The sequence below is a fragment of the Spea bombifrons genome, chromosome 2 (genome assembly GCF_027358695.1).
Source record: "Spea bombifrons isolate aSpeBom1 chromosome 2, aSpeBom1.2.pri, whole genome shotgun sequence".
NCBI classification, from domain to species: domain Eukaryota; kingdom Metazoa; phylum Chordata; class Amphibia; order Anura; family Pelobatidae; genus Spea; species Spea bombifrons.
The window spans coordinates 77,312,894-77,457,072 of record NC_071088.1 but is presented as its reverse complement, the minus strand read 5'-3'; the positions used below and the strand labels follow the sequence as shown (position 1 = coordinate 77,457,072).

Sequence of the window (144,179 nt, the reverse complement as noted above, 5' to 3'; positions counted from 1 at the left end):
ACTCCCAATTTTCTTAATAAATACTGTAACCTGATCATGCTGTAGTATAATTATAATTTAATACTGCAGCAGTTAAATGCAACTGGAAAAACAACTGGAAAGAAAAAATCAGCAATCACTGGAAGTTTAATGTTTCTGAAAATACATCTCTCATGATCCTATGCAACACACATAAGATGTTAGAGACCACTGCTGGCAGATGGCTTGCCAGAACAAAAAGGAAAGAATTACAAAACTAATGATGCTTCAAAGCGGTCTAAATGCATTATAAATTAGCAATTAATTTTCTTAGAACACACTACAAAACTAATCAACAAATTTCAAAACACCCATTAAACCTTTTTATGAGAAGACATGTATCTGTCCAATTAGTGAAATAAATATATTGGGAAAAAATCAGATAAAGCACATGCAAGCAGCGTAAACAAAATCAAGACTACCATTCAGGGCAAATAGGAAAATTCATGAAAACACATTATATTATAAACATATAGAGACAGGGCCGGCCCAAGACATAATGCCCTTCCTCGACCTCCCTCCCTCCCTCTTATCTACCCTACCCCCCTCCTTTATAATTCACTTACCTTTCAGCAGTCCTGCGGCGAGTCTCCCTGCTCTGCCACGGTGCGCGCTGCTTTACTGCTGAGCGCCGGAAATTGCATCATATTCCGGCGCTCAGCATTGCAAGCCGGCACCGAGACCGAGCTAGAGGGCTCGCAGAGGAGAGAGAGGGGCGCCGAGCGGGTACTGATAACTTGGTAAGCGAAGACCACTCAGCACCCCTCTGTCATCTACGCTTAAAAAAAAAAAGGCGATTGGGGCGGCAAAGTGCCGCCTCGTCAAAAGTGCCGCCTCTTCAATTGCCCCACTCTGCTCCATGGGAGGGCCAGCCCTGTATAGAGAGTTAGCAACACACTCGTTCACATAACTGTGCATGTGTTGTACCCTTCTAGGTCCAAATTGAAGCTGTGTATTCACAGGGTAGGTTGAATCATTACAATGTTAAAAAGTCAGGGCATAAAAACCTTAGTAGGGTTGCCAATGTCTCATTTTCATTATATACCTTTCTCTAAGGGGAGACTGACACCATGTGAGGGGTAAGCATCACCGCTTGAAAATACAAGAGTATAAGCTATGTGTTATAAAAGGCCAGCCCTATTCTTGTTACAGGAGGGTCTATGGGGTTGGACCTTCATAATACAGAAAATCGATATACAGTCATGTGAAAAAAGTACACAATTTTTTAATTCTATGGTTTTACATATCAGGACATAATAAGAATCACCTATTCCTTAGCAGGTCTAAAAATTAGGTAAATACAACCTCAGATGAACAACAACACATGACATATTGCACCATGTCATGATTTATTCAAATGTCTGAATAACTAAGCACACCTTATGATTCAATAGATAATAAATTGAAGTAATTTTTTTTTTGCATGACTTAATCAGTCTCTCACATCATTGTGGAGACAATTTGGCCCACTCTTCTTTACAACATTTCTTCAGTTCATTGAGGTTTGTGGGCATTTGTTTATGCATGGCTCTCTTAAGGTCCTTCCACAGTATTTCAATTGGGTTTACTGAACTTTGACTGGGCCCTTACAACACCTTGATTCTTTTCTTTTTCAGCCATTCTGCCGAAGATTTGCTGGTGTGCTAGGGATCATTGTCCTGTTGCATCGTCCAATTTCGACGTCAATGTCAACTCAATGACTGCAAGGTTTCCAGGTCCTGTGGCTGCAAAACAAGCTCAAATCATCACTTCTCCACTTTTGTGCTTGACAGTTGGTATGAGGTGTTTGTGCTGATATACTGTGTTTGGTTTTGCAACTTTGCAAATATAAGCCGTGCTGCATTATCTTTTTACAGGTAACCCTTCCAAATAAGCCATACTTGTTCAGTCTTTTTCTGGTCTGACCTTAAACTTGCTGGGACATCCACTCCTGGAAAGATTGGCAACTGTCTTAAATGTTTTCCACTTCTGAAAATTCACTTCAACACAGGACTTGTTTTGAAATGGCCTCATAACCCTTCCCAGATTCATTGGCAGCCAGCAACAATTGCTTCTCTTATGTGTATTTATGATTTTTTCTATGATGGCCCAAAAAAGCATCAGCTTCAACAAGCATCAGCACATAATATGGTAAAAATCCTATCTGTCTTATTCAGGATAACCCTATGGTCAAACCAGGGAGAAACACGCAACTCATAAAGTCCTTCACCAAGCCCTCCCTAATTAAAAAGTTTGCTTGTGGGTTTTTGGTTTGCCTGTGTGAGTAATTTGGATCTGAGCTGCATCTCTGTGTATGGGCAGTAATTCTATTAATTATTCTAGGAGAAAAGTATAGTTAAAATGATACCATTTATTGGCTAACTGAGAGTTTGATTGCGAGCTTTCGAGACCAAGTTGTTAGGTCCCTTCCTCAGGCATTAATGAAGCTAACACAGACTTTTCTAAATACAAAAGCACAATTCACAAGTTAACAAAGACATTAGATAAACACAGAGGTATTGGGGAATTTGTTCAGCAGTAAATTAGTTGGACTAGCAGAGATCCAATGGACAGATATGGTTCAATCAAAGCATCCTTGGTTAGTTTACTCCCTGGTTAGAGGGGCCATAAAACCATCTGACGCATGCCAGATCCATGAAGGTGTCAAATGTTCCCAGCAATAAGTTGTTTGTAGTTAATTATTCTATTAATGATGCCACTGATTGTAGTATGTAATTTCTGCAATTGAAATAAGCAACTGCTATCAGTTGCCCAAAATTCAGAGCAGTAAATGGGGCAATTGTTGTTTGTGTCATTTGCCAACACTCCAGGTTTGTAAGTAATCTGCTCTCACACTAATGCATGCACTAAATGATGTCCTAGATTAAGCAAGGGGAGAGGTTGACAAGTGGGTGATAGGGACTAATAAATTACCCTCAGGGACCATTGAACCTGCCTATGTCCAGCCTTAACTCCATGCCATGTCCATTAGGACAGGGGTCAATTATAATCAAGCAAAAGAGAGAGAAAGGGGCGCCGAGTGGTTTTCGCTTACCAAGTTATCAGTACCCGCTCGGCGCCCCTCTCTCTCTCCTCTGCGGCGAGTCTCCCTGTTCGGTCTCGGTGCCGGCTTGTAATGCTGAGCGCCGGAAGCATTACAAGCCGGCACCGAGACCGAACAGGGAGACTCACCGCAGGACTGCTGAAAGGTAAGTACAAGGGGGGGGGCGGCAGGGACGGAGGGAGAGGAAGGGTAAATAAGGGGGGGGCGGCATTTTAAAATTTTGGGCCGGCCCTGTTATCAAATCTGTGTAAGGGGGCAATGACAACTACTGTTCAAACAACCCAAGAGATAGTAAAACTGTTCTCTTAAGCAAAGACAAATAAAAACACAGTAAATAACATACGTTAAAGTAGCCAGTGTGTAGATTCTTTGTGTAAAATACGTGTTGATGTAGTCAAGCACCAATTTGAAGCAAAATCCATCAGAGGCCATGCAAAATGCAATCTAATATGCATTTTGTATGAACCTAGAGCTGGAATGAAATGGTCAACATCAGTGCCCAAGATCTTGTAGAATAGCTATAGCCACTGAGTATACAGTATGAGCACCTACAGATGAGCTGAAAGAATCTCAGATCCTCATAATTCTTTGCATTTGTGTAGAAGGCTGAATTAATGGGCACAGGGAGAAGCATGTCCTAGTAATTGGATAAAATACCCCAAAACACATTAGACAGACCTTATTCATCCGCCCTTCCATAATGTGCCACTGCTGCACCTGCTGTTTTTTCTGTAATAGCCTTCAAATGAGTTCTATTCCACAGTTTAATTATGTCCATAGGCTACAAGAGTTTTCCTTCAGTATATTTGCTGGCGCATACAGAAACCACTTTGAATGTGTGCTTTAAGTTGCTTTTATCGCAAGATGGGCACGGATAAAAGTGCATCCATTTGTTGGCTATGCGCTTAATGTACTTGGTATTTGCTTTAGAAGCTGTGATTAGCAGCAGGTGCCCTCTTAAGCTATCAAAGCCATCTGTCCATATATTTTTTTTTAATTGAAGATGAATCACATTAGCAACTGTAATTTACAAGTTCTTGGTATTTTCTGGTAAATATTGGTATATAACAGTCCCTGAGGGAACTCTCTATATAAATTGGTTTCCAAACCAAACACTGACTAAAGCTTTCTGTTACTCCATTTAAAGAGACAAAGCATCATTAAAAAATGCCTTTTACCGAAAGTTTAACTGTATACATGTGCTCTATACTAAAATGGCATAGCTCTCAACTGCAGGGAAACTCCTCCATCAAACCCTCAGTCCCCTCAATTCCTTCAAAATCTTGACCCCTGACTGTTATTCTGGAAGCACAATAACCCTGTCTTATTCTTCACTCATACATAGCGTGCTCCTCATCAACTCGTCCTAGTCTTCCTGGTTCCTTGTATTACGTGCAACCAGATATGACATCATATCCCGATCTATAGAAAGATGCCACATGGCAGGACCAGATCATTGTGCTTTTATTGATTGTTTTCTATCAGTACTCAGTTTTGGTGTTCTTCATGTTTACATTTCCATATGTTGGAGTAATTTTTGTAATTGATTTAATTAATTAATTGCGTTCCTTAGTTCCATTATACTGCATATTAGTTGTACATTCCCTGGTGGTTTGGACCTTCACTTTTGATTAAGCGTGTCAAGTGTACTGCTCACCAAGACTGTGTCACCGCGTTTCATTGATTTTCTTTGTTGTTTTTCTTCGGTTGGAGTCTGCTGCCATGTCAGTTTTGGAGGTGATATCCTGGTTCCTTCGTTGCTTTTCCTCCTGAAGAGTGTGCTTCTTGTGGGATTCAGGACCAGATCACTGCTTCACAAGAAGTGAAAGAGACCCCAAATCACTACTGAAATAAATTGAGTTTCGAGGTATAAAATACATAAAACCAGTGGGAAACAAAAACTAATATTATTATTTTTTTTATTTTGTCAAATCGGAAGAAAATAATGAAAAAAGTGACAGAGTTTAAAAAGGTGACCTTGGCAAGCTGACAGTTTGGGGTTTAAATATAGTGGTAATCCCAGCAAAATAATATATATGGAATGTCATGGACATCAATCTTCTAGTAGAACTTCACGTTTCCCACATGTAACCGTTCTTTACACACATATCTCTCCTGCATGTTGTGTGTTTTAAACTATAAAACAGCTAATCTTTTTGATCAGTTGAATGTTACATCCCATGGCTGCCACTGAATACAGAGTCATTGCAGACTACAGGTTTCTGGCTGTATGCAAGCCCCCTACACATAAGAAATACACCTTTAGCTGGGGATGTACGCTTGTAAAGGCCAAAAAAGGACCTACACTATAATTTTAAATTAAGGAACTTAACCAATATGGTACATTGAGTTTCTCTGTATGATGCAATATGCATATTGTTTGTTTTACATATTAGCCACATTTGGGATGATTAGTTCTATGAATAAGATGAAGATGGGAGATATTTGCTTTTATATATTGATTTGATTTGCTTTTCCATTTTTATAACATTTTGGGGAAAAGTGACACATGGATGATTGAGTTCATTTAGCTCATGCTAAAATTAGATTTTCTAGATAGTAAGCTGATTTGAGCTAGGCCATCCTTACTTTTTATTTCCATATGTGAAAATTGTTATGTCATGCACTATTTGTTTTGTCCTGTTTACCCACTGTACAGCACTGTGGAATATGATGACACTTTATGATCTTATCTGTTTCAATATATCTTGGCTCTAGGGAGACAGGGACAAGCGGGACCAGTCAACAATCCTATTGATCATAAATGTACATAAAATCTAAATTCTATATCATCACAGGTAAAATAACAGTATGTGTATATGGATTTTTGTGTTCTTTAAAGTGTCACTGTCATATTTGCAAGAGAGATTTACTTTAAATGTTCAATACAAACATTTTACAGTTTTTTTTATTTGATAGTTTTATTTAGGTGATCTAATCTTTAGGTTTGATGTGTTTTATTATGTATCTATTTCTAGAGTAATTTATGAAAAATATAAAATGTTTTGCCTGTTTCGAAAACACAATGAAATTAAATTGGCACCATCTAACTCTATTATACAGTATGCCAAGATTTTTCTAGGGCAAGATATAATAGTAATTTTCCTGTATAACATATAGTAGATAACGTGTTAACACAAATACCCACCTACTTAATCTAAAACATATATATATATATATATATTTATATATATACATATATATGAAAATGTCTATTCATATCTATGTCTGTCGCCTCATCTTACATGTGTGCATATTACAATTAATCCTGGCACTTAATTATTTGCTCAACATATTATATTTATCAACATCAAAAATGCCTAAAAAGTCCAATATGAATTAAGCCATATGACTATTGGTTCCAATATGATTGTATATATATGATTAGTATCTGGAGATATTGAAACCAATACAATCATATGGACTTTTTGTCTGGACTTTTTGATTATTGTTGATGAATTTGATATATATCAGATATAGGGAATACACTTCATAGTGTATATAATTAAAACAAAAACTGGAGCTGACAGTTCCTTGTAAAAGCTGTCCTGTGCTCATCAAAAAAATAATGCCTGAGCATCACTTACATCTATTATCTACAGCTCTTTGTCTATCTGTTCCTCTGTTGATGCAATAAAAAAAGGACAGAATAAATGTGGCAGAGCCATATCCTGATCTCTATAGCAACCACAGACATTGCCTGCCAAAGATAAAACAGAACACCAGAATTATGTCCTCCCAAGGCGGAAGGAAATTAAGATAGCTGACTTTCAGATGCTCTGCGTGAAATACTGCCGTTGAGATTGAGCTGTGCACTGGAACTGGTTAGTTTACTGGCCATCACATTTTTTTTATTTACAGTTGGTTGTTTTTTTGTAATTACACATTTTATTTTGTATCTAGAATCCATGAAGCACACTATACTAATTTTCTTTTGTTATTTCTTAACTTTTTATTATCTATAATTATTTATTATATTTATATGATCAATATATTATCATTCCCCAACATTTCGGGGGTGCAAATAAGGATACCTGTATTGAGCGGTGTGGCAAAAGGCGGGGAAGGATGATGTTTGCACCGGAAATGGGCAGGGCCTATGTTGAAAGTGGGTGGACCACTGCCTTAAACGAAGAGCTTTCTTGTGAAATTCAGCTGTAGAGCGTCATAAGGTGGCCACGTGGGAACTACAATGGAGGCATGTACTGCAGGGTTTGGGCTAGGCCTTTTAGTTCTAGTGAAGGGTAGCATTAATGCTACAGCATAAAAATACATTATGGACAATTGTTTACTTATAATGTGGGGTCACAAGTTTGGATAAGGTCCCTTCCTATTTCACCATAACTGTACCCTTGTGCACAAAGCCAGGTCCATAAAGCCTTAACTTTAAGGGAGACCTAGGTCTTACAGGCAAGTGACTGGTGATTACACAAGCAGATGTAAATGTACCTTCTGTGCTGCCCAGGGCCTCTCTCTCCTTGTTGACATCTGACCCGCATTAAAAGGTATAATGTCATATCCTGTCGCTCTATATCTTAAAAGGTGCACAGCGTCTTCTAATGCAGTCTATGGAGGTCGTGCCGAGTCAGCACAGCCTCCATAGTGTAAATGGGCCAGTTGATGAAACTAACTGTAACCAACCAATTGACCAACTGTAACCAACTCGGTTTGGCAGTAGGGAGACTGCGCCTCCCTTGGCCTCCTGCCTAGGCCTTGTCAGCCTAGGCAAAAAATATGTCACCAAACCCAAAAGTCCCCAGTTTTCTACCAGCAGAGCATGACGGCAACATTATTTGTTTTATATTTGCAATTATTGGTATTGATTTTTTTAAGTGAAGTGCATTTAATTCTCTAATTTGCGCACATTAAGTGTTTCCATTTGTACCCTGATTATATGGCTAAATGGATGGGTTTTTTCCATTGGGGATTTCTTACAATATTGAAAATTGTGACATAAACACACAAAAGAAAGCCCTGCGCTCAAACTCCCATCATTCTTGGGCGGCAGCAACGGCTATAGTATTCATCAGCCCAAAATACATAGAACAAACACCGAAAAAAGTTACCTGCACACTATCCCAAACACCTGTGCTTATATAGACAAATGGAGGTTTTTAGTTTCACTCCTATGGTTTGGGATAGTGCGCAGGTAACTTTTTTCAATATTGAAAATTGTACCAGCATGGGGTTTATGTATGCAATTATAATGCTATTTGCTGTAAAGAAAGACAAATATGCTTTACATTTTTATAAGCAATTGACCATCCATAATAAAGATTGCCTGGCGTAAGGGCCATCTTTCTTTTTTATAGGTAGCTATTCAAACTTACAGGATTTCTTAGTTATATAAACTAAAAACTATGAAGAAATACGATTATTGTTTCTGTGATAGTATATTCTACCATATGCTTATACATGTTTATTATAAGAGCATATACTAAGAGCCATACTCCATGTCGACACCAATTGAATGTAAAAGAATGGTAATGAATGTCATCATACACGTGTTATGGTGTTCTTTACCTACTGATGACCCAAGTACTGTGCTTTAGTGTGACTCTTAATAGTGCTGGAACGCTTGAAAAAAACTTTATGCATAGTTGGTACGTCAGCCATTGTTTTTCAGGACAAATATACATTTAACATTTTGGTGACCAGTAAACATGCCGTCCTACAGTACATACATACCTGGGATCTCCCAAGGTAGGCTACCCAGCAGGGTTGGGCTGGCAATAATGTGGTGGCCCTGGCGCATTAAGGCCAGTGGCTACCTCATGCATTTGTACAGTGTGCCAGATGGCCAGTCCAGGCCTGCTATCCAGAGCGTAGCCATTTTGGGGGAATGGCTTTGCAAGGGGCGGGGATAACAGCCATGTAGGTGGGGATAGCTTTTCACAAGGAAAGGACTAGAACCAGATATTCCTAAGTAGAGGAAAAGTGGCAGGGACAAGACATGGTTAAATGCTGCTCTCCCTGCTTGAAGAAAGCTGGTAAGCAGACCTGCACAGCGTCATGTTAACAATGGGCAAATGGTGCCCCCACTTGTTCCTTGCTGCTTCCTTAGCTGCTCGGAAGTTATACACTTCCTGTTATGCTGGGACAAACTAGGTCCAGGATGCTCCATTCCTGGAGCAGTGAAATAACACTCCTCCAGGAATGCAGCAGTGGCGTCTCCAGCTTTCATATTTAGGGGGCGCATTGGGGCACAGGGACTAAAGTAGGTGGGGCAATTATAAAACGCTATATATACACTCTATGTGTATGTATATATACCGTATTGGCCTATATTCGGGGTTTAGCACAGGGATGCACAGCTCGTGTTGCCCGACGCCCGGGACATGCAATACATAATTATTACCTCATCACTTGTCAGTGACATTTCAAGTCAATGATTATTGATCGGTCTCCCTGATCGATGTCAGTGGCCTAAACTTGCTACTTACAAGTGATCTGATAAAAAAAAGTATTTCAAAAAAGTTTAAAATTGAAATGCGCACGTTACAGTTTTGGCTCCACATTATCTGAGAAACATGATTTATCTATGCATGTGGGGTATCGCTGTACTCGGTGGGGTGTTTCTAAATATAAATCACAAGTTGTTTAAATAATTTCACGTACCCAGGGGAAAAAATACTGAAATACTGTGTTTGGATAGAATGGGTCTGTTAAAAATGAAGCAAAAAAAAAAATTACTGCAATGTTTAGGACAGACTGGCACTAAAATGGCTTAATCAAAAGTGTTAAAATGCCCCAAATAAATTACTTTGGGATGTCATCTTTCAAAAAATATATACTTTTGTTGAGCAGTTTTTCTGGCCACTCCCAGGAAACCACATTTAAAAAAATCTTGTTTAGAAACAGCGATGCACATCATTCATATTTAACCTTGTAAGTGCCAAAATAAATTAAAATATCAGGCATATGAGGTGTTTCCAAAAACAGGACAAATACCTAAATACACTTTTTTCCATTTGCACTGGTTATATATAGTTTTTATAGGTGAAACTGTGAACATATTTCCTTCCCCCACATTTTTAGATATTTTTCATACTTAATATGGTTTATATATGTAATTATTATTTCAAAAGAAAGCCCTACTTGTGTTGAAAAAACAATATAAGATTTGTGTGGGTGCACTAATTGAGAAGAGAGAATTTACAGTTGAAGAAAGACATAGCAAAAACACAAAAACCGCTCTGGTCTTTTAGCGCAAACGTCCTGAAGGGGGTAAATTAAAAAATAAGTCAAAAAAACGCTTTAGTAAACAAACTGTGATCCAACATTTTTCTTTGTCTGGAAAACCAAATATTTGTATATTTGGTTTTCCAGGCATGTATCATGATATTGCGTGACCCCACTATAATATGGAGGTTGGTTGCACTGTATGTGTAAGCAGCTATAGGGAAAGGCTCTAGACAAGGAAACACCGTGATGTGTGATGATGGAGTGGAGTTGTGCGCATTAGTGTAAGTGTGTTAGTATGTTTGTATTAGTGTGTGCATTAGCGCAAGTGCATATGTATGTGTGTGTGTGTCAGTGTGTGGCCGTGTATCTGTATTAGTGTGTGTTTGTACTTGTTGTGTATGTGTAAGTGTTCATTAGCATGAGTGTGTATGCATTAGAGTGTGTATTTGTGTTTCTATTAGTGGGTCTGCTGCCCCTGCTTGATGGTCCAACAAAATCCTGCTGTCCACACCGACAAAGTTGGACAGCACTGGGCTAAGACATTGCGCGATAAAGAAAGGGTAAACAGTAAAGCTATGTTTTCTGCTATGTTATTGTATGGTGTTTTGATTTACGTCTTAAAGTCCATTCAACATTTATATTCCAGCCAACCATAGCAAGGATTCATGTTTATACATCAACCATTGGTTTAGTAGTACGTGGTTTAGTATGGGGCCACTTTCTCTGCTCTTCTTCTTTCTGATGATTGATGACCCAGTGATAATGCCCAAAGTGATTTCCTTAAGCGTGACCGGGCTGCATCTCTCTGGGGAGGAAGGGCAGCCATGGATTTGAATATGCAATATCCTTTGTAGATGATAACATATGCCTTTTATGCTAAACGGCCATCATCACATAAAAATGATTGCTGAATTTTCTTGCATGCATTTTATTTCATTATTTTTTTAGATAGATGAATTAAATTTGAGCACACATATGATATATTACAAACAATGACCTTAGTCTTGCAAAGGAATTATAATACTAAGAAAACATCTTAGTTAGGTTTTTAAGCAATCAGAAATGTTTTACATTTTATGTTATCTATAAGGATCCTGTGCAATGTATTATGTGTTTGTTTCAGTAAATAATCACATGAAATGACCATCACATAGGCATATATTTTCTTTAAATGCTCAATACACCCCATGTTTGTCTGGAACTCACCCTGAACTTAATGGTTAATTTTATTTTACTTTTTGCATTGACATTTTGAGCCACAGCTGAGCTGTTGTCTTTAGTGAAAATTCAAGCTACAAAATATGATTTTTCTTCACACATTCTCAAAAACACTCAATGCTTTTATTTTTTTACATTGTATCTCATACACTGGTTATTATGTAGTTTACATATTAAGAGTAGGTACGATAAGTAAGGTGTTTTAGTTACATTAATATTAGGAGAACACAAAATGATAGCCTCAATACTAGTACATGTTCTAGGATCATGTTTTATGTACCATCTAGCCTCAATATTATTAAAACTGTTTTTTATTAATCACTCACACTTCTGAAAGCTGGAGAAACTGGAGTTGGCTTCTAAAACATTGTCATCTGTTACAGGATCAAGTTGGGAAATGCTGTCATAAACAATAGAAGGGGATAATTGGTAATTTAATTGCTTATCTGTGTGTGTGACAGGTTCTGTTTCAGTGACAGGCTCTTTCTGAAATGTTGATCGTATCAATGGTGGCCGTCAGATGTGCCAGGCACCGACGCTTTGAGACCATCTGTACGTCTGTCCTGTGCTTCACCACTGCTGCAGTTATTCACCTGGGATTCGATTAACAGACTATTTATGTTAGAGTTCATGCACTTCAATGCATATTCTATTTACTTTGAGCTCAATGAAATACACAAATATTTCTAATTAGCATTTATGCACCACTTCCTTTTTATTTTAATACTGATGTCACAGTTATATTACCACCTGGGTATTAATTAATATGTCCCTGATGTCCCACTTTGTTTTTGTTTATATATATAGATAGATAGATAGATATAGATATAATAAAAAAACATTCCCGCTTACAGTATAAACAGGATTAAATGTGAGACAAAAATCTGCCAATAAATATTTTCAGGGGAAGTTAAAATGAAAAAAAAAGTAGGTAGGATACCTGTTTCCGTCACTAGAGGCCGATTCCGCCTCTTCCAAGATTATTTTAACATTATTTTATAATGTTCTAAATATCTAAATATCTACTCTATCTACCAGCAAGAACATAGAGGGTTCATCATTACTGCATCTTCCGCATCCTGTACTGTCTCCTATATTTAATCCTCTTCCTGGATCAGGCAAGATCACACTACTTATTTTATATGCTGGCTCTGCTGCTCTGGATTCGAATGGAGAGAGGGGAGAAAAACAAATCGATGTTATATGTAAAAATGGGGGAATCTTGAAGTGGTTAAAAAGTATATGGTCAAAGCTGTATTTTAAGAGACGGATATGACGAGCAGCCTGTTTGACTGTTTGACGCGATGACGAGATCCCAGTGCAGTACACCACTTGCTTTAAAGAGCAAAGTTCACTACAATATTAAATGCCTACATGGAGCAAAAATGCAGCAACTAATTAACATATACCTTGTTTTATGACAGTTATAACTGTTTCAAGCATTTAATGATTTACTTTTGTGTAAATGCACTTAATTTAATGTTGTCATCATTAAAATTCCCCTCTGTGACACTGCCAGATGGACCCCCACTGTGCACATGCATGTAGCCATATCACATCCATTAGTACATAAACATTCCTGAATTGGTGTGGTTCTGATGCAGAAGCTACAACATTGTCTATCAAACAGCAGGATGCACAAGCACTGTTCTCGCAAGCAGATAGATAGTTGCTTGCAGACCAAAGAGCCTATTTCTCAAGCTGTGATGTTTAGTTCAAAGACAGAGAAAAGCTGGCAGCGCAGTAAGGGGGACTGCCAGTGATTCAGCCCATGCATGTGCCCAACTACTATTGACCAGTAAAATGTAAAAGAAGACATAGACGTGCACCAAATGCTATAAAAACAGCACTGCGTGCAGGCAGAAGTGTCCCTTTTGATAAAGTACCTTCTCGGTTGATAGAGAGCATTCCATGGACAGAAACCAAGTCATGTACCAGTTACTGGAACTAATACGGATGGGGGAAATATCTCCTTGCCAGAGAACAATTTGCAACAGTAGAGTTGGAGGCCAGAGGTTAATCAAGGACCTAATACAACACCAAAGCTTGTGAGATCAGCTGAACAAATTGTGTGTATATTGTAATTTTGAGGTCTTATTCTGTTTACCCAGCAAAAAAAGTAATATTTTTAACATAACAGCAAATGCATAGAGGATGCAACGATTAAAGACACGTTTATTTAATATTATAGGATTAAAAAACTTTCTTCTTGATAGTCTTCCTTAAACGTATGCAGTTCATGTCTTAGATACACAGAGCAGTTTATTGTGTGGACGTCTTTCTACGAAAACAAGGCATACATAGTCAGTATAGGCAGCATATAACAGGGTTGATCTTTGTATCAACCCAGAGCAGCATGTATGTTTACACCAACACATAGAGCCATATATGAGGCAAATCTTTATTTTTGCACGTTTTAGTGTGTACTTCTCTCTGTAAATGTTATTTTTATTGTATTATTGTTAGCTATAAAACGAACATATTAGCCACAGATTTGTAGGTTGCAAGGAATACGTCTTGATGTAGTCTAACATTTTATCTATGTGTAATGCTGGCATATAAAAATGTAAAAAAGAAATGTAATGAAAAAGCTAGCACCAAACTATTTTCCTCTGATAGGATTATTCCAGCAAAAGGGTTACAAAGCGTTTGGTGCCAGCGACAAGTAAGTGGTCTAATTGTGAAGTAGTGTTACTGTGTGTAGCTGAGACATTAAACAGACTCCCCAGAACTAACACTTTTTTAAATTATGTTATACATTATTATATTTAGTATGATATGAGTTATGCATTCGGATTCCTACGAATTTCAGTTTTAACTAATTTTGCTAATTTCGTCAAATCATACGAATCTCCAAAAACAGAAGGAACCCCCAACGAAACAAACAAAAACAAAGCAAAGAGCTCAGAATTTTCATTCTTCTTTCTTCATCCGCTGCTCCTCATGCTTTCTTTCTTTGTCCGCTTCTTTGTGAACATGGCCCCATAGTGAACTTCCATAAACACGTGGAGCCTCCGGGCACACCTTCTTCCCCAATTGGCAGAACGGGGAGAAGCCGCCCCAGTGGTTCTGCCCTTTTGTGGAAGTTCCAAAAAATGCAGATTCACAGAGAAAAAGACGTGCAGAAACGCTTCTCTTTCTCAGCAAATCTGTCTGGCCTCACAGTGAACTTCCCCGGAATGGTGGAGGCTTCAATCGTACCCTCTCCCGCTATTGGAGGAACGGGGGATAAGGTGCGCTCAAAGGCTCGTACCTTACCCTGCGAATACCTTTCGAAAAACATCTAAGGCATAAATATTGGGGATTTTGTCACATTGTATGGCCATATAGTGTGGAGGGCTAAGCTATATATATATATATATATATATATATATATATATATATATATATATATATGGCCATATAGTGTGACAGAATCCCCAATATTCCTGCCTTAGATTGGTGGTTTATGAATTTTGTTCGCAGGGTATGCGCTGAATTCTTGCTTTGTTTTGTATAAAGAGGCACAGTGGCAAGAAAGAGTAAGTGAACCCTTTGGAATTACCTGGTTTTCTGCATTAATTGTTCATAAAAATGTGATCTGATCTACATGTAAGTCACAACTATAGACAAGCGCAATGTGTTTAAGATTATAACACACAAACAATGATAATATTTAATGTCCTTATTGAGCTTACCCATTAAATATTCACAGTGCTGGTGGAAAAACTAAGTGAACTCTTGGATTTAATAAATGGTTAAATCTCCTTTGGGAGCAATAGCCTCAAACAAGCGCTTCCGGTAGCTGCTGATAAGATCTGCACAACATTCAGGAGGAATTTTGGATCATTCTTCCTTACAGAACAGCTTAAGCTCAGCCTTATTATTAGAATGTCTGGTGTGAACGGCTCTCTTGAGGTCATTCCACAGCATCTCTAATGGATTAAGGTCTGGGCTCTGACTGGGCCGCTCCAAAAGGCGGATATTCTTTTTTTAAGACATTCTGAAGTAGATTTACTTCGATGTTAAGGTCATTGTCCTGCTGCAGTACACAAATTCTACTGATCTTCAGCTGGCATTAACCTGTATAAACCTGTATAACCATGATAAACTTGGGAATTCATTGTCCCCTCAATGATGGCATGCTGTACAGGCCCTAAGGCAGGCAGCAAAGTAGCCACAAATCATGATGCTCCCTCCACCACACTTCACCATTGGGATGATGTTTTCATGTTGGAATGCAGTGCCCTTTATACATGGTGCTGTGTGTTCTTCCCGACAATGAAACCTTAGTTTCATAAGTCTACAAAACATTTTCGCATTATGGAATGCCAAGGTGCTCTTTGGCAAACTTCAACCGCAAAGCAATGTTTTTTTGGGCAGAGGGTTCCTTTGTCGTGTCCTGCCATTGCGTGTTCTATGTTTTGCAAACAGATATATTAACCAGTTCCAATGATTCCTTCAAGCCTTAAGCTGTTACTCTAGGGTTCTTTTTTTTTTTTACATCACTGAGCATTCTGCATTGTGTCCTTGGAGTCATCTTGGCTAGGAGCCCACTTCTAGGGAAAGAAGCTACAGTACTAAATTGTCTCCATTTCTAAACAATTTGTCTAACTGTGGACTGATTAATATGTAAACTCTTTGAGATTACTTTGTAACACTTTCCATATTTATGTAAATCAACTATTCTTTATTGTAGGTCTTCTGAGATTTCTTTCTTTGTGAGGCATGGTTCACATCAGCAGATGCTTCTAGAGAACAGCAACAACGTGTGTTGTGTGTGTGGCTACGTTACTGTGTATGTACGTTAGTGTGTGTGTGTGTCTGAGTATGCTTGTGTGTTTGTGTATGTTAATGTGTGTCTTGATGTCAGCAGTATGGGTGTGTGTGTGTTTGTGTAAGTGTCTAAGCATGTTAGTATTGATCAATACTTTTTCTATTATTTATTACATATATTTTTGAGAATTGTATTAATAATCTTTATAATGGACCATATTACTTAATTATAATATTTAATATAATAGTATAATATTATAGTAAGGAGACACGTGATCGTGCAGCATCACTTTAGAAGGGAGAGGGGTATTATGATCGAAACTTTAATTATACAAAGGGGTTAAACAAGAAAATGAAAGGGATTGGAAAAAAACCTGACATATATATATATATATATATATATAAACATTTGCAGAACAAGAATAATTTCATGCCTCTGTTACTTCTTCTACATTGTTATCTCTGGCACTAATCTTCTAAAAAAAGTTAGGTACTTTTCTCAGTAGCATAGAATGAATGCTAAACAGGGTCTTGTTCTCTGGGTCCAAACACTTGGTTATTCAAGAGGATTTCAGTGCCATTAATAACATTTTAAAATGTTATCACACAAGCATATTCAGAGCTTTACTTCAAGCGAACAAGTACGCTTCCGCGTTTAATAGACATTTGTCCCTTGGGCTTTTCCCCCATTAGGTTAGATTAAGTGACTCCTCTAACGTACAATAGCAGATTGTGCCCTGTGGTTTAGCTGCTGGCTGTGGTTGACTGATATCCAACCCCATGAATCCCTGCTGAGTACATAAGCTGTGTGAGCTGCACTAAATGCATTTAATCTGCATAAAATGTATCTGAACTGTGCAGACCTTTTCCCACCATCTCCTTATATGGGGGTTTTAAAGCATTTGCACCGTGCTTCCTATGCATACCAATAATATATGTATAGAAACATGTTTGTTAAAAATGATGGTTTAATGATATATCCCAATGCTTATCTCATCCTTTAAGTGGATCTGTCCATTTTCTCATATTTTACTAAATAAATGTAAAGTAGATTAATCCCTTCAAGATTAAGGCTGTTTTTTTTCCATTTTTACACTTCAAGTGTTTTTGCACTTTTGCTTTTGTTTTGAATTTCAAATTATACATTGGTTTTGGGACTGTATTTATTTTATATATATATATATATATATATATATATATACAGTATATTCATAACCCTATAAAACCATACATAGCCAGTGCAAATGAAGAAAAAAAAACCCAAGATATTAATTGTTTGGCCTGGTTTTGGAAACTCATCATATGCCTTGTATTTTTATCTATTTTAGTAACTACATGCAGGGGAGGGATGGCCAGGGGGGCTATTGCCTCCCGGGGCTGGATCAGAAGTCTACACAAAGGGCTACTCCGTTTTAAGGAATTTTGGAACGGTTCAGAGAGGCAGGATGGCAGCAGGGTCATATAACACGATGTTATGTGACTTTGGAGCAAAAATGAGGCTGCTCACACTTGAGCAGACAAAAAAAGCTGTAGCTGCGGGTCAGGTAAATGGGTGCGAGAGTGATGGAGGGAGGGAGTTAGTGAGGGAGTATATGCATGTTACAGTGAGAGTATGTATAAGTGTGTGTATGTGTTTTGTTAGTTAATATGAATATGTATGTGCAGGGCCGGCCGAAGACTTAACGCCGCCTGGGGCGAAGTTTAAAATGCCGCCCCCCCGCCGACGCCGGGGGGGGCGGCATTTTAAACTTCGCCGACGCCATAATCTACCCCCCCCCGGTACTTACCTTTAAACAGTCCTGCGGCGAGTCTCCCTGCTCTGCCATGGTGCCGGCTCGTAATGCTGAGCGCCGGAAATTGACGTCACTTCCGGCGCTCTGCATTACAAGCCGGCACCGAGACCGAACAGGGAGACTCGCCGCAGAGGAGAGAGAGAGAGGGGCGCCGAGCGGGTAAGCGAAAACCACTCGGTGCCCCTCTCTCTCTCTCCTCCGCTTAAAAAAAAAAAAAAAAAAAAAAAGCGCTTGGGGCGGCAAAGTGCCGCTCCTTCTAAAGTGCCGCCTGGGGCAATTGCCCCAGTCGGCTCCATTGTAGGGCAGGCCCTGTGTATGTGACTTTGTGAGAGCGCCATCAGATATTTCGGGTCCCCTTATAGAACAAATAGTCTGCCCCACCACCACCAGGATTTTCTCTTCTACTAATTTTTTTTGTGGCAAAGTTGGCACAGGCAGGCTGTTTGGGGCAAAGATGGCATCAGGGTCATTAATAAAGCCCAAGGTAAGCATCTATATGTGGCCCTTCCATCTTGCCAGCCTTACCGCATCAAACACATGTGAGATTTTTTTTTTAGTCCAACCCATTGTTTGGCTTGTCGTATACTTGCATTGACAGTATAAATGGTTTCATGATTATGGTGTTTTGTCCACATAGGAAATATTTTTATAAGCTTACTAGGCCTTAAAAGGACTCAGACACCTAAAATTGCTTGTGTATGTTGAGAGTAAGTGCTATTATCATGAATTGGAAACAACGAGGAGTAACAACAGTTCAGCCACAAAGTGGTAGACCACGTACATTAGCAGAGGGATGACAGACGAGTGCTGACGTTTGTAGTGCGTAAAAAATGAACTCCCAAACAGCCTCTGGAAGCAACATCAACACAAGTACTGTACGTTGGGAGCTTCATGCTGTTGAAGAGCAGCTGCATATAAGTTTTTGGTTTTTCAGGGTTTGGGCTAGGCCTCTTTGTTCCAATGATCTCAGCATGTATGAGGGGTTGACAATTCATGTAAAAGTACGGTCATTTCAGGGAGCCAGAAAAGGCATAGCATGGACTTGTGAGGATGTCATTTCCCAAATTTATAAGAATAACTATATGGTTGCTAAAGTGTAGTATTTCAGATGAATGAATTTGCTTGTTTTTTGTTTTTTTTCAATTAACATGGAATCTCCTGGATTCGAGTGTATATGAGTCAAGTGTTATTTTAATCCGAGTTGCTACTTCTGAAAACGCCAGGGTCACTTTAGTTCACTTTAGCTCCTGCATTTTGTTTTCAACTCATATTTTAGTGGATAGACTTCTTCCTGTGTGAAGCTTGATTTCTGGCCGTTCATGGTTTTATGATATGCACACTCCAGCCTCAGACTACAGCTAATATTAAGTGCAATTTTGTGCTGATGAACTGCACAGTAACTAAACAGCTCCCTTTAAACGGGAGGTAATTGGAAGATTCTTAGCTTCAATCTTTCTCACAATATACATGAGAAGATGGATAACAAGTAATATGTAAGTGCCCGTGCGGTCTGATAAACGTCTTGCTGGGAATAAACTATACGTTCATCTAAAACAGCTTGAACTGTGCAGACCCTGGAGCTTTTTTTCATTTGTATTAAAAAAAAAAATACCATTGAGTTGGTAAACAAGTGCTTAGCTTTATTAAGTAATAACAGCAGCTTCATTGTCCTAGCAGGGTGCCTTCCACCTTGTAATAACCAAGGCTGCTGCAAAGCTGAGCCATGTGTGTGTTACTGTGAACACTCACGAGATCTAGCAGCAATGTTTCCATCAGATACACTGTAAAACAAGCAGAATAATTGAGCACAGCAACGTCAGCCATGATATATGGAACGGTCAACAGATTCCATTCTATATGCTTGTCTAACTCCCCTTACAAATATTGAGCTTCGGCTTTGTCAGTGAAAGCTGGCCTGGGGCAGGGTGTCCATCTCAACCTTGGGCTGGTCCAAAGTTCCCATGCAGTGTCTGTCCAAATTATTTAAACAGCCCAATGTGCCTCTTTACACCATAAAACTTCGGGAAGCAGGCACACAGCAAAAATGAGAATGGCCCAGCAATAGTACAACAATAGCTTACACTCTATGGTCTCACGAGTAAACCCAGGAGTCAGACAATCTAGGCGTAAGGAGGTTAAAACACTAATAGGCTGATAGAGGAGCTGACAGGTCATATACAAGCCATCATGGATACCCCTGAGTACATGCTGGCCACCCTCTGTGACCCAAGGACCAGGGGCGTAACTAGACGCCTCAGGGCCCGGGTGCGAGAATCTGTTAAGGGCCCCAACACCCCCTCACCCCCCCCAAAAAAACATGATTTTTACCCAACAATTTATTTTCAACAAATTCAATTTACATATTGAATCATATCTGTAAAAAATCAAAGAAAAAGGGGCGCATGTACAAAGGGCATAATCCAGGGGTGTCCAAGTTTTTTCTGCAGTGGGCCACTTCATCAGAGTTGTATACGTGCGCGGGCCGCACTCATTTTTCACTGTGACAAAAAATATGGCCTTTAATAAAATATGCAGATTAAAATAAAGTAAAATGACACAAAACATTTACTCTTCCTCTCACTGATTTCTGGGCCTAGAAAGTTTTGCGACTACAAATTCAGGATTCCCTAGATTTATTCTAGGGATGAACTAAAATGAAAATTCTGGACCAAAACATTCAGGGTTCACTTAGCCAAAAGCGAAAATGACCCCCACCTTTAAAAATAATAATAAAAACTCACATTTTTAATAAAAGTAGGTAACACACAATTGGACAAAATTAACAATATGACTTGGCATGATAGTAGTGTGATTGCTAACAGCAATCACACTCCTATCATACCCAGGCAACCAGTAAATGCTGGTACCTAGGCATGATGGGACTGTGCTCGCTGTGATTGCTGTTAGCAATCACACTTCTATCATGCCAAGTCAGCCAATACACGCTGGTACAGGGTGGCTGTAAGTAATGTGCAGACCCCATACTGCTGGCAGCCTCAATACACAAGGGGGGCAGCTAGCCAGGTTTCAGCATGTACTGGCTGACTTGGCATGATAGGAGTGTGATTGCTAACAGCAATCACAGTCCCATCATGCCTAGGTTCCAGCACTTACACATCCATCCAGTAAATGCTGGAACCTAGGCATTATGGGACTGTGATTGCTGTTAGCAATCACACTCCTATCATGCCAAATCAGCCAGTACATGCTGGTACAGGGTGGCTGTAAGTGCAGACCCCATACTTCTGGCAGCATCACTACAGAAGGGGGGCAGCTGGCCAGGTTTCAGCATGTACTGGCTGACTTGGCATGATAGGAGTGTGATTGCTAACAGCAATCACAGTCCCATCATGCCTAGGTCCCAGCACTTACACATCCATGCTATCACACACACACACACTCATTTATTCATATAATCATTCATTCACAGATTCATTCCCTCAATCACACACACACTCATTCAAACACCCTCCCCACCCCCTTACCTGCACTGCAGCTCCTCGATGCCGCTCACAGACTTCAGCAGGGGGCGCGGCCTCCCTCTGCCTTCTCTGCTAAAGCACAGAGGAAGTAGGATGTCACGTGAACTCCGCTTCCTCTGTGCAGTCCAGAAGACCCTCCCACAAGTAAGTAGCAGGGCTTGAGGTGCGGCTAGGGCAACCGATCTTACGCGGGCCGCACCTCGAGATCTCGCGGGCCACATTTGGCCCGCGGGCCGCATGTTGGACGCCCCTGCCCGATTTCGGGCGGCCCCTTGGCTTGGGCCCCCCTGCCGCCGGGGCCCGGTCGCAGTCGCGACCCCTGCGACCCCGGTAGTTCCGCCACTGCCAAGGACAAATATATTAGAAAATGTTGAGGGACATGCTTGCCTGTAGGGTACATGAGATGCAGTACAATAAAGGAGAGATACTGGAATTAGAAATGGAAACTCACAGAAGCATGAGCACCACCCCGATGTCTAATACCCGATCCCTCACACCCATGCAGAGCAGCAGCCATTTAGGCAGAGGCTCATGATTCTTTGGTGGGTATATTCTAAGCTCCCTAAAGTTAGACTAGTGCCTCTGGTCAAAGCCTACCTTGAAGAACTGCCACAGCTTTCCACTGCTGACCCCCTAAATTATTGGGACCGGAAATTTGTTATCTGACCAGGCCTCTCCTTACTGGTCCTGCAGCTCCCTTTGTGCCAACACACAAGCATCCAAAGCAAGAAGGTTTCTCTGTGACAGGCAACATCCTCAACACTTTTTCATACAGCTCTTTTCATACCTAATGGCGCAGATGGCATTGTTGCATATACAGTGTTGGGATAAATAACAGATATAAAAATTGAGTGAGGTGTTATTCTTACCCCATTTGTCTGCCCATTCCTCTAGTGCTCATGCTCTATCACCTTCCTTACTCCTTATCACCTTAGCAGATCCATTCATAGAAATGGTCTAATATTCATGGGTGACTAAACGCATCTCCTGCTCAGCAGTGCACATTAACATTCACCTCTAGCCAGCTCCACTGGTGGAATAATAATGTATCTTTCTCTGTCACTGTTGCTCATCTGCTGCTGCTCTTTGCCAATCACTCCACTGGCTCCTCATACCCTTCAGAGTCAAATTCAAACTCCTGACCCTGACCTATAGAGTCCTTAACAACTCTCTCTACCCTCCTATCGAAATACATCCCTGTTCCTCTCATGACCTGGGCATCTCTTCTACCATCATTACCTCTTTCCCTTCCCCTTCTCTGGAATTCCCTTCCCCGTTCCGTCAGACTTTCTCCGTCATATGCAAATACAAAAGCTCTCTGAGAACCCACATCTTTCGAGAAGCATAAAACTTTCCTCATAACGGTCTGAGCCAGAATCCTGTCTAAGCCATCTGAACAACCAAAACCACAACAGCTCATCCCGCCTCGACCAACTCATCCAAGCAGTCCTCTCCAACTGGTTCACTTTCCCCTCAACCGACTAGATTATAAACTCGCAAGAGCAGGACGCTCTTCTCCTTTTGTACCAGTTTGTTGTAAAGAGCTACGGACTCTGCTGGCACTATAAAAATAAATGTAATGTAATGCAGGTAACAAGATACATTCAGTTTGCTTATTTTAACCCGTAAACAATCAGTATAATTATATAAAATGTAATGGGTATAGGGGCTACTTTTACATTAAAAATACATCTTGCAAAAAAGGGGGAAAACCTTCTAACATTTGTCTGTAAATACCAAACGTAATTATTATTATTATCTTTTATTTATTAAGCGCCAACAAGTTCCACAGCGCTGTAAAAGTGGGGAAGTTAACACACATAACAAATATATATTAGTACATATACAGACACATCAGGAGATGAGAACCCTGCACGTGAGCTTGCCATCTAGCCTTATGGTACTTTTAGATAAATTTCCTGGCAGGAATGGTGGGCTTTAGAGGTCAACACAAAATCTAAGGGAGTAGTAGGGGAAAATAAATAAATAAAAAATCAGGTAAATGTTTTTTCCCTACTTGGGTGGGTAAACAAAGAAGCTTGTGTCCTCAAGCATAGAATAGCCTGCATTCTTAAGGGGATAATAATTGGCTTCATTTAATACAGAAAGATGGACATTGATGCACTAATTATTTTCTCGTAGTTTTAATAATTACATGTGTATACTGTGAATTGTTATCTAGATAAGGTTACGGTTTAAAGCATCAGGATTTCTAAATGTGTTGGACCCAGAAAAAGGACAAAGACCATTGTTCTTTTATCGCATTTCTCTATTGAACACATATATCTTGTGCCAAAAGGTCACCGCATGTAGTCTTTGTATTCAAAATGTCTAGCTCGTGTTTAAACAAGTTTAGCATGATGTACAAAAAAATCTATTTACCCTTATATGCCCTACGTCTAAAACTGGCAGACAAAAATAATTCACCGAAATGAAGAAAACGTTTTGGAAGTGCCCAATAAGAGGCATAGTCTTGCAGCTTCCGTTGAAGGCTGTAAGTGCTAGTAGTTTCAGTGATGCTTTAGCTGATAACTTAAATGTAGTGAGCCTTTTGTACATTCAAGTGATATGCATTGTGCATGTGTAACTACATCAAATAAATTGACATTTTGTGTACAGTGATAAAAAAAGAGCTTCGATGGAATCAGGGAATCTTTTTTTTCATTGTTTTCATTCCTGCCATGTGTGGGATTTTAACCCATGGACATTCTCCTTGATCTCCAGGACAGATGCAGTGTGGTGCCAGTTGGGAGTAGCAGTGGACAGTCATAGGTGAGCTCCTGGGACTTCCTTGTTGTATATACACCCTGCACATCAGGAGCATACTTAAAGTAGACTAAGGGACTTTGCCATCACATTGGATACTGTGTCTGCCATCACTGCTGCTCAGGTGCCGGTGATTGTTGGTAGACTTCTCCATGGGTGGTATATACCTGACTCACATATATAACCTCCATCAGTAGGTGCCCAGCCGTTGCTTAAACATTCATTTTTTTGCATTACTGGCTATTTCAGACCTATTTCTTGACTTATCAAGTTTATTTGACGTTCGCCAGGTTTCCCCCCCCATAGTGCATGCTTGGTTTGTCTTCTCTTGTTTACCCTTTTGGATCCCAGTTCCGTCATCTGATTTTTTTCTGGTTCAATTCCTGGCTTGTTCCTGACCATTATCCTCTAGACCCAATGTAACTGTTACTCAGGTACAAACTTGCCCCTTGGGTTTTCCCTGCTACTAATTTCCACGTTACCAACTGATTGCTTACATTACAGTTTTTCTGCTCCAGTTATCTTTCTACAGAAGATATCGCTTAATATGTTAATGTTTTATACTAGAAACATATGTCTATATTATATTCTCTTTATGTCTATAAATATGCATAAAAGTAGCAATAAGGGGGCAATTTAATAGAGGTGCCTAGATTATACCGCGTATTTATTTTATATTTTTAGCTAAGTACCCTCCTAGACGTGGATAAATATTTTTGTTCCCGAAAATGTGTATATTAATTTTTAATATTTGGTGTAACTCTCTTTTTTCACTTTTAGGAATTGCAGGCAGTTTAATGTGTCATCTCTGCAAGTGTTGAATGTAAGTCCCTAATGACTTCAACACCATAAAGATGTCATTTTCACAAAAGCAAGTCTTGTATCCAAGCCTAACAGCCTTGCACATAAATGTCCAACACGTTTTATTTAAGCTGCATTTTTATTCTAGTTACATAATGGCATGTTTTCATGGAATTCAGAGCTCCTGGCATTCTCCATGAGATGACTGGTTGTATTTTTTGCGTTTTGAGTCATTTAGCACAAGTAAAGTCATTTAGCCTAATAACAATATATGTCTTAAAAAAATAATTGATTCTTATAATAAAAGAGTTTAACCAAATATGTTTTTCAAGGTCAACTGTTCTTATGACCGAGAGTCCTGGGAATGGATAATACAACAAAATTGTGACCAATGAGGTCAAAGAGAACCAAAAGCAAATATAGAAGGTAAAAATATTTATTTATTTATTTATTTAGGGAAATACAAGTTTTCCAAAATACAGTAGTATACTAAACTTGGGGTTAATATGTCTCTGGTTTAAGATAAATAAATATCTGCCTCGAGGGAAGAATAAATTCACTCTAGATAAAAAATACATTTCCTAGAATAAAAAAAAAAAACTAAACTTAAAATATAAAAGCTTTTAATAATTCCTTCTTCCTTTACGCAGCAGACTGATGTTGCACATGTTTTTCATAAAGATGGAATGCCCATAAGCAATGAGATGTACCCAAGCTTATTCTCCTTTTATTACAGCTTTCTCGTATATAGGCAAGGCATAGTGTGTACTAATTCTATATTTCCAAACAGAAATCGAATCAAAGCTGGATGTAACGTTGAAAGCTGGTTGTGTGGAATAACACAAAGAGAACCTGAAAATATTGTACTTGTTACAGAAAACGGTTACAGTTACAATAGATTGCATACTCTATGCTAGGCGCACATTGAAAATACACTTGGTTATTTTCAAAATAAATATACCACTTACTGTTAAAAAAAAAAACCACCCACCCTTCCAGATGCTTATAGTAATGGTGACCGTTAACAGAGGCTGTTCGTGGAATTTATGACGACACAGTACATCTGAAAATTGCGTAGAGAATCCAAAAGCTCAGGGAAAAGAGACTATATTTTCTGAAAATGTTGTATACAGCTGGCGCTGAAGATAATAAAGAAATATTTATAAGTCTCTGTCATAAATAGAGATGAATCTGCCAAGCAAACCCAGCTCTGGCTTTATGATCACAGAAATGTGCCTTGAGGAGGATGAACTTCAGCCCTACAGAAACAACCTCCACAATCCTATTAAGCTAGGATTGATGGAGGCTTCCACCGGACATGACAATGCCATACAGATAAAAGCACACTAAAAAAACACATTTCTATACTCCCATCAAAGGACAGATTGTGGAAGAGAAATGACCCATAAGTAAGAATACATAGTTGTCAAGCTGGAGTGGAATTATAGACTGGCCATGGCTAGATTTGCAATTTACCTACATAAAGGATGTAAAATACTGGTATTTCGTACCCCGTTAACCCACCCAATGCTTGTAGCTTCCATGGGTAATAATGGGGAAAAGTATCTATTGAGAGATTCAATTATCTTAAAATTAGTGTAAAAAACACTGCAGAAGGGCTATGAAAACATTGCCTTTCACCAAAAACTATCCATAGATCATATGTGTGGCTCTTGAAGTATGTGTTAAGTGCGTATGCACTTGTGTGTTGTTGTATTGTGGGACAGATATATGCAATTTTTTTTAGAAGCAGATGCCATTAGTGCGAAAATCAAAGTGCCCACCAAAATCCAATGGGGACCTCCCTGCACTGCAGAGGCCAACCATCAATGAAAATGCATATGTTTAGAAGACAACCAAAGACATCCTGGATCCATCTGGTAAAGTAAATAAGGAAAAAAAAATCAAACATCAAGTAAAACACCCACAAAACTCATAGTATAAGATTATGCTCCTTTTTTTTCAACAATAAACAATTACATTTATACAATGGTTCCTCAGGAGATCCTATGCCGAGGAAGCATTCGTTAAGATCCAGGTCTGCATCCACCATTATATTCAGGGACAACATACTCAGGACTGTGGCAGCTGTTGAGTGCAAAGGACAGCTGCTGTAATGCCCCTAAGGTAAGCATTGGCCCAGGGCAGCTGCCGCTCTTGCCCCACATTAAAGACAGCCCTGAATATAACAGTTCAATTAAAAGCGCTGCACAATTAAAATTAGAGTAATTAATGCTTGCTGAGGGGCCGAGAGGCAATAGAGCAACCTAAAATATTTTGCAGACAGTATGCACAATGTGTACTATACAGTCCCATCCAACGCACACAATGTATAAAACATGCAGCCTGTTCTCAATAGGAGCCCATAAACGATACAGTGAGTGAATGCTGCATATTACCGTAAATATTGTAATGTACAAAACATAGTACAAGGCGTACGGTAATGGCTGCATAATGTAACAGAAAAGCATAGGCAAGAGAAAGGCAGAGCATGGTTTAAAGGAAAAAAGAGAGATGCCTAAAAAAACAATATTATGGCGTACTCTTGAGCAGGGTCATGATTGCATTGAGGTAGGGGATTGAGTTTGTAAAATTAGACACTTCAAACGCAAATTTTACTGGATAATTGTGATGGGAGCTGCTTTTTAAGATTAAGATACGGGTGACTGCTCCTCCATTTAACATCTTTTGGTTGTCAGACTTCATCTGATGCATTCTAAGTGAAGGAATAATTTGGGTTTGATCTGCCATTCATCACAGGAAAAATAAAGATGATTTAGAATGAAATGAGGGGTAATTTTTACATGTTATTATGATATACACTCACTGGCCACTTTATCAGGTACACCTTGCTAGTACAGGGATGGACCCCCTTTTGCATTCAGAACTACCTTTATTCTTCGTGGCATACTTTCTACAGGGTGCTGGAAACATTCCTTATAGATTTTAGTCCATATAGACATGATGACATCATGCAGCTGCAGCAGATGTGTTGGCTGCACATCCATGATGCGAATCTCCCGTTCTACCACATGCTAAAGGTGTTCTATTGGATTGAGATCTGGTGACTGTGGAGGCCATTGGATTACAGTGAACCCATGGTCATGTTCAAGAAACCAGTTTGAGATGAATCATATAATAAAATACAAAATGACTGAACAGAAGAAAAATCTAAATCAAATCAATATTTGGTGTGAGCATCATTTGCCTTCAAAACAGAATCAATTCTTTTAGGTACACAAAGTCAGGGAGGTAGTGGGCATACAGTTAGGTGTATGATTAAACAATTATACCAAACAGGTGCTAATGAAACAATCATTAATTGAAACAGAAACAGCTGTGTAGGAGGAATAAAACTGGCGAGGAAGAGCCACAATCACTGACAAGGTGAGGTTACTGGAGACAGTTTAATGTCAAAAGTCATACATCATGGTAAACCTGAGCACCGCAGCAAGACACAAGGTAGTTATACTGCTTGGTCTCTCCCAGGCAAAAATTTCAAGGCAGACAGGGGTTCCTAGATGTTCTGTCCAAGCTCCTTTGAAGAAGCACAAAGAAAAGGACAATGCTGAGGACGATAGACAACGTGGCCGACAAAGAAAAAGTGCAGCAGATGAAAAGATACGTCATGCTTATTTTTCTAAAGATGTCCAGCTCAGCAAAACAGTGGGACCCTAGAACACCTATCTACTGTCCAGGGAAGTCTGCTAAGAAGTGCTCTTCATGGAAGACTTGCAACCAAAAAGCCATATCTCCGTCATGGAAACAAGGCCAGGTGACTCAACCTTTCACTAAAACACAGGGGTGCAGAAAAATGGCAGCAGGTGCTCTGGACCTGCCTATAGCAGAAGGCAAGAGAGTGGTACAAGAATGAGTGCAGGCAGCAGTGAAGCATGGTGGAGGTTCCCTCTGCATTCGGGGCTGCATTTTGGTAAATGGAGTTGAGGATTTGGTCAGAATTAATGATCTCCTCAACGCTGAGAAGTACAGGCAAACACTTATCTATCATGCATTTTTTCTGCAACATGACAATAACCTCAAACATACCGCTAAAGTCATTAAGAACTGTCTTCAGTGTTAAGAACAAGGATCCCTGATTTCAACATCATCAGGTATGTCTGGACCTATTTGTTAAGGTAGACCATCTTACCTTATGGTCAGATGACATCTCTCATACCTGATGTCCACCTAGCCGCAAGAGGAATAGCAACAGGGACGCATGCCTTTAATACCCTCAAGTCCATGTACCCAGGCAATATGCCCTACTGAACAAATTCATTGATGAAACTCGTAATGTCTAGAAGCAGCAGGGGACTTGTACGCGATGACACTGACATAATACTGAAGCAAAACATAGCTCCACAAGCATGAACCCTGTCGCTCTACACTCTCAGCTAGCACTGGCAATACAGTCAATGTTAGCGTTGTATTAAAGGCTGTGGTGCAAATGAAACCATCCTGAATCATACGGTTAAAATGTGTATAAAGCATTGGTTATCTGGGTAGGTTCATAGATTTTATGATTTTGGGCTGGAAGCTTTACAGATGTATTTTATGTTTTACCGACAATTTCTCATACAGCCACTGAGGAGTTTAGAACTCCAAGCATCCATAACTGTAGGCTGTGTTTCTATCATGACTAGATCCTTTCTGTGCTCTGCCAGGGGCAGATAGTTGGCAACCCTTTCCTGTTAGCAAAAGATCTAAGCCTATATCAGTGGAGAGCTGAAAGATCTTTCTTATATGACACTAATCAGATGATATGAGCTTCTTTTCACTCTCAAAAAAAGGCTTGAGGAGGATGAGGGTAAAATAGTGGGGATGGCTGAGGGTGATAAGAAGAGGGCAATTCTGCTGAACAGAAATCCATGAGGCTAAACGGTGTAAGATGGCATTAATAACACAGGAAATGTAAGCCAATAGTGATGGATGGCGTTATTGTACACATAGAGAAGAGCCACCCAGGGAGAGGATCCAGGGATCGGCTGCATCGATCCAATAGGAATGCTGGGGATCTGGAACAGAAAGGACGAAGATCGAGAGAGTCCCCGAGCCAGATGAGGGAGACAGACGCCTGGGAGCCTCTTCGCAGCCTGTCGGGCGGTGCCAGAGACAGGCAGACAGGACAGAGGGAGGAGCTCCAACACCCAGCGATACACGCTTCCCATAGCGGTGCTGCACGGGCATGGACAACCGCTAGGACCTTTACACAGCTATTTCTGGCTGTGCATCCTCCGCATAGACCACCTGAAAAGCGGCCACGCCGGGGCAAATGTGACAGCAGGAGGGCTTGCCAGCTACAGCCCAGGTAAGGGAGCCAATACAGGCTACTCATCAGAGCTGGGCACAGAGCTAACTAGAAAGGGGCACAACAACTAAATGGCACGGGGTATTAATGGAGCGTACACTGCAACATTATTAGGGGATATATCTATCTATGTATGTATATCTATTTCTATCTATATATATATATATATATATATTTATATATATATATGCAATAGATATAGGCTTTAGGGGATGTTTAAGGCAGCTGATCAGTGTACAGATTGTATTAACATGATGTTTAGGTTCTGGGTCTGGTGCAAACAGCTGCTGTTTTAAATGCAGAAATCCCAGGAGTTATTTTGTGGACTGCCAGATATATTCGGTGCTTCAGTAATAAGAGGATGGGGGAGGAGACCCTAGGAAGATGATTTCCATCTCATACTGTGTGTCTCCAGGTCCCTGCAAATTCTCATTTTGTTTCCCAAAATCAGATGATCATCCAGTAGTAAGACTGTTTCATAATACTGTACAAACATCTCCTCTATAAGGGGGAATAAATATATAGATTATAATATATATATATATATATATATATATATATAGGGACAGAACCCAATTGTTTCTAGTAAATGATACAATTGGAGTTGATTCCTCCTTTCTGAAAAGATTCTGAATGGTGTGTTGTGACAGATCTGTTTTGTAGCCATGTGAGGTCATAACCTGTGTGCTTATTCTTGCATCATAATGCACAGTTGTATGAGAAAGCCTAGGGAAAAAAAAATCCCAATTATTTTGATGGACAGGGATTTATCCCGTCCACACACTGGAGATGTGCTGCTTGGTGCTATGGAACTGTTATATTCCTTTGTCTTTAAATGTCAAATGGGAAGCAGTGTGGAACATTTGGTTTGTCATGGAAATATAAATCTCTCTTAGTTGTGGTTTTAGCAGATTTTATGTTTTATTTTCCTCTGTTAGTCTTCATTGTGATTTAGTGGCGAGGGATGGGTCACAGATTACATAAAAGGTTTTTTTGTGTTGTCAATTTAGCCTTTTTTGTATGTCTCTTGGTGTTTTCTGCATTATGTGTGCATTTGTTTATATATATATATATATATATATAGTACAATTTCTGTTAGAATGAAGCATATAAGATTAACAAAAGTTATTTTATCCAAGTATATATCCCATTGCACAGTGTTACAGAATATCATGGCGCTATATAAATTAATATTTTTATATTTGTGTGTATATATATATATGTTACCACTTCATATTAGAGCTGAAACAACGAATCGATAAAATCGATAATAATCGATAACGGAAATCATCGATAACGATTTCCGTTATCGATTAATCGAGTGATCAATTCATTGTTGGAGCACTCGGCTCCTTTTACTTACCTCCGCGAGCGTTCCCCGCTTCTGCTACACGCTCTGCAGTCTCCGCCTTCTTTTAGCTACGTGACGGATGTGACGCGTTCCGGAGGTAAGTATTCTTCATGTCTATGTGCACGGATCGCACAGAGCCACTCGCACAGAGCGAATCGCTCTGTGCGAGTGGCTCCACTCGCACAGAGCGGTTCGCTCTGTGCGAGTGGCTCCACTCGCACAGAGCGGTTCGCTCTGTGCGAGTGGCTCCACTCGCACAGAGCGGTTCGCTCTGTGCGAGTGGCTCCATTCGCACAGAGCGGTTCGCTCTGTGCGAGTGGCTCCATTCGCACAGAGCGGTTCGCTCTGTGCGAGTGGCTCCATTCGCACAGAGCGGTTCGCTCTGTGCGAGTGGCTCCATTCGCACAGAGCGGTTCGCTCTGTGCGAGTGGCTCCATTCGCACAGAGCGGTTCGTGAGTGTGGGTGCAGGGCAGAGTGGGGGTGGGGGTGCAGGGCAGAGTGGGGGTGCAGGGCAGGAGACTGGGTGCAGGGCAGAGTGGGGGTGGGGATGCAGGGTGTGAGTGTGGGTGCAGAGCAGAGTGGGAGACTGGGTGCAGGGCAGAGTGGGGGTGGGGATGCAGGGCAGGGTGTGAGTGTGGGTGCAGGGCAGAGTGGGTGCAGGGCAGAGTGTGAGTGTGGGGGCAGGGCAGAATGTGGGGGCAGGGCTGGGTGCAGGGCAGAGTTAGAGACTGGGTGCAGGGGCACAGTGCAAAGTGCTGGGTGCAAAGTGCCAGTGCTGGGTGCAAAGTGCCAGGGCTGGGTGCAAAGTGCTGGGTGCAAAGTGCCAGGGCTGGGTGCAAAGTGCAAAGTGCTGGTGCAAAGTGCTGAATGCTGGGTGCAAAGTGCTGGATGCAAAGTGCCAGGGCTGGGGCAAAGTGCTGGGTGCAAAGTGCTGGGTGCAAAGTGCCAGGGCTGGGTGCAAAGTGCTGGGTGCAAAGTGCTGGGTGCAAAGTGCTGGGTGCAAAGTGCTGGGTGCAAAGTGCTGGGTGCAAAGTGCTGGGTGCAAAGTGCAAAGTGCTGGGGCAAAGTTTCTTGAACAGTAATAGTCCACCTCTTTTCAGAATGTTTGGGGTTATTTTGTTTCATAAATATTGTGTTTGGGTTCTTGTACTTTGAAAATATTGTTTTTTATTACATCATAACAAAATAAGAATGTTAATGTAAATTTTAAGTTGTTTTTTAACATCCAGTTCATTAAATTCTTTTAAATAAACGAAAAATTTGCATATTGTTTTTTTTATCCGATTAATCGATTAATCGAAAAAATAATCGGCCGATTAATCGATTATTAAAATAATCGTTAGTTGCAGCCCTACTTCATATAATGTAAATCATACTCATTCATACACACATACATACATATATATGTATATATATATATATATATATTTGTTGTACTGTTAAACCATTTTGTAAGCTGTATAAAGCTGTTACTGGTGTCCTAAGTACTTTATAACATATGCAAATGAGTAATCACTGGTGCTTCAGTTAATGGGCATGATGAGAGTGGTAGTCCATGTCAAGTGTAATGTTAGAGCTTGGTTATCTTTGCTTGTGTATATATACGAGTTTGCCAAATGCTCAAATCCCAAATACCTTGATATACAAGATGTCTGTGGACCTTTTGGTAGCCTTTCTAACAGAATCTAACAAAGGAACGATTAGGGATATCTATTGAGTGGCTGTCCTACAAAAAAAAAAGAAGCAGGGTTTTGGAATATTTACAACGTGTTGTGGTTTTTCAGTTAAAACGATTTGTAATTCCTCCTTCCATTTCCCTTTTCTGTGTATTCTGGCTCGTAAAAACTCAATAAAATTTATGTCTGAAAAAACATAAAAAGGAAATGTAAAACGAGAGCCGTCTTTAAGATTTCCCGATAGTATTACTGGTGTATCTTGAGAAATATTGATAAGGGTCATACGTGTCAAAACTAAAAGCATATCGACGGTTTGAAGTGGATCCGTCACTGATCTGTGCTGATTGTTGATTGTTCACAAAGCCTTGTTAGGGTTTAGGAAAAGGCACAGAACTTCGGCACAGAAAGTTGATTAGTATCAGCGGCTATGACATCATACTTGTTGTTCTGCACTTGACAATTAAGTGTTCCGGTAAAATGTTTATAACATTATTTAAGGGCTTGGGCGTTACTAGGAATGATGTTTCTAGTGCTGCATTTAGTTGGTGGAACAGCAGCTTTAACTCCCGTAACCTTGAGCTGCATGACTTCTACCAGAGATTGTGCTTAAGCTAGTCTATGAGTCCTTAACAATGGGCAGGGTTTAGTAAATTACAAAAGTGTGACAAAGCCTGGTGTTATTGCTATAATATTGCAGTATTGAGTTTATTAAACAAATGTGTTAACGGGTAAAACTTACGCCATTCTTTACATGTTTTCACTTAGGGCGTTTCGATAGTGGGGCATGTAATGAGCAAGGCAACGTCTGCAATATTTTTATTGTCAAAAGAAGAATGAATAGCAGCTCCCCAACAATGCGTAACAAAGGGGAATAAATATAAAAAAGATAAAAAAGGAAAAACTATTTATCATACTAGCTTAATGACATAAAATGCTTTTTTGGCTTCATTTGGGAAGAAGTGGCAGCTTGGACAGTTTACAGGCTTAATGATCAGGTGTATCTTCTATGGGGTTTTCAGGCAATGTATTTGTGTCACTTCTGTTTTGCCCGCGATCTGGTTGATTGAATTACTATTGTTATTTCATAGCATCCCTTTTTTTTTCCATATCTCATGCAGTAGGGTTGGGATTCTAAATTGCTTAATGGTTCACAGAGACACTTTCATTCATTGAGCTGTGACATGTAATTGATGCTTCTTGCATCCGATTACCGTCAACAGAGAAAACAGAGTCCGACATCTTTTGTTTTCTGAGCCTTGGGTTTGTTTCTGTGTCCTCAAAGGGAGTTTGATCCTCAAGGCCAAAGTCGTTTTGGTAGTAAATTAACAGAATCTTTCACCAAATAAACATTCACTTTTGGTTTGGATTAAGGTGGTGGAAAAAAATGGGATGGAAAAGCTTCGCTAAAAATATGTCTCATAAACAGAATGTAATTATTTGGGTTTCTTCCTTTAGAAAAGATTGTATCTAAATATACTAACAACCTATGTTTATAGGAAGATTGGCACTTTAGTCTAATATTAAACCAGGAAATCCTATATTGTGTAGTTCACTATAGATAAAAAATAATAATTTACAAATATGTAAAATAAACAATACGAGTGAATGTATGCTCTTCTATATAATACTGATGTTAACATCCTGTTCATTGGATTTGCATTTTATCCTCATTCATTTATTAGTATTTCTGGCTGCCCTTCGATAAGCCTGGAAAATGAAAAAATGAAAGTAGGTATATATATATATATATATAAATATATATATGTGTGTGTGTGTGTGTGTGTTCTGTGACTTGTTAAGGTTTATTATCACTAATTTAAGAATTTTACATGATTTTAGGCAGACCGTGTTATAAAGCTCTGTGAATATCTTAAATTCTTATTTAGTAACTGTACCTTTCACAGAACGAACAGGAACATCTAAAGCTCTCATACAGATAACTCCGTCGCTTAGTGCATTAAGAATTTAACAGAGAAAAGGGATACTTATTCCTCCAGCTCGAATTCCCTAGAGTTTCTCAAGAGGCCTTTTGAGACGGCGGCATCTCTGTATTTAAATTGAGTTTCTCCCTTGGCGGTTATTATTCTCTAACACACCAGTTAGATTGACTGTCTTATAATTTAGCATGGACATCAGTAGGAACACAGATTGTATTGCGACTTACAGTCAAACCGACATATAGCATATGTTTAAGAACTGAATGCCGTCCACCAACTTACTCAAAAACAAAACATAAAACAAGAATGTGTTGTTTTGGGGGGATCGTGTTTAACACAAGCATGTGAATATACATTTTTTTTTAAATCATGCTATTTCAGACATGACATGTTTGTTCTAGATAAAAAGGCATTAAAAATCAACTGACGCGCCACGGTGTTTGGCAGTGAAGTTAAACAGGTTTCTTTTATCATCCAAAGAAGAAGCATCTTAAATCAATTGGTCAAATAAGTCATTAATATATTCATACTTATTTTTCTATTTATTTTTTGAATGAGGAAACATACAAATAACATTTGGGGATAGGTTTTTTGAAAAATGTTTTTAAGTGGTAGTAGGAACCTATGGAGTCTCCTTGCTTAATGGAGTAAGGAGATTTGGGGTATGCAGAGACAGACTAATACGAGATGAAGAATGAGATGGTTGGGTTGCATCTCAAGTGTGTAAGCGGTTTTGGCCAGGAAAGGCTGAGGTTTCTCCAAGTACAAGTATCTGTGTTTGTGTGGAACCATAGAAATATCAAGACTTCACGAAAAAGGCCCAGCCCCATGGATACAACAAATTCTGAAGAGGTATATAGATAGATTATATATATTTATATATATATATATATATATATATATATATATATATATATATATATATATATATATATATAGAATACTCTTTGTACCAAGTATTTTCTAACATTTCATTCCACATTTCATTATATGATAAACCAGTTTAGAAAGGCAATTTGAATACAGGCTGCTACTATATGCCGAATGAATAAGTAACTGGATATGTTATTGCTTATTAATGGTAATTTGCTTAATTGCTACTGAGACTAATGGCGAGGCAAAGAAGGCTCCAGTAAATTAAAACCATAGCAAGATAAAGAGGCTAGCATTGTTTGTTAATGATTTCCTGGATTTGTTGTCAGGCTTAGCAAAGTGACATCTTCTAGCTATTTTGGGGCTATAACTGTTAATTCTCATAATATCATAATAGCCTAAGCAGATATGGGTGAAATACTCCTGGAATATTTTAATATGTACTGCCTAAGAGTACAGAATCATTCCATTTTGATGAATGTAAGTCATCTTTCTTTCTTTCTTTCTGTTCTCATGGGGTGACCTGGTGCCATCTGTGCAGCCCATGGGACTAGGACTTCCAGTTAGAGTTTTTTTTTTGTTGTGTCTTTGGAAGTATTTGTGTACGGTAATTATGATTGCTTTTGAGAGTATACTGGGCTGCAAGATTCCCATGCTAGTATTGGGTTACTGTTTTGGAAGTTGCGACAGCCTAGCAATAGAGGGATGGCTTGCTTAAATTACATGAACACCTGTACACCTTAATGGACATTTTTAAACATGCATACTGAACTATAATAGAGATGACAATATACCCCATGGTATAGTCTGTTATATTAAAATCGTTCCGTGTTAACTGCCAACATAAAATATCCACACATGTCAAGAATGAATTCTTCATAGACGGTATGTAAGCCTTAACCAGTTAGCCGGGGACACTCAGGATGACTCGGGATCAGCTTCCTTCTCCTAACCCTATGACGTACCAGCAGCAGAGAGCACAAACTTAAACATTGATAATAAATACTGACCTCTAACAGCTTCTATGGGTCATAACTGAAGCTGTTGGATGCCAAAAGCTACCTATAGCAAATGTGTTGGGTTTTATGATGAACTGTTAGTTTGATACATAAATCAAAAGAAACAAAGCAAAAAAAACTAACTAAAAGTTAGCTTTCATGGATATCAGATATTTGTATACACTAATAATTGTCAAAAAAAATTTCAGGCTGTAGCAGCCTGCCTAACATGTTTGGAAACATGATGACCATACTTACCAAGTCCTATAATGGGATATATGCGGTTCCACTCACATGGGCACATCATGTGCATACACAGTGTCTAATTCCCCCACCGTGCGTGCAAAACACATACCTGGGAACATTAGTAATACTTTTTTCAACAATCCATTTATTCCTCCCCTGAGTCATTATATCATCATATGGTCGTTGGCCTGATGGACAAACTTAGTGCACAAAAAAGCAGGGCATGCCCAAAAGTAGAGTAGGACAGGAGGTTGTGGATTTACTTTACTCTGAGCACTAACCTTGTGGCCTGGCGGCAAATTCTCAAACATTAAGTATGCTACTTCAAACCACAAATTGTCATATGATACGTGTTCCATAGAGGGATGCTTGTTGGAGCATCTACAAAATCTAGATTGGCCGGATTTATGTAAATTCTCCATCCTGTACCGTATAATCCAGATGTAGCCCACAGGCTGTATGTCCCTTTAGTATTGGCTGTAACACATTTTGTGTTATAGATTCTCCCTTCTTACTCCTGGAGCATGTTTTCCAACATTTAAATTTGATTTATTTTCACACAGGGAATACAAAGCGTTACAAAACATAAAAATTAATAATGTGCTAGAGGATGTTAAAATATTCTACTATGGATTTGGGAGTTAATGTGTTTGTTTTCATACAAATGTATCTCAAATTTGTGAAATGACCTACAGTATGTTCGGCAATGAGCTTATTTTACAGCCACTGTAGGATAATTATAAAATGACCAAATTATACAAGTGTTGTGGAAATGTCATAATCTTTAGATTATTTGTGTATTAAGGTCTAGCAGTACGTATTTATTCGATTTTACCTCTAGATATTGGGGTCAATAATAGATTATTCCAGTGACAAAGTACAGTTCCTTCTAGCTTTGTGCCAATGGACCAACAAGGATTAGTTTCGTTTTAGGGCCATTTGTTTCCAGACAACACATTCATTTTCTTGCTCATTCTGAAAATTCAGAGGGTTTACTACATTCAGAAATAAAACTTGTTGTCCCGCAGCACCACTTCTTCTCTTGCATTTTCTTGTTCTTCTGTCTTCTTTCTTCGTCCACTGCTCCTCGTGTCTTCTTTCTTCTTCTGCAAAAAGGGCGGAACAGGGGAGAAGCTGTCCCCATGGCCCCACCATTTTGCGGAAGTGCACAGAAAGGCCAGAATAACGCAGATAGATTAGCAGAGAAAGAGATGTGCAGAAACGCTTCTCATTCTCCGTGAATCTGTCTTCATAATTCTGACCTCCCGATGAACCTCCAAAGAAGGGCAGAGCCTCTAGGCACTCCCTCCAATTTACACAGGGAGAAAGACATCATAAATGGGGTACAATATAAATACACGAGGGAAGATGTGTTGGATGAGATGTGATCAGCACAGTCGATTTTATCGGAACAAAGACAGAGAAGCTGATAGAGATCTCCTGCAAACTTGGTACTGTATAAAAAACAGTATAGACCACATGAAGCCAATAGGCATTCTGATGGAAAAGCTTTTCTAAAATAACTATTCAGCCGAGCGGATCGAATCATTTAGTAAAGTCATTTTCCTCTCTGTCAGCTTTTACTTTGTCAGTACCACCTGACATCTGTAACTTTAACATGTTAAAATTGGGAGTGAGTCCTTCACAAAAACAGATGTGAACTGCTGTATTTTATTAGACATCCAGATCCCTGGCTCAGCTGCGTTTTTCGCCAAATATGTTACTTTTCAGTGTTTCTTACCGAGCACATTAAGTGGACCCGTATGCAGCTTTCACAGTTGTATTTTATAAGCAAAGCCTTTAAAAATGCCTCATTTATGGTTTCCGCTGCATGTCTGCTGAGTGGCTTTTATACATATGCCTCTTAGTATATCAAACAGGGAAGGCTGGAAATATCCAGGTACGCGTCTCATAAAGGAGAGGGGGGAAAAATACGCGTAGAGGGATCGTATCTTAAGTGTCACGGCAGAAGTGTTAAGATCCCTGGCTGCCACGCATGAATCTAGCAGAAGCCCAGCAACGAAACCGAGCGGAAGTGGACTCGGCCTAGAAGCAGTCACCTGGAACGTACATTAAACCAGCCGTCTCCAAGTGTAAAATGAAATAAGAAATAAACAAACCACGATCTCGACGTATTGCATGTTCACTTTCTTTTATTTTTTGCCTCTTAATGTAATAATATTAAAACCAACGTGTTTGTCCAGTTCCTTCATCAGAAATAACAGCTCCTTGTGGTATCTTTGCTGTAGAATGTGGCATTTATTGGTGGGGCACATACCTTTACAAGCATTTGTTTGGGGTCCAAATATTAAAGTATCGCTTTGGTATTTAAAGCAAAGAGACATTTACATGGACACTTAGTTCCATGGGTGGAGAAAATCAAATACACTGATATGGAGCCTTGAAATGTTTAAGCTCTTTGCGTAAAATGACTAGATGTCCCTTTTTAACCGAAACACACCCTTGATTCCAACTTCTGTCAACATATTCACCTTTGGGAAAAGTCCCCCGAACCCCTCTTAAGTCTAAAGGTAAATTTGTTTCCAAATCTTGTTGGAGCCATTCCTTCCATTAAATGGACCATCTAATGTTCCATACCACCCCACCAACAAAGTACTTTGTAAGTAATCCCTCCAAACCAAGAATAAAAGAAATGACCTGGTGAAAACACTGCAGCTACAATAGAAGTTCAGAATAATATAAGAATCTGGAAATTTGGGATATCCATGTGGAATAGCACCTTAACATTATAATATTCCAAAGAAAACGCCTTATTCAAAAACCTAACGTTGGAGCTCTTCTTGTTTCAGGGCAAAAAGTGTATATGACCCAGAATGGTCCAGTTACAACATTGCATATACTGATCAGCATGAGAACCACACTGCACAATTCTAAATGAGGAAAGACGTGGCAGATGCCGTATAAAATGTTTTATTAATGTGTTTTTGGCTGTAGGTCTTAGTTTCGCATACAAACATCTTTTAAAGCAGCAGGATGCCGCACTGTCAGACCACAAACTCTTGCGGGAAGCCTCCATGAGTGGATGCTCTCACTTATAGAAGCAACGTGTATGGAGCGGAGATATGGTAGATGATGTATATGATGATTGGTAAGGTTGGTTTTCCGGGAGGCTTTTATCGCATACGAATGTCAGGCATATCATTAGAAATCATTAGCTCACTGGGAATTCTTCTTTAAATGTCAGGCTCGATTTTAAAATTGCCAATTAGTGTGTCTTAGCATACTTAATGTGAAACCATGCTAAAGACATATTGAACTGAAAAACAAGCTGTAACTGGGGGAACACAAGCAGGTTATAAAGGAATATTTTGGTTTTTATAGGGAAACATTTTATTTATATATATATATATATATATAAATAATAGTATTCATAATTATTCACCAGAGAGACACTGACTCTGAAGGTCAATGACTTCATTAGCATAATCAGGACTTCATTAGCATTACCATAACAAAATAGAATAGTGTGGTAAATGTAACCTATTTTATGGAAAACATATTTCATACACTCCGAATAATCTTGCACAATAGCTTGTTTTGATGCCGAGATGGGAGTTCCATTCATTGTGTTGGTATGCACAGATGGCTATATTTCTTAAATGTACCCTATTTAATAGAAAAAGCAGCAGAATTTTTCCGACATGTTAAATTGCATATTTTACACATACCGTATATGTAGTACTATTTAAAATATTTTGTCATCTATAGTGTTTTCTATGCCTTTAATGTCTCCAGCATTCTCATTGCATCACATCAGAGGTAAATAGCGGCGTCTGTAGCCGCGTCTAAAACCTTGTTACAGTAACTGTGGAGACTTTAGAGAGGTTAATGCCAGCTTGGATCAGAATGATAAACTGTCACTTAAGGCTGTGCTAAAACTAATTTTCATAATTTGTACTCTCTGGAATGACTGTGATAAACCCAGGAAGCAAATAGTACTCAGGAGACTCATCCAAGAATGTGCTTCTTATTTTTATCATGCCCAGGTGCTTTTGTCAGGTCATGACAGATCCCACAGATAATCGTCTGTGTACTTTTCTGTCTTTCCTTAAAAACCATTTCCCGCCTTCTCCCTGATATTATAGTGGTTGATCGCCTTTTCCCTCTCCTCTTTTACATACTCTGTGCAAGGTCCTGTTCTAATACAAATTATTAGTTTACCCTAGCTTTTTAACATGACTTTCTATGTTTCAAGTTTCTTGCTTCCTAGACTGAGACCACTTTTTGAACTCAGCGACGCCAAAAATAATGAACTTGAATCAGCCTTGGAACACAGGGCAATAAAAAAACATGTATTAAGTTTTTTTATTATTTGTTCTGTCATTTCTGGAGTTTCTTTAAGTCCATCAAATAGTAAATCCGTGGAATTGTAGTCTGTGACTTGTCTACAGATTCACACAGCTTTATTGTGTTTGCATGAACAATGTATTTAGGTCTAAGTTGACTAGGCCTAGTGTGCCAGGTTATGAGAGATTCTAAATATCCCTCGTAATTGGGGCAATGCACGCTAGGGACATCTTAGCCTATGCTGCACAGCATGCCTTTATGATGCAGAACACAGAGATATGATGTCATACTCCACTGCTCAGCACAGAGGATGGTGCGAAGGAGAGGACAGTTAGGTCCTTCAAGAGGCTAGAAGCACATCTCTGGCTCAGGCATGTGTAATAATCTAAACCACCCTGCCAGAAAGAATCTACCTATTATTCAAACGCCACCTCAAGCAGCCAATCAGTGGCAAACATCATTGGACGGAGGAAGAGTGTAGCTGCAGATGCATGTGTGGTTTTTGTTTTCATTTTTGGTAAATCCGTATTAAAATGCAGAGTACTTTTATACGGATTCTTCATTAGTGGGGCTGTCAGGTACTATAAACTGTCCATGTAAAGTTCATATATTGCTAGATTGCACAATAGTATATACTGGGCAGTGAACGTCACAACTAGTGTATGTAAAGACTTTTAGAAGGGTAATCGCTGAGTGAAAAACTTAATAATCAAATATCATTTAATCATGTGCATTGAAAATATTTTTCTTCATTCTTATGCGGCCAACTGAGTATTCTGTAGATTATTTACAATCACATACGCATTTCTGGTTTCACTGGACAATTTTTGTAAGAGAGGTACAGGGGGAGATTGGTGCCAAACTTCGAGTGCCTTAGGTGCCTTTACTATGTGGTAAATCCACCATACTGGCAAAGCTATTTATCCATTGAAATTAGAGTAGGGGTTAACCATTAGTGAGTTTTTTCCTTCTTTCATTTGACCTTTTAGATATGAAGGAAAGAATAAGGCTGAATACTATTGTAAAACCGTATTTCTGAACTAATGGATAAGGAATCCAACGTCTAACACATAACATATGTCATTGGCATTGTGTTTGAATTTTTTATGCCAGCTTCTCAATAAAAATTGGACTGAAGTCTATTACATTTGGACTTTTTATACCGTGCGTTGATTGCTTAAAACTCATTATGGCAAGTGTGGCCTTTCAAACTAGAGAAATTGGGTTACATTTTTTGAAAGGCTAGCTTTTTTGAGTAACAAGGCCAAGTGTGACGGACTCCAGTTGGGAAAAACTCTGGTAGTGATTTCATAGTTTAGCAATTAGAGCATTTTGCACTTATGGGTGCTGTGTCTGATGAGCGAATCATCATAGCATCCAGTAGAATGTTCCCGATGGCTGTTCTACTTTTCCCACTTGGAACCACCGTTGGCCTTCATAAATAATTCCCTGAGTCTTGCATGCACACATGTGCTCTTGGATGCCACTTTTACAAAACCACAAAAACTGATGCTTTGGAATAATCTTTAATGTATTTGAGTGTGGTATTATAAAATTATGTGGTAAGTGTGGTATTATACGACGATTAGAAAAAGAGAAAGCCCTGGAGCTATAAGCACAAGGTCAGCATGACTAAGGCAGCCCAACAACCTGTAGCCAGGCCCTTCAGTGCTTATGTTACCCATGCAATGCTTTCAATCCTAAATAATTTCTTGCACTAGTTGAATTTCAGTGACTAAACTTGTTTAACTATGTAACATTTATTACATTTATTACATTTTGGCATTAACTTTTATATACCAGAGCGGTATGGCCTTGACAGAAAATAGGAAGATCAGTTTAGCAGTTGATAAAAAGAGGACTTCCACCATGATGGACTGATTGAGAGAAATGCTACTACAGCCCAATTCTAGATCATTTCCTATATCGCCCTTATCGTGACAGCACAGCCAGGATAGACAGCTGGGCTGGTAGAGATTGTGACAGCCCAGGCTTATGGTTTGGAGTTTGTAGCTTTGTCCCCTCATGGGTAGAGGCAGTATACTACTCACTGGCTGGCGGATATGAGGGCATTATTTTATGTATTATGAATAAATGCAGTGGCCATTATTATCTGCATATTGTGTTTGAGTGGTTATGCACATGAATGTATCAAGTGAGTTCTGGGGAGGATGGCCATAAGGCACAAGGGATGTTAAGGATTCATCTAGTCATGTTACTTATACGTTGCTTGCATCTGTAAACTGATATATCTGGATTGACAGTAATTCTTGTCAGGTAGGGCAGATAGGTGTCTGGACCTCATCTCAATTGCCCCAGGGACAAATACTACAATGCATTCTTAGCTCACAAAAGGCATTGTGGGTGGATCATGTGTGGAGTGGGCAAATATTAAGCCCACTCCACACAGGTTTGGTAGCAGTATAAACTGCTTTGTGTGCCCACTATGTAGGAGGTGAGAGTAGGTTCTCACCCTATTGAGAGTGTGCCTTGACGTGGCGGGTGAGCTTAATTATGCTTTGGCCAATTCATATAACCAAAACCTCTCATTTATATTATGTTTATATATTCGTTGCCAACTTTATTAGGGTAAGAAGCGCAGACAGTTTTAGTTTCTTGTATACATTGTGCAGCCAATACACTGTTTCTTGCAGCATGCTTACACCTGTTTGGTAGGCCTCGTATTACACATTTGTATTATTTGAGCCTGTGACTAGCTTAGCGCACCGACAGTTTTTCTTTTCCCTGTTTGCAAATATTAAGCACTGTTCAAGTGAATTGATCCGCATTCCTATATATATTGTACTCGCTTTGTGTTCTACCCAGTAATTTAATAAAGAGATTAATGCAAATGACAGCTGTGAGGTCCCTTTAAATGTACATTACAAATGCACGGAGAGATTCTGTAGACACCCCATTTACACGTTTCCTCCTTTGCCTGCCGCCAACAATTTTCCTTGGAGGAGTTGCGTTCAAAAATGTAAGATATCTAGTTTTTTTACTTGTTCATATTAATTAAGATTATTCACCATTAATTGACCATATCCTCTATTACTGTATTTGCCCGATAAGACTAGGTTTTTCTTAAAAATCATCAGAAAAAATGACCTTGTCTTATAATCAAGGTCATCTTTTATTCAGACCTCATATAGTCCCCTGGACACATTATGTGCACGCTGAGCTGCAAGTCAATATGCGGAAACACATAGGCACAGGTCACGTTAGTTACACAGCGCTCACGTGACCCCGCAGCTACGCAACGGTCTTCACAAATTGATCTCCCACAGTCCTACCTATCGGTCTGCACTCCTCTTCACAATAGGGTCAAATCTTTGTGGGCTTCATACCCCATGATTCTCATGCTGCCTTAAGGTTAACTGAGCATCATGGGACATGTTGTTCCTAAAGATGTGCTGCTAACCTCCGAGCCATTGACTCATAGGCAGGTGAGAATACAAGATTTGGTACGCATGAAATATGGATTAAATTACCACCCCACATTACTACTATAGTCCTACTATAGTGTTGGCTTATATTCAGGCATTTTCTTCTTTTTTTCTTTCAATAAAATCCAAAATTTGTTAGGGTGGTCTTATAATCAGGGTCATCTTATAATTGAGCAAATATGGTATTTGGTATATTTTTTGTTAAGCACACATCTTTTAGGGTGTTTTTTTTTCTCTCTCCTATATCATGCAGAGAGTGAGGTCTCATCTCTTACATGTCCTGCAGACTCCTACATTTGATTGTTGTGTTTTTTTGAAAATTGTATCTTTAGTAACTGTAGATACATTGTTTTCATATAGTCAATAGTTTACAGTCCTGTGATTTACTGTGGCTTATTTTTACAACGGCAGGGAACACTGACCTTGATGGAAAATGCATACAACTGCACATTCGCTAGTCTGCCCTAGCAATTCCTAACCTAATGATAAAAATAGCTCTGCAAGAGAATATTAACACAGCAGGAAATATATTTTTCACGCAACCCACTTTGTCAAATATTTCATCACCTGTTTAGCATCAAGTTAGGAATGGCTGGGCCCCCCCCCACAAAATGAAATGGTCAGATGTACTTTTGTTTTAAAACTGCGCACAGAAACCTATCCTTGGTGTTTCAGATGCCTGTTGTTAATTATGGTACAAAATCTTACATTCTCTCGCAAAGTGTAGTAAATTTAAAATATATGGCTATTCTTTGTTAGCCGTGCACAAGAATATACAGAAAGGAAATCACACTCTCAAAATTATACACATTTACATTTTGGGGGTGCTGCTGAAATGACCAATACGTAGCCACAACAAAGCAAGAGATCAGCACACATCCAGCAAATAATATTTAAAAGCACCTATATAAGGCATAAGTATTGGGAATGCCATCACACTATATGGCTGTATATTGCTTAGCCTGCCACTACGCCAAAGTACCGTCTATTATGGCAAGTCCTATCTAATTTTTCTTGGCTATAGTGCTTACCAAGGAGCTGAATCAGCGGGACTGCACTGCATTTTAACCCACTAAGGCTCTCAAGCAATTTAACACCCACTTTGGACACCCGTGTGGCAGGTAGGTTGCCCAACCCTAAGATTTGGTCAAAACCTGTAAATATACACAAAAGGTACAGAGAGGGAAGCACACCTTAAAAGTATATATATTCAGATTGTTGTAATTCTGATTGTAAAATGTTGAAACCAAAATATGGACCACTTAAATATTTGAGATTATTGCTTTGATTCCCAACCATCTTGTAAGTATGGATGATTCATTAAAAATGGATATGTTCTCATCTTAATAATTTCATTGTCCTGAAGCTGAACACTCACGGCTGTTTTATATGGACAAGTGACAGAGATGCCTTTGTTTATCTTCAGAGATCAGCAACTCTCTGGGTTTGATCCAGACTTTCCAGGTGAAGCCCTGATTCCCAGAGTGACTGGGTTAGTTTCTTCTTTTTCCCCAATCACCAGAGGGGTTTTGCCGTGCCAAGTTCCCTGCCACTACTCAGAAATACCTGCTTCATATATCATCCTATGTAGCAGAGGGGATGGGGGGTATAAAACAGGTTGCTAATTCTAAGTACCTTTGGTTTCGTTCTGCTACTGCAGTTGTATGATAATAGAATAGATTTCATGCATTAAAACAATAACCTGCATGTTTGTGACAATTTAACTTACAAGCAGGCCCAGACTAGGAACATAGATCGGCTCTGGCACTTTAAGGCCAGCAGCCAATAAATGATGTACTTGTGGCTGACTGTATGCACATGGTTGCATGCTATGCTCTTACACTCAAGCAGCATGTGCTCGTGTGTATCCAGCGCATTCAAGGACCAAATCTGCTGTACAAGCCTCTCACAAACTAGAGTTTTTATTCTAGTATTTTTTCTAGAGCTACCACAAGGGACAATGGAAGATACCGCTAGAGCAGTAACAGGGTGTTTATTGATCTACATAAGGTATAAGATCACTTCTGTTTTTTTACTGCAGAATTTCTCTCTGTTCTTGTCCAGTAGTTTTTTGGGTTTTTTTTAATATTTCAAGGCATTTTTGATTCCCTTCTTGAATTCCTTGTTAATCCAATTACAAAAGCTGGTTACCTGACAAGCGCCTTTTTATAATGAAACGGAAAGGTCAGAAAATTGTAAAATAATCCTGACTAAAAGCTTACCAAGGTCTTAGGGACTGGCTCAGCTAATATCAGATCTTCAACTGAACTCCTGAGATGTAAAAAGTAAAAGCACCCCGTAGCACCTCAAGTTTTCATATTAGCAGTTTCAAGCATTGGGATCCATCCCCTGGTTCCATTCCTAAGGAAGTCAGTGCTCCAGCACAATTATAATTTTTTAGTATGGATTGGAAGGCATCTGTTGAAAGGTACAATGATTATAAAATATTTCAACATTAACACTAATATTTAAATATTACGAAAAGTGAAGCACACACCTAAAAAGCACTGGATTCTAGTTGCATGCCCTCGCATGTTAACACTTGCAAAACAACTTGCAGGTACACCAGTCTGCCTGTTGTTTGTGAGGGCATGCGACTTAAATTTTTTCAACTTACAGGCTAGGACATCCAGGTTTACCATGATACAGTTTAATGCACATGATAGCTAAGTGATAGATTTACATTCTTATTTGATTCCCCTTGCAAATGCACAGAAGGAGTCCATATGTATATGCCTCTTTCTCTACCCATCAGCTCCTAAGCTTGCAGGGAAAGTGTTCAGCCAAACACATCTCCTTCCAGGGGCGTAACTAGAAACCTCAGGGCCCCGGTGCGAGAAGAATCTGTTAAGGGCCCAACCCATCTATCCCTTTCTCACGATCTACCCTCTCCCTCCCTACCCCCCCTTCTCACGATCTACCCTCTCCCTCCCTACCCCCCCCTTCTCACCATCTACCCACTCCCTCCCTACCCCCCCTTCTCACGATCTACCCACTCCCTCCCTACCCCCCCTTCTCACGATCTACCCACTCCCTCCCTACCCCCCCTTCTCACGATCTACCCACTCCCTCCCTACCCCCCCTTCTCACGATCTACCCACTCCATATCCCCCCTTCTCACGATCTACCTACTCCCTCCCTACCCCCCCTTTGTAGGTCACTTACCGTCAACTCCTTGCCGCAGCCGCCTGCCTCAGCGCTGCCCAGAGTGCAGTGTAAGGAGCGTGAGGTGTTTGTCTCGGGTGCCGGCGCTTCACGCTGAGCGCTGGCATAGACGTCATATGCCGGCGCTCACCAGTGAAGCGCCGGCACCCGAGACAAACGCCTCACGCTCCCAACCCTGCACTCTGGGCAGCAGCGGGGAGCGGAGGCATCCTGGATTTCTGTCAGTCAGGGGGCCCAAGAGTTGCCGAGCGGTCGTTTTCAGCAACCGCTCGGCACCCCTTGGGCCCCCCCCTGACTGGCAGAACTCCAGGGCCTGGTCGCAGTCGCGACCCCTGCGACCCCGGTAGTTCCGCCACTGTCTCCTTCTCTCTAAAACACATGCTCAAGGGTTCCAGTGGCTCTAACAAGAATTCAGTGTTAGTATTTCACTGCTTTAAGCAGCCAACAGTGTTGCCAAGAGCAAGACCACAACGTGTTGCACTGCAGCTTCTCCTAAAGGTAAGCGATTTATTACAGGGTGAAGAATACATACTCAAATATTTAAATCCTTTGTTGGTGGGACAACGCTGGACACTGGATTGTGACTTCGATCATTTGAGTGCTAAGGGTAATGTATTCACAAATAAAGCTCTACGGGTAAAGCTTTATTATACATATAGTACTTATATATATATATATATATATATATATATATATATATATGGTTCATACACAGATGTTTTATTTCTGGAGAAGCATGTGTATTATCCTTGGCGTCGTAGCGTTTTAGTTTACAGCCAGGACCGTTAGCAAACATACTTTGCCTTTTTCTCCTCTGCTTGTTTTTATCTCCCTTCACTAATAAAATGAGATTCCTTTTCAGCTGCATAATTTGCTCTGTCCAAAAAGGCGGCACTTCAACCTCACATGAACTCCAGTGCTGTGCAAACACTCTTCGGAGCAAAGCAGTGAAATGGAAAACTGTTCCCAGCAACAGTGACGTCTAGATAATCTATTGCAGTTCGTACTTTATTGAGGGGGGGTAATAGTTGTGAAACATTTCATTTGTTTGTCTTTTCTCAGTACAGTACAAGCTTTGTATTATACAGGCGAGATAGCAAACGCCAACCGGACTTGCCAAAAAAAAAAAAAAAGTACTAAAAACCCTTTGCTGAGAGTCAGGACAAGTTTTTCCCATGAGAGACCAGCCCAATTATTTTGCTATTGTTACAGGTGGCAGCATTATAAGAAGCTTACACGTTACCTAGGGAAGCTCGAGACAAGTTAAAGGGACCATCTACTGCCCCTCACCCGCCTTCTAAACAAGAATGCATATTAAAGTACTATGGTTTCGTATGCATTCATCTAAAACGGAAAAAAGGTGAAAAGTACTTACCTGACCTAGAAGTTACAGTCCTGCTTCTTCATGGTCCACCATTTGTTGCCACTTATTGGCATTCCTGGGAACTCTCTGGGTTTTCGCCTGGAGAAAACCCATCATTCTGTGGTCATCTGATGGAGCTGAGATCTGGGCTGATATGCGCCAGGGTAGGATGTCACATTTCAGATGTCCACCCACCTTACCTAAAACAGCACTCGCTAGTGTCACGAGGAGGCATATGGGAGCTGCAAATGCTGTCTGTTCTACCACAGCACAAGTCTCCATTGCCTTTTTCACCTCCCAACGCCATTAAGGGAACATCAGAGCTTTTCCCCAAAGGGCCTATACTCCCCACTGCCCAAAAAGGGGGAGAGTAAATGCTTGGCATCATCAATGCTTGCTGGAACAGGCACAGATCTCAGTTCCCCTGTGTGACAACAAAACAAAGGTCTACAGTAGGCGAAGTGTCTTATTTTCCTTCCAGTGCCATATTTACCCCCTGGCTTAGTCCTTGGGCAACACACCTATCTCCCCACACCGCAGCCACTGTCCTCACTGCTGACCGTCAGGTTATGATGTCATATTGTGGCACTGCATGTTTCAAAGACATAGAGCACCTTTTATTGTGTAATTTGGAGTCTGTGCTAACTCCATAGTGCAAGGGAGCCAGATGGGGAGATCAGCCCCTCTGTTTTTTTGCAGTAGGACAACCACCCTTCTGAACCTGCTGCCCTAGGCCTAGTCACCCTAGCCCAATATACAGCACTGAGTGGGCCTCAGCCATAAATCGGGTTATGCATTTGCAGTTATATGCAGTTGTTTGAGATGTGTGATTTACCTCCTGATGTTTTTTGTTTTCTTTAGGAATTTTACATTTCATAGTTTTTTTAAATGTTTTTATAATTAGTTTGCAAACGCTAAATATGTGCTTGAAACTTTATCGGCAAAATAAGTATTGCTGGATTAAAGGATTGATCTCTCCAATAATAAAAATATACAATCCTCCCCCCTCCCAAATTTAAATCTGACCTTGGTAAATCTTGTCATCGTTATCCCTTGCCTTTCTCTTTTACTGTTCATTCTTCATGCCAACCCAATATATACCCCTTCCCTTCCTCCAATCTTTTACATCTTTTTATATCTTAAAAATATTAAAATATGATGTGTCGGTAAACCGTAATTTTATGCTTGTATGATATATTTAGCTTGTATGACTAAATATATCACAAATGTGACATTATCTTTAATATAATGGGTCTCTATATAGCAGAATAATTATGCATGATCCTTGTTTATTGATTAATGCTGTAAGAAGAGGAGATTGTAACATTTAGACTGCCCATGTGATGTTGCATAGTGTAAACAAAGCACATTTACATTGGCAATTTGCCCGTAAGGAATAAAACAGAGGGCGTTTTGTGTTTTTTATGAATTTGAGCATTAAGTAGGTCCTTCGTAACTCACGCATGTTTACCAAATTTTCCAGTTCTGTACACTACAAAAATACCTATTGTACGGGTTCTTATAGATGACTATATGCCAGGGCTCGACAAATCCCAGGCGCCAGGTCGCCATGGCGACAGAGAATTTTGTCCTGGCGCCTAGGTTTTGTCAGCCTCTTACATCCAGAAAAAATTGTGGATGTAAGAGGCTGAGTCACCACACGGGGGCGCTGTTGCCAGCCATTGCAGGGGGGAGTCTCTGATGACTGCTGTAGGCTTCCATGCCTACAGGAGTCATCAAAGGGCTTGTGGGGGCTCGTTTTTGCTGTTGCTGGTCTGCCTGGGCTTCCAGGCAGACCACCAGCAGCAAAGCCCCCAAAACGGGAATTAACCCCTAAATGCACAGCCACTCCGAGCCCGCCCCCGAGCCTGAGATCACTCCCACGGAGTGATCCTGTAGGCTGAAAACGCGGCTGCTGGAAAAGCAGCACTCGTGTTTTCAGCTGCCACAGGCAGCCTCAGGGAAGGGGTTTGTGTGTTGATTGGGTCCCCACACAAGTCTGGGGACCTCACCCAACACCCCCCAGCTGCCTGATTGCTCCATGGGAGCGACAGCGCAGCGTTAACCCCTTCAATGCCGCGATCGCGGCATTTAGGGGTTAATTCCCGTTTTGGGGGCTTTGCTGCTGGTGGTCTGCCTGGAAGCCCAGGCAGACCAGCAACAGCAAAAACGAGCCCCCACAAGCCCTTTGATGACTCCTGTAGGCATGGAAGCCTACAGCAGTCATCAGAGACTCCCCCCTGCAATGGCTGGTCCATAGACCAGCAATTGAGTCGCAGCTGCCAGAGGCAGCTTCAGGGACAGGGGAGAGGGTTCTTTGGTCTTGCCATGAGTGTGGAGACCAGCTCCAACACCCCCCTGCTGCCTGATCGCTCCATGAGAGCGACAGTGCAGCGTTAACCCCTTCAATGCCACAATTGTGTATGACACATTCGTGGCATTACAGGGGTTAACATTTGTCCCCACAAACTTGTAAGGGACTAAATATCTGTCAATGCTGTGCTCCAATGGAACATCAGCATCGAAAGTTAAAAAATGAAAAAAAATTAATAAAAAAACAAAACAAACAGCACTGACCTGAAAGTCCAGGGTGCTTCCAGGTCAGATGCTGTGAGTTTAGTAAGTGGGCTGATGATGATCGGATCCCTCCTGACCAACTGTTAGTTTAAAAAAATCCTGGCTCCTAACTTTTTTACCTGGCGCCTAGATTCACAACAAATTTGTCAAGCCCTGCTATATGCAATATATATATATGTATATATATATATATATATATATATATGCATTGGAAACCTACTTGTTGCTTTCCCGTTGGCCAGTTGGTTCTTTTCTGCCATCACGGCCTATAAACAATCATCTAAAAGACTGCCTGAGCATCACTGGAACTGCAGAAGCTGGATGGCCAACTGTCGACAAAAATCCCCCTTATATTTCATTATGTATCAAATGTTCTCTTACTTTAGCGTAGGTCCACTGTAAACAAATATGGAGACTGAAGAAGGGTTTCTCCATGATATGATAGCTCCTTAGCTTCACACCTCACTGGATCTCTATTCAGATGTCAGGGAAGGACATTAGCAATATCCTAATATGCCAGGGCGTTCTTCAAAACACGTGTACTCTTGAATTACGGTATTGTTTCTCCAAAACCTCTGACTCAGTTTGGAGAATTTCTACATTTTATAGCTGTTGTAAAATGGATTTAGTAAAGGCACAAATGTGCAGATGCTATAGCGATTAAACCAAGTCCTAACGGTGTATCTTGTTGTAATTAGATTTCATGAGGATTTGTTAGGCTCCTGGTTAAGGTCAGAAAATCAGCTTGAGAGTCATCTCTAAGGATTTAAAGGTCAATATCCCCCCCACACTAAGTAAAAAAAAACATGAAATAACCAATGCGTTAAAAGGAGTTGACAGGATGTTAATATGCTTAACATGGTCCTAATTATTTTCTTTATATGGCAACTTTGAGTCACAATTAATATCTCAGTTTTTTGGGATACACTAGCTAGAGTTAACAGCAGATTGCTGCAGAGCCTGGCCAAGGTCTAATGCCATCCCCACATCGGGTGATCCCAACATTGCATGACCCGATACCTACATTGTATGATCCCTACATCACATGATGTGATCCCTACATTGTATGATTGATGCATCGCATGATGTGATCCCTACATCGCATGACCCGATACCTACATTGGATGATCGTTGCATCGCATGATGTGATCCCTACATTGTGTGATCAATGCATCGCATGATGTAAGCCCTGAATCGCATGATGCGAGCACAAACGACTGCAGTTCTATCTCTGTATTGTGAATACTGGTGTGGAAGAGTTCCCAGTATCCTGTTGTGAAATATATATATATATATATATATATTATAGAATGTGATATCTACACAGCCCAAACATTGACCATCTACAGGACCAGATAAAGATTGGCACAGATAGCAATTTATGTTTAATCTGATTTCGTTTATGTTTTGATGGTTAGTCTCATTTTTGTTGCCATGGTTTCTTCCCTATTTTTTCCTATATTCATTTCTTTAAGACACCACTATTCTACACAAATGCTGTAATAATAAAGGGACGGCCTTGTCCATCTTCAGGCATCAGTGAAGAATATAGTGTTAGCTCCTCTAATGCCTTCTTTCAGGTGGGTGAGTAGCAGCATCCACAATGCGCTGGGGGGTCCGTTTTTGGGAAAGGTAAGTATATTCTAAGCATAATCTTATTTACAGTTAAAAGGCCTCTGCTTTTTTCAAAGAGACTGACTGTCAGCAAAAAGGCTTGGTTCTTTTTCACGGCTTTTCTCCTATGACATCACAAGGGTACAAACAATTCCATAGTAGTTGAGCCCCCCTCTCGCTTATCCATGGCTGCATTAGGACCCCAGTGCCTACAAACTCTAGTTAGCGACTGTAATAAACATCAGCACTGGGTGATTAGCATAACTAATGACTGCATATATTATGCAGATTTTACCACATGCTGATAGTACCACGGGTAATTATTACTGCAATAATTACTAGGAACCAGCCATCATTTGCACATCTGAAGACGGCAGCTCATAGTTAAGATGTGTGTAAAATATTAAGCGCATGCAATGCTTTCTGCTCCTTACACAGTAATCAGCATTAACAATACTTTCTATAATTCAGACCTCACGTCACTCCCTGTGTATGTTAGAAGAGAGACAGACATTAAAAATAAGTATATGCAATCGTAAGTAAATTACAGAGGGTTCTATGTCCAAGGTGAAATAAATGATCTGTTACAGTCTGATCTGGAGTCTGAAACATTAGATTAGAGGGATAATTTGCCAGCGACTGGCTTTCTCTCATATCCCGAAACTATTGTTACTGGCATCTTTTTTCAAAGGTTCTGTTGCTTTTCAGAAATGCAGCCTCAAGAACATTGGTTATATATTTTCTATTTCAAAGGAAGCCAAGAAAGAAATGATCGCGCTTGGCCCTGTGTGATGTAGCCGTATGGAAACACAAAATGTAGGGCACATTCATTTTGTCACCGTCGGGAATTCTTCTCTGGCTAAGAGCTGAGGAAAGTGAGGGCGTTCTATTGATATCCTAACCACTAAAACCTGGTTCACAAGACAGCCTTAGCCAAGAAAAAGGTGACAATACAAAGGTACCAGAGGCATACAGAAGAAAAAACCCAAGTCCTATGCCAAGTCTTCTGAATACTAAAACATAATACTAGAATGTAGATAACATTTATGGACAAAAGAAAATAAATCATTGATACATTCTTATTTTCTGTATCAGTGGATTTCTTCTCTGTAAGTCAGCTGGTTTAATGGTCTTCATTGTTCTAAACCCTTGAGAAAATGGCACTCAATGCAGTAATCAACAGATTTTAACCACAGTGGCATTATGACATGATCAGATTCTTATGACATCATGGTTACTACTTGTACAACATTCTAGAGCCAAATAATATCAATACCAAAAGCAAATCATTTGTTAGTCAGTCTTAAAAGTGGAAGGACAAGGATGAAGAACTCCTATAATCCCATGGCCAGACTACCCAGATAATACTACTACTACTGATAATAATAATAAATAAGATTGTAAGCTTGCGAGCAGGGCTCTCTCCACCTAATGTATTGGTTTGTCTTAGTCTGTCAATTCTCCTCTTGTCATACCCCTTGAATTTATGTATTATATAAGCGCTGTGTAAACTGCTGGTGCTATATAAATAAAAGATAATAAAAATAATAATACATTTCCCCCTAGTGACAGAGAACTAGACAGCATGATGAGCCATAATCCACCAAATTACTTCTTGGGGGGACACTGCTGTGAAAACTTATGATCTCGGAGTCTAGAAGATCTGGGAGCTGAAAATATAATTGAAAATCATAATTAGTTATGTATGAGGCATTATAATGAGAATAGAATTACATTTAATTAAAATGGCAGAATTCGGTTTCAGCACAGCTTCCCTATCTAGAAGTAATGGTAAGGGATCAGTTTCTGCTCAGGGCCAACTGTTTAGCAATGAAGCACACAGCAAGGTGTCACTCTGATATGTCTCTTCTACCCCAGTATATCGGGATGTATTCACACTCTGGATTTCCTTTTAAAACCCAACATATTGTGTATAATAAGGCTGTACATAAAAATTTCTTAAGTGAACAAAGGGTATGAAACACCCTGCTCCCTTGAGTTTCCAATCTAAAGCGTCTGCGTAACCAGGTGCGTTCGCCATGCCTGGCATTCAAGATGATGTCATCAAACCTAAAAATGCTTCGTTATAATAAATGCTGTCACTGACCAAAAAAAATCTGATTTTATAAATAAACAATTTTTTCAATAATTATTTTAATTAGAGCTTCAGTAAATAAAAAGGCATAAATAATAAATAAAAAATACTTGAAAAATATGCAATGCCTTAGTGTTAAATATCTAGGGAGATTTATAGATTTTATTTGAAACAAGGAACTTTTTTAAAAAAAAAATTACAGCACAATAAATCACTAAATGCTGCACCGTGTGCTTGGCCATTATTAACCTTTATATTGGATTATTTTATCACATTTAAATAAATATATGCAGGAGAGCACAATGGTTGGAGGGGATCGTATTATCCGAGTAATAAAGAGAAAAACCCATTTTGGTATAAAATGCAAATGATATCCAAATGAGGCGATCTATCATTACCATAACCTATCCAGTAAATCCTGTTGGAATGATATCTTTCATTAGAAGGCAGTCAGCGGGGATTTCGTTTAGAGGCATATTCATTTTGAGCAGCTGGTGCCTGTTTTATTAGCAGGCGCTGAACATGGCAAAGAATACATACAAATAGATATTTTCAATCCCAGGAAGGCCATATCCATTTTCTGCTATACTAATACAGAATGGTTCGGGGTGAAACATGTCCTATATTTCACCAGTAAAATATTCTGTAGATTATTGCTTTCATTATTCTACATAATCAACATAATCCTTAAGAAGTATAGTTTTTTCAGCAATCATAATAGGCAGTCTGTGTATTGAGCCAGACCACAATATCACAGGAAATCCCCCTGTTCTTTGTTATTAAATGGGCCATATTATTTATGAACTAATAAACCAACTATTATTATTTTCTTTTATTTTTAGTGCTGGAAGCTAGTACAGTGAGAGAATGCAAACATATATGGGACTCATATATGGCTATCCTAAATATAAGACAAGACCAAGGACTGATTTAAGGTCTTGTACATCGTACATCAGGAAAAATGGGCAGACTAGATGGGCAAAATAGCTGTTATGTATTTAGATTTATAATTACACTGAATACATTCAAAGGGTATGACAAAACTAGAACTGACAGACTAAGTCAAACACATGGATCAGGTACATTAGATCATTATTCCAATGGTCCATTTACCATTGTTTATAATAGCATGATTTAAAAATCAAAGGTGATTGAAATCGAAAATATTAAAACGTCATTGTTTTGAAGTTTACCGTTTGAGTTGCTTAGAATAATCTTTGCACACAATTGTCGCATTTGAGCTAAAACAACTTAAACTAGCATGGTAAAAATCTGTCACACAGATACACATATGTGCATTATATGGACAAAAGTATTGGGACATCTGACCATTACACCAACAGGGACTTTTATGACGTTGCATTCTAAACACATTGATATTAATTTGTAGGTCCCCTCTTTGCAGCTATAACAGCTTCCACTTTTCTGAGAAGGCTTTTTCACAAGATTTTGGATTGATTCTGTGGGACTTAGTCCCCATTCATCCAGTAGAGCATTTGTGAGGTCAGTATTTGTGAGGTCAGGCACTGATGTTGGACGAGAAGGTCTGGCTCACTATCTCTGTTCCAGTTCATCCCAAAGGTGTTGGATGGGGTAGAGGTCAGAGCCAGTCAAGTTCTTCCACACCAAACTAATCCAACCATATCTTTATGGACCTTGCTTTGTGCACTGGGGCACAGTCATGCTGGAAAAGGGCCTTCCTCAAATGCTTGAGTAATTGATCATCGGCAAGTGTTACCACCTCTATAAAAGAAGTGTTTTTGGTTTTTTTAGCAGTTTGCTGGTCTGGACTGTATAAATAATAAGTCCAAACAATGCACACTCAGTTATATCAATTGTTAATGTAGCTCTGTGACCAGGTGCAATCGGGTATATATTCCTTTTTAGTAAATTTACTGAACCCCTAACATATTCATATGCGATTAGCTTTTCATAACACTGTGCTGTAACCCCAAATGGAACAGAGGCTACAGCAGACATGACAAAGCGCTTTCATCTGCAAATAAAAATGACTAAAAGCTCAGCTTTTTGTATACACCCGCACTAAGCAGAACACTGGTGAAACAGGTGCAGTACTCCTTTGAAATGGCTCAAGGTCATCTTGCCCTTTGTGACAGCTCCCACAATTAATGAACTGCATTCCGCCTGCCAAGACAAGCTCAACACCTATCCGTGCCATACTAGCTTTTCTAATGGACTTAAAATGTCATATTATGGTCTAATCACAAATGAAAGAGTCAACTGTGAGCCATTCCTGCTGTTAACACACTAGCCTGCCTGACCGTGGCCAAGCAGCTCCTCAGGGTGTTTTACATAGGAACCCAAGTAGGCAGGATCCTCAACAAAGAATGCATATTAAATTATTAAAGGGACGGTATAATACCCCTGACACACCAATTAAATAAAGCACTTATGAGGCTGCGCTCCCCTTCTTTATGATCATGCTATTCTTGCCATAGATTGGGAGCTTAAAGCAGTCAGTCAGTGGCCGAAAAGTGCTTTCATTTAGATCAAAAGGAGGACTTTCCGCACATGCCATTCACAAGCTTGCATTGGAGCTGACTGGAGGCGAGTATATCCAATGCAGGGAGATGCGTTAAACCAAATAAAATAGCTGGGGGTGGGGAACGGGACAAATGCATGTGGAGGAATTCTGCAAAACAGACAACATGAAACCACGCAGCTATTATACGCATTAAGTTGCATATGAAGGCTGACATTTCTCTTTAAGGTATTAAAGTGCATAGAATGGCAGGAATGTCCCTTTAATTTTTAGAAAAATAATCAAATGTGTAAATTTGACATGGCTGATTCTATACACTTTTTTCTCAATAAGACAAGGCCATAATATCCCAAACAAGAAACTGTATTGGTAGCGCACCCTTGCATACAAACTCTGAAAGTTTTGTCGATGTCTAGATGCACCAGCAGCGATGAGCTGGTTTTCAAACCTAGTCCTTGGGTGCCAGTAAGTAAGATCCACAGCTATACCACTTTGGCACAGCCACCTGCAGAGATCAAAAAGTCCCCTGTGTTCATGTGAGGTCATTGGAAAACCTTTAACACCTCACAGTCCCACAGACTGGAACCATACAAATACAATCAAGGCTGGCCGTAGGGTCCATAGCTTCCTGGGCAAACTATCTACAGCACCCTCTCTACCATACACTTGCATGGTAACATAGAAGAGAACCAGGAGATAGCTTCCTCTACCGGCTCGGGACACTCTAGGGAACCTGCAAATAATCATTTATTGAAAACGTATAGTACTAGAGTTCCCAAACGAAACCTACTTTGATATACTGGGCAAAGTTTATTGTGACCCTGTTACATCAAAAAAGATGACATAACAAAACCTTAGTAATCAAAACGAACGGTCTAACAAACCAACCTCATATTTTGACTTAGCTTTATGAAAGGGTAACATGAGTCTCCAAATGTGGGCTGGTGGAAACCCAATTTAGAATTATGGTTTAAAATGATGGTTTGCTGCATAGAACAAATGTAACCACATCAATGGCAGAGGAGGGTTAAATTATTCTTTAAGCGATGGGGAATTTCAGGAAACAGAAACGTTCTGAAACATACCACGGCTTCTTTCAAACCATGTTGAGCACAATTTGTATAAAGGCAACTCAGTCGCCATCATACAGTGTCATGCTTCTCGTCATTTCAAATATACACAAAGAAACACTTCTGTCTAGCGATTATTAGTAGTTATAAGAAGTCTTTAACTTAGAGAAACAGTATAAATGCATTTTCTACTTTATCTATGCACGTTGTTGTGACTTTTAGACTCATATCCAGCCAATATCCTCCTAGAAAAGGACAAAGGGGGGGGGGGATGAGTGGGAGTTGGGTTCCAGAGCTTTTATGTACCTCCTCCTAGATAAGGGTTCCTGACCAATGTGATGTACCTGTAGCCTCAGCAGGACGTGAGTGTACTTAATACCCGAGCATTGTTCAGTATTATTGGCGTTTGCTGAGGATAGAAGTGTACTCTAGTGATCAGGAGTCATTATGTGGTTATTGATGTATATGATGAAGTAATGTCACCATTTGCACCATCATCACATCTTGTGTGCATTTTCCTGCTTAGACATTTTTCTCAAGTATCTATTTTATATTTTTAACACTATCCAACATCAAGGATTACCAGCCTCATGGTGTGAATACATAGTTTGTCTTGTATCATCACTGCAGCAGAACCACGATAAGAATTACATATTGGGAAATATAGAAGAATCATCTATCTGTTCCATTGGTTTTCCATTGTAATGGCATTTTCTACATAACCTGCATTAAACCCCAAACAATGCCAGTATTGCACAATAATTGATTTAGTGAATGAACCACACAAAGTAGCTTTTATGGAATGAAGTCTAGTTAAAGTTAGTGTATAAAGAAGACTTTTCATTAATATTGAGATTGGTAACTTTCGTACAAAAATATATGTACACACACACACACACACACACACACTTATGTACATACATATACGCTACCGTTCCAACATTAAGACATTCTGTTCGTGTCTCGCCATCACATTGTTCACTTGTAATTTTAGCTTTGCGCTATTCTGTACACTAACGGTGTCTTTTATTTTAATAGACCAACAGGATGAGACTACTGATAAGGATGCATATGGAAGGCATGTAACCACCAGCAGTGAGAGTTCATACAGGTATAAAGCAGGAAACATGGAGGAACTCTATAAGGAAACCACAGAAGTCCCAATGGATTTGAACAATCCTCCTTCAACGATCTCAAACAATAAGCTTGAAAATGGGGTTGCTCAACTGATTACTGCAGAAGCATGGAATATTAATTCTTCAGGCCTGATGAAAAAGGCCCTCTCCCCACTAGTGACTGTACCAGCCTCGCCAGTTCTTAGCCCTACTTCCGAATCGCAGAGCGGGGTAGCGCTAAAGGTGGCAGCTACTGTGCTCCAACCAATCTGCCTTGGAGAAAGTCCTGTGGTCTTACCAATACATTGGCAAGTGGCGGGTGGTACCTCACCACAGATGAGCACTAACGGTAGCACTCCTTATGTCATAACAGCTCAAGGGCCTGTCCCACTGCCTGTTCTTCTGGAGCAACATGTGTTTCAGCACCTAAATTCTCCACTGGTTTTGCCCCAAGGTACTCAATGTCCTGCTACCACCATACAAAACCATCTCTTTCCAGGAACTGCTCCATCAATTGGTCAGCCACAAATTTTAGATCAGAAAACTTCCAGCCCAACACAAGAATCAGTGTTGCCTTCAGTTTTCCAAACTCCAGGATTTCCAGCAGTGTTGCAGGACTTATTTCCCTCCCCAAACAGCTTGGGAGCACCGTCTCCGTGTCATGTCGCTCCTGATTACGGCACAAGCAACCTTCATTCCATTCCACCACAGGCCTTTAGCTCGCCTTTATCTCCACTTGTTCCTCCTGCTACGCTCCTTGTACCGTACCCTGTAATTGTTCCACTGCCTGTGCCAGTGCCTATACCTATTCCAATCCCTATCCCTGTGCCACAGACAGAGTCTAAAGGACATGAAGAAAAACCTACACCTGAAACCCCAAAGATCTGCCAGGGAACCCAAACACCACTGGAGAAGGAAGAAGTCAAACCTTTTGAATTCACCGCAAAATCAGAGTTCTCACAATTTGCCCGTCACTCAGTCATCAAAATGGGAAATGAAAATGAAGCACTGGATCTTTCACTGAAAAATGAACCACTAGCTAAGACGGATGATATAAGTAGCCAGGTTCTTGAGGACGATGGTGTTTTAGATCTGTCAGTTCCCGTGCACAAGAGGTATGGAAACACAAATGCTAACATGTCCGTGTCATGTGGCTCCATGACAGAACTTTTGGGTCATTCCACAAGTAAGAACTGTTCTGCTACCACATCATTTAACCAACCTCTAATGCATTCCGAGTTGATACAGAAACAGGACAGCAGAATTATTTGCACCAGCTCTGCTGAAATGCTGCGCCAGCAGAAATGGGTCGCTGAACAAGCCAGTCGAGCTAATTACGAGCCAAAACCTGGCAACAACATTGAGCTTGTCAGCAGTTCCCAAACTGCAAAAGTCATTGTCTCTGTGAAAGATGCTGTGCCTGCCATCTTTTGCGGCAAAATAAAAGGGCTTTCAGGCGTTTCTACTAAAAACTTTTCTTTTAAGAGAGACTTACCGCAGGACTCCTCCATGCAATGCTATGACGCAAAGAACCAGGCAGAGATTAGGGAAGGTGTTGATGGATTGCGTAAACCCGTAAAAAGCCGGAATGTTAAATTAAAGAAAGTGAATTCACAAGAGATACACATCCTTCCAATCAAAAAGCAGAGGCTGGCCGCCTTTTTCCCCAGGAAATAGTTTATGTTGCTACCTTTGGATTATTATTGGGTGTCTGAATTTTATTACAAACATTAACCAAGAAACATCTGTCAATAAATCGCAAGAGACGTTGTACTCATTATTTAAGCAACAGATCCAGAGCCACTGCTTCCTATCCATGCAAATATGTGCCAGAGGGACAAAACGTGTTTCCATATCGGGGAAAAAACCCATGTAAAGTCCAGGAAGTGTATAACCTTTCTACATATACCCTCAAGCCAGCAAAGGGTTAATTCCTCTTTTGGATAGATCTTTGTAATTTATTATTATAAGGGAATGGGGAAGAGTTTGGGGAGATTAGAAGTAAATAGCTTTTCAAGATTTTTTTTTTTTTTTTTTTTACTTATATTGGCATAACGTCCATTAAAAATCACCTATTTTGAAATGGATCGCATATTTTATGCAGCTTTTATTAGAATAACGGATTTGCCAGAGCTGTTTCTATTGCCAATTATTGCTTTAATTCTGTATTTAATATTAAATAGCTACATTGCATATTTAAAATAAATGTTTGTATGTGTTAATGAGCCGCCATGTTTTGTCATTGGTTGTGGTTTTACGTTAGTAAGCAGACCTGCAGCTGTTTGGTTTTTTTATATAGATGCCACCCAATGGGTATGATACTACCTTAAAGTGTCCTGACGCTGATAGTATTTCCCCAACAAAACAGACAGTATCTTTATCCCGGACAACCGATACTGATTACCGACAAGCTTGTGGCTTCTCCACTTTAGCCGGCATGCCTTGTCGCAAGCAGTATTTGAAGAAACAGCTTGCGCTGGTGTGACACTTGATAGGGGATCCACTTAAATTCACACAAACTAAAAAATGTCTTATGAAGGGCATTGAAAGAGGAGCTGTCACATACTAGATTCAGTCTGATCCTAACCCCTATACATTGACATTGATATATATTGACATATTAACCCTTTCACAAGCAATGGCAATTTTTACCATAATGACAATATGTGACCACTGTATACCCTTTGGATGTTAACTTCATATGCCCCCTTCCACTAATCCCACCTTTCCAGCTATTTACTTCAACATGTCACCATTTTGGTTGGGTCAGTAAAATCAACAAAATAGATCAGGACACTTTATTTAAGACATAAAGATAAGTACATCCATTTAAAAATATTTTAGAGATACTTAAGAAATAAATGATTGGCATTCACAATCCATTCTTATATTCCTAGTGACCTTTTGGGTGCCTGGTGTTTTACCAGAGGTAACACATTGCAACATAAACACCTAACTTATTGCTGCCGGTGTTAAAAACAAATTATAATCAGATTTGCAATCATTGGTAGAGAAATACCAGGCTATAAAATACTTAAATACATTGCGTAGGAACATTACCAAAATGTTCTGCATGTGCTCTTCAGCTGACATTAGCGCCCTGTAACTTAGTTGTGTCCCTGAGAATGATATGAACATTTCTGAGAAATGAGTTCCATGAAGAGTGTTTTTTAATAAATAAGACAACATTCTGTATAGCTGTGCATTCCGACACAGTGCACAATCTCCTTGATCCTAGAGTTTCTCAACGTGCGTTTCTGGGCTGAATACAGCAAAGGTAAAAAAACAAACAAAAAACCAATAGGAGACACAGGTGAAAAACCATTTACCTTCTCTTCCCTTAGCTATCTCCGACAGCCCTTTATCCCTGCCACACTTTTTCACCATGGCTCTATTCTTAACTTTTTTCGCCTTCCTTGTCTAACCTCACATTTACTATTTGCATCTATGACCCTTAACTCATTTCACTTGGATCTCCCTTCTTGTCTACTTTCCGTGAAGATACGGAGATGGCACAGAGCTCCCCGCGGCTGCGGATAACTGAACAGTGAACTCCCCCTGCTGTGTGCCAGGATATGACATGATATACTTAGGGATGTAGAGTTTAGATATATGATGTCACATCCTGACACTCTGCTACTGTAGTCCTAACAGACTGGAGGGGAATCGCCGCAGTACCTTAGATCAACACAGCACGTGGGAGAGCTGATGTTCTCTACTATCCTATGATGTTACTCTGAGCTGTAGGACACCATGTTTATTGTGCTTGGTGGGTAATCTGGCGCTGCCCCTATGGGGCATATTTTTCCAGCATCCCCTAAGATGAGCACAGGTCTTGTGTGCTCACATAAGGAGAAACAGCAAACCCACACCATCGGGGGTAAGGGAGCAGAAGAAACTCTGTTTCAATGGCAATTTGAGATTTAATAAAAAAATGCATTAATTAAATACTTAAAAGAACAAAATTCAACAGAAGACCACCGGTTAACAAGCAGTCTTACTTAAATTAGGTTTTCCACGACGCCTTCAGTCTCATTCATGTAATTACACTTGCCCATTAGTTGTTCATATCGCCATGATTCAGAGAAATGGCCATAGTTTTGTCGAGGCAATGATAAGCAAGCATACAAGGAACTTTTTTCTCTACAAGAGCTTCACAGTTTTATCATCTGTGCATATGGTTATTTGTACAGCCAGTTTTAACTAAGAAAGTTCATTGCGGGATAAAAGAATGTTTAAAATCTCATAGCTTGCCGTAGCCATTAACACAAACGGGAACACAAACAATTATTCATAAAGCTGGTGCAAAGAATGAAATGTGTTCTTATTGCCATAGCAGCCATATGGAATGTTCGTATTTACTATTCTGTTGGTTGCTATGTTGATAAGGCCATCTTTAAACTTTGCACCGGCAGTACTTTTCATAAGTAACGCCTAGGACTACAGAATATAGCTGATAATAACCTGAGAAACAGAGCCTTTTCATACAAGTTATTTTGCAAAAAGCACTTATTTTGACTTTTTTTTTTTTTTTTTTAATACAAAAGTTGATCCAAAGTAGAATAAAAATAGTTTATATACTACAGCTTCCTTAGTAACGGTTGCTAGCTGCCCTGTATTGTACATTCATTGTCCTCCACGTGGGAAATGTACACCAGCAGTGACGGTAACCTGTGATTAAATGTGGCACAGAAAACGTGGCATCTGTTTTAGATATGTTACCGTCTAATGGCAATGAAATAAAAGAGTCTACTACTAACCAAACTTTAAATAAATGAAATATTGTAACACTGAAAATTGCATAGAATACGGGACAGGCAGCACGGAGCAGATTTGTCCTAAATCTGAAAGAGTTCACACAACAGGGTACAGAAAGTGTTCCTGGCCACATGCAATCATATGGATTATTAGCGTGTATTCGACAATATAAAGTCCTAAAAAAATAGTTAATGCTTCAGAAATACGGAGCTTCTGTCTCCCTATAAGCATGTCAATACCAGTAGAAAACATACAGTTTCTGCATTTATTAAGGCAATCATTAAAAAAGAAAAAGTTGGGCATATATTATTTTTAGGGCTAATATAAGCCTATAATGTTTTATAAACCCTGCTCTTTATATAGTCCCATATAGCTCCCTTCTCCTTCGGTAACCTGTGTTAAAAATAATTAAGAAATTTAAAGCCATCGAATGTAGACACGTTCGCGTCACGTCAGTGTTTGCATGTTTCTGATATCCATGGATAGGGTCCATACTGATTTTGTTTATTCTTCTGAAGGCAACGAGGAGGATTGAGACGGAGATGGGCCGACAATACTGGACTGGTTAACAAGGCAATGGATTCCAGAGATAAGCAGACTAAAGCTGAAATATAATAATATAGGGAACACTCATGGACTTGCCACTTATTATGCTCACAGACAGGAATTTGATAAGACTGCTTCATCCAGAACTAAAACCAACAACCTGTGAAGAAAAAAAACACAACCCATAGCTATTCAATGCAAAGGTATGCTCCGAGATCCCTTCAGAAATGTAAAGGCTTTTTTGGCCCACGTTACAATTGCGCTTTAGGAACTTGTCATCTGCATTAAACCTTCAAAGTCTATTATTCTCAGGAATGTAGGGGGATTGCCCCCCCTCAAAAAAAAAAAAAAGCTCCAGGCTTTGAAAAAGAAAAATAGATGTCACGACACAAAGAGTAGCTGCCAATGTTACTTTAAATGCGGACGTAAGATCGACTGCTGCTTCTCTAAACATTTCATTTGCAATCCTGGCCTTGAACTTATTCTCTCTTTTCATCCACTTCACGACACACGCTGCTTTGGGATTTAGCCTTTTGGTTACAAAAACAACAACTGTGCCGGTCTGTGTACAGCACGCATCTTCTTGATCTTGCAGTGCTCACAAAGGCAACGGATCAGTCTCTTTTTTTAAACATCCACGAGCACCCCTTCAACTTTATATAATACAAGAATAGTGAAGTTCATAAAAAATACTTTACATATGTAGCATCTTCACTACTGTACAGAGGAGGTATTTTTGTAGCAAACTGAGGCATATCAGAGATGATGGCTTGGATGAAACCTGGGTTTCATGAAACAGAGAGGTAAATCCTGTGAAAGTTCAGCACGGCTGCCGGCCTTCTTCTAATACTTCCCTTGCTTAAGTCTTTCGATGTGGTAGCAGAGCTTCAGGGCCGGGCCTAGCTTCAAGCCCATGTACTTCATTATCATGTCACTTTTAAGCAACAAGAGAGCAGTCCCATCGATTTCCTGCAAAAACACAGGCGTATAGGGAAAAATCTATTACATTTGTATACTTTGAAACATGCGATTGTCCAATCGGGTTATAAGCGGCAAAGGGTTTTGAATGCTAATGGGCAAAAAGTCCTGGTTGGTGTAATCATTAGAATAAAACCCAATAGTGATAACATGTATGATTTTAGGTTGATAAGACAGAAACCAGGGGTGGTGGAGGGACAGAGAGATTTGGGTCCCAAACAGGGACTGTGCCTTATAAAGAGACACATGGGAGCTATGGAATTCATTTTAAGAAAAGGAAAACTTAAGGAAAATGCTTCATTTCCAAAGCTACCCTGAGCTTGAAACTTTAGCATTACATGAGCTTAGAACCTCATGATTCACTGGCATACGACCAGGAAGATTTGAAAACATGACTTGTTATGAGGACTACATTGTGACATATGGTTGAAGAAGTCCTAAAGGCAAAACATTAAGTTGCATTTTCATCTGCACATTGTGCTAGTAAAGACTGATTACTTTTGATATATGATTTGGTTAACATCTGTGCAATAATACCATTTCTTCTGACATCCTATAAGACCGAACACAATGCAATGTGCTTCATGCAGGTTCAGCATTTGTTGTGGCAGACAAAGGTGAAACAGAAAATCATTCGAATCACTTTGGGCGATAATCACGGTCTAGGAAAGATTGGGTTAAACCTTAATGAGTACGTACATGTCTTCTGAACAATTCTGCATGAGGAGCCAAGGCTTGGGGATCTGCTTCCTTAACGAAGCGCATGACATCATCCACGGTCCAGGTGGCTGGATCTTTACTGTTTACTCTTGAAGTATCTCGGTCTGGGGACTGAAGCTCAGGTCCTGTCGTTGAACTAGCCACTTGAATTTCATGTAAAAAGATAATAAAAATAAAGAAAAATAAATTAAATGTGCTATGACAATGTTAAAAGGAAAGCTCCATCCCTGTAATTACAGAATGTGTGTGCTATACATATTTATATAATTTAAAAGAAATGAGTATTGCAATATAAAAAAAATTACCTTTTTATTGGTTTAATATTTCATTTTAAGGAGGGTCTTTCGAAATGATAAAAAAATAAAGCAATACTAACCACAGAGATCTAAGCGAGACATGGGCAGCGGTATAGGGGTTAAAGAGCATGATAGAGACTGATACAATTAATCTCAAAGCAGTTTAAGGTGGTTGAAGTGAATTTATTTTGGGGGGGGGGGGGTGAACGTAATAATGGCATTTCACAAAGGGGAAATAAGCAATTCTCCATGCCACTAGCAAATGTTTCTGCAGAATCAATGTGCACAAATCGTCTACCCACACTGCACATCCCCTGACTCCATTCCTTTCCAACAAACAGCTGCCTTGTAAAAAAAAACGGTAATGGTGTCTCAATAACACGAAGACTTTACTGTGTGCTAATGTGTAAAGAGAGTGCCAGGTTTCGGGACATGTACCTTCTATCCTCCGTTGCATCCGGTTTCTGCCGGCATCGTAGAGACAGCCGTTGCCTGCTGAGACTGAAGACCTCCGAAGAAGAGGAGCAGCATTTGAGGTAGGAGTCACCGACTGAAGAGAGGTTCTGTAGTACGTGGGTGTGCTGCCCCCGCTCCGAAACTCTGCTGTGGTCCGATGGGCTGGGCTGGGAGGATTTACACTGTTTAGGGCAGAGTCCATGGACTCCTCAGAATACCCATGATCTTTGGGAGTGCCATTTTCCTCTGCTGGTAATGTTTCTGCTGTAAAGGCATAAATGAAGATATAAGCAAGTAGTCATGGCGTTGTATAACTTTTGTTCTATGTCTGTTATGCTGAACCCAAGGTGTTTATAAGTATGTCAATGTAGGTGAATCATTGTGTTCCTATAAACTTCCTTCACCTGCGGATCCGGAGACTGTTGTCAGCCCTGTGATATTTTGGGTGACTTCCCTGCTCAAACACCACACTAAGCTGGTTCTTTATAGCAATGTTAACAAAGTCCATTCCTAGATTGGCTTTCATAAGCCAGAGCGCCTCTTGGGCGATTAACAATATACCATTGTATTGTTCAACACAAGACAATATGATAAAGAGTACTGTCTGACTGTTGGACTGTTTAAAGAAATCTGCTGTTTAGCCTCAATTTGTGCAAACAAGCTCCATTTCACAAGGGCTAACATTACGTATTGATTGTCAAGATGGACCTGAATTTAGTTGAAGGTTGTAACTTGTAATGACATGATGCCATAACAGTATTTTATGTAAAGTGCATGGATTAAAAGTCCAGGACAGTTAGGGAACGTACACATTGTAAACGGAATCATTGTTTCCACACGCTCATCTAGCAGAAGCAATAAGAAATGTAAAGTCCTTTCATTTTCATTAGATTCTGCGCATATGTGTTCTCACGACGCATCACAAAAATGAGTACATATCCCTAAACCAACGGGACAATTTGGTACTGGTGAAGAGCAAACCCCCGAGCAATAAAAAATTAACTGCTTGTGGACTAGAGACAAAAAATATCCAGTTTTGTTGAAGCCAAGTATGAAATCAGACTTGTTTGAGTACTGCAGAGGTATTATGTAAGAGAGAAAATGTCTCTGCATACATGGTGTGATTCAGGAAGCATTTTCTTTAAATAAAACCATTCCAATATAAACAGTGCTGTCTTATCTGATTGTCAGATAACAAACCTTCGGTAGGATGTGCGTCTGTCCTGGGTAGCTTCGGGGACAGTGGAGCTGTGTAAGGGGGAGACTCTTGTGGATACCTCTTGTTGCTCCTGTCAGCCATTTCTTCTTTTGCTGCAATCGGAAGAGGGGGAGTTCTGCGTTATAAACTGTACAATTATAAAACAGTCTCTCGCCCTCCCCAAACAAGTGTTCATTTCTTATATGCATAAATATATACTGTGCATCTTCCTAGAACTCAGGTTATCCCTTGCTCGGCACACTACACAAAGCACAATCGCTTAAATGATTGCATAGTGATTGTTTGGCGGTATCTTGCCTTCCTCCAGCGGTATGAATGAAACTTCACCTGCCATTAAGTCATTTCAGCTCCCTGTTAATTTGGTTATGTCGTAACACCAAAGGCATTCATAATGGTATATCCAAACCAAAGCATGCTTTGTAGCCGGATAAACTAATCTAACCACAAACGGGCAAAAGGTTAGTATCGCAGGGCTGGCAGATGCACAACTACCTGCACAAACATACATAACCATATTCTACAAACAAATACTTTGATTGACACAGCAATGTTAGAACATATACAAACACGGATAATTTACAGTTTTGCTCGTATTAACCATCATCTATTGTCTACTGATTTGAGTTTTCTAAAATAAAGTTCCGGAGAGGCATGGATACAGAACGTGCTTACTGGATTTGCTTCTGTCGAAGTCTACTGGACTGTGTGTCCTTGCCATGTACGGACTAAAGGGCTGGCTGCTGAATAAATTGTCGCACTGCAGACTGTGGCACAATTTCTCCAGAAAGCGCAGAACAAACGATGCGCTGTTCACGGGTGGCAGGTAAACAGAATGCTTCTCCCCGTCAAAGGAAGCTGCGAAGGAAATTAGAAAGGATCATACAGCGAGCTCTTGCATTAGTAATTCACTGATTGTTACTTGACATATTCTGATTGCGGAGAGCATGCAAGACATTAATGTCACTCTAACAAGAAAAATACCAATGTGCAGGTAAAGCTCTTGTCCCCAGTTGCTTATTTATCTCCTATAGGTTGTATATTTGTTCCAGAAACAAGTTTTGGTCTTAATTTGACCAAATAAGACATACCCGTTATTACTTCTCCTCCGTGATGACCAGGCTTCAGGAAGTTGAAGACTACTTTACAATGGTGGGCAGAGTCCACACACGCCTGCACTGCCTGCTGCAAGACAACGTTGACTGGACCAGGCCCAAAATGGTCCGGAAGCTGCAACACTTTCTTCTTATCGAGATGGGGACCAGAGTTCCCGTGCTTGTTAACATAAACGCAAACTGAAAAAGTCCAACGCATATTCTGAGTCACACAGTGGAAAAGGAGAAATGTCATTTGTCACAACACAACGGTTTATTTACTCACACTGGCTACTTTAATCTCTTCATTCTGCCATAAAATCTCATACTCTCATACATATGAAGCAACCAACAATACATTTTGTATACATATACAGAGAAGTAAGTTACTATGATGGGGAGGGGATCTGAAAAGGGTTATCAAGAAGTGCAGGCCAAAAGCTGGTATCCAAGGATTAGATGCCCAGTGAAAGTCAGGGCTGTCCGTGAGGGGCTTATTCGTTAAAAATACCAAATAAGAGCACAAGCTCTTGTGCCGTCAACATGGCAGGAGAGTCATCACACATTAGAGAGGCCGAGCCGTTCTGAGAGCGAGCTGCGGGCCGGTACGAGATTTACCTGTAGAGATCACAGTTGTGGAGGACCCCATCATACCACCCCCTTCTTTAACGATGTGAGATTTACCGATATCGGCAGAGTTGGCAGGAGGTAGAGGAGAATGTAATGTGTTTTCTTTCTGAAAAATGTAACCATATCATTCAATGTCCTGTAAAGTCTGCAAAGTGTAAGTAAAGACAGTGACAGTACAAACCCAAACAACGACAGACCATGTTAATAAAATTATTTCCCGCAAATAATGCTAAGCATTTATTAGCAAGCACTTGGCCCAGAAACAGACTCATACACAAAAATGTTTTACATCAAGGGTTGTAAAAGTTTCTTATTTTTTTGTAATATCCTGTGTCACAAAACCGTTTTCTGATTTAAGAAAAAAGGCCAACTGTTGAAAAAGTTGTGATTTTGTAAATCATACTCCAGGTGAAGGAAAATGATCAGCAATGGCAGCGCACAAGTAATTCAGGTGCGCTTCCAAAGTCCTTGTACAAATCAGTTTTCACATCCTAAACATAATAAACGATTTTTAAACAAAAGGAGCCATTCAATGTACGATACAACTCCCTCAGATCTCCTAAATAACCCGGCGTAAATGTTACCTTTCTCCCTGGCTTTAATCCCTTCCTCCTAGTTTTGAGGCTTTCAGCAGACAGTGCACTTCTTGCTAATGCAGCGTTTTTCGGAGGCTTTCCTCTCCTCGGCGCAGTAGCCGCCGGGCCCGGAGCTTTATTGCCCATAGGTTTTCTCCCTTTCTGGGCCGCTGCGGGTTTCTGAGGGGACTGCATTGAGCGTCTGCCAACCTTTGCGGGCGATGCAGAAATACTTGTGTTCTTGAAGACAGACACTGTAACAAGTTAAAATCACAGTCATAAGAAATCGGTACTCATGTTCAGCCTGCCAAGGTTACATTTTACAGAACGGCAGCAGATTCTGTGGTTACAATCAGAGGGGAGTAAAAATGAAACATAAAAATTTGCGTTTAAATGGACAATATATACATTGGCACATCTGAAGGCACACAGGTACAGGAGGAGGTTCCTCCGCTTGCAGATTTACAATCTATTGTTTTATTTAAGTGTGTTAAGTAGACCATAGGTACGTGCGCACATACACACACACACCCCAAAGGATACGAAACAGTTTTACAGTTTGCGACAGTTTTACCTAAAACCAGCAATCTATGATATTTGTGCGGAAAGCGGAGGCCACAGATCCGGTCCTGTCTTACCGAAGCCGAGGGCACACGTTGAAGGGGGCCGTGTTCTTCTAGTGTTTTTATATGTATGTATTTGACATAAACCTGCACCCTGCTCAATTTCTCCTAGAATAGTTGAAATCTAACCAAACCATTTGTACCATTATTATTTTTTTAATAATAAAATATTTAACACTGTTTATAGTTTTCACTACTGCTCCTCACTCCAGCATGAAAGGTTTAACACCCCACGCTCACATTTACTTCTAAACATTTTTTATTATGTATAAATTAGTTCTGAAACTGCTATGGTCTTTTCATTTCTGGCAATTACTGATTTATCAGCCAATTTGATACTTATATTCTTTTAAAGCCACCCCAAAAGTATATAAAAATATATAATATTATGATTACTGGTATTATTATTATTATTATTAATAAAAGTAAGTATTACATTGACTATTATGAAATTAAGTTGTATCGGTTTTAGAAATAACGGGTCATTGAAATACTGCGCACCTATCTAGCACCCGGCCAGGATATATAGAAATTCAGCTGCATGTAAACGCTATAAAGCATTTCTTCCTCCATGTTGCCGGACGGCTTGCTCACTGAGCCACTGCCACAGGGCAAAGAGCCGTTTTACGGTGCAGTTACCGCGCAGACAAGCGGTCCTAGCGACTGTCCCTTGACATCCATCGGCAGATGGCCCTAAGAACTGGCACATTATAGGCATCAGGAGATGGCAACACAAACCCAACAGTTGACAATTTCCCAGATTATTTCACACGTCAAACAAAACGGAATGTATGCCTAGTACATTGACAAACCATCCACTTCTCAATGGTTACCAAATTGCCGCGCGCTACCAGAGACAGACGACTTGTTTCGTAATATTGCCTCACATGGCGTTTGGATGTAGCTAGATGTCATTTCAATGCTTGCTTTTCTTTTTAATTCACAGATATAATCACAGCAAAGCTAAGAAGCAGCGGATGTCGTATACCACGAGTACAACATAAGTAGCGCCAGGTTTCCACAGCATTATGCAAATCTAGATAAACTTGCTAGATACAGACCTATAATCCCAGTTCCCAAAGCAAAGGTGACAGAGACATTGGGGTAATAGCTACAAAATTAAAAATGAGAACGCTTGAAGAACCCTTAACAGTAACAATGAGTTTAATTCCAAAATGTCATTGTACACCATCAGTTAGTTATGCCATTCACACACTTAATATTCTTTTCTCTCATATAGGTACTTGGTATTAGAATTATTCAGTACAAGTCTGCCTCATCACCACATGAAATGTGTCTGTTTTAACAGGTCTGCCCAACACCAGCTTCATGCTTAATACTTAATAACAGACATTTCTTGTGTTACACAAACCAAATTTGGACTAAGTCCCTCTTTAGGCCATAAGTCCCCTTGCCCATCTACCCCACATCCCTCTTTTCTAGAAGCTCACATGGTTCGACGGCCACAGACCAAATGAAAGGGTCTCGTCTTTGGCAATAGCGAATGTTAATACATGAGCAATGAAATCATCCATAATAAACTGGGCCATTTAATGCTGTGTCATACACAGGGCAAATACACAGAATCCAGCATAACAGTAGAGTATATAGAGCGGGACAACATCATTTGGGAGGCATACAACCTTAAACTTGGGATGTGAAAACCCACAGACAAAATGTAGGGGGTACTTTGCTGTCTATGAGAACGCAAGAGAGGGACTTGGGACTTATTTGCGAGGTAAGAAGATAGTGTTATAATGGGTAGGAAGAAAGAAAGCAGGGTGCCGGGTAGTATGGCGAGAGGCATTAGTAACAGGATGAGGGCAGGTGGTTCTGACACTTTACGGATCTCCCGTAATCTTTGCGTATCGTGTGCCATTTTGGAGACCCCGTCTCTAGAAGGATATCGGCACATTGGGGAGAGATCAGGGGGAGGGTTAAAATGGCAAATGATTTGCAGGATAAAATACCTATCAGGAGGGACTTGGGAATCTGAATACGTATAGCTTGGAGGGAGAAGAGAGGGGGATACGAGATTTAACAAAGTACAGGAGGGGAGGTTATTTTAAAGGAGGAGAAATGTTAGGACAAAAGTTCTACTTTGTTGAGTGATAGATAAGTGGAACAGCCTCTCAGCAAAAATGTGGATAACACAGTTAGGGAATTTAAATATACATGGGATAGACAAAACCCTATTCAGAATCTAAGAGATCAAGAACTGATTTAGGAAAAAGGGCAGGCTAGATGGGCCAGATAGCTTCAACCTGCCGTCAAATTCCATGTTTCTATCTAGAAAATAAAGCTGTTCAAAATCTAGATGCCAGAAGTGGCATATTGTTAATAATACCACCTGGATTCACGCTCTACTGCTCTCAGTAAATAGCATGGTGCTTAACACCATGAAGCTGAAAAACGTGTAGGAACCTGTACCAATTAACTTAGTGGGAACTGATTAAGAAGAAGATGTTAAAGCCATGCAAAGCTCTCAAAAGCGATGCGCTCTACAGATACATAGTGTATAGCAAACCAGATTCAGGAAACTCAATGTTGTGCCAATATTTCTGCTCATTGGTATATAACAAGATCAACCTTCCATGAACAAGAAGGAAAGTATTTTAGTGGCAACATCCAGAATTGTAGATAAACCATCTTTTTCTAATCCATATATTGTTTTAGTCCAAGAGCTGCCAAATTAGAAAAATATGGCATATACCCGATGGATGGCTCCCAAGTACATGGAAGCTGTCAGCGAACGGAAGCAAAAGAAACAGCAGGTTCTTCTGGTTTCCAACGGAGATAAGGATTACCAGGACACCAAAAAGGTAGCAATTCATACTGTCTAAGGAAACAGGGCGTTGATTGGGATCACTGTACCCTACCTCATCAATCTGACAATCCGGAAACAGCCCCCCTCCAGTTGGTTTAACCGGTGTGAGTGCTGTAAATCTGTTGCCTGCCAAAGATGTAGCCACTTAGTTGCATGACATGTCCTGCTGTGTTGTTGACAGCAGAGTTAATCTGTTCTCTCCCCAGTGCCCAGAACACTAAATCATGAACACAGTACAGTTAGTGCTTGGGGGTATATCAGGTCCAGCCCCAGGTCTCTGCATTACCCTCGTGTTAATACACAACAGTGTAATTAAGATGTTGCCACTTAGGGGAGTGTGTTCTAGTACATTACGTTACCCCTGCCTTCACTACAATTCGGACCATGACGGCAGATGATAATGAAAGAACCGCAGGGGGGTACTGGCCCAATTTCGGATGTATACTCCAGGTCCAATCAATGCTGCCTCCAATTGTCAGTCTGGAGCAGGGATTTCATGGGTACAAGACAATACAAATACTGTATATATGATGCACATCATGACTTCTTCTATTGCTTCTGTATGGCAAACAAAGACATGAGCAGGATGCTTGCCAGTTATAAGCACACACATTCATGGATGCACACCATGGTAAACAATTTACAAACATTATGTGAAAGCATCAGCATAACCAAACAACAAATTCATGTGACCCCAGAAAGTATTCAAGATTTTAACACGCAGCGCCGCGGTTTGGTTTGAGAACGTCTCTTAAATCAGGGCTCATTGTGAATGAAATAAGAACTGAATGCTCTTTTAGAACAGACACATACATCGCTCAAAGCATTCCCTAAACCCGTTAATTCTGTTAGCCCCTACTGGGTCTTTCTTTAGAAAAGACCCTGCAAAGAAAAGCAAATCTCTGTTAATTAGAGGGCAAATGTGTTTCCCTAACAAAGTATTGCATGTCAGATTATCACTAAAGGAACAAATCCATACGATACACAGTTGCAGATAGGACATCACTTCAGAAGTCGATAATGGCCTTAGGACAACCCTACACAGAAATCATGTACTACTACTTATAAAATATCTGCTTTCCTTCTGGAAAATAACAACAAATGTGAGGTTTTAGCACAACAACAAAAAACCCACAAACAGCATCTGACAGTATATATTCCCTACCTTTTAGTAATGTGCGAAGGTCTACACATTAGGGAGAGCGTCTTGCTTAGTTTCTCAGTTTCACTAGGACCAAAACAGACACAAGCCTAAAACAAAGCCCCCCTGCTGCCGGTTCAGCCCTGAAAAACCTTAGCAAATGGGTACCAAGATATTTGCATTTAGTAGTGGTGGGGAGGGTGGGGGTGAATGAAAGGAAAGCCGGCTGTGGGGTGGGGGGGAGGGTGAGAGAGGAAGAAAAGAAAGAATGAAAGGGGACAGAAGAAAAGGAAGATAAACTGATAAAATAATCTCATATTGTCTGTGAGCTGTATTGACAGTAACCATCAGTCATTTGCTCAGCCTGCCATCACCCCAACCCGAGGAGGCACTGCAAAGGTTTTGTTGGGTCAGTAGATCTGGAAAGCGATCAAGAAGGGAGAAGAGAGGAGTGGGGGGGAAGCCAGGAAAAAGTGCATAGTGGCCAGCAATGATGTATCTAGCGAAAGAGGGAAAAAGCAGGGGCTTCACGAGAACCGAAAAACAGTTCATAAGTCTCGAGAGATCTTATAAAGATTGGGGAAGTAAATAAGAACTAGAACAAAAAGAAACTTTGACTTGTGTCTTAGAGTTTGACGTTTCAGAAATAAATGGCCCTTTTGAGCCCTGCGAATCACTTTGAATAGGGTCAATTTGTGACAGAGAAACTCACTTGGATGGAGTGGTTAACACAAATAAATAAAAATACACGCACCTCCAAACTGATTTTGTGCCGGGAGGCATTGCTCGCGGAATACCTCGGAAAGGTTTATTCAAATGATTCAACTAAAAGAAACATTTGAGCAGCTATATGAAGTGTCACGTCAGAACAGCTGGCAGCGAGCACGGAGCGGAATAATGCAGAGCTTATTAAAACAAGACACACCGGCAACAGCTAGAGGCATGCACAGAAAATGCATAAACAGCTTAAGTGGAAAATGTCCACAAAGGGCCATACTATATACCACACGGGGGAAGGGGGGTTCATATCTTAAAAAAAATAAAAATCTTAAACTATATCTTCCAAGAAGAATTTTTTTATATTAAAATATATTTCATGGGCAGAAAAAAAATAAAATGATAGTAAATGTAGCGATCCTACACATATCACACTGCGTGCATTAGCCTATTGCTTTATAAACATGGTATTTCCGTCTAGTAAGAACTGAGAAGACTGGGGCCGAGCAGCCTGTGAAAGGAAAGCGACTAAGTTAAGGTTTTCTTCCTTCTCCTTTACCAAGTGAGTTTTTTTTTTGTTTGGTATTCAGATAATTAGTCTCTTTGTAAAATGCTTTCCTCCGGACCACAAGCACATGTGTCTGTGCCTCAGCAAACAGTTACGCCTTAAAGAAACGCAAGACTACTGATTTATTGGCTTAAGAATATAGTTTTCTAATGTTTATATGAACAGAAGTAGCTTTATGAAGCAGAGCAATAGGCGGCTTCCAAGCATTGTTTATTTCTGCAACGTACACAAAATATCTCATTGTGAAGACTACATTGTGAGGTTTATTCACTAAACGGTGAGTGGTGGTTTTACACTCACTTCACTATTCATCATGAGGGGGCAACACTAGCATGTTACCCCGGCAAAAAAGGGCTGAGCTGGCCCTGTATATGATGTATGTGTATAATGTATAAGTCAGCGGGTGAGAAGACTTCTCATTGATCTAACCCTTCCTGATTTAACTATGCATTATACAGGGCCAATCAAGCTCTTCCTGTAGAAGCTCACTAGGGTTGGACCTTCATAATGCATAGGAAACTCTTCCTTTACTGAACAGAACCCTGTGTGTCTGTCATTTTGGGTAAATGTGGATGACATGTTTCCTTTATGATTATGATACATCAGTGGTCTACAGGATTACAGCACAAGCAATGCAGAATCATCTAACTCTATCCTCCATAATATAACATCACGCATCAGATAGAGGGAGAACCAGAACACAAGAGGGAGATACAGGGAGAACCAGAACACAAAAGCGACATCATTAAGCGTATGCATTTGCATAAACCGGATTACAACGGCTCATGTAAAAGGATTTCTTAACAGTAAAAATGATTACATTTGGAGGAAGGTAAATCTATTCACTATTATTTTGTACTTTAGACAGTTCACAACGGGATGCAGCTAAAGCAAAGTGACGTTTTCCACAATAGTCTTATCCATGGTAAGAATGACTACTGTGTTAAGACATCGCTGGCTCAAGGACACAAAGGGCAATGGTGATGGTGGCACACTCTTGTTTCAAATGTTAAATTCAGATATTCGCTTAGCGTGTAAACTGGTACATTTTCAACTCACAAGCATATATTTAGATACCTGACTGGCCCTTCCTGCGAGCTTTGATACTAAACACTGAAGTTTAGTAGACAAAAATGTATACTGATGTTATTGGAAGATGCCAAACTGGCCACCAACTTCCTAACGGCAAACTTAAGAAATCAGAGAAGGTCCAGATGCGCTGCTGGGCCCTGTGAGAGAGGGGTATTACAGACCTTTTCCACCAGCTGTCTGTGAAGAATGCCATAACTGTGAAATTAAACTCGATCCACGGAAAAACCCTCAGGCCACACGTAGTTCCGACGAGAGCCGTTTTACACAATGCATGGGGGTCTATTTGGAACTCATCAGACGCAATTGCTAGGATTTCTGAACACCATCTGCATCTCAACGCACTTTGGGATTTTTTTTTGCCAGTGTCCTAGATTTTACAACCGCATACAGTGTCTTTTGCCAACTGGGTCAAATCCATCCACTAAGACTGGGATAATATAAATATGATCATTAGAGACTGGCATGTGTTTATATACCGAATGGTGCAGAAATACATTTTAGTCACCGACAACTACTGCATCTTACAAAAGGAAACAGCGCCGGTGGTTACTGCTTTGCATACTACACATCATTCTTAGAAGTTGTCACTTCTTAAATAAACAGGATACGGTGCCTGAAGGCTCAGTTGGCAATTAACTGGCAAGCCACCATTTTAAAAAAAAAAAATGGCCCCGCAAATCAGAACCCTGTGGCCCTCAACTATTTTCTACAGGTTAAGAGCTTCAGAAGCCTAAAGGGAGCACTGCATAAATATAAGCGTTTCTCCACGCTGAATCGTACCTTTAATAATCTGCCTCCTACTATACCGAACTCATGGGGAAATTATATAGCAAGATTATACTGAGATACAAAAAGCCCCGTTTGACAGTAAATTAAATCCCAACACGTCACAGACCACTAACTAATATGAGTGGATCAGGCGTTTAACATGTGAGATTACTTGTGCTCAACAAGTCACAGCTGTATTTTAGCTATATCAGATGCTACAGACAATAAGTGCAGTGGGTGTTAGTATGTAAAGCTGCGAGACAGCTGCACCGGGTCACTCCAGCTAACATTAGGGGCATTTGTGTTTTAATTTTCAGACAGCCTTGGTTCTCATGCACTAGGAATGTGTGAATTTGTCAGATTCTGACAAAAGGAATGAAACAGACTATTTATTAATCACTTAACAGAATAACATGATTCCAAAACATGATTAGCCATACACTAACGAAGATTCTGGCTGATTCAGTTCGTATAAGCACGTTACTGCAACTCAAAAAAACAGCACACTGAAGCAACTTAACAAATGCTCATGTTACTGGAGAGAGTGCAGGCTTACAGGGACCACTGACCTAGTATTTGGCCAGAAACAAAAGAAAGAAATAAAAGCATCCCCTACTTGCTGGACCTATCATTTTACAAGCCTCCCCTGTCTCTGGAGTTTATTCCCTAAACAGATATTTGGCAGATTGGATGGCCCTGCATCAAGTGTATTTAATTCAATGACAAGTTTTGAAATTTACCATACAGATCGAATCATGCATTATGAGGGACTCAGTCACGCCTCCTTGCAGATTGGTAACACTTTATAAAGAATAACTAATATAAGGAGCTGAAACCTCAGCTCTCCTGCAACTTTCCGTTCCAAGTCCCGCTTTGTGTTGCTGCTTTTAGCTGCCCATTTTCCCAGAGTGATACTGTCCCGGTGGATCCGTCAACCCGGTGTACGGACTTCAAGCCACCGGCTTCGTCTTTTCAAAACGCACAGTAGGCAGACCCGTCGCTCCTGGAGGAAACCGAGGTTCAAGCTGTCCCTTCTGACGCCCTGCCAGCGTGGACCTGCTTATGACACTGGCTGAAATGTCAACATCTGCTTAATAAAAAGAAAGTCAATTCTCACTGCAAGATACTACAATAATATTTATTGATTTGAAGAATCCCATGGGAATGGATATCGGATATCCTGCTATTCTTATTTTACTAACAGAACAAAAACAACCCATTAATGTCTATAATGGTTTTTAAATAATTCAGCCCTTTTTTGGCACTAGTGCTTTTTAGCTTTTAAACATCCATTTCTAAGTTATCCACAGAGAGGGAAAAGCCGACGATGACCTGTGTGTACGTTCTAACACTGCATGGTCATTCTGAAGAAAACCTATGATAAAGCCTCTTACGTGACAAACACATATGTTGATTTTGGAAACCTTAAATCTGTAAACCCTATATGGGGGGGGGCATGATTACAGAACATCTGTCTCTATGCATTACTCAGCCTACTCGGTGCTGAAAGGCATCTGAACATACGTAGGCGTTAGTGTGGCCAGAAAAGTAAAAATGTGTTTTTTGTTTTTAATTGACAAGATTACATTTCCTTGCCTGTATGTGAAAAGAAAAAAAAACTAATGAATGCAAAAAAACTAAAACCAGATTGTTCATCTCCAAATTTTTAATTAAAAAATAAATAAACAATGGTTTGATGGGGTTCAGGTTTGATACCTGAAGCACACAAAAAAAAAATTTTTTTTTAGAAAGGCTGGTGGTAAAATTGGTGCATGGAAAGTGTTAAAATACCGGCATTTGAAATACACTGGGATGTCTAGTTTTCAAAAATATATGGTTTGATGGGGATAAATTGCATTGGCCAGCTATACACGAAATAGCACATGGGGCAGAATGACCAGATTTGGAAATAGCAAAACACTGCTTGTACTTATTGCCCAATAACGTGCAAAAAAAAAAAAAGAGGGTATTTCTAAACTCAGGACAAATAGCTGAATTTATTTAGCAGGTTTTTTTATTAGCTTTTTTGGATGAGTAAAATATTTTTCAAATAAAAGTGAGAAAATGTTTGAATTTTTTTCTTTATATATATGATATATATATATATATATATGATCAAACAAATAGTATGTGAAGGGGTTAATACATGTTGCCTTTGTCTCTGGAGCAGGGGCGTCCAAGTTTTTTCTGCAGTGGGCCACTTCATCAGAATTGTATACGTGCGCAGGCCGCACTCATTTTTCACTGTGAGAAAATACGGCCTTTAATAAAATATGCAGATTAAAATAAAGTAAATAACACAAAACCTTTACTTTTCCTCTCACTGATTTCTGGGCCTAGAAAGTTTTGTGACTACAAATGCAGGATTCTGGATAAGTAAAAATAAAATAGTTCTATTTATTTTAGCGATGCACTAAAATGAAAATTCTGGACCAAAACCAAAAATTCAGGGTTCACTTAGCCGAAACTGAAAATGACCCCCCACACACTTTTAATAAAAGTAAGTCACACACCAAAATTGTACAAAAAATGATATATTATGATTGTTAACAGCAATCTCAGGCATACCCAGATTCCAGCATGTACTGGTTGGCTGGGCATTGTACCGGTATTTTTTTGTCCAATTTTAGTGTGTAACCACCCTTTTATTAAAAGTAACACACCACAACTGGACAAAAAAAAATCAACAATATGACTTGGCATGATAGGAGTGTGATTGCTAACAGCAAACACACTCTTTTTATACCCAGGCAACCAGTAAATGCTGGAACCTAGGCATGATGGGACTGTGATTGCTGTTAGCAGATTGCGGTTATTTGTTAGCAATCACACTCCTATCATCCCAAGTCAGCCAGTACATGCTGGTACAGGGTGGCTGTAAGTGCAGACCCCATGCTGCTGGCAGCATCAATACACAAGGGGGCAGCTAGCCAGGTTTCAGCATGTACTGGCTGACTTGGCATGATAGGAGTGGGATTGTTAACAGCAATCACAGTCCCATCATGCCTAGGTTCCAGCACTTACACATCCATGCTATCACACACACAAATTCATTCATTCACAGATTCATTCCCTCAATCAGGCATACTCATTCAAACACACTCCTCCCCCCTTACCTGCACTATAGCTCTCTCAATGCCGATCACTGACTTCAGCAGGGGGCGCGGCCTCCCTCGTTCTCCCCACAGAGGAGGCAGGACTGGAGCAGAGAATAGACCCTCCCACAAGTAAGCAGCAGGGCTCTTGTGATTCTGGCTGCCGATCTCACGCGGGCCGCACCTCGAGGTCCCGCGGGCCACATGTTGGATGCCCCTGCTCTAGAGCAATTATAAATCACTTTTTTTATGTCATGCTGGAATGATGCTAGAGTCTGACAGTTTCAAAAAACGACACGCAGGGAGTGGAGAATGAATTAAGTAGTTTGGCAGAATTTGCCTCCGACACCAAAGTTAACCATATCTTGCCTTTAGCCCAAACGTCTCCAAAGCAGAGGCTGAGTTATACACTCAGTCAAAATTCTAGGTTTTCCCAGATACTTGTATAAGTGGTATGAAAACATGAATCCCAAAATGCAACAATAACACTTTAGTAGAAAAAAAGAAATGCATGGGAGTTTATTAACTGGGATTAAACCTTAACTGATTCTGACACTTAAAACCATCCCAGATGATGTGGATTTTATTAATGGTCTACTTTGAAACTTCCCAGATTTATATTTTTTCCGTTCTGAAATAACACCTGCTTCTGCCAAAGGCATAGCCTGGGCACTTCATGCAGCCTTCCGTCAGTTCCTATGATGCTTTCATAAAAAATTGTATTGCAATCCTCCAGTCAGCTCAAGCATGCTATAATGGCCAAAAGTATACGGACTCCTTTCCTAATTATTGAGTTTAGGTGTCACACCCATTGCGAACAGGTATATAAAATCAAACACACAGGCATGTCATAGACAAACACTGGAAGTAGAATGGGTCATACTTCAGATTTTATAAGCGGCACTGTTGTAAGATGCCACTGCTGGCTCTGCGAAATGAAAGCGTCTAGGAGTAACAGCAGCTCAGCCGCAAAGCGGTAGACCATGTGCACTCATGAGTGACCATCCAGCTGCCGAGTGCTGAAGATCGTAAAAATCCCCGTGCGCTGCCAGGAGAACGCTACCTACCAGAATACATTGTGCCTGATGTAACATTTGGTGGACGAGGGATAGCTGTAGGGTGCAGTTTTTATGGTTTGGACTATGCCCCTTAGTTCCAGTGAAGGGTAATGTTAATGCTACAGCATACAAATACATTTTAGACAATTGTATGCTTCAACATTTTTGGCATCAACTTGAGAAAGGCGCTCTCCTGTTCCTGGATGGCTGTACTCCTGTCTACATAAAGCCATGGTTGGATTTGTCTGGTGTTGAAGAACTTGACTGGCCCGCAGAGAGCCCTGACCTCAACCCCATTGAACACCTTTGGGATGAACTGGAACGGAGTTTGTGAGCCAGGCCTTCTCGTCCATCATCTGTGTCTGACCTTACAAATGCTCTACTGGATGAATGGTCAAAAACTCACACAGGAACACTCAGACATCTTGGAAATCCTTCCCAGTAGAGTTGAAGCTGTTATAGCTGCAAAGGGGAGGGGACTTCCAAATAAAGGCCAATAGTTTTGGAAAGGGATGTCCAACAAAGGTCATACAGGTGTGATAGTCGTGTATCTACAGAGGTCATTTAGTGTAGGAAGACATAAAACTTCCTGTCTCCTTTGTGTATTGTGTGCACATGCACTCCAAAATTCGAAATGGCCAATGAGGGACACTCTTCTTTTAGGGGGTGTGGCTAGGGGGCAGAGTTTTAATAAGACTTTTTAAGTGGCTTTGCAACCTATCAATAGCTTTTGCCAATAGTAGTAGAACACCATGATGCATTCATACCAGGAAAAAAATATGAGCTCCTAGAAGAACATCAGGGGAGTTCCAAACAAAAAAAAGGACACTTGGAGGGTACGCATACATCAATGTAAGAATTAGAACACAAAAAGCGACAGCTGCTCTTAAGCTGCATCAACCTATTCCAAAAGCAGACTTAAATAAACACAAAAGAAACAAGCTTGATATCTATATAACACGTCTAATGTTATAGATTGTGTACTAATAAACTGAAACATGAAATGGTATCTTTCACTTGGTCAAAGCTCAGAACAGTGCAGAAAGCCAACATAAAGTGACATCTTTTGTTTTATCAAAATAAACCACAAGTGATGTTTTCAAAACCACACTAGAAGGAAGCATCTTATAAGATACAACCAATGTATTGTGAAATACAGCAAAGGAAAGAAATAGATTCTGTAAAAACAACACCTGCCTGACAAAATTCTGAAATTCAGACATTCCGCGTAAATCGTAAATGTATCAGAAGAAATGAACCACGTGAAACCTGCAGTTTGTCATTTCAGAATTTCTAGTAGACAACAGAACAGCAACAGATTGTAGTCCTATTGCCACAGAAGCCATCTGAGCGGTCAGGTGAACGTTACGTTGGTGCTACGACCACTTTGAAAGATCTACTGAAACATCCTCCATATTTTATTATTTAGCAGTAGTAGTCTTTAGACATGCTTTAATCAAACTAAGGGTAATCACAAAGCAACATCTTAATAGGGTCTATTCACTAATGCCTGCATGAGATGTGAAGTTTCAACTAACTCACTTTGCTATTATTAGGGCCAACCTTATATTGTTCCTGCAGTGTATAATGTGGTTAATAGGTAATTCTCTTCAGCCACTGAATTATGCATTATACAAGACATGCCCAGACCTTCTTGCTGGAGCAGTCTGCCATTATTGGCCCTACTGACATAAAGAAGTTAAAACTGTAAAGTCAAGTATGGTGATTTCTCATTTCAGGATGCAAGGACAACTGGGGGTGCTTTTACAGAATGAAAAAGTTTAGAAGAATATTGGCTATATTCTATAATAACATGATACTACTACAGGGCTCGACAAATCCCAGGCGCCAGGTGGCCATGGCGACAGAGAATTTTGTCCTGGCGCCTAGGTGTTTGTCAGCCTGTTACAGCCACAAAAAAATGCCACGCGGGGGCGCTGCTGCTGCTGTCTGCCCAGCCACTCAGAGCCCGCCCCCAAGCCTGTGATCACTCCCACGGAGTGATCCTGTAGGGTGAAAACGCAGTTGCTGGAAAACCAGCAATCGCGTTTTCAGCTGCCACAGGCAGCTTCAGGGAAGGTGGTTGAGTGTTGATTGGGTCCCCACACAAGTGTGGGGACCTGACACAACATCCCCCTGCTGCCTGATCGCTCCATGAGAGCGAAAGTGCAGCGTTAACCCCTTCAATGCCGCAATCGCGGCATTTTAGAGGTTAATTCCCATTTTGTACGAGGCTCAGCAACAGCAAAAACGAGCCCCCACAAGCCCTGTGATGACTCCTGTAGGCATGGAAGCCTACAGCAGTCATCGGAGACTCCACCCTGCAATGGCTGGTCTATAGACCAGCAATTGCGTCCCAGCTGCCAGAGGCAGCTTCAGGGACAGGGGGAGAGGGTTCTTCGGTCTCCACATGAGTGTGGACACCAGCCCCAACCCTCCCCTGCTGCCTGATTGCTCCATGCAGCGTTAACCCCTTCAATGCCAAAATTGTGTATGACACATTCGTGGCATTGCAGGGGTTAACATTTGTCCCCACAAGCTTGTGGGGACCAAATATCAGTCAATGCTGTGCTCCAATGGAACATCAGTATTGAAAGAGTTTAAAAAAAAAACAAAAAAAAAATCAAGAAAATAATAATAATAATAAAAAAAAACAAACAAACAAAAAAAAAGCACTGACCTGAAAGTCCAGGGTGCTTCCAGGTCAAATGCTGTGAGTTTAGTAAGCGGGCTGATGATGGCTCCTAACCTTTTTAGCTGGCGCCTAGATTCACAACAAATTTGTCAAGCCCTGTACTACTATGCATTCAATGCACAAAGCACATTTTTCATGATTATATATATATATATATATATATATATATATATATATATATATATATATATATATATATATATATAAATAATGGTATTGGAACGCAATATTTTAGATTTGATTGGCTTAATGGACTGTGTTTCTAATACCGCTAGAATGAGATCAGACTAAATGGCATATTGTACAGATTCCCTACTGTTCCATTTTTTTATCTCTTTCTTATTTTGCTGTCGTCTTTCCAGTTCCGACATCAGCTAGACGGATTGCCACTGGCAAGGACAGGTCCCACAAAAGGTGCAACCCTGAACTTCACAGCTAGAAGAGAAAACAAAGGGAGTGTGCAATACTTGTCCTCAATGTCAGTGCTGCAATTACTCACAATATATCGCGGCCCTGTATCAAATGGAAAATATCACATAAAAACCTGAAGCATTACAATACGACACTGCCACAAACACCTTGGCATGATTGAGAATAACGTACTACTTGCTGTGGTAAGAGATGACGACTTACCACTGTTTCCCGGTGGCTGCAATGAATCTCCAGTCAAGCTGCACCATCCAACCGGAAAGACGTCCCGCGAGTCATATTTGCACCAGTAATCAAATGCGCCTCTCCATCCGTCAAACGTAATAAATACTTCGTCACCTTTCACATCACCAATTGTAGCTGGGCAGATTAGGTACGGGTTTTTTCGGTCCACAGCTTCCAATTTCATTCCAGTCTTGAAGAAATTTTGAGATGGTTTCTGTGGTTCCTAGAACACGATCGATTGTATTAAAATCTGAAGCACAATTGTCTGCAATATACATTCATGAGTTTGACAAACCCCGCCGTATATCTCATTATTCTTTCTTAAAGTTGCAGGTACCAACATGCGACAGGACCATAAAGAAGTCAAATGCTCGGAGGAAGCGCGTTTGTCTATGTACTTCATGGACTATCATTTGTCTGTGTGCTTCATGGACAATCAGCGGATTTAGGACACAGCAGGAAGTGAAGAGTGAGAAGGAAAATTGCCTCCAAAGGTATTACAGGTTTATTAATTCTCTTAAACTATCATTTAGGTGCAATGAATGTTTTCCATTTCTGCTAAAATTATGAAGGAAACCTCAGTGATATTGAAAGAATAGTCTGCGCGATTGTTCTTCTACTACTCAAAGACCATGCTGTCTTACCAATTTTGCAGATTAGCAAAAGCCACATGGCAACTACTTTGTAAGACTTTGTGGTGTTATATTTTTCACAACAAGAATACCATAAAGCATATTATTCACCAGCTTAAATTTTAACACGTGCAGATTTCTAAAAATTATTTTTTTTACCTTTTTAAAGCACGACGCTGGGGCCATCTCAGCTCCGTTTAGAGTTTTCAATAGAAACATTGGCCAAGAGGATGCATTCATCCGAAATCCTAAGTAAGTGCAATAAACAATGTAAAATAAACTGGATACGCTGACCCATACCTCCCAACATTCAACATGGCCAGGCAGGGGCCGTATTCTTTTAGCAAGTATGGTTACAGACAGGTCTTTATACCTGGACTTCTTGTGTTACTTGGTGATCTATTAATACCTACTTATGAGATTGAGTAAGAAAGAATAAAATAATTACTTTATTTAAATATTTTAATTTAGACAAAATGAATACCTTTATTCAGAAACATCTGTGGAAGAGTTCTCTAAGCTCCTGAGAAGCTTGTGGCCTAACATCTATTCTACATTACCCCCCAAAGCGGCATCATTTTTTACTAAAGGCACCATCTTCTCTTAGGATAACATGACTATATTAAGTTTAAAACCATATTTATGACGTCTATGTACGCATAACCCTTAGGGCCATAAAACACTTTGATATATACCCAGCAATCACTAGGAGGAAAAGAGGAACATCAAGTGAGGGAAGGGGGACAGGGGATTTGGATCCCAAAAAGAAGCACTTGGGGAATAACTTTAGCTATTTAGGAACCAATTATTATTATCTTTTATTGATATAGCGCCCACAGTTTACGCAGCGCTTAATACAATACATAAATTCAAGGGATATTACAAGATGAGAATTGACGGGCTAAGACAAACCGATACATTAGGTGGAGAGAGCCCTGCTCACAAACCAATGCCACTTAAAGACTGGAGTTTCACAATTTAAAATGTTATTGTTTAGTCTGACACTAACATATCATTAGCTCTTAAATATACTTATACATTCATTATTTTTGTGGTCATAAATACGTTCTGCATTTCCCTAGTGTCCATTTTTGTTGCCCTTCTTCCTGAACAATATACTCCAAGGTCTTGTATAAAATATAAGAAGCAACGTCCACATTTTTTAATTACTAGTATCAGATATAAAAATGAGTTTTCAAAACATTGTGCTGGTTTTTTCTCTTTTAACCCCTTAAGGACAATGGGCGGTCCCTAAACCCATTGAAAACAATGCATTTTGAGCCCGTACATGTACGGGCTTTGTCATTAAGGGGTTAAATAGTTCTAGTGTTTTCATTACATGTTTTCAGGAAGCTGTATATTCACTATTTGCATTTGTTCTAGATCTGTTATCTCAGTCCTAGTCAAATACCCTGACTCCTTATCATACTGCCTGTGGAAATTGATACAATGGCTCATTGTTAGCCACCCAGTTGGGCTTGTTATAAGTGATTATATAGCATTGCTACCATATTTTTATATTTTACCAAAGGATGAGCATCAAGGCTCAACGAGGTCGTGAAGGTTAAGAAGAAAGAAGAAACCGTGCACTTGAAAAGATGGAGTAGTCACTTAACTAGGGTGGGCAGTCTCGGCAAATGTAGAAAGCAACATGACCTATGGCAGTACACGTGTAGGAATAAGTATACTTTCATTCATTATACTCACCCAGAGGGGGCTGGAGCATATCTCCCTTTTTCTCACAGGTACCAACGTGCTGTATGTCGGCAGAGTCCACCAACCTCCAAAAGTCATTCTTATCATCACTTCCATCCAGTCGTAATCGCAGCCGAGCTCCTGTTATCCCTATAACAGTGGCTATACACACAGAGGTAACGTTTCGGGGATCGTGGGCTTCCAGTTTCATGCCAACTTTAAAATCATTGCTTGGTGGAGTCCTGAACTACAGAGAGGAACATTTTGTAAAATAAAAATCTCAGTTAAAGATACGTGTAGAAACATGTCTTTGTCAAATTAAAAGATAAGCACATGGACCATAGCAGATAATGCTTAAGACTTATTGAAAACAGGAAAGGGACTTTGTCATGGGAAGTGTAGTCCGGCTACCAGAAAAGTAGGGCTATAAAATATATTTTAGCTATAATAATTGTATAATTGGTAAAATCATCCCTAGCCGCAGAGAAAAACTCTAATTTTGTGTTAAGCTGGTATGGTGATATGGTAGGTTGCCACAGTGGAAGTGAGCACCATACACGCTGCTGACGTTTTTCAGACTGATCAATGTCCGTGGAAACCAGGTAAAATAAGAGGGAGTTTTAATTATATTTATATATTAAATGTTAATAGGTTTTTATAATTTAACAAAATGTAAATGTAAAGCGAGCGAACAAAAGAAAAAATCTAAATGAAATCAATATTTTTTGGAGCAGTGGACGGAAGAACAAGAATATGGAAGATAAGAAGCGGAGCGGCACAGCACAGAGAGACAGGGACACAGAGACATTACGGGAGAAAGTGTGAGAGCTTGAATGAGAGAGTAAATGAGAGTGTGAGAGAATGTGAAAGTTGCCGTAAACAACACCAAACATCTTTTCTGAGTAAAAAAGACCCCAATTTTCATCCAAAATGAAATTGTCAGGAAACAGAAATTGTCGTCGTTTACATAAGTCTAACTTGTACTATTGCATAAAACCAATAGGGATTTAAAAACACAATTGGAGATAACACTGCTTTCTCTACTTTCAGCTACAGAAATCTATGCTTCTTTTTAAATTCATATGTATTTTAACTATTTCTCCTTTTTTATTCTGTGTACGACTTCCTTTTGGCTGAAGGTTTACTGCTATCATCTCAGCAAACTCAACGCTTAGTCTAGAGGCTTCCTGCACTAACACAGCAGAGAAACAATACTCTGCATATCCGCACATTACCTCTCCAACCAATTAAAGAAGCAGTAGTCTGGTTATTATTATATTATTGGGAACACTATGGCGTCTACTCAGAACAGATAGTTAGCTAAGAGCTCCCACTAGTGTTGATGTTTCAAAACAGTGAGTGGGCCTGCCATAAAACTCTGTACACAAAATGTATGTGTGCATATGTCAGGGCTTGACAAATTTGTTGTGAATCTAGGTGCCAGGTAAAAAAGTTAGGAGCCAGTATTTTTTTAAACTAACAGTTGGTCAGGAGTGATCTGATCATCATCAGCCCACTTACTAAACTCACAGCATTTGACCTGGAAGAACACTAGACTTTCAGGTCAGTGCTGTTTTTTTGTTTTTTTAATTATTATTATTATTTTTAACTCTTTCAATGCTGATGTTCCATTGGAGCACAGCATTGACTGATATTTAGTCCCCACAAGCTTGTGGACAAATGTTAACCCCTGCAATGCCACGAATGTGTCATACACAATTGTGGCATTGAAGGGGTTAACGCTGCACTGTCGCTCTCAGGGAGCGATCAGGCAGCAGGGGGGTGTTGGGGCTGGTGTCCACACTCATGTGGAGACCGAAGAACCCTCTCCCCTGTCCCTGAAGCTGCCTCTGGCAGCTGGGACTCAATTGCTGGTCTATAGACCAGCCATTGCAGGGGGGAGTCTTTGATGACTGCTGTAGGCTTCCATGCCTACAGGAATCATCAAAGGGCTTGTGAGGGTTCGTTTTTGCTGTTGCTGGTCTGCCTGGGCTACCAGGCAGACCACCAGCAGCAGAGCCCCATACAAAACGGGTATTAACCCCTAAATGCCGCAATCGCGGCATTGAAGGGGTTAACGCTGCACTGTCGCTCTCATGGAGCGATCAGGCAGCTGGGGGGTGTTGGGTCAGGTCCCCACACTTGTGTGGGGACCCAATCAACGCACAAACCCCTTCCCTGATGCTGCCTGTGGCAGCTGAAAACACGATTGCTGGTTTTGCAGCAACCGCCTTTTCAGCCTACACGATCACTCCGTGGGAGTGATCTCAGGCTCGGGGGCGGGCTCTGAGTGGCTGTGCTGTCTGCCCAGACTCCTGGGCAGACAGCAGCAGCAACAGCGCCCCCGTGTGGTGACTCAGCCTCTTACATCCACAATTTTTTCTGGATGTAAGAGGCTGACAAAACCTAGGCGCCAGGACAAAATTCTCTGTCGCCATGGCGACCTGGCGCCTGGGTTTTGTCGAGCCCTGGCATATGTATATATCATATATATATATATATCTATATCATATATCTATATCTCATATTCTACAGCGCTATACAATGGGTAAGCAGGAGATAATAAGTTCATAACATAGCAATTTGACTTTGACAGGGCCCTGCTTAAACAAGCTTACAAAATCTGCTTTCTTACAGAGATCTTTCTGTGACAAAGGAACGCAAACTATGCTCGAGCTATGCAAATAATATTTAATATTTTGGTTTCTGGGTGTTTCATGCAGAAATTGGACAGTCAAAAGTAATCACATACATATGTGCTTCACTATAAATAAATAAAAAGGAAAATTAGGTAGACACACCAGGGGAAATCATTGTTTGCATTACTCTTCAATTCATATGAAAAGTGAATAAGATCATCAGTCTTGCTGCTGTGAGACAAGGAACTGGATTAGCCTTTAAAAGACTTTCCCAGGAAACATCTCTGATGCCCTATAGAAGTGTATAATCTCAACAGGTCACACACATATATATATATAATATATATATATATATATATATATATATATATATATATATATATACATATATATATATATACATGCTACCAATAACAACCAATTGATAGATGTCAACAAGATCTACTGTTTTCCAGGTGACAAAGACTTGTCAATGTTTAAATCACTACTATTTGCTTTAAGAAGACTTTAACATGAAATGTTACCATTATGCGTCAGTGACATCAGTAGTGAATATTAAATAGAAGATGATACAAAACAATTCAATTAAAAGTCAATCAATCTAGATTCCTCTTGTATCTGTATGTCAATTGTTGTATTGTACCTGTCATTATCTGTAAACTTTTCACCTTGCACAGCGCTGTGGAATCTGTCGGCGCTTTAGAAATAAAGAATAATAATAATATCTGCCAATTTTACATTCTCAGCATGCAGTCTGCTATGTCGCCACCATGTGTTACATACTGGTATTACATATTCACGTAAGGGCAGATTGAAGTGTATTTTATTGCATGTATTAATATTTTGCAGAAATGTTGTGATTTTAATAAGCCACAGAAACAGATAGTCCTTACACCCTACTTTACAGCTGGACAACACATAGAATATAGGAAAAGGTCACTGGTCAAGCCCCAAAAGATGGGAAGCTAACAGAGAACGTGAGGCTGCACCTATTGTAATTGTTATTGCGTACCTGTCTGAAACAATGAGAGGGTGCAGCCACAGAGCCAGTCTCCTTCAAGTATTCATCCCAGTTAAAAGATCCTAATTGGGGGAAGAAAGACGATATCAAATGTTATGCGTTAAAATGAGTGATCCACGCAAAATATTCCTTCATCATACCATGCTGCTTAAATACAAATAAAACTAACTGCAAGCCGCTTTCAAGTAGTTAAATGGGAAAAAAAATGAACGGTTTATTTATAACCTATTACTATCACATCGCCTTGGATGTACTGAAAAGCAACAATCCTGTGTCAGCATTTCAATTTATAAAAACATTCTAAAAGACACAAACGATCCTCTAATTTAAGACACAAATAATTGATTTATTGGGGTGGGGGCTCTAAAATAACATGAGAGGTGGTTTCTGGAGCACCAGGATGACAAAACTCGCTGGATTTTGTTATACTTCAGTGCGGTGGCCCGTTTTTGAAAGATTAGCCACAACTGCAGAAGAAAACATCTTCGTTTTGACAGAGCTCTCCTCTCGCCCTCCACTCGGATAAATCTAGAACTTCGGGGTGTGGATGGAATACTGGACCCTGGTGCAGAAGAACTTTCCTGAGAGGAAAAGGATCCCTCAACCATCTTGCTTGATGGAGTAGACCAAAACTGTGTCAATGTCACAATGAAAAATGGACAGGGTGCCACCAGAGTATCAGAGAATTGCAAAACTAATCCAATAATCCCTGGTAAAAAGCATCTAATTTACCCAATACGTTAGAAAATAGGGGTGGGCGAGCATATGATGAAGTAGTCCTTTAACTTGTACATATTCTCTAATGCATGCTTTGCCTGGAATACTGTAATGCTGAATTCTGGCCTCACAGAATTCTGAGATGAAGCTAAAGCTCCATTTAGACAAAGATAACAGATACTGGATATGCCCGTGGTGGAAAACCAAATATGGGGCAACATCTGGCTGCATTTGCAATGCTGCACCATAAGGGATATTTACACAGGAAGCAGGAGAGACAATTTTGCTACAAGAGTATTGAAGACCAGGTGACTGAATTATTTTTTAAATAATTGACCAAGTAGCACTTTAATGGGACAGTTGGTGCCAATATCAGGGATTAGTAGCAATTTATATGTATCTCAGCTAAACAAGTAGTACTTCACTGTTTGACATTCCCCTAGTAGCTGCTGCTTGGGCTTCAGTGTGTGACAGGCATCGGGAGATGGGTTAATGTGTCCAGCCACTGGCTAGTTATACAATGATAAACCCACTCCCCATGTCTCTGCCTTTCAGACAATTGGCTTATCATTTAAGTCTACAGTGGACACCAAACTAACAAAAACGTTACTTTAGTATAAAAATCACGGCCACATCTATCCAAGTCCATTTCACACACATCACCAGTCACCTACTCAGAAGCAAGTGAGAGCACACAATAAGTTCCAGCTTTCCTGCACATAGCCGTCATTCAGATCAAATATAGACAGGCAGGCATGTGTTTATGGGAGCTGATGCCCTAACACTGACCCAAGGCAGCGCTCCCCGCTATCCACCTTGACCTACCTCAAGGAGGGCTTTCTTCCTTACAAGGGAGATGTACGATCTCCCAAACTGCCCATTGAAAAGCGATGCACCGAGCAGCCCGGATTTCCAGAAACCTGGCACAGGAGCTGCTGTCCCATAGAAGGTTTGGACAGCCTAGGCCCCAGAGTAAGCCATGGTCCCAGGTGTCTGTTACATCATACTTTTTGGCTTTACTTTTTTACACGGGGATGTGTAAAACACATAGTTATACATATTGTTGTGGACTTGAATATTGGGTATGACAAGTGCTCTTATCTCCTATTTCCAAATACATACCAGTATTTGACGGACTGCCGTTTCCATGATGGATTATCCCATTTTTTCCTTTGTTAGCATCTTTGGTATCTAAATCACACACAGAAATGAGATCTGTTCAGAGCCGCCTTGCAACGTCTTTGTGAAAGAAAGACAACTGAAACAGACAATAGCTCGCTCACTAGATTTCAGACTATACAGGCGTGCCAATTTTACAGATTTTTATCTGTATTAAATGCCATTACAAGAAAGATCAAGTAAATGTACTTTTTTTAATTTTAAAAAGATTATTGAAACAATTTGCCAGCATATCCCACGAGCTGAATGACAAGCACAGCAACATTCGGATGTTTAAACACGTAGGCACTAAGTAGTAGTAACTAAGCTTTAGGACAGCTGAGGATGGCCAGTCTATGACCTGCGCAGTACAAACATTTAAAACTGGGTTGGTGATGGACATTTCCTAGCCTTCTTACATCATCAGCTTCCATCATCAGCTGGAGTCACAGCTTAGCAGCAGGGGACATTGTAATTACGGTTATTCTATTATGCCCCCTGCACACGGGGTAAGGAAAACACAGTAAGAATCCATCAGGCTAGGTCTAGTAAATCTCTAAGCGTAGGGAAGTGAAACTATTTTGGTATAGTTTGTGTACACATGGCAGAGTTGAGTGCCAGGTTGAGTTCGCACTTCAACCAATAAGTATTTCACAATTACCAGTGAGATTCCACAACATGGACTCAAATGATTCCACTTCAAAGGGGGATGGGAGGGAGGTGTTAAAATGACACAACGTACTAAAAAAAACCCACATAATCCGGGTTACGTACAATACTTACGGCCATGTATTTGTTTCGTAGTGTCTTATAGTTCATGATTACATTTGCAAATAACTTTATTCCAGCATCATGATGAAGCGAGTTGTGTCCCCGCCAGCCTTAGTGAAACATTATGCAATTACCGCCTGATAACTTCCCAGCAATGGCTACCAAGAGCTCTCCCTCTTTAGGGCTAGCCATGCGCGGGGTAGGGCTAGACAGGCTAAAGGCATGGCAAGAAGTGCAAACAAGGACAGGGTTAGGGTATTAACCCTTTTAGCGCCAGAGGTCAGGGCAACCAGTCACATTTTTCTAGGTACTATATAGTTTTGCTATAAGTGCAGGAGACAACCATAACAGTTTTCACTTTTTACGTAGGGAAATTGTTGTAAACCTCAAATTATTGTGGCATTAAAAAAAAGAACAATTCTGGGCAGCAGTTACTTTTTCATGAATGAACTTTATATGGAGAATGAACCAACATAGCCTATCTTCCCCCACTATTCAGGGAATACGTGTTACAGTGGCGGTCGTAACAGACAGCTACCTTTTGCTGTTCTTTTCATATTGGTCTTCATAATGGCGGCAGCTCTTACACAGAACTGTCCTGTAACGAAGGCTGTTTTCCTCCTCTTCTTTAAACGTTAGTCTCTACATCAGCTTCCTGTAAGACAAAGGAGCGCGTTATCTTTATGACCATACTTCACAACAAAAGAGCAGATCCATACAAAACCACGCATTGAAGCTTCAGCTAAAATAGACTTTGCGATATTGACATAAAAACATAACGAGCGTCATATTTTTTTGTATTCATTCAGCTGTTTCAACGTTCTCATTTAAGTCCAAAATTCTACAGCCGATGTTTATTAATCCTGACACTTAATGACCAATATTTGGGTATTAAATGCAAAGTTCTTCTGCTGGCAGATGACATTATTTGACATATTTGGAATGTGGGACAACTTCAACAAATTCTTTTCTACTCCAGAAAAGGGAGAATATAGGATTTCCGAGGGAAATTATAGATTTTACGACGTCACCTGAAAAGCCTGTATTAAGAAATGATTATAACAGTGAGGTCAAAGAAGCACCGGCATGCATTGCCCAGGTTCTGGTTAGATGTATTTTTTGGCATCTTTGTGCTCGGTAATTGTAAGGCGTTTATTTTATGCCCCCCATTATCGGAATGGAAAAATTTTGCCTTAACCACACAACACTTTTGTCGGTAATTTGTGAAACAGTCTAAGGGATGGGTTTAATTATTAAAACAGTTTATGGATAGAGAAAAAACATATGTCTGCTAAATTTTGAAGCCTCTTATTTGAATATATGAAGAAAAAAAAAGGAAAAAATTGCTAGTCATTTTTTTTTTAAAAAAAATCACTAAAATAATACAATAATAATTTTAAAAAAGTGAGCTAAGAGGCATTAACAACATGTTCAAGAGGTCTCCAAGAAGACCTCTAACCATACTGCACTTTTTAAAAGATAATAAAAAAAGAAACATTAAGCACTCATCTACAGACACCAGAAAAAAAGAAAACACCCTTACAACATATAAAAAGTATAACCCTCCTGCCCCCAGTCACCACCCCCAAACCCGTTAAACCACAGGCATAAAAATGATATGAATAATGTACACCTTATAGTATGTTCCCTATAAGTGCTTGGAACGTATGGAAAATCTATCTATATAAATTAGGTATTTCCGAAATCACGACACCTGAATTGATAAAGTTGGAGGGGATTTTCCATCACTTTAGCTAATTTTGTGAGGATTCAGAGGGAAAACTTATAAAACAAATTAGGTGTTTTTTTCTAATTTTTTCACTAGTGTTTACTAAATTTCTCATCCTAAATTTTCAGCTAATCATCCAACTATGGTATCAAAAGAAAGCTCTATCTCTCTTTGTAAAAACAATATATAGTTTACATGGGTACACTATTCGCAGGAAAGGAGAATAATCTCTGAACCGACATAGCGCAAAAACGGCAAAATTGCTCCGGGGCTTGAGGTACCAAAAACCCCATGGGACTGAAGTGGTTAAATAGAAGCTTGAAGTCCGCTTTTAAGTGTGAGCTGTGTTAGGATCAGGAGGAGCTCTGCTTGTAATCATGTGATTTTGATGTTTCAGATGAAACTTCCCATGTCTTTGAAGTTGGTTCTAAGCTGTTCAGTTAGAGGGCTCACGTGTTTGTGATTGTATAGGCTTTCTAGTATGTATATATTTGCTAACACGCTGCCATATGGCCCTTCAGCGTGCTGCTATAACCACAGCCATTGCTATTTCTGCAAAGCTCAGCCTAGAACCCTTTGTGTACTTCCACCAAAAACATTCTAGTCACATCACCTCGTTAGCAAGATTTTTATTTTCCATAATTAATGTAGAGCATGGTAATGATCTGCTGTATTCACATTACTGTCCACCAGAGCACACTGTAATCGGGAGAGTACTTCAACAGCAACAATCACTGCCTACTAACAAAAAAAACCCAAAACGGAATATTCCTCTAGTAAACCTAATTAACAAATACGTATCTCAGTCTCCTTGGACATAAAAGGCAAATAATCCAAGTAAGAACCTCCTCCGGCAATAAATCTCTTCTCACTAATGGTTACTTACAAAGACTGACACATTCACTTCTCCATGGAGCAATCTGCCTGCAATTTAGGGACAGACAGGAATGTAGGTACCGCTAAACACACAGACATGGAATGAGAAACCCAAACGGACCAATCAGATTGTAACGCCAAGACTCTGGCCAGAATTTATTTTATATATATATATATATATATATATATATATATATATATATATATATATATATATATATATATATATATATTTTAACAATGAGGTAGAGAAGGGTTACAACAAACACAATTACCAGCTTGTCGCCCTTAGCGACTTTCATCCATAGAGAGAGCAATATAAAATGGTATAAAAACTTAGGAGCCGGATAGAAAAACCTAGGAGTCATGACCTTCTGGCCGCTGTGATTTGTCCAGCCCCGATCAGGAACAAAATACCTCAGAGATTCAGGGCTGTCACCTATAGTCCATACTGCCCTTAAACACTCTGCTGTCTACATGAGGGGAACCATATCTGTCTCCCGATATTTCACATGTACGCAGAGTAATACTCGTCAATGGGATCAGAAGGTGGGCAAACTCTGCTTCAATCAAACACACTGTTAAACGTCCTTTGAACATTATAAACCACTGGTAAGTACGTGTACCCTCTAAACCATGCCAAAAAAAAAAAAAAACAGAAAAACCACATGAATGCATAATTTATAGACAGACCCGCTACAAAAACATTGGAAAACTCCTTAAAATGATAAAGGAAAGGAGAGGGGAAATGACCTTTACAGCAAACAAAATCCACTTAGGCAGAACAAATTGCTGCCATAAATGAATAAAAAACCCACAAAGCAGTGGAAGAGACCACTCATGGCAATCGTAAAGCCCCCATAAAACTCACACCGCATTCCCCATTCGCTTTGTGCCTGGTGCAGGAAGGTGGATGCACTCTATTGCGCAACTGCCCTTGAAAGACTGTATCATAAACTATACATTAGTAAAGTGAAAACGACACAGGGGTTATCTCTATTTCTGACAAACGACCCAGAAAAGTAGGGTCACAACCTTCAAATTGGCGAAATTCCCAGACTCGCTATAACAACCGCAACCGTGATTTCTCCAGAGATGGGACTGGAAACAGGAGGCTGTCTATTCTGAATAGGGGATTGGCGATATCGCGTATTCTTCGGGTTCCGATACCTTGCACCGCTATACAAAGGGGAAACGTGTAATAAACAACGAGGAATGTTTACAAAGTCAAATGTGCAATGAGCGGCCCAATTCATCATCATTTGTAAGCGGGGGGGGGACACCTACTAGTCATTCAAACAGAGGGAGATCATGAGACAGACTCTCTGCTATATTTAAAATACAGTGTGCATTCATCCTATACCATTATTCAGCTTTGGATTTAACCCTTAAATAGTGATAAACAAATAAAAGACCGGATAAAATGTTAAGTACAGAATATAGACGCACACAGTTGGCAAGATCTCCCCAGGATACCCCACCCAGAAATCAAGCAATATTATTATCATCTTTTATTTATATAGCGGCAACAATTTCCAGAGCGCTTCTTACAATCCATATATTCAGGGGGTATGACAAGACTAAGACAAACCAATACATTAGGTGGAGAGAGCCCTGCTCGCAAGCTTACAATCTTGAGGGAATGGGGTGACAAACATAAGGCACAGAGAAAGGGTGATAAGGCACAGAGAAATATTAGATTTACCCATAACATGCACACGGTGATGATATGTGCAGCTAGGATACCCACTGGGATAATATAAAACCTCCCAAAGTGAGTTCATTGACTTCTCTCCAGCAGTTCTAGTAATTAGGCGGGACGATGCAATTCTATCACGAGCACCCAGGAGGAAACCGCTCGCTGCATCCCTGTCCTAATAGAAACCGCTTTCTAACGCAAACTCTTCTACAGAGATGCAAGCTATATGAAGGCAGGATCAGGCACTGCCTTTACCAAACACTTCCCACGGGAATGCCTTCTGAACGTATCCAGCCACTAAGCCAAAGCAAGACTGTGGCGATGGTGACCCGATCCACTGGATAAAAAACCATGACTTCTATGAAGATGTTAATACTCTAAACGTAAAGCTGACATGTAAGCATTTGTACTCATATCCAGAGCAAAGAAAATATAAGCTTTTAGGTCAGATAGATTACTTCTTTCTTTTGTTTAATAATTGTGGGGGGTTATATGCATAGAATTCAACATCAGACACCCTAGGAGCAGTGTACTTAAGCACGTAATAAAGACTTCATGTTTACATATTATTATACGTAATGCTGACACGGGTCTGAGCTCCTCTAAGAACAGAGTTGGACAGCTTTAAAACTATAGCGTAACGGTCTTCAATCACATTCTTCGGCCGTAAGTCTCCAGGAATGCTGTTGCTAATGCTTCTAATATACTTATGTTGCCTATGGTGGCAGTGAGGAGCAGAAGAAACGTCGCCATAACTATCAGCCGTCTTCTAGAGCATCGGTCTATGTCGTCATACTGGGCTAGTGAGGCAGGGTTTATTTTGTTATTTTTTTTTTATATACTTTTACATGAAACACCAGCGTCTTCTGCATATCTCTCAGATAATTGCACGTTACATAGTGCCTATGAAACTATATTATCAAGCAGAGAAACATAGAATCAGCAGCTTGGAACCTGGGTAAACATCCTGGTAGACTGCTCATGCGCAGCTAAAGCTAGGGGCACTAGTGCCGTCTCATGCACGTGGGACTCGTTTCACTTTTTTGACCGGATTTTCTTTTATAATGATATATTACGTATAAGCCAGCTCATTGACTCTTTAATGAGCAATGCCCACAAGTTTAATGTTATAGGAGACAATAAAAAATATTATTATATTAAATAATAATATTAATATATATTAAAATCTACCATTATAGACGGTTCACACTGTGGGATCATCAAGAATAGGCTACAGAACTACAATATAAAGCTTACATTAACCTTTATATGAACATTTCTACTGCACTATATCATAATATGCAGGTACCATGCCATCTTATCTTATTATAGACCGTAAAAGTGCACGAAAGAAAGAAAGAAAACAAATCTAGAATTGGTTTATATTTAGCAAACTACATTGTTAAAAATGAAACTAGTGCAATTCAGCTGAGGACACAAAGTTAAACATTTAACTCTTAACCAGCCAGACTTTAAAAACACAAGCGAAGTGTAACAGCATCAGATTCACATACGGCTTACCTGAACAGAGAAACTACAACCTGGTGCCGCGCCGTCTGGAAAAGGAAACCCATCTCGATATCAAGTGGATATGAGATTTCATTAGACAGCAATTTCAATGCAACACGAGTAGCCAACTTCAAATATGTAGGGGGGGGGAGTCAACAAAGTTGTAAAAAAAGATAAAGATTGTGCAAAAGAAAAATAGAGAATCCCCTCTGTGCTTCTGCGAGATAGACACTGCCAGACTAAAAGAAAACTAATGTTTTCCCAGATTCCAGGCCAGGTGATGTGCAGAGAATCTGTACATCTGCACAAGATGAAAGGGTTTCCAGCGCCTCCTCCCTCACCCATCTGTGTTTTACTGCTGCCTCTTTCCATTGTAGGCCAGGATACCATAAAGTACATTTACAAGCTTCACATTGGAGCTTCGAAAGATTTAGAGGCGTATCTTGTCCCAAGTGCTGAACATGTAACCCAAAGCCTGGTGTAGCAAAAGGCAACTGTCAGTCAAAGAGCTGATGCCTCAACCTCCGCCCTGTAGTCAAATCCCCATTCCGCGTTTCATTGGGACATATCATGCGAATGACACCACATATACATATGTAGTGAATGTGAAATGTATTCTACACGTAACCGAGTGTGAGCCATATTGTACCCCCTGAGTGTACGGTTATCACTTGGTTTGTTGTATGGCCATATATCACGTCCTCCACCGATCAAAGAGAACAGAAAAGCTTTGTACCTGTAATGTATTTCCATTCATTTGTTACAGTAAATAAAATACATGTGTCTACCTCTTACTATAGCTTCCTTTCCTCTGCTCTGAGGCATGGTAGCGTTTAGCAATGAATTTGTCTTGAACTCCAGATGACGGACGACAGCATCAAAAACATAAGCGGCACTTCCTCTTGTATATGCGCCAATCCAAAATCCATAGCCTAAAACAGAAAAAGAACAAACAAAAAAAGAATTCACTTAAATACAAAAAGGGATGGCAACAGCTACAAATGAAACTGCAATGAAAGAACAGTTAGCATAGAAAGAGCTGTCTATAACCTGGGTAGATGTGGTGGGAGCTGTAGTAGGATAACGAAGTCTGGCTTCTGGTAAACATGGAGTGTGCCATGTCAGATAAATATACACAATGGACAGCAGATGCCCAACAACCCACCATCCAACTGCACACACACCACACACTACAGACAGACACACAACAAAAGGATTGCATGACATAAAAGCTAATTGATGGCTCTCACCCTATTAAAGCCAACAAATAAATAAATGATATATATATATATAGGGATAAGAATAAATCAATCTGCAATGTGGAAATACACAAATATACGATATCTACGTATTAGAAGCCACGTATTAGAGAGAGTGATTACAGTTGAATTGAAATGCTATACGCTCTGACAGTTCCCCTTTAAGGAAACTATATTCTGTACCACACACTGGAGCGGCTTAACACAGGCAGCACTTCTTGCTTTGCGTTACCTGCTCGTAACACGTGTGCTGCCTATATCACGTCTTCATACTCTGTATACAGGGCCTGGGGCTCATAACTGGATAACATTTCAACGACTTTCTTAAAAATGCATAAGGAAAACAACCTTCCAAAGTCAGAACTTCACGCCATCTAGTATTTATATTGATCGGGTGGTTTGGGCTCAGTTTGGGTTGTTCGGATTTACCATGCATTAAAGAACATTGATGAACGCCTCTTTCACAGGCAAAATCCCCCTTAGCATGCTATTTATTTTAGGAGGAATGCTCTTCTAAACCCCTCTGCTCCCTATGCTGGATTGGAAACATTCAGCTGTGCCAGTAACTGCGGATTAAATCATGAACGAAGACTAAAGTCCCGACTCTTGCCCGCTCATTTTGACAGGGATCAGTTGGGCAACCACTGTTAATACACATTCTGTTTTATAATCAAGGAGGCGGCATGGAAAAAAAAAAAAACTTTTCCTTTAAAGTTGTAAGAGAAAAAACTTCTGGACAGCAAGCGGACAATACTGGATCTGCCACGGGCTGCCACCTATGTCAGCTTCCAGTAGGTTAATATTCAAACAAAATATCTTAACGCCAATTACACTCACCGACAACACGCATGAGCTCTGGGAAGTTCACTGGCTAAACTCTGACAGCAATAGTTCCTCTTTAAGAAGGTTGATAGCGATAGCGTTCAGATAAGGTTTAATACAATGCACAGGTTTGTAAAGTGCATGCGAAAGGGGAAACGTTTCAAATGAAGGAGTTCACTTTAAATTTATTTTCATAAACAAAAATACATTGTTGATGGACAACCTGCTCTTGCTCTGCATCATTAGAAAGAGCGCTTGTATGACTGGTTAAACTACCCTACCGACAACATGAGACGTATAATAAAATGGGTTTGGTCCACCTAGGTGACACATATATAAAATATACATACACACCTCTTAATTATTGAATTCAGGTGTTTCAATCAGACCCATTGTCACAGGTGTATAAAACCAAGCACCTGGCCACGCAGTCCACATTTACAAATTATTTATGAAAAAAAGGGTCGTCGCTGAAGAGCTCAGTGAATTGAAGCGTGGTACGGTGATAGGATGCCACCTTTGAATAAGTCAGTTTGTGAACTGTCATCCCTGCTAGATATTCCACGGTCAAACGTAAATAGCGTTATTGGAAGGTTTACGAACAGCAGGAACTCTGCTACAAAGCAGAAGACCCCGAATGGGTTTCCATGGCCGAGCAGCTGCATGTTAGCCTCACATCACCAAGTACAATGCCAAGCGTTGGATGGAGTGGTGTAAAGCACACCGCCACTGGACTCTGGAGCAGTGGAAACGTGTGGCAAATCACACTTCTGAACAGGAGAACGTTACCTGCCTGCACTGACTGTAAAGTTTTGAGGAGGAAGAATAATGGCATGGGGCTGTTTTTCAGGGGTTGGGCCTCTTACTTCTAGAGAAGGGAAATCATAATACTTCAGCATTCCAAGACACTTTGGACAATGCTATGCGTCCAACTTTGTGTGAACAGTTTGGGGAAGCCCCCTTTGTATTCTAGAATGACTGTGCCCCAGTGCACAAAGCAAGGTCCATAAAGACATGGTTGGATGAGGTAGATGTGGGAGAACTTGACTGGGCGCAGGGCCCTGACCTCAACCCCATAAAACACATTTTGGATGAATTGGAATGGAGATTGTGAGCCAGACCTTCTCGTCCAACATCAGTGTATGACCTCACAAATACGCTACTGGATCAATGGCAAAAATTCCGACAGAAACACTCTTGAGGAAATCTTGTGGAAAGCCTTCCCAGAAGAGTGGAAGCTTTATAGCTGTAAAGGGGAAGGGACCAACTACCTATTAATGTCTATATTTAGAATCTGATGCCATAATAGTCAGGAGTATACAATACAATTTCAGCAATACACAAAATGTAAATTAAGAGAAAAAAAAACCAAATGTTTTTAGATAAATACTGAGAATAGTACATTAATATCTGTACTACTTATGTCTTTCTTGACTTTGATGTGCCACGTTAAGCCACATAGACCCCCAAAACACTTTCACTGTTTGTGAAACAGAAAATACTAAGTGTTTAAATTAAATGAATTTAATGCACACTTTGGTTAGCATCTAATTAAAAACTGTGGCACAACTATACTGTCAATTGCATTTTTTATTTTCTTTCTCAGTACCCCTTTTAATGAATGATTGACAAATACTTTTTTACAGCTGAGCAAACCTGCCATGTAGAGAACCTGAGTTACAAATGGGTTTATTCAGAAAAAACACTAAATTATATGTCCAGGCAATTAAATATATATCTCAACAATAGTACTTCTGTCCATTGTTTCTCCCTTGATGCACCTCTTTTTGAAGAAGAAAAAAACACTTCCACAGCAGAGTGACCTCATACAGCCATTTTTCTGGAATGCACACACATTTCACGCGTTACCGAGCAGCACATGTAGAGAGTTGGCCTGCAGCAGGTGGGATATTATGCATTTCAAGGTATTGCAGGCCGGCAGGTTACGCGTTTGGGTCAGTAACATGTGAAATAGATAAGTGGCCATGAAAATGACTGAATGTGGTCACTCCAGCCAGCAGGAGTTACCACAGAAACCTCACATTTTCGTCTGCTTGCATGGTAACCGCCACCAGAGGATATATACGAGTGCAAATGGAAACGTCTGGCTTCCACCTGTTTGTTTCGAGACACGCGATGTTTCAGAGAAGACGTGAGCGTCACGGTGTTGACACACTACTGACCTTTGAAAACAGCCCCCCCCATAGCTGTAGAAATCATAACAATATTCTACAATATACCCAGGTGCCATCTAGCCAAATGTTAACTGCACCCTCTGCTAAGAAAATAAACCTTAGCAGGTCTATCATTGTATTCTTCTGAAGGGTTATTCGCTTTTCAATTAGATGTTCCTGGAAAATATTACGAATGGGTTTTACAAGAATAAAAAAAAACTGTTAAATCTAGCAGAGTAGGTGGAACCACACATGCCATGCTTAAAAAAGTATATCTATAAAAAAAACACATCCAAATAAATTCTCTAAGTAACAAAAACACATATATAAATTTATATACAAGGATCTGCATAAATACAAAACACTCCTCCGAAAATACACTGTGAATGAAAGTATATGGAAAATACAGAAACATGAGCTGGCCGCAGTAACTGGTCCATAAAATGTTTTCGCTGTTCAGTATAATTTGATGGATTTTCCTGGAGTCCTAATATCATCTCCTAAAGCCTCTCGTGTAAGCGATATCCACACTGCATTACGCGGCTCTGCCGATGCCCAAACACCGGGTTCTGCACACGCACAAGGAACCCCACAGGGAAACCGGAATTAAATCCGTATGACGAGACCAACTAAGATCTTTCCAAAACACAAAAGCCCCAACAATATAAACCGCAGAAAGGGAATGAAAAAATAAACATTAAAAAATGTTGTAAAGTATAATCTATAATGATAGACATCCCAGATACACATTTTGTCGGTCTGTAGAGGCAGTGCTTGTTAGTCACTGTTTTAGAACCATTTGAAGTGTCAGCTGAAAGAGACCTTTCTTTTACACACTTGAGTTGACTGGGATTAGTCAAACGCATCTAATCAACAGGATCATGATCTTTAACACCATAGTTCAATGTAAATCAGCCCTTCAACAAGCCGCCACCACCATAGGACCTTTCATCCAATGGGTTGTTAATCTGAATGTCAGTACAATTGAAACATGACTGCTGAATGCACAGAAAAAGTTATTAGGCTGTTGAAGCCATTATCTTCAAGTACTAAGGTCGTCAAAATCACCAAATTGTATGTCTGGAAAATGAGACCCACTTCATCAGCGTCGCTTCTTTCTAATAAGCGCCTGCCACTCCACAAATTGTTCACATGGAACTCAATGGGACACGTAACATGGACATAATAGTGAATAGTGATGCTGTAAGACAGCACTATATTTAACGAGGGTTCACCTTGATGGCCTTGAGCCAATTAAGTAACCAACAGTGTTATATGTCCTGAGTATGCCAGGTATCACAAACATAAACAATATAAATCAAAGTCAGTCAGCAAAAGCCTCATATCAAGGTCCATGGTTTCACAGGAAATGTGCTGTTCCACATAGGGGGGCTTTTAAGATAGCCCCAGATAAGTGCTACAGTTTATGGAAATACTGCAGTTGCCTAGAAACAGTTTCCTCCAAAGCCCCGCCTCTATGTATTACATCACAGCAGTCTGTCCACCTGCAGCCCCTCCCACCTGCAATTTCATGCTCTTACACCTGACACAGCAATGCTTTACAGATCCTATTACACAATAATGGCAACAATGGCCAATGAGTGTTATTGAGTGAGGTGTTTTGTGTGATAGGAGTGACCTTAAAAGTGACACCTCTTCTGTGATGTAAGAAACAGGCAGACTGAGCAGTGACGACAGACAGGCAAAACGGTATGTTATTTGAAAAAGGGAATTCGCTTATTTAAAATGTATACCAAGGTATTACGTACTATTATATAAATTCGGAGAAAGTTGGGAAAAGACATCTACGTGGAACAGCACCATTAAAAAGATAAGACATTGAGAGCACCTTCCAGAACACTGGAACACCTGTATTGTATATGGTATTTTAAAGTCATGCCACCTCCCATTCAGGCAAGACATTATTTTCCATAAATATGAATTATCCATGAAAACAATTGGGAATTAATCCAGAGATGCATTACACTAAAGGCACTCTCTAGCTGCCGCAGCCAAAGGATGGACCAATCAAGGTACAATTTACAACCCATAACAATGTAATAACCAGGGAAGGGTACAGCTTTACACCCCATGTTGAGACAACAGAAAATCTAGTAATAATGCATTAATGCACATGAAATGCAGTTGTAACGCCGCTACCTGATATTGCATGATCTTGGACATACTAAAGCGTGCATGTGTGATCATAAGTTACACGCGTCAAAAAGCGACCCGTCACACATCTCATAGCAAAACTGAAAATGGAAAGGAAAAACTAAGAGGTAATTATTATAAACAAAAAATATATATATATATTTAATGAAGTAATAATGTTCTCTGAAATACAACCGGTACTGACGGTCCGGTCAGAGCATTGGGAATTTTATTTATTCTAAGATATTCCTTATTTACAGAATAACACTATCCAGTCTACAGGAAAGACCTTTCTCAGCTTTAGGGGCTACAGCGTCCTTCGCGTTATAGTGTATTTCACACAACTTGTTGCATGGGTGAACCTACCAACTCCATTCACAAAACACCTCTAGAGACAGATGTGTCACCAAACCACCATGTCCCCTCAACATGGTGTAGCCCTCCCTGTGACACTACCTCAAAGGGGTCCATGTGGAGAGGTGACAGGCGGGCTGTGCTGTAGCTCCCTCACAGTGCAGCATGTACAAGCTGTAGACAGTTACATAAGAGAAGTTACTTCAGCTTTTCACTATATACATTCTATACAGAGCTATCTCACCCATAGATAATACAGTGAGGGGCACAGTAACCTAATGGCAGCACATTTTCCCTCCTCCTCCTCTCCAAACAAACAAACAAACAAACAAACAAACAAACAACACATGCTGACTGGGGGCTTCGCTCACTCCATTTGTGTCCCTCTCTAACTCCCTGCAAGTGGCCCCTCTGCCCACCTTTCTTTATTCTCCCTACAGGTCATCAGCCATAATGAAAGGTCACGTATCCTGGGCGCCAAATTAGCGGGAGGCGGAGGGGGGCACAAAATGGGCGATGCAGGGGAGAGTGGGTGTGAGGCTTACCTCGGCAGGCAGCGGGTGGTGCTTTATTTTGTGGGGCGGCCTCGGTTATGCAGTTGTATTTCTGTTGACTTTTCCGGTTATAACAGACACCAAGCCGTCTCCCGTAACTCCAGTGTTTCGCTGGAAAGTACCCAGTTATTGCTCCCAACAAGTAGCTCACAGCGCCGCCATGTTGTCGGGTGCGCGCTCCCGAGTCCGCACTCCCCTCTCGCACGCGCGTCCACGAGATTGAGGGGCTCCGAGCGAGTCTCGTGCCGCACCGGCCGGGTGTCGAAGGAGGGCAGTTACCGAGCAGCTGTTTTCACGGTTTGTGAGGACGACACGGCAGTCAGTGTGAGCTGTATCCGCAAACAGGGAACTTTTAATAAACTTACAGTTATTGGGGGTTATGTACAAAGAGCATTGGTTTGGGAAAACTGATGGAATCGCTCAAATGGTTGCTATGACAATTCCATCACTAAATGTGCTCTTTATCCATACAGTAACCCCAGGGGTGGCTCTATTTTTTTTAGGCCCTAAGCGAAAATATTTATGGGAGCCCTTCTTTAACACAGGTGATTAAGGTTGTTACTTTCCAAACAACCTGTAAGTGACCCCTTAGAGCCTGTGCAGCTGAGTAACCTATATTAGACTGCAAATGAGAGCCATTTGGCCCATCTTAGTGTGTCTGTTTTTTATTAACCTTAGATAATCCATGAAGTATGGTTAATGCATCGATATTTTATTGGTACAGCGCCGCTGCTTCAGGTGACCGACAGGTGGTCAGCCTTGTGCTGCGCTAACAGTTCAGTGGGAATGAGATCTGTAGATCTAATTTACCACTTGTGTTCTATGAATATGATGTCATTGTGAGCTGTCATATGGAATCCCCTTACGCAACCCAGAAATTCACAATGTGAGCAAACCGAGAAGTGGCACATTGTCTTTTTCTGAGTGTCCAGAAAGGAGCTTTGAGGGTCTGCTCTTGTTCTTTTAAGTATTGCTGTCTCTTTACAAGGGTCCTGTTTCTCCACTAGAATACCAGCCAAATAAATTTTTTTTTTACAGCGGTTGAACCAACACCATCTCAATAAAACCAAAAGATGTTCAGAGGACTAAGGCCCAGACATGGAGTTTTGGGGTACTGGTTGGGATCCATTGTCCTCGTTTGATTAATATTTTTCATTAGGTGACGGTGCTCCTATATGTGATATTTTAGTCATAACGAAAATATTTGGAAACGCCCTTGCTATTTCTCTGAATTTTACAATGCTGGTAAATTTAATAAATAGGTAGAAAGTATGCAGGTGCTCCATCCATTTTCTCACCAAGGGTAGACATCAGCAGGCGTTGGGGTGGACTTTTCATTATGTCACATAGAGACTTCCAAAAGTCTTGTCTGCGTTGAGAAACTTTGTCTATTGTTGTGGCTAATGGGCAGCTGTGTGGGGCCACAGTACCCCTATATACCACTCTGCCCCCAGATATGCCTTATACCTCCCTATATGCCTGTCTCCAGAAATGCCCTTTAACCCCCTATATGCCACTCTGCCTCCGGGAATGCCTTACACCACCCATTTCCCCTCCCCCCGTCTTACCAATGCATCCCTTAACTTGTCCCCTCCCTGGTGTGTAGTGGGGGCAGCTAGTGGACGTCTGCGCAATGTGCGTAGACAACCTACACTTCTGCCAGGCTCTTCTCCCAGGGCTTCTAAGACTGAGCACCGGAAGGACATGTCACGCCGGTGCTCCATCGTAGAAGTGCCAGATCCACTGCGGGGGATCCTCCTCTCTGGCATGAGGTGAATGTCTGTGCAAGCCCTAGAGGAAGTGCCGGCAGCAGCTGAGGATATCAGAAAGGAGGATCTATTTGAGGTCTGATCATAAGACGTCCTTGAATATAAGACGTATGGTATTTTTCAGGGAAAAAAACCTTGTCTAATAATCAAGTGAATACGGTATTTTAAAATCATTTATACATTAACAACCTCTGTGAAATATGCAACCAAGTCTATCTGTTTTAGACCTCTCATTTTAACTACATACAGATTACATATGGACACAGGAGATGCATCGTCAAGACTTACTCGGCACCCAGACAGCACCCACAGTTGTCTCTCTGGTCTCCTTTCAGACTGGCTCACACACACCCTTTATTCATTCTATACCCTTTAGTAACATTAATGGATGTACTGACATCTAAAAAAGCCTGCCCAATCACACATACTGTGCATACACACACATTCACACTTCCCATTACACATAAACATCCTTGACCTCGCATCCACACACTTGCTTGCCCTTAGGCATGCTTGCTTTTAACATACAAACAGACTCTCTCTCTCCTCATTCCCTATCTCCTTATCTCTCCCCCTTTATCTTTCTATTTATCTCTCCCATTCTCTTTGATCCTCCCCTTTCTTGCTATCTCCCATTTCTATTTATCTTTGCTGACCCTTTTCTTTTCATCTCCCCTCCTGTTTCAATGGAGCTATCTCATCACAGGGGTTACGCATTTTGGGCACAGTCAAGGTCAGCAACTGCGATTACAGTCTGCCACAAAGAGAGGAGTTATAAAGGAAAAAGTCTTTAACCAAGTTCACACTCTTTGCAAGGTCAAATAACTAGGCAATAATTGAGTGGGAGCACCAAGTGACTCTGAACAGGTGAACGGAGGCATGCAGGAATGCCTAATACTAGGCACGGCTGAATCGCTTATTTCTTAGGCTCGTCGGCCCGATAGGCACACATTCTGTTTCCCTGAAAAATAATATGACTAAGACTTTATTGTTGCAAGATGGGATGTTGGCGGGTGCTATTGGAAGGGGTATGGTTTGGTAGGCTGGCACCTAATAGTGTTCCTTCTGGCCACTGTACAAGTCCATCATGAGCTCAGTTTTACTGGGTTGTTTTATAGCATATAGCTCAGAACTAAAATACATCGTGTTCTGACTGGAGACATGCAGTTGCCCAGCTTTGTCTTATGTAGAATTTAAAATAGCATGATTATTTACTCAGGCATCATGTTTATAGAGCAAAAGTTAAATCGGTACCACTTCCATACCATCCAGCTGAATGTTCTTGCTCATGGCTTCATATTGAAGTAGAATTCCTACATAACTCCGAGTCTAATTTTTAAGTACTCAAACAAACAAAACATTAAAAGCATGCACCTCACTTACAAACGAACCAGGCCAAAGAACCAGTCTAATTACTTAGGTCAATAACAGAAAGTGTATGAATCCCACATACATTAAGTGGCAAGGTGGAGTACTTTTTAATCACTTATTAACTTGTCAAGTGCTGAGCGCTGACAGCGGAGTGGTTCATTCCAATTTACATGCCATCCTCAATTGCAAACGCACTCACCGTTTGCCATGGAGATATGTTCGGGGAACTATATCTCCCGACACACGGCATACTAACCTCCAGTCAACTCCATTGCCAACAATTCATGATCTGCAACATTCCCAGAGGTATTAAGTTAGTAGGCTAACTGCATCGTTTAAGGCAATTAGCAGAACCGTTTCACAAATAGTGCCTGCAGCATATCGCACTTTACTGCATTTTGCTTCTTTTCTTACTTGATGATATAATTTATACTTTGATAAAAAATAGAATGAAGCCAGGTAGATGTAGCTACAAAGATTTGTCATATGTACCGGTATATAACATGTGCTTCTTTAATCACTCCACATATATTAAGTTGAACCACCAGCCACTGTCCATTTTATATTATGTCACACAAAACATTTAACGCTTACAGTACTTACATTTATTTATATACAAATCATACACAATGAGGGCATGTGATAACCATTCATGATGTTTAACGATCCAAACATTCTAAACTCGTATGTATTCAGTAACCGGGTTGTGTGCAGGATAGTCGAACATCTTGAAATATAAGCAGATGATAAATGGCTACTCCTTGTGAATTTCTTTTGTAAGAGCGAAGCTGGCCCTGTGAAGAATTCTTTACAATTACACAGGATCATGTTGGGGTTTATCGAATACCGCCATAGTGTTGCTTCAAAATGTAGGTTACCCGAAAAGGGCTGCTAAAATTTGACTCATCCTTCTAAATTGTGAATCACTGCTGCACACGTTCCCGCTTTATGCTGAATACCATTCCATAATCAGATACGATGCGCTGTCACTCTGCGGGGCATATATTTTTCTGTATCTTCAGCAGATGGCGCTTATGTTAACATAATAAGGTAATAAAACAGCTGTGCAAACATATTACATATAAGCGAATTTAAAGGGGAGGTGTGTAAATGTCTTTTAATGACAGTCCTTTTTTCTCTGATGGCAAAGTGATTTTCAAAAGTAAGCATGACAATGTTACATGCCTTCAAGAAGGAAAGCTCTAAAACATCAGTATCTCTGGGATTACTTTATGGTAATAGAAAAGTCCATTAGTATAAATATACACATACAAACATATACATATATACATATATACATATATATATATATATATATATATATATCAGGGCTTGACAAATTTGTTGTGAATCTAGGCGCCAGGTAAAAAAGTTAGGAGCCAGGATTTTTTTAAACTAACAGTTGGTCAGGAGGGATCCGATCATCATCAGCCCACTTACTAAACTCACAGCGTTTGACCTGGAAGCACCCTGGACTTTCAGGTCAGTGCTGTTTGGTTTTTTTTTTAAATACATTTTTTTCATTTTTTTAACTCTTTCGATGCTGATGTTCCATTGGAGCACAGCATTGACAGATATTTAGTCCCCACAAGCTTGTGGGGACAAATGTTAGCCCCTGCAATGCCACGAATGTGTCATACACAATTGTGGCATTGAAGGGGTTAACGCTGCACTGTCGCTCTCATGGAGTGATCAGGCAGCAGGGGGTGTTGGGGCTGGTCTCCACACTCATGGCGAGACCAAAGAACCCTCTCACCCTGTCCCTGAAGCTGCCTCTGGCAGCTGGGAAGCAATTGCTGGTCTATAGACCAGCCATTGCAGGGGGAGTCTATGATGACTGCTGTAGGCTTCTATGCCTACAGGAATCATCAAAGGGCTTGTGGGGGCTCGTTTTTTTGCTGTTGCTGGTCTGCCTGGGCTTCCAGGCAGACCACCGGCAGCAGAGCCCCTTACAAAACGGGAGTTAACCCCTAAAACGCCGCGATAGCGGCATTGAAGGGGTTAACGCTGCACTGTCGCTCTCAGGGAGCGATCAGGCAGCAGGGGTGTTGGGGCTGGTCTCCACACTCATGTGGAGACCGAAGAACCCTCTCCCCTGTCCCTGAAGCTGCCTCTGGCAGCTGGGACTCAATAGCTGGTCTATGGACCAGCCATTGCAGAGGGAGTCTCTTTGATGACTGCTGTAGGCTTCCATACCTACAGGAGTCATCAAAGGGCTTGTGGGGGCTCGTTTTTGCTGTTGCTGGTCTGCCTGGGCTTCCAGGCAGACCACGAGCAGCAAAGCCCCCAAAACGGGAATTAACCCCTAAATGCCGCGATCGCGGCATTGAAGGGGTTAACGCTGCGCTGTCGCTCCCATGGAGCGATCAGGCAGCTGGGGGGTGTTGGGTGAGGTCCCCAGACTTGTGTGGGGACCCAATCAACACACAAACCCCTTCCCTGAGGCTGCCTGTGGCAGCTGAAAACACGAGTGCTGCTTTTCCAGCAACCGCGTTTTCAGCCTACAGGATCACTCCGTGGGAGTGATCTCAGGCTCGGGGGCGGGCTCGGAGTGGCTGTGCTGTCTGCCCAGACTTCTGGGCAGACAGGAACAGCGCCCCCATGTGGTGACTCAGCCTCTTACATCCACAATTTTTTCTGGATGTAAGAGGCTGACAAAACCTAGGCGCCAGGACAAAATTCTCTGTCGCCATGGCGACCTGGCGCCTGGGATTTGTCGAGCCCTGATATATATATACACACATACACACACACACACATATACATTAATGGTCTTTTCTAGTACCAAAAGAGAGAGAGCGCGATATATATATATATATCATATACATAGAGGGTTCCAAGTACTGAATTGACAAACAGGCTTAAATGGTACTCTGTTTTTCATGGCTGGACCGGGGATTAAAACTGGCCCTGACACTTTAAGGCCAGCATCCAATACGAGATGTGCAGACACGTGTATCAAACCAGCGGATGCACCCCTAACTACAGGATATGCCACATAAATAAAAGGGTGAAATGCGCTATAGAGTAGAGGACTGCATTGGGACGCAGGTCCAGCCAGAAAACTTGCGGGTGGTTTTTCAGGTGTTGCAGTCAGTCAGACAATGTACCTGCGGGTTCCGGTAATCCCGCGCGGCTGCCTTCTCATTACTCCCACACAGTGTCTCTTGTTCCGCCCAGAGAAGTCATGTGATGTGACGTCACTTCCCGTGACTCCGCTGTGTTCCCGGGCGGAACAAGAGAAGAGACGCTGTGAGGGAGCAACATAAAGGCAGCCTTGCGGGACTGCGCGGGAAATCTGCAGATCAGGTAAGGGAGCGGGCGGGATTGGACACACGTGTTGCGGGAGCAGGCGGGATTGGACACGCGTCGCGGGAGCGGGTGGTAATGGTCACAAAATCAGCGGGAGCAGGATTAAAAAAACAGTCCCGTGCAGGGCTCTGCTATAGAGCACTGACCCGCTGGAGATTTGCTCACTTTGCCAATGGCCACTCCAGGCCTTATGGCTGCCGTTCAAAAGCACGAAACCATATGGCGATTCCATACCAACGTCATTTCTGCCAGTTACATAAATGCATCCATTCTATTAGAAACGGGCAAAACGTTGGTCATGTCATAGGTTATTAAACCAGATTCTGGGTGGTGGCTTAAATGGCTCTTTGGAAATAATAATATTGAACAAATAGGTGAAGAATAGCCATATGGGACAGAGCTACATTTAGTATGTAAAAGCCCACTGTCACAAATCTTTGCTTTTTTTTTTGTAATGATTTTAAATGTTTGCCTCCATGTCACTTTATCATTCTTAATACGCACATACACAAATTGTGCAGAGTAAATTCCATTTTAGACATTATTTAACAGAAAATGGGGCAGCAGCTTCAATTTACTGTTTACTCAATACAGGCGAAGCCTTGGAACCCTGATGTAAATATTGCTTACATTTTAAGAAAAAAAATGAATTGTGAAATATCACACATGGAAATAAAGGAGGACATGATTTTAACGGGGAGAAAAACCTGAATCCCAGAGTTCATTAACGACGACATGCCAGTAATCAAAGGCATAATCTAAGGCTCAACATGAGTGGCATGATGCAGTATAGCGCCCTAATGTACAGAAAGCTTGCGTTTCATTGAGTGACAGACTTTAATATCCCTCGCGTGATCTTGTAGCTCATCAGCTGCTGGTTTTCCTTTGGAGGGTAACATGGACCGCGTTCTGTGACATAGGAGAAAGGTAATCTCAGAACCCACAGGCCATCAGGGGGCAGTATGATTTCCTGCTTTTCAGGATAGAAAACCGGGCACGGAGGGGGTCCGGGCTGCACCTAAAAACAAATATTGACAATTTGTCAGTCAAACACCAATCAGTAAGAATTCCTCTTTGCATATGAAAAGGTTAGTAACACCGAGTCAAGCTAAACGTATGAAGTCTATTAGCGCGTAGTAGGCGCAGAATCAGAGGCCTAAAATCTAACACTAAAAGTATTGTAGGTAGCCCTCTCTCTGCTCCTTCTGGAGAGGTGCATAAACAGGGTCATAAAAATATATAAAGGGCCATTCATTGGACAGCCATGATACACGATTACTATATTCAACCCTAGTAATAGACGTGCAAGTGTGTCAAATCCAAAAAGGCCCTGAAGAAAGAGGGCAAAGTATTGAAATAGGAAGCAACAAATTATTTAGTTGAAAGATCCGATCACCTTCCCCAAACTGCAAGATCTCATTAAGGGAACAACAATTAAACAGAAATCGCTCAACTACTGTATATCCACCCTGTTAGTCCTTCATAACACAACAGATCAAATTTAATGGTGTGTTTGTTTTTTGGGGCGGTTAAACAGCCATCCAACTAAGAATTTTATTAACCAATCAAAAAAAAAAAAAAAGGATTTTAAATGTTTTACTATTTTATTATTTTAAACTTAACTTTACTATATTGCATATACCGTATTGGCTCGGATATAGGCCGCCCCCGTATATAGGCCGCACCCTAAAAGTTTGGTGCTTTTTTAAAGAAAAAGTTTTTTTCTTTAAAAAAGCACCAAAAAAACATGCTGCCACTCTGCCCCCCCCACCCCCCCCCCCCGAAATATGCTGCCACTGTCCTCCCTCCCCGAGATCCGCTGCCACTGTCCTCCCTCCCCGAGATCCGCTGCCACTGTCCTCCCTCCGCGAGATCCGCTGCCGCTGTCCTCCCTCCCCGAGATCCGCTGCCACTGACCTGACTCCCCGAGATCCGCTGCCGCTGTCCTCCCTCCCCGAGATACGCTGCCGCTGTCCTCCCTCCCCGCGATACGCTGCCGCTGTCCTCCCTCCCCGCGATACGCTGCCACTGCCCCCCCCCTCCCCAACTTACCGGAGCAGACTCCCGGGTGTCTTGCGGGGTCGGCGGGGGACATCTACGCAATACAACTTCCGGTGTCGGCACCGGAAGTTGTATTGCGTAGATGACCCCCGCCGACCCCGCAAGACACCCGGGAGTACCGGTAAGTCCGGGGGGGTGCAGAGGTAAAACGCATCCGCACGATGCGCTTAGACAACCTCCCGTGCCGGTACTCCCCCCCGTGGGAAGTGCCGGCAGGGGAGGCTGTCTGAGCGTATCAGACAGTAGGATACAGGTCCCCTGCACCGCTGCGGGGGATCTGTATCCTAACCCTGCTGCCTGCCCGGTGCCCGGGACTGCATGTCCCGGGCGTCGGGCGCTAGACCCCGAATATAGGCCGCACCCCCACTTTAAAGTCTTAAAGTGGGGGAAAAAAGTGCGGCCTATATTCGAGCCAATACGGTACTATATCTTTTGATACAATAAGCTGCTGCAGCTGCGTTTTACCAGATTACACCAAATCTAAAAGGTCTAAGGTGAAAGCGTATATATTTGGAATCTTACCTGAGGATTTAATATAATGTGCAAAGGAGCATCTGGAACCACAATAAACAGTCTCATGAGCTGAGCATAATGAGGTTTCAGCCCCCTTCCCTGTGAAGGGGAGAGCATATATAAAGGCATGTCACTGTTCAGGGCTTTAATTGCCGATTCCTTGGGTCCATTTCCAATCACCTTCATGATTTTGTCAGGTGCAGAGCACATAAACCGACGTCCTCTGAAGTCCTCATACTCAAAACCTACAAAGGCTCTGGCAATATCATCTCTTCTTCTGCCTCTCCCCATCACCACTGCACTCCGCTTTCCAGGGACGGATTTATTAGGCGCGGGCCAAGAGTTGGTGTCCAGGTCCCCATCGTCCTCTGGCTTTGTGCGGATAACAATATCCCAGGGCATTAGATAGCTGGTGCCTGGGATGAATCCAACCTGATCTAATCCTGTGTGGAAGTTATAAGCTTTGGCAGGCCCAAGTTTTACTAAAGACCAACTGGAAAACTTGGGCAAGAGACCTTTTGGACAATTTGAATGCATCATTCCAGGAAGGTATTCCACAGTGGACGCTTGACGATCCACTAAGCTGGGCCTTTTCTCACTTTTGTCCTCGGCCCCATGCACAGGAGCTTCTGCATTGTCTCCCCCTGCTTGGGGGTCAGCTGGGTACGTTCCCAGACTGTCAGTGGACTGGCCAAGGCTCAGAGCCAGACTTAGGCTAGTACTTTCTCCCTGCGTTTGGGGTTCCTTATCTTTTAGCTTCTCTGCTTCTGCTTCTCCTTCCGGCGGAACCGGGGAAGCATCATCTGTGGCAGGGGCCGGGTCCGTGGTGCTCGGCTGGAACACTGGAAAGCTGATATGCTCTAGCTTTGCACAGCACTTCTCTTCTAGTATCTGTAGAACACAAAGAGCTTTTAAATATTATACTCCTATACCAATGCTTTGTACACAACGTAAATATCCTAAAACTATACAAGTAATGTCAACGTAACAAAAACTTATGAAGAAAAAAACAAGACAGGAGTACCTGTGTTTTGTTTTAGTTTGTTTAGATATAATCCTCTCTAAGTGACAGCGCTTGGCACACACTTTATGTTGACCACAAGTGTATGGGAACCTTTGATGGCCCTTAATACTCGTATAAATATTATTGCTAGTCCATCCTAGGCCACTAACTCTGTTCTTATACTCCTGCGTGTCTTCAGACCTCAAAGGAAGAAGAGGTATCAATGTCTACACTGTTGCACCAGACCGATCATTAGTACATCTCCACAGCCATCTCAAATTTTGGTTGCCAGAGTAAGTTTTTCAGATAAATGAACACAGCTGAAATGCAATAACTCGGACTGTTATTGTTCATCATAACACACACATGCTTGTGCTAGACGTAGTTATGGCTTCTATCAACCTCCTCTGTATTATGACATGTAAACTTTTATTCAAACAATGCATAATACCTGATAGAAATCATAATTGGCACTTTGAATATCAAACGGATCTTCGCGAGGTGCCTGTTTTCTTCCACAGTTGCAGCTGCCAGTTGACCGTGCCCGACTATTGTGAAACAAAATTGGAGGGTTCCTCTCTGGCTCAATTTTTTCTCCTAAAATCATTTAAATGGTTAGTACTCACATGTACAAAGAGTAGAGACAATGGGGTCATGTATAACAAAGGGAACAATGATGCAACCACCAACAGAAACTTCCTGCGTTTCACCTAGCCCATGACTAGCTTCCCCCCTTAACCGTAATCACTTCTTCCCCTTTGTGCATCAGTATAAAAGCATTTTTCATTTTTGGGTCTGATGACATAAGCTTTTCTCAAGCAAGACCCAATTTTAGAACCTGTTGACCATGGTTAATTTTTTGATGATTGTCTTGAAACCTGAGATGTCGCTATCAAATATAGGAACAAAGCCATTAACTACTTTTTATCCCCCATACGTGACCCCCTACTCCCCCTCCCTATGCATCCTTCATCAAACACCGATGGTAGCCTGGATTCTCCCTGGTAAGCAGCAGCTAGCATGTTCCCCAATACTTTGTAGACCTACCACTGGAAATATAAAATAAGAAAAACTTTGCTGCCTCCAAGCCCAAAAATACCGTATTTGCTCGATTATAAGACGACCCCCCAAAATCTGAATATTAATTTATGAAAAAAAGAAAAAGCCTGAATATAAGACGACCCTATAGGAAAAAAGTTTTACCAGTAAATGTTAATTCATGTAAACTATGTGAACAATTTTTTTTTTAAAATAAAAGCTATGATTGAGAAAAATATTTTGTTTTTATTTCCTTTTTTTTTTTTTTTTTCAACCTGCCCCCCAGTTATGCACATCTGCCCCCTGGCTTGCCACTGTGCCCCAGAAATGCCTTATACCCCCTATATTCCACTGTGCCCCATGATATGCCTTTTAGCCCTCTAAATGCCACTGTTCCCCATGATATGTCTTTTGACCCCCTATGTGCCACTCTGCCTCCAGAATTGCCTTATACCCCTATATGCCACTCTGGCATTTAGGGGGTTAAAAGGCATATTATGGGGCAGAGTGGCATATAGGGAGGTATAAGGCATTTCCAGGAGGCAGAGTGGCGTATAGAGGGTTAAAAGGCATTTCTGGAGGCAGAGTGGCATTAAGGGGGTTAAAAGGCATTTCCCAGAGCACTCTGCCTACAGAAATGCCTTATGCCCCCCATTTAACACTCCCTTCCCCCTCCAAACTTACCGGTGCTTCTGAGTCCACGGTGCGTAGTCCGGGCAGTGCATAGAGCTCTACGGGATTCGCGTACACAACTTCCCCTGCAGCCGGGAGGAGGTGAGGCTAGCAGCGGGGGTTGTCTGCGTCCATCACGCAGACCTTCCCCGACTGTTAGAGCTGTGTGTGTGGGGGGGGGGTTGCTTAGTCCGGGCAGCGTGTAGAGCTCTATGCGAATCGCGCAGAGCTCTACACACTGCCCGGACTAAGCACTGGGGACTCATCGCTGCGGGGGATCTGGATCTTAGTCTCATAGTCAGACCTAGTCGAGGTCTGATTATAAGACGACCCCGATTTGCTCTGAAAAACACCTTGTCTTATAATCGAGCAAATACGGTAAGATACTTTCTAAGGCATATGACCCTGCAAAACATAAAAACCTATGTTTGAGGGGTATTACTGAATACTGTATTTTGCTGAAAGGCAGAAAATACCAGCAAGACCATACACTCCTTATACTATATCAAGGTGGATCATACATCTACCTGACTTTGGGAGCAAGTGGAACTTGTGCACGCAGTGCTGATCTGTCAAGCTCCTTTCTTCACAAAGCTGGTGACCACTGCTCCAAAATTTGTAGCAATCTTCATTAAGATGAATGGCATATTTCTGGAAAGCTGGCCCCCGAGCATGCTGGCTATACACCCTCAGGGCCTGTGCGAGTTGGTTTTTGTGCACGGTTGTTGTGTAATTATGGGGAAGATTTGACTGGTACGCGCTGTGCGCCATAGGTAGAGCTTTCTGGCATCGGTTTTCTGAAAACTTGGTATCTGCGTCTAAATAGCTTTCCAACACTTTCATGTTTGCCAGCAGTTTTGGAGGAAACCCCCCTGGAAACGAGGGAGGATCATCATCTTTGTTTTCAATTAGGACTTCATACAGTTTTAATGCCACAGCAACCCACTTATTGTAAGTTGGAAGCTCAAAATGAGACGGTTGTGGATTTCTACCAACGCTGTCATCAAATCCCTTTTTGGTGAGCACCAGCTCTACGTGTTGGAAAAGGAATTCTCTCAAGGTGCAGTCAACCAACTGGCCAGACAAACTTGTGTTACTCTCGACTGTGAAGGACAACTGTCGTGTGTGTCTCATCATCTGATAACGTCTCGGCCCGGATATGGGCACCATGGATTCTGTATCTTTCATAGTGCAGTTCTGCCTCAGTCCTTCTAGCAGCATCCCAATAGGGTCTTCATCTTGATCGGCCACGATATACACGAAGGCCTGGTTGGCAGGCACAGTGAACAGGCAGTTAATGCTTTGGTTGGTGAGCACCCGGCTCTTCCTAAAGATGCGGTAGATCTGATCTTCCAGCGCATGCTGCAGCCGTCTCTTGGGCGAGTGCTTTTTGGGCTTCTCGGTGGTTGTTGGCCCTTGTCCCCTTGCCTCTACTTTGAGTGCTCCGTTGAGCTGGAAAACAAAGAGCAACCTGGGAGGACATGGCCGGGCATTGAGTTTCCAGTCCAGCCCCACCGTGCAGTCCTTGAGGAGAGGCTTTAGAGAGGGAAGCACCTTCTGCCTCAGACTGTCCAGCGCCCTGAACAGCTTCTCGTAGGTGATATCGAAGCAGCAGGTGGGGTGCACCAGCAGCAGGATGTGGCACACAGAGAACAGATAGAGCAGGTGCATGCAGTACAGCTTCTCCTCATCCTTCCACCACTCGTGGGCCTCTGCGTGGGGAATCCCCTGGCTCAGCTCCTCGCAGGCCTTCAGCAGCTGCCCGGTGTCAGTGATGCCGGTCAGCAGCAGGTAAAGGACCCGGGAGTCCTGTTCGTAATAGGCCTGAAAGAGGCTGCGATCCCCGGGGGTCTCCGGCGGGCGGTGAAAGAGAGGGAAGACGTGCCTGTCGCACAGCGAGTTCACCAGGGAACATTTCTCCCAGCTCCCCTGCAGCATGGCCGTCTTCCCGAACACTCCGACCACGCAAACCTCTTCATCCTTCCAGCTGGGCTCTGACTCCGACCGCAGGAGATCCCGCAGGATAAACGGGCCTTCCGCTGTCATCTTCATGACAGCAGCCCACCAGCCCTTCGAACCCTATCGCGGGCTGTGCTACCCAGGGGAACACAATTACCGGCGCGCTATAGCAGTGTGTAACCAGTGAAAGCGCCCGGCCGGAAACAAGGGCGAAAGACGGAACCTTGTTATCTGAGTGCAATTGGGCGTGTGCGCAGCTCTCCATCTAGCGGTCGGTGTAGGTGCTTACACATGCACAGGAATTTCCATAGCATACATGACAAGCAGGACCATTGAATCAGATTGTCAGGGGAATAGAATCAAGTTAAGAATTGATTGCAATGAGGATCAGATTATAAAATATTATAAGAAATGGCTTCTCTGTCCAGAAGTTTAACACTTTAATACGTTTGCCCTCCATGCAGCCCCCACTTGACAGTCTGAAATTCTTGATAGCACATAAAATCAAGGGAATCACAACCCTTAATGTAAAGTGTATTATCAACCTTATTGCCAAAACCTAGAAAAATCAAATGTACATCTGGGGTGGTCAATCTGTCTAGCATTCCTTTTGTAGACAGTCTTTGCTTTACTGATGGAGATTTTCCCTCTGTAATGGCACTAGCGAGCAGAAACTAGACACTCTCTGTACGACAACCATTTGAAATACCATCTGCTCTCGGCTGTGCTCGGTGTCAGGCTAGAATTGTACATTGAACTAGCCAGGAACCAGTATGGGTTCTCAACAGGGAATTACCACTGCCCTGCACTTATACCGGGAGCTCGGATGGAGGCATGAACATCAGACGCCAAACGTGGGATAGAGAACAAGAGCTGCACCAAGAGCCCTGGTATAGTTGGAGCATCCACAGGTTAACACAATACCTGGCTCACTGTCGTGCCCTCACCAGAGGTGCGGAATAGCTCGTCAGCCAAGATAGCGGGAAGCTTCAGGGTCAGAGAAGGCCTCTGCACAGAAAGCACAGGGGCCATAGTGCTGAGGCTGCCTCTGCAAGTTACCCATCATTAAAAGGATACGCACTACCTTTCTACCCAAGGCACATGTTGTGGCAAATGGTAATGTGACATTGTGTTAGCGCAGAGAGTGTCACATATACATAGTGTAAGCACTATTGAAAAATAAAGCAAACAAGAACAAGACAATCTGAAATATTAATTTATTTTATATATAAAAAAATTCTGATCATGTTCCAATTAAGAACTTATTAAAGAAAGTATCTGGTTATATATACAAAACTTGCATTTAACCTCCTAATAATAGATGAAACAACCCGTTGACAGTGAATTTGTTGGGAATAATGAATTGTCTGCTAACAAGTTGCTCTATGAAATGTGGATACCATTAATACCGAAGTAATCTTAGCAGCTTCGTTGTTGGACTGTCAAGTTAGGGGATAGCAGTTAAATACACGTAACCGTACATATCACTTCACAGATACAAAAGATGAAAGTTAAAGTGATGTGTTTTCCTAGCGGATGGATAGTTGGACTTTGGGACTTCCACCCCTTGTTACCTCTCGGTTTCAACGTGGTCACAAAACCATACAGCAGTTTATATAAAATAAATGTGTCTGAAACATAAGATCCCTCTTACCCTGACAGCTGCATGGAGCATTTGGTCACGGTCCGATTGGTCTTTTATTTCAGAATGTGCACATGTAGTGGCTGCCAGCAGCCAGAGGTGTTCCTAGTAAGGGGGGGGGGTGCACTGGGATTGGTAGTCACCAGTGGGGCGAGTTTTCCCAAATAACCATACCTGGAAAAATCTCTACACAAAAGGCACATGGCATAGCCCTATATGCCAGGTGCTGACCTCTGCATCTAAACCCCCACTCACTTTTCCAATACCCAGTTCATTTGGACCTGGGGAAGCCAACAGGTATCTTTTGGGCTGCTTCAGAATAACAGTCCCCATGGCAAGCAGCCAACATAGTTAGCAATAGTTGGTGAGCAACCCGTTTCTCACCCATGACACCCAAACATTCCCTTTCATACTCCTCGTGATCCTGCCTAACAAGCACTGCCCAATGTCTGCAGTCTTATTCTCCATCCCCATCACAAACAGGGATGTGCGATCCTTAAGAGAACAAAGCTGTTAAATATGCAAATTCATGTGCTCTAAAAATTAGGGGAATTGCTCAGAAAACAGCATTTCCAAATAGATATTTAAAAAAATAAGCCTTAGCTTCATTATAAACAGTAAAATAATACAAAAATATATATAAAAAAACATATACAACATGTCTTAGGAACATTGATGTACAACGCTATTCTGCACCAAAATTGCAACACTGATGTTTATCCTCAACACAAGTTAAAAAGCAAGGGGGGGACATTTTCCAAATATATATATTATAGATTATATACAGTATATTTAACAAGCATTTCTTTCATTTTGTATATTGCCCATATGTTAATTTATGTTAACTTGGCAAAAAAACCAAAACAAACAAAAAAAACAACCACAAAAACCCACACACAAGATGACGTTAAAATATATGTGGGCTACAACTGTACAGTGGTCCGTGGGATTCCCGTGCGATACATTCAGCGCCAGTGTGATGAAAACAGCAACATGGCATTCAAAACCCGTTGTTACCAAATTATCAGCGTCTAAGTGAGTGGTACATAAACCATTTAAAAACAAATAAAACCGAAAATAAATTGATGGCTTCATTCAGTGGTTCTTACCCAACAAAAAACAAATATATTGCATGCTGACTTTTTAAAAATAAAAAATAAAACAAAATGAAAACCCATCATTTTACAGAGCAAAGTATAGCCAACCGGAGCATTTCCCAGATTTGCAGGTTTAAAGAACGTCTTCAAAGCTTCTGTTTGCTGGGGATAATCTTAAAGGAGAGGGGGTTTTTGGGTGAGCCAACTGTAAAAAATAAAAAAATAACTGAAATGTTTGTTAAATATACACTTAACATGATGGTACATTTCTAGACTTAATTGTACAAATACATATCTTGCATATATACTTTGCACTAGAATAAAAGGGGAGCACATTAACTGCAGTCATATAGTAAGGGTGACTAAGCCTAGTACTGCAGGTTCAGGGGGGCTGGTAGACCCCGGATGCAAAAATGGGGGACAGATCGCCGTCTTGGGTGATCAACCCCTCCATAGTCTCGCTACTCAGGGGCCGGTTAGAAGGGAGATCTCGGTGCGGTGTAAAAGTGCAGCCTTTCTTGGACTTTAAGTTAGCTTACTGGGGGTCTTCCTAAATGTGATGACGTCGGCAGTAACGGCGGTTGTATGGCCGCATTTGTTCTTTTCCATAAGACAAGGAATGGAGCTTCGGTATGATTCATACTGTAGGCTTTTTTCCCTACCAAAATTGTTTAAAAGTTGAACTTGCCTGAAATTTCTGCCTCAGAGCTCTTGTCATCATCGGATTCAGTCCAGTACCATTTTCTTTGTTATCACGGTCATATATTGGGGTTCCTCCAGGGCTTCTAGAAAAGCATATAGACATTAAAATGTTTAGCGTCTCTTATCTATATGGTCCTTTTTTAGTTTTATCATTGATTTATTCACCAGGCTTTGTGGCCATTGTGTAACTGTGCATTATAAGCACATGTGTAGATCAAGATAAAAGGGTTCACATTTTGTTGGTTCCACTCCTTTTGTGACAATCCATTTGGGAACATATACACATTCCATTGTAAAGGTTTTATTTGTAGATTTCGTTTTTTTAAGATATCTATTTGTGAACATGTATAGACGAGATCAGGGCCAGGCTGGCAATAATGGAGCGGACCTGGCACTTTAAGGTCAGCAGCCACTTGATGATGTAAGTTTGTCCGACGGCTGCACATGCACGGCCGTATGTTACAAGATTATGCTTTCGTAGTGGCTCCCGCCAATGGCGACACACTGGAGCCTGGGATCTGCTGCTGGAGCATGGGATCTGCTGCTGGAGAGGCAGATTGGGGGAGTGCGTGATGCATTTGCCCAGCGTGCCAAATGGCCAGTCCAGGTCAGGATGAGATAATTACGGTAATTCGGTTTTCAGTAGCCACAGAAATGTGCAATAGACAGACAGTTGATCTGTCATGGCGATTACCTAACCATGTTGATCTTTCTTAGGCGCCGTCTCAAGTCTATTGGGCTTTTGCTTGGAGTTCCACTGTGGATGTAAATCAGATGTCATTATGCACGATAAGAATAACAGTTTGTTTTTGCTTTTAAAATGTTATTTAATCTATACTTACATAAAATAGTTTGTGAGGCGCCGTGGGGGCATCTTTGAGCCATTCTTTAGATTTGCACCTTGCATTTCTGATATGGTGACTAGTGGAATACATTCTTTTGGATTAGATTCCATCTAAATAAATAAATAAAACATATTTTTAACAGAATCGGGTTTTTGTGGGGGTGATACACATTGATATTAGTTTCCTGAACACAGAGTTGAAAGATGAACACAACCCTTCGCAATACATTAGGTATACATTACTAATGAGATTCTCCCTAGAGTGACTTGCCTTGGTTGGCCCAGCATACTGCATTTACCAAACTTAGCAACAAAAATCAATTCACAAACACAATCTCAAGTATTCTTTTGGAAAATATACCTTTCGTTTCTCAAGATTGGTTCTTGTCTTCCGTAACTTAACATTAAGGAGATCTTCAAGTCGGATTTGTAGGGGTCCATCTTGCCCAGCAGAGGCTTCCTGAAAAGCAGTTCAGTATTACTATACGTTATCAGATTAGAAATACATATATTTTGCATAAACAAATGATGTATGTGCATTTGGACAATTAACTGGGTGTGAATGCTCATTATATATATATATATATATTATATATGTATACCGTACATACACACACATCTCATTATATTATATTATATTCCAGTGGGCAGATCTAAACATGGACTGCAATTGTTTTCATAACTCACAAATCCTATTATCTTATTTGTTGGCTGTATTATGCAATATTTGGACTAAAAACCATCTGATCTGACATAACAAGCCCTACCGAAACCAATAATCTTAATGTGCAGAAGCGCTCTCTTGTAGGCCGCCTGCATCCCCTCGGAAAGCGTGCTACAGATCATTTAACCCCAAATGCCAGAGGAGTTTGCAAGACGATAAACCTGCGTGCTTCCATGCAAATTGGAATCCGCGAAAATACATTTTGTTTTAGACCATCCTCTGCAAAATCGCTGCCTACCGAGATAATGAGATGGTAGCGGGCTCACACAAAAGCAGCACCATGTGTGCCGTCACAAAAGCACTTTAGCACAATCACACCTGCTATTCTTACCTTAGCTGCTCTGTTACGCTCAACTTTTTTCAGAACCGGAGGCCGTTTTTGTAATGAAAAGACAGGAGCTGGTGGTGGAGGAGGAGGAGGAGGAGGTGGTGGTGGCGGTGGAGGAGGAGGGGGTGGAGGTGGCAGGAGGGATGTAGGAACACACTGTTCTGCCAGCGGTGCCACAATAGAGGGTACATTTTTTCCATGATGGCACATGCAGCAACAACGAACATCTCCTAAGTGGGAATTAGCGTCCTTATCCTGAAGGAACGTAGATAAGTATTTTACAAAGTGCAAAGAAACGTAGATTGATATTTTACTTACACTTAAAGAGCAGCACTTTTTTATAATGGCAATATCAGATTAAAAATAGGCTTTAAAAAATATTGTACAGTTTTCTTCTGCAAAACAGTCTTAATCACCCAGATGGACACAAACCAGCATTTAAACAATCATCTTTTCACAAACCACAATAGAAAAATAAAAATATACTGTATGTGTACATATTGTGATATATCACCATAGCGGGCTACCTTTCCAAGGCCGTCAGCACGGTCCTCTAGGGTATTCAATTTGCAGAAGACAAAATTTAGAGTAAAAGTCTGTAGTTTTGATTTTTATTTCCTGCACAGATACACAGAGGTTGGAAATTAAACTAAAAACAAAACCACAAACCGAAACCTAGCTCGATCTGAGCTCTAACTATACATGAATCCACCTGACTAATCAGTAGGAAAATGTTTACAAATTGACCAACTTTGTTCCCAGCCCGGCAGTTGAGCCCGGCAGTACTACTCTAGGCTGGGCTTTAAGGCCTACTAATTAAGCACATGTGAGAGGGTGGAGACTACAGAGGATTCTGGGTCATAAATCCCTCTCCTTCAATCATTGTGCCGTACACCCTGTCACAGTATATACGGTATATATATTTTACACATTACTATACTGAGCTGCATGGCACTAGGAGAACTGTAGCGGGTCATAGTTAACAACATACATGGACTTTTGTATACTTTATATATTTTAGGTGGTAAAACCACTTTAAAGGATTTTGCAAATAGCTGTGTGACATGTAAAACTCTGGTACTCTGAAGAAGCAGACATTTTTGGAAGTGTGAGGCCTCAAGCAAGACAAATAGCCTTTGAGAAGGGTAATGTTTATTAGTAGGTGATGCAGATTGAAGGCTCGTCTGTTGGACAGTTGAGGTACGCATTTCTGGGATGACTAGGGTCATCATTTTACATGTTCCTGGATTTGTCTGTTTTGTTTTTCTTTCCTGACTTCGATATAAAGAATAAAAATAAAGTAAAAATACTAGAAGCTTGGTAAATAGTTTTCCATGTTTGATTTTCCATTAACAATTTCAGTACTGAACATGTTGCCTGCCTATTTGGTACAGATACAGTTAGACACAGTCTAGTGTCCCATGGAATGTAGTGCCCCCCAAGTCTTTGCAACAATCCTGGTTAAAGATTAATGGTCTAACGGGATCTCGCTAGACCACCTGGAACAATTACACGACCCGGTGCTGGCTGGCAGCGAGTACAGAGTGCATACGCTGTGCCAAAAAGGAGATGTGTCTGGTTGAACATATCTCCTGCAAGCTTGGGAGACTTGGGGGGGATGTAGGGTAAGAGATCATGCATGGAGTGGGGTTCTTCAGAATGACCCCCCATGTATTTTCAAGGGGGAGAAATCCAGCATTTAAACGGGACTTAACTATCATATGCATTAAATTGTATATGATGGCTGGAGTGCTAATTAATATCAGGCTTTAGATTTGATATTGATTACCCCAATCCTTTGGATGTTCTATCTAAATGAATGAATGAAAATCTTACCTTAAGCGATGAGTGTAGCTTGGAAAATTCTGCTTCAAGTTTTTGTAAACGTTGCCTAAGCGTGCGTAGTTCCCTTTGGCAGATGAGTGGTGGACAAATTGTATTTTTGACGAAAATAAAGTGCTGCCAAAGAGGAAAATTTCACATGATTAAAGAATATACGAGACAAGCCAGGTCTAATGTCTTATCATACGGCTTGCCATAAGACAAATGTCAATTTCCAAGAGAAGAATAACCTAGTTCTCGTAGGTTCTACATCACTCTATTTAAAACGCTAAAAATATTTTCATGAGACTTTCCCTTTAAGTGTAAACAAGAAAAGGCGCTATAATTCACATATTGTATAACGTTATAAAAAGCATCCAGTTTAATAAAGTTGCTTAACTCTCAAAATGAACTTCCTTCTTTAATTTAACTTGAGCTTTATGGACAAGATACATTAAAAAGATAGGTAAAAGATACTTTTTTTAATCTCCTTTTGCCCCGGCATACCTTTTGGATAGTGCAGTGAACGCACCAGTACAATGAGATGAAAGCCTTGACTATTGAATTCACTGCATTCCTTGCTCGGGGGAATCTGAACCATCCGGTGGGGATCAGGTTAGCGTGCCAAGGCTGCTTTGTAACGGTTTGATCTGGTGCCCTGGAAGAGAAGAACATACCAAATGAAGTAGCAGCTAGAGAATCTGAAAACGGACCTGCATATAAAGACAGCGCCGGGTACACTTCTGTGCTATCCTCTCACCTGGAGGCTGTATGGACACTGTAACTTGGCTATTCTATGAATTGCCTCTGCAAATGAAGAACGTAATAAACTCACTGCTGTAATTCATGCAAATAAAAAAATCATAGGTGAACTGATATTCTTGCTTAATGTCTTCTCTTTGGAAGGGTATACAATGACTCAACACGCACTGGCTGCCATTCCATAACGCATAGTTGCCAAGAGCATAAAATTGACCAGGACCCTACCTCTTAGTTGGTCCATATAGTACCCTAATTCTTCCGACTGCTTTCAACTGATCAACTAGAACAGCCTGCCTGATTAAATGAATAACTGTTATGCTATACACAATTAGATTAGATGAAGCCCATACTTACTGTTCTGGCTCGTGTTTGGTAGCCCCAGATTTACTTAGTAGCCACTGTCTCCTTTTGTATCTGGTTGGCCTTCGGCGTGCTTGCAGGAACTTTGCCATAATCTAAGAATTGTATACAATTACACTGATAAAACATAGGAATGAGTGCAAAATGAGCATCACAGCAGCCCTAGCTCATAACAGTCAACCCGGATGCTCACCAGTGTTAGCGTGTATGCATATATGTGTATGTATTTAGCTGCTAAATTCTGGTGAATTGTGGGTCGTGCACAATGCATTTTGAATACGCAAGCAATATATTGCTTACAGGAACGCTGCAGCCCTATTCGTCTTTGGAAGTCGAATCTTTCTGTCCCTCTTTTCTCAAAGCTCAGAAGCTTTGCTGGATACTAGTGTTCTACGGCGATGCATGTAAACCATGTCCGTCGCTTACATTATTCCTCAAAAACGTCTTGATCTATTGTATAGTTAATACAAAACACGCCAAGCCGTACCTCCCATGTACCGTGTCACTTATTAGCTGTATATAATGTTTTGGAATGTGCACCTTTATCTACAGCAATAACCATTACATCGTTACACGCCATCGGTTCAGGTACTTGTACCCGCGGGGATAAAATGTGCGAACATACAATGGGCTGTATTACCAAACGTGTTATATTTGCGGAAGATACCACCAAAACGGCAAGAATATATTATTTATACTGGATTTATTTTTCCAGCCGTACATGGGGAACGTTTGTTAACTCAGACTGTCCAGATCTCATGTCCATTGTGTTTTATCTTGCCAAACAGGAAATTACAAAAGTAACGGCGTTCCGATGGTTGGTAGCAGTGATGTAACAGGGTGGAGTACATGATATAATAATGGTGAGATAATGGTGACATTCTGTTGCCTAGGCAACACAAACACTTTATTCATAACATCCCATTAAGACAATGGATGAAAAGCTGACACATGGCATTTTCTGGATATGCATATAGGGGGCGGAATGGAGTACAATGTTTAAGAAATGTAAAGCTGTACCAACATGTTATGGTACATATATATGTGTATGCATACGTGTATATATATATATATATATATATATATATATAAATAAAATTCATAATTTACAGTAACAGGTATATTTTTATATAGCGCCAACAAATGCTGCCACGCAGTATGTGGATGTTGTGCTGGTTACAATTCAGACAGCCAGCATTTCTGTGACTGCAACTCACTGATGGATAAATCCACGATACAGAAGAGTGGGGGTTGGAAATCGCTGCCAGTGCTTAAAATGTAAGTCAAATCGAGGCACTTCATGGTAGATGGATTTTTATGGACCTTTCTATACATGCTAATTGTAAAGACAACAAATAGAATGCGAGGCCGCTTCCCTATAGATTATACGGATGGAGGGGCGCTTGCTTTATGGCCGTATGGATGACCGGCATAAGGAAAGAGACTCGCACTCACCGTCTGTCAGATGGATCCCACAGCAAGCAGCCGAGGCACTGAATGGAATCACAACCAAATTCAAAATCACACCGCGACGGGTTCAGCCAATCAGAGAGCTGTGCCTCTGGACTATCCCGCCCCTTCACGCCATAGCGCTCAATGATTGAGTCAGTGACATCTTAGCACCGCCTCTTGCAACTCCCCCGTATGGGTTGTTGCCTCTTCATCTTCCAATCATCGTGGTTCTTTTTCTATATTGCTTTGCTGGGTCCAAAAGGAAGGGTTAAATTCGCGGAACTCTCTCGACCAATAGAGTGTTGTTCGAGTACGTATTTCCTCCAATGAAACTGTGCGATTCGGTGATGTACCAATCATAATTGGGGTTTTATAGAACGGTTTACATTGAGGTTCGTCCTATGGGCGCTGCGGCCATAATGGCGACTGGCCAATTAATGCTCGACCCCGAGTGACAGCTAGCCAATCGGAGGCGCTAGTTATTTGCACCTTATTTAGTCTTTCTAGAGGCAGAACTCCTCCTCCACCCCCTCCCCCGCTCGTATTCTCGGGTCCGCCTGAGGAATGTAAACTATTCAACATGGAGACAGCGGTCAATAAGCTGGAGGCTTTGGTAAGACGGCGGTGTATAGAGCTCCCGCGTATAAATCACGGAGCTCGCCATCTCCACGGGAGGACGCAGCGTCTGCCATCGCCGGCGGGTGGGCGGTAGAGGTTTGCAGGGAGCGCCGAGCTCCAGTCACCTGCTCTAGCGTGCATAGTAGTCCTAATGATGCCGTGTAATCTTGTGACACGGAGCGGTAGATGGTGACTGGCAGTGCCGCTGGGGTGGGAGTGGGTGAGCCGTTGCACCCCTCATTGCGTGGTGACTTGCAAATAGCTTTGGCGGGTATACTGTATGTAATGGGGTGCCGGGCTGGCAAATGGCGGTTGGGAGCCCCCGAATGAAGCCCAGCGTACGTTGTACCAAACCAAGGGCTCCCCGCCATCCTCCATCTCAAACCTGCCATAGCCAACCACTTAACTGCTCTTACCTTCCTTCAACACCCACACTGTGTGCCCGTCTCCCTGCTCCACCACCTCTGCCTATACCCCTCCTTTACCGTGACTGTCCCCCCCATCCATTCCTCTTACAACTTCCCATTCCCCTCATGCTTTCTGATAGAGCTGGGCAGATGGCTTCCTAATACCCCCCACCTACCTGTTGATACCCTTTAACTTTGCCCATCATTATTATTCATTAGTATTATTATTATCTTTTATTTATATAGCGGCAACAATCTAGACAGCGGATCTTAAAGTCCACACGTTCACGGGGTCTGACAAAACTAGAACTGATAGACTAAGACAAATCGATACATCAGGTAAAGAGGGCTCTAGGAGATTACAATCTACTGATCTATCTGGGATTTCTCTATAAATTAATGGAGCCCCATAAGAAGGTCTTATATAAGTGTGAAAATTGTCTGCTAGGGGAAAATGATCTTCAAGATGGACAGTGCTAACCTGGCATTGTGCACAGCTCAGTCAAGGTGTCTTACCGGCTCTTGCTGATTTAAATAGGCTTTATACAGGGCCGATTGGGTTAACTCTTCATAATGTAAAGCGAAGTTGGTGATGTAAAACTGCCACTCCATCTTTAGTGAGTAAACCCTGCTGCAGTTAGCGGATATACACTGAATCTGTCTCATTGTATAATGTGGTCAGGGCCTTCTTTAATGTGATTCTCCCTCCCCATCGCATTAGCCGTAGAAGTGATAACGCTGGAGTTGTGAGCTACGGCGGAAAGAATATCCATCGGCAAGCTGGTACGGGGTAATGCATCATCTGCATTGTAACGGTAGAGGATACAGGGGCTATAGCAACTACATAGTAACCCTGCCATTGGGGGATTCCTGTCTTAAAGGACAACTGCCCAATCACTTACTTGCAGTGAAACGTTAATAAAAGGATATAGGAAATACCTTTTCTTCCCCAGCTCCCACACTCCACATATAACATGCTGGGCACCTCCACATTGCAGAAAACATGCGTGTCGCCGTCTGTATGTGATGGTTCACACGTGTGCGCATGCCGTACCATCCCAGATGGGAATGCGTACCTTCGGTGAGATCAGACTGATAGTTTATGCGATGTGGATATATGCCCAGCATGCTATACGGGGAGTGTGGGTGTTCCCTGTATCCTTTCATTAAACTTTTACCCCAATTATGTTATTAGCATTTGAGGAATTTAAAGAAACCCTTTTCTTCTTTCTCACTGCAGTTGTCCTTGCATTTTAACCCCCTTTTGCTAATAAGTGTCTCATCAACCCCTGTATTAACCTCTTGATGGGAAAACCGTTCTTTACCAGAATTATGTTGAGTTTATCTGTAAAAGTCATAATCGGTGTTTGTTGCTCAATTATATTGCTTGCCGTGTTCTGTTTTGGTTGTTCATCCCCTTCTTCACTTTATTATTATTTATTATTTATGGCTCATCTCCACGCTTTCTCTGGATGTCATTTGTTGGAACTAATTCCATACGTATTTGAAGTTGCCGTTCCACTTATTCTAGCGAAACGTAATACTTTCTAACTAAAGCCGTTTTAGGAACATTGTTCCAAGCAATGCAGAATGCCTCTATTCCCTAGGAAATATAATGCTAATTATCACATGACACACAAAGCAGGCACTGATAGGCTGTTGCTGTGGAAACGGAAAAAGCTTCTTAAAAGTCTCTTGGATTGTTCCATGTGACTAAACTTTTGGCGGAACGGATAAAATGACACTTCTGCTATGGGTTAAGTGGTACGCGCCTCTCATACTGTACATTCCTTGTGTGTACCTAATATGTATGCTGCTTATCAATGGTTTGTTGGCGTAGATGCGTTTTTAAATTCTGTGAGTTAACTCGTATGTTTTAATCCACGGGCAGAACTGATTTTCCAATAATAAACACCTGCATCAAGGAGTAGGAAACCTGAATTATCTTGCTTTGGCCGAGATTGATTAACCGGCATGAAATGAAAGTCGACACTAGGAGTACTTGCTGTCTTTAATCTACGCACGTGGATCTGTGCAGCATGGATCCACGGTGGGCTTTTAAACTACACCCAGGAGCCATAGGTAGCCCAAAAGAATGTATTTTACAAATAGGGCTTCATAGAGTAATTGGCCCTGCTTTATTATAGCCATGCTGGTAACCTGTATTTTCTTTTATTGGTTTTGCTTCAGATAAATCTGATCTTTACAGCCGTGTTTATCTTAATATTAACTGTATACTAAGGTCCTCTTTGACCTTCAACGTTGACCTTGACTGCACAGTTGGTGATGCATCTGGTGGTATATTGTGCATAAGATCTGTGCCACAAAAATCTCACCAAATCGTGTTGGGAGTCACAGAATTGTGAATTAAGGATGTTAATTCCTTTATTACAAATGCATTGCAGCTCTCATGCACCTATGAATGATGCCAGGAAGACACATTTCTAGTCTTGTTAAAATATGGAGTTCTACAAAGTATTAAACCTGGATATTGCTCGGCTACGGCTGTTTGAGCGCATTTTTCAGGGATCGAGGGAACGTTTGTATGGAATGCCTTTTTCACAAAGACTGATAGCAAAAAGCAAACTTAGTATAATGTAAAAACAAAACCAAAATTTGAGTGTTTGGTAGTGCTGGGATCAGCCTCAGATTTATGACAGATCTTCTTTGCAACTTGCAATGATAATTTGGATAATAGCAATTCTGTAATGACTTCCAAAAGTTGGTGCTATAAGTTGTGGTTATCTGTTACCCCAAAAGGTCTATAGAGTGCCACCTACATTTAACGGTTTCTGTAGCATAGGGGACGCTCCTGAGACTTCTTTGAATAGATGTTATGTAGGGGAGTTAAAGTGCCAGTATCCTCCAAGCTGGTCTATTACTACCATGTATGAATCAGGGGAATTGTGATGTCATAAGTGTTCACCCCAAAACCTGTTCCACCTCATTAAAAATAATAGAGGATTTATTTTTTTTAAAACAAACAATATGCGCTGTGAGCTATTGTCCATGTCAATCCACATGAGTCTTAGAATACCGGTGAGAGCTGTATATTTCTCAGAGGCATAGAAGAATCTTCCGAGCATATGTATATTCCACCTAGAGTTTGTACGTGTTTACAACCACATCTATTATTATTACATATTGTTTTACGTAGCGTCGTCCTATTCCGCAGGGGGTAAGGAGGGCCCGGGTCAAATGACCTTCTATCTGTTGGATACGTTTGCTTAGGGGGCTTTTCAGTGACTTTTCACCGTTACAGCATGTGATGCACAATTTTCCCTAAACTAGGTTTCTGTGAGTAGCTTAACAATACATAGGTTTCCCTGATTAAAGACTGTGCTGTGTATAAAGCTGTCACTTAAAGGGAAATTGTCCCAGCCCGTGGCCAGCGTTTGTATTTTCGTAGTTGCTTGATCTGTTGTGCAGCCAGTCTTTAGTTTAAATAAAGATTAAATCCAAATGTTCGAGTGACTGGAGTGTACAGTTTGGGGGCCGGAGGGAGTCCGTTCGCAAGAAGTCCCTCTCACTGTAGTATTCCATTTTCCATGGAATTTACAGGAAATATTTTGTGAATTAAACACTTTATTGCAAAGGTTTTGGGAAGCCTCTTCCTGTCCACTTCAGGTATAACGTTGGGCATCAGACGTCCTTTCTGCCGGGCAGGGAAGGTAAATCTCTGATATTTCTCATCGTACTGCCTGGTTTTGTCTGTAGAAGTCTTGTAGCGCCGGGGATGCAGCCGTACCGGATGTCTTTGCGAGAGGTTACTATTAGGAATACTGCCCCATAGGAAGACCTTATATTTTGTGGCAATTCACTTTCTGTTGTGCATTATGTATGATTTTGTGTTTTAGTTTACATTTTTGGTAGCAAATATTGTAGAAACGCTATGTGTGGAAAACATAAGGCTGTTTCTAAATGCATGATTTATCCTCATCACGCAGAGTCCTTTTTATCCTGTGTTGCCTTCTTTCTTTTGGATCTTGTGCAATTTCTCGTCTGCCTCTGCAAGTTCTATTATTATCTTCCTTTCTCTGTTTCCTTTCATTCAGCCTCTGCTCCTCACCCTGTTTTATATTAAATATACGGTATATAATTCTCAGTCGCTTGCCGTTTTTTCGCCTTATGCAGGCTTCCTCTTCTCCTCTCTCTTCATTCATGCCTGTTACTTGACTAATAGAAGTCCCTTTCAGTTATGAGGAGCAGGTGTATCGCACCTGTTTAACTTCGCATCTATTGGGGTATCATAGATCTGGAGCGTGTTCGTTTGTCCGATCAATCACCACATACTATTTGGGATCTGTTCACTAAACCGCAAACTTAGTCTTTGACGTAAATGTGGATTTATTGCTCTGAAATGCATTAGAGTTTCTATGGCAGCGATTGATGAATACCTGCTTTTGTGTCATAAGGCAAATGAAGTGCCCATAGCAAAAATAAATTGTGAATGAAGAATTTGACTTGATTTAAAATAAAGTTCCAGTATGGATTTTGGCATTAAACATATATAATGAAAACAAAATTATTTATTTTTAAATACCCAAATATTTATGCTAAATATGTTCATGTGTATCATGTGTATAACTTTTGCATCATAGAGCATCAAGAGTGACGCAGACCCATCCAGTGCCCTTTTTATGTTGTACTACTAGTGGCCAGACACAAAAAGCAGTGCAATGTTAAAAGGGCATCGGCTGGTGAAGTGAGCGGCGATACGTACGTACTAAACATTTCCGGAATAGAGACTGCATTCTGACCCTTACTGCTTAAACCGTGCCACCGATTTCTGCTCATAAGTGCTCTGACTTTATTGCACTACTGTATTATACAGCTAGCAGTGCAATAGTATTGTCAAAGCATCTGGACGCAGAGGACACATCTTTGCACACCGGGCAGATACCTGAGTGGGAATGTAATCTCGGCTTTTAGTATCGTAGCAGACGGCTTCGTAACTGCTGGATTCTTGGTGTGAAGAACTACTGACGACCAAATTCTGCCACTGCTAAAGCAATTTTGATTTCTGTTCTTAAACCAGACTGATATTATGTTGCTTCGTGGCTATAGAATGATTACCCTTTTATACAATGTTGACATTTTCAAATCCTTTTTTATAATTCTAGTTTCAAAAAGCAGAGTCTGACTTGGATTACATTGAGCAGAAACTGGAATTTGAAATCAGAAAGAGTTTTCCTGAAGACGCTTTGGTACAGGTAATCCTGATTTGTCCAGATCGGTATAGCGGTATAGTGCAACCCTATGCGAGTTAGTGTCAATTGTAATAAAATATGGTTCAAACACATACAGAAAAAGAAACTAAAGTCATATGACAAAAATATATAAATAAATATAATATAAATATACACCTACTATAAATGGGAGAAAAGTGAAAATGTATTTTAAACTTGGGTCTCTGCCTCTCTCCAGTTCATGACTATCTGACTGTATTTGTGCATGTTGTTGGCTGCAGACTGGCCACTACCATCATGGGGCTGTTTTTTGTTCTTATGACGTACCAGGTACATCGTCGGTCCTCCAGGGGCATCTTTTCATGGTGTACCTGGTACATCGTTGGTCGTGAAGGGGTTAACACACATTAAAACATACTGGTACAGGAGAATAGGGCCCTGCTCCACACACATTAAAACATACTGGTACAGGAGAATAGGGCCCTGCTCCTGCAAGCTTACACTCTATTGGGCAAGTAACCCTACGCAAGTCATTTGTTGTCTTAAAATGCTTTGTATAATACAAGCAATATGTCAAGTAAATCATGTCTGACATCACCATGTAAATTCCCGTGTGGAAAACGAAGAACTAAGAAACGTGCAAAGCTTTATGCAAGTTTTCCTGCCCTTTGGCTTCAAATAACAAAAACCCACTTAGCACATAATTAACATTGCTTGTTCTCTTGGCAGTGTGAATTATGGGGTATACTCTTTGACATGTTGCCCCTCTACTGTTACCCCCAATCCATAGTTTTATTGCTTTCTATTTTGGAGGACTTGATGGCGTTGACATCTCGCATTCTGTGACATTTTAGCGCATCATTGGATAGTTTAACGTGTTTGAGAAAGGTTGGAATACATAATTCTTTTGCTTTCTAGGAAAATCCTGCCAAACTGCTAGAACAGTTGGGAACAATAAAAGCACAATTCAAAAGCTTATCGTCGCAGCTGGATAAAATTGCCACTGAGCAGCAGAAATCGGTAGAGAGTATTCAGGATACCATCGCAAACACAATGCAAATTGTGCAGCACTTACAGCAACAAACCGACTTGCAGGTACAGCTTTGTGTGCATTCGTTTTCACTGCTTCATGCGTTTCCAGGCTTGGTTCTTATTCTACAAAGCTACAAGTTGACTTTCCCAGCGCAGATTCCATCAAGTGTTAAATCTTCTAAATCTCGATGCATTAAGGGCCATCTTGCAGCCCATGAGTCAAGTTAATGTTTTATCTATAGGATCAAGAGAGCTTGGGAAACTTTGGGTGGTTCAGTGACTTGCTGGTGCCTGAATATGTGAGACACCTCTAGGTTTTGTTCAAGCCTTAAAACTTACTTAACATAAAATGTATGGGTTACAAGTCTATTCAAAAATAGCCCAAATCAATGAGGATGGATTCTAGGGATCACATTTTTAGCCTGTGAGTTTAGACCTGTGGTCTAATAAAGGGTACCAGTTTGGAGACCACCTGACACTGCTGTGTAATTTTCAGATAAAAAGTGTGAGAATTTTCTTGAAACATTTTTTGTCTGCATTATCTTTGTAACCTTAACCTTGCCTTACTGCAACATCCTATACAAAAGGATACATAGTTATGTAGCATGGAACTTGCCTTTGCACGGAAAAGGGTGATTATTCAAATTCCAATTCAATTGAAACGATGTAGAAGTTTAAATGAGGCCGCTGCAGAGTCTATGTATTATATGAACTAAGAATTTTTAGTGCCCTTGAACAGACACTCCCATTTCTATTCTAGTGGTCCTTTTGCTAAAAATGATTTGTTTCTGGCATTGTATATCCCTAGGTTTCTCCATTATCAGAAGAAGAACTTGAAGCACTCAAATCTTTTAAAAACCTGCCATTGAAGGGAGTGGACTTTCAATCATAAAGGTAGTGTACAGTGTCAGATAATTGTGTGTGTGTGTGTGTATACATACATTACCGTTCAGAAGTTTGGGATCACTTCCCTTGTTTTTGAAAGAAAATTTTTATTAAATTATTTAAAATAACATAAAACAGATTTGAAATACAATGTAGACAAATGCGAACTGACGCCTGGTATTTGTTGAGCCCTGTCATAAGCATATTAAGAGGTCTCCTTGAGTGTGAATCATAGGTACTTCATAACGAATAATGTATTTAATGGCAATGTTAATTTCCAAAGTAATTAGAAACATTTTTATTTTACATTACATAATCTGAAATATAAAAAATGCTTTGTATTTCAGTGCTTTGGAACGTCGCAAACTAACCCGAAAGTTTCAAGTATGGTGGATCAGCTCTTGTCTCATCAAGTGGATTATCTGCAGGAAATCTGATTTTTTTTTTTTCTTTTTGTTATATTTATATTTTTCTAATAATAATGTGTGGTCTTTTCTGGAGATGCTTTTGAAACCTGCAGCAAATATTCTACTCCTACATTTCCTAAATCTAAAATGTGGGAATTTTACAATAGCCAACTTTGCTTTTCAGGGCTACAATTCCAAAATGTCCTGTAGTCATGTAACTATTGTGGCTACAATTTACTGTATTTAGCTGTGGTAATTCATAAAAAGCAGTGGAAAAGATGACTGGTCCGCATGCAAGAATATGTTATATAGTCAACTCAGTACATCAACTAAAACCCTTTCATCCGTTAAAATGGTTAGCGTTGTAATCTTTGTTTTGATCATGGACGCACAACCTTAGAGTAATATTTAATACTTTTACTAACTCAACCACCCACCAGCACGGTAATGTTTTATGCGAGCGTTCATCTACTCCTGATCCTGTTGTACCGGTGAAGCACTCCCAGGGCATGGAAACCTTTTTGAGATCGGAACAGTCCACAAATTATTGTTATAAGTAAAATAGTATGCAACATAAATATGGATGCCGCAAATGGTTTTCGGCACCCTATGCATCAGCCACACACTGCCTCAAAATGTGGCTTTCATGTATGAGGCATATGAAGTCAGAGCCGTCTAGTACCATACCGTGAAGGTTTATTCTCAAGTGTAGCAAAGGCTGTATGTATTGCTTGTTGTGCACATGCACAGAACAATAAGCTAAGGACACCCATGCATAACCTTTAGTTTAAGTTAGCTCTTCTGCTTCAACTAATAACTACTAAGCACACCTTACAAGGTACCCTACTTACAACTAATGCTACCAACCAAGAAAAAAAAATGGATGTTAATATGTGGCTACTATTTCTTCTCATGTGAATAAATATATTGATTTATAAAGATTCTCCTGTTTGACCTTTTAATGCTGGCCTGATGTGTGGAACCAACCAACTGCATACCCCAACTGTCCATAAACCAGAAAGGGAAAGTAATAATACATTATATTTAATACAGCTGACTAGGTATTTGAACCCTTTAACAACCAATGACGTGCCTGGCACAGTGTAGGTGCAATTCCTCAATGTAGAATCATTACGCAACACCACAATCTGCTGAGGGACCCAGCGTGATTCCCCCCTCAGAGTGTCCACGTTCGCTACATACAATATGTTTTAAAAGATCTTAGGAGGCAATCAATGATGGGGTAAATTGAATTGGCCAGGATCAGTGATGTCTTAAATATGACAAAGGTGCAGACTGACCGGATGTCATAGCTGAATTGCGCATGTCCCATATGTGGCCTGAAATATGTGGTAGCGCAGCGGTTCTCAACCTGTGGGCCGCGACCTCTTTGGGGGTCGAACGACCCTTTCACAGGGGTCGCCTAAGACCATCGGAAAACATATATTTCACAATATATAATTACGTATTTTATGGTTGGAGGTCACCACAACATGAGGAACTGTATTAAAGGGTCGCGGCATTCGGAAGGTTGAGAACCACTGTGCCTGGGGGTAGAGTAAATGCATAGAAAGTGTTAACATACCAGCATTGGAAATATCCTGGGGTGTCTTGTTTTAAAAAACATGGTTTGATGGGGGTAAATTTAATTGTCAAATTTTAAAGCTATCCCTAATAGGGCATGGGGGCAAGATTAAAAGGTTTGGGGAAAAATGGTTTTGACATAGCAAAATGCTACTTGTACTTGCTTTATAACTTGCAAAAAACATTACACTAGGTATTTCTAAGATCAGAACAAACAGAATATATTTAGCAGGTTATTCATTAGCTTTCTTAGATGAGTAAAGTATTTTTCAAATAAAAGTCGAAAAAGGTTTTTTAAAAACGTCCACCATATTTTATTATATATATTAAATTTAGATAAGATGAATGGTATCTAAAGAAAGTTTCAAAAAAAGCAATATATAACATGTCGGCACACTAAATGAGAGAGAGAAGAAAATTACAGCAACACTGCAAAAATGTTAAAACAGCCTCATCACAAAAAGGGTGCAAAAAAATAAAAAGCAGCTTCGTCCGTAAGCGGTTAAAGTACAACTACACTGTTTTCTTCGAGGCAGAGTGTAGGCATGTGCATGTTTCTTTTACTATATCAAGCCAGAATACGATTTTCTGTTTGTAGTGCATTTAGAGTATAGGTAAGGGTTCCAAAAGACTAAGATTGATAACTGGAGAAGGCATTTTACGGCAGTAACCCCTATGGAATAAAACAGATGAGTCGTATTTTTTATGTATCAGATATTAACTAAACTGGAATATCTCAACACCACTGCCCCCAAACAGCATTTGGTAGTCAGTTAGGCCTTCCAAGGGGACATACCTAGAAGAAAAACAAGATTGATGGAATACAATGCCTGTAGACTATAATAGGAAATAACATTTCAAAATGAAACCACAACACATACAACTTTGGCACAAGTTCAGCATAACAAAGTCGGTAACAATAGGGATTATAAATGGAAGAAAAAATACCTGTACACAGCTATAATTCCAGTTAATCTCACTTTTAAACTGCAGATGTACTACACAATACATATATATGTGTGTGTGGGTGGGGTCGTATGTATGTGTAAATGATGCGTGTACATAAATGTAAGTGTATTACATTCATATACGCCAGCAGATTCCGTTTACAATCAGAGTTGGTAGGATAAATTTAAAATCAAACCATTATAAACTGGTAAAAAAAGAGAAGAGGGCTCTGCTCTTGCGACCTCACAATCTAGTATGATGTAAGACTGACGGTGTATTGTTGTGAAACGCATGGGTATTTACTGTAATAGTTGTTGTCCTTTGGCAGTTCATTAAAAAGCTCTGATTAAACCGAATGTTGCTCTTACAACCTGCAGCTGTACTCGGTTGGTACTCCAGCCTAATATCCATGTGATGTGCACCAGGGAAAGGTCTGGGATTACTTATTTTCCTTCCCATTATGATTCATGGACAATCTCAATATAGGGTCATTCTATACAACACAGCTTTATTATAACCACTTGCTGTGGCAAAATCCTATGTGTTAGATCTAAAGGTTTTTGGGGGTTTTCTCTTAATTTCCGCTATGATCATTCTCCCTTTTAATTCCATAGACTGCAGCTTTAATCTCTGTATTTTGCACAAAGCATGCAAACTGGTATGACCCCTTATAACTCCAGTCAACATGATTTAACTCCATAC

At 40.7% G+C, this 144,179-nt stretch overlaps 5 protein-coding genes and 1 long non-coding RNA gene across 6 annotated transcripts; 2 read left to right on the top strand and 4 right to left on the bottom strand.

The window, feature by feature from the left end:
* Positions 1-30,310: 30,310 nt before the first annotated feature.
* On the top strand, positions 30,311-62,929 carry RAI2 (retinoic acid induced 2). Its single transcript, XM_053454872.1, has 2 exons — positions 30,311-30,369; positions 60,631-62,929. The coding sequence occupies exon 2, from the start codon at positions 60,720-60,722 to the stop codon at positions 62,382-62,384; it is 1,665 nt and encodes a 554-aa protein (XP_053310847.1). The 5' UTR covers positions 30,311-30,369; positions 60,631-60,719; the 3' UTR covers positions 62,385-62,929.
* A 1,194-nt stretch (positions 62,930-64,123) lies between these two features.
* On the bottom strand, positions 64,124-64,593 carry LOC128472901 (uncharacterized). The gene is made up of 2 exons (XR_008346222.1): positions 64,249-64,593; positions 64,124-64,185 (listed from the first exon to the last, which is right to left on the bottom strand). It is a non-coding gene; the product is annotated as an uncharacterized LOC128472901 (long non-coding RNA).
* A 1,364-nt stretch (positions 64,594-65,957) lies between these two features.
* On the bottom strand, positions 65,958-109,190 carry LOC128472900 (sex comb on midleg-like protein 2). The gene is made up of 15 exons (XM_053454877.1): positions 108,969-109,190; positions 102,449-102,592; positions 96,386-96,502; positions 93,193-93,263; positions 89,554-89,788; positions 88,006-88,094; positions 87,194-87,437; positions 71,986-72,230; positions 71,390-71,507; positions 70,769-70,972; positions 70,353-70,535; positions 69,662-69,772; positions 68,444-68,725; positions 67,689-67,852; positions 65,958-66,980 (listed from the first exon to the last, which is right to left on the bottom strand). Exons 3-15 carry the CDS (start codon positions 96,414-96,416, stop codon positions 66,855-66,857), a joined length of 2,103 nt encoding a protein of 700 aa, XP_053310852.1. The 5' UTR covers positions 96,417-96,502; positions 102,449-102,592; positions 108,969-109,190; the 3' UTR covers positions 65,958-66,854.
* A 6,534-nt stretch (positions 109,191-115,724) lies between these two features.
* Positions 115,725-122,826, bottom strand: SMG8 (SMG8 nonsense mediated mRNA decay factor). The gene is made up of 4 exons (XM_053454870.1): positions 121,244-122,826; positions 119,458-119,603; positions 118,013-118,894; positions 115,725-116,447 (listed from the first exon to the last, which is right to left on the bottom strand). The coding sequence occupies exons 1-4, from the start codon at positions 122,766-122,768 to the stop codon at positions 116,250-116,252; spliced, it is 2,751 nt and encodes a 916-aa protein (XP_053310845.1). The 5' UTR covers positions 122,769-122,826; the 3' UTR covers positions 115,725-116,249.
* Positions 122,827-125,486: 2,660 nt separating this feature from the next.
* PRR11 (proline rich 11) lies at positions 125,487-132,458 on the bottom strand. Its single transcript, XM_053454875.1, has 10 exons — positions 132,411-132,458; positions 130,950-131,050; positions 130,341-130,491; positions 129,849-129,971; positions 128,016-128,267; positions 127,322-127,420; positions 126,959-127,071; positions 126,811-126,873; positions 126,103-126,199; positions 125,487-125,619 (listed from the first exon to the last, which is right to left on the bottom strand). Exons 2-10 carry the CDS (start codon positions 131,045-131,047, stop codon positions 125,548-125,550), a joined length of 1,068 nt encoding a protein of 355 aa, XP_053310850.1. The 5' UTR covers positions 131,048-131,050; positions 132,411-132,458; the 3' UTR covers positions 125,487-125,547.
* A 429-nt stretch (positions 132,459-132,887) lies between these two features.
* Positions 132,888-141,298, top strand: SKA2 (spindle and kinetochore associated complex subunit 2). Its single transcript, XM_053454876.1, has 5 exons — positions 132,888-133,020; positions 138,556-138,645; positions 139,540-139,716; positions 140,462-140,547; positions 140,886-141,298. Exons 1-4 carry the CDS (start codon positions 132,988-132,990, stop codon positions 140,543-140,545), a joined length of 384 nt encoding a protein of 127 aa, XP_053310851.1. The 5' UTR covers positions 132,888-132,987; the 3' UTR covers positions 140,546-140,547; positions 140,886-141,298.
* Positions 141,299-144,179: the final 2,881 nt, after the last annotated feature.

Excerpts from the sequence above, each read along its gene's own strand:
- RAI2 (XM_053454872.1), top strand. The coding sequence starts at position 60,720 with ATGGAGGAACTCTATAAGGAAACCACAGAAGTCCCAATGGATTTGAAC.
- LOC128472900 (XM_053454877.1), bottom strand. The coding sequence starts at position 96,416 with ATGAAGACCAATATGAAAAGAACAGCAAAAG. Across the intron at positions 67,853-68,443 it reads GATGCAACGGAGGATAGAAG|TGGCTAGTTCAACGACAGGA; the intron begins GTACATGTCCCG and ends ATGAAATTCAAG. Across the intron at positions 66,981-67,688 it reads CAGAATTGTTCAGAAGACAT|GAAATCGATGGGACTGCTCT; the intron begins GTACGTACTCAT and ends GTGTTTTTGCAG.
- SMG8 (XM_053454870.1), bottom strand. The coding sequence starts at position 122,768 with ATGAAGATGACAGCGGAAGGCCCGTTTATCCTGCGGGATCTCCTGCGG. Across the intron at positions 118,895-119,457 it reads CCAATTATGATTTCTATCAG|ATACTAGAAGAGAAGTGCTG; the intron begins GTATTATGCATT and ends TGTGTTCTACAG. Across the intron at positions 116,448-118,012 it reads ACATTATATTAAATCCTCAG|GTGCAGCCCGGACCCCCTCC; the intron begins GTAAGATTCCAA and ends ATTTGTTTTTAG.
- PRR11 (XM_053454875.1), bottom strand. The coding sequence starts at position 131,047 with ATGGCAAAGTTCCTGCAAGCACGCCGAAGGCCAACCAGATACAAAAGG. Across the intron at positions 129,972-130,340 it reads TTCACTGCACTATCCAAAAG|CACTTTATTTTCGTCAAAAA; the intron begins GTATGCCGGGGC and ends CCTCTTTGGCAG. Across the intron at positions 127,421-128,015 it reads AGCGTAACAGAGCAGCTAAG|GAAGCCTCTGCTGGGCAAGA; the intron begins GTAAGAATAGCA and ends ACTGCTTTTCAG.
- SKA2 (XM_053454876.1), top strand. The coding sequence starts at position 132,988 with ATGGAGACAGCGGTCAATAAGCTGGAGGCTTTG. Across the intron at positions 133,021-138,555 it reads TCAATAAGCTGGAGGCTTTG|TTTCAAAAAGCAGAGTCTGA; the intron begins GTAAGACGGCGG and ends TTATAATTCTAG. Across the intron at positions 138,646-139,539 it reads CTGAAGACGCTTTGGTACAG|GAAAATCCTGCCAAACTGCT; the intron begins GTAATCCTGATT and ends TTTGCTTTCTAG.